Below are 144,179 nucleotides of genomic sequence, written 5' to 3'. Positions count from 1 at the left end.
CAGAGCAAGGTAAAACGTCCAGCTTTTAGGATGAAAGAAGTTAAGGAGTCATAACTCACAAAAGATTTGCTTAGGGCCATCATAGTACTTATGAAAAGCAAGTGTATAACAGAATACTAGGGGTGGTGACCCACTAACCTTTATGCATACAGAACTTTCTTAATTTAGCCAAAGGAAAATATGTCTATTATTTTCTCCATAAAATTGAGTTATTTTTATTTTTTTAGATATTAAAGACACAAACATTTAAATGCATTTTTTTAAAAGTAAAGTCTTTATATATTAAATTTCCTTAGATCTATGGAATAAAGGCAATATTTTAAGTGGTCATGTGTAATGTCTTTTTGCTCCAAATATTATAGAAAGCATTTAATTTAAAAGGAAAGGAGAGAGTTTTGGAAAGCTAGGGTGATCCCAGGCAGTTAGAGCATCACAATATAAATCTTTCGAAGAATCAGTTGAAGAATGCAATCTGGAGAGTCCTTTTACTCACTTCTTACTGCTCTATTTCCCAAAAAGGAAAAAGGGAAATACTAAGAAATAATACAATGGATTTTCCACGCTCATCTCAAATACTCTATTTCGCACATTAGACCCAATATGCTTGTGCAAACTATAAGTGAATATAAATGTGAACCACAGATTTCCGGTGAATTGTTACTTTACCTTTAGGATTTGACATCCTAAAACATCTACTCTCGTATTCTGGGATCCTGGCTATGTATCTACGTTTTCCGTCCTGAAGCTGTTATGGAGTCCTTTCTGGTATTAGGTTTCTCCTATGAAGTAACTAGAAAAGTAGCAATCTGTGAAAAATTCTAGCTGATGAAAGGAAGTCCTTCCATTTTGTCGGAGGGCGCCTGAGCTTCGTGGCACTTGAAAGGTCCTAGAGACCTTGCACCTGGCTCAGTGCAGCCCACAGTTACCCGAGGAGGTAGGCTAAAGGGTCGCTGGATTCTCTCAGGCGGCGTCCTCATTGGGCATCAGCCTGGATTAGGGCTCCCAAGACACTCGCTGACACTATCCTGAACAGTGACACCCCCTGAGTAGGACCCCCCCCCCACTTTGACAGTATAGTAGTTGTCCCTGAAATTCTGAAATCTGTTTTATCATTAAACTCAGTGGCCAAACAGGAACTTTTTATTCCATCCCCTCTCCCGCGTTGTTCCCTGTATCTGCCTCAGCTTTCCCCCTTGGGAAAGTTGTAGAATTTGGTCTGTTTGTTCCTTTACCATTTTTATATCTTTTTTTCTTTCTTATCTCTCTAGCTCTAACTCATTTTCCTCTTCTGAAAGAAGTTGAATTCAGTCCTGTTTTCTCTATTCTTGTCCCATTTAAGGGCATATTTGTTTTTCATCATTCCTCTTTCCCCCTGCCCCCCACCCACATCCCTGTGTGGAAAAAAGAAAAAAAAGTTGAATTTAGTCCTGCTTTCTCTACTACTTTACTATTTTTTTTTTCTTTTTTATCCTCCCTGCTTCCTTCTCCCCTTGCCTCCGTGTGAAATAAAATAGATTTGGTTCTGTTTTGTCTGTGACTTTTCCACTTTTTTAAATCATTTTTCTTTCTTATCCCCTTTGTGAACAAAGTTGGATTGGCTCTATTTTTTTCTGTTGTTTTCCCATTTTAAGTTTTTTTTTTTTTTTCTTATTTTCCCCCTACTTTCTCTTACCCCCTTTTGAAAGAAATTGTATTTGGTCCTGTTTTATTTTTCTATTCCTTGGTTAGTTTGGGATCATTTGTTCTTTTCCTTTCCCCAACCCAACTTATGAAGGAAGTTAAATTTGGTCCTGTTGTCTCTCTTTCTTCCCTGTTTATAATAATTTTTCTATCTTCTCCACTCCCCACACCCCATTGTGAAAGTCCTCTTTTGCTCTATTTCTCTATACCTTTTTAGTTTTTATTTCTCCCTATCCTTCTTTCCACTCTTAAAAGTTTGGGGTAATCCTATAATTTTTTTTATGTATGTTAGATCTATGGATATTTACTGTGTTAAAAATTTAAACTTAGAATAAAAAATTATCTATCTAAAAATAACAGTAAAAAATCTATTACATTTAAAATGAATAAGATCACTGTGCTCTTGCCATAATGTCTTCCTTGTTCCTTCTGAACTTTTCCAAGTAGGCTTCTGGAACATTTCAATATCGCCTTCCCTCTTCAGTAACTTTGCATTTGTAATATGTTCTCTGACTTTCTTCAGGTCTTTAATTGGTCATTACTAGGTTCCAAAAACCGCCCCTAAACATACACATTCTTACACTCATTGTCCTCCTTTTATGCATTTTTCTTCCACATAGCAATTTTCACTATCAACTAACATCCTATGTATTTTATTTTATTTTATTTTGCATCTGAGTCCTTCCCACACAATGAAATCTCCACAGTGATTTTTTGTTTTGTTTTGTTTTGTTCACAGTTCAATTTCTATTGCCTAAAACAGTATTTGACACACAACACATAATAAGTATGTGTTTAAGGAAAGAAACAATGAATGAATAGACGTACAGTATTGCCCCATGTGGATATGTGTACCTTAATCTGTACATTTTTAAATTTAATTATTTTTAAAAGTGGAATTACTTGTTTTTGGATAATGCATGATTTTTGTTTAAACATAAATAACTCACATTACTCACTTTAGTGTTAGCTGTTTACATAATATATTCTTTCAAATATACTTTTATGTTCATGAGTATGTTTTAAGATGAATGTGAGAATACTGTGCATACTAGTTCATAGCAACTTTTTTCACTAATAGCAAAAGAATATTTTGAATACATTCTTTGTCAATATATATAGTCCTATCTCATTGTATACTTCATAGTCCCAACATTTTTTTTATTATATGGATGAAGCTTAATGTATTTAAGAAGCATTTATAAATCACCATATTTGTTCAATATTATAAGTAATGCTACAATGAACACCCTTGTAACTAATCTTTGAACACTTACTCTTTTATGTCTTGAGAATAAGTTCTTAGGTATTCCTAGTGTCAGATCAAAGGGTAACCAACCATTTTTAATGATACGATGAAGATTATAGGATTCCTTTCCAGAAAAAAATTGCATTGATTTAAATTAACACTATCAGTATATGAGAGAAAGCTCTTATTCCCCTTCATCCTTGTCTCCTTGTAAGTACTATGTTCTACAATGTTTTTAAAAACCTGAATTAGTCAAAAATGTAAAATAATATATCACCATTTTAAGTTGGATCTTTCTGATTATTGCTGAGGTTGATTATCTTTGCAGACATTAATAGCCACTTGTATTTCTTTTCTAAATGATGTGTTCACAGACATCTTTTTGGTTCCTGCTTTCTAATTACTTTTTCCTTTGATATATTTCTCCCTCAAATTCTTTAGAAGCAGCTCAAAACTAAGTTAGCTTAACTACAGGGAATAAAAAAGCATGAAATCTCTTTATGTTTGTATGTCAATATGTTGTTTAAAGAACAATGTTCCTTAAAAGTGGGCATAAATTCTATATTTTGCACTGTGCTAGAAGAGGTAACTTTAAAAATAACTTGCAAGTGTATCCCTGTTAAAAACTAATATTTGGAACATTCCAATTCCACTAATGCTTAAAGGTATGGATACCCCAGTTACCTTTATTTGATTATTATAGATTGAATATATATGCCTCTAATAAAACATCATATGTACCCCATAAATGTATAGAACTGATATGTACCTACAATAATTAAAAATAAAAAAATTAAAAATAGCTGTAATAAAATTTTATTTTACTTTATTCTATTCATTTTTTAAATTTCAATAGATTTAGGGGATAATAGTGATTTTTTTGTTACATGGATGAATTGTATAATGATCAGCTCAGGGCATTTAATGTAATAAAATTGAATTAATAAATGTAATAAAATTAATGTAATAAAATTATTAAAATTGAATATTTGGTTACCAAAAGTGAATGGTCATCTTCTTATTGTACTGCCAATTTAAATTTCTTTCATTCCATTGAATACATGAACCAAAGTTTTAATTTTTTATACATTACCTGAAGCATCACTTTTTTTTTTTTTTTTTTTTGAGACAGAGTCTCACTTTGTTGCCCGGGCTAGAGTGAGTGCTGTGGCATCAGCCTAGCTCACAGCAACCTCAAACTCCTGGGCTTAAGCGACCCTACTGCCTCAGCCTCCCGAGTAGCTGGGACTACAGGCATGCGCCACCATGCCCAGCTAATTTTTTTTTTCTATATATATTTTTAGTTGTCCAGATAATTTATTTCTATTTTTAGTAGAGACGGGGTCTCGCTCAGGCTGATCTCAAACTCCTGACCTCAGGCGATCCACCTGCCTCGGCCTCCCAGAGTGCTAGGATTACAGGCGTGAGCCACCGCGCCCAGCCGCTTAATTTTTTAATGTACCTGATATCATATAAGGTGGTCATCATTAACTAACTTAGGGTGTCTCCTAGTCAAACTTTTATAACACTGTCCAAAATAAATATGTAAATCAGACCCTCATTACAAATGTTTTCCAAAATTTTTTCTCAGCTACCATTTTAGTCTAAGCTGAAACTCAGTTGGTATTCTACAACACACTCATGTACCTTAGACTATAGGTAAACCAAGATATTGATGTCCTCAGGTGGCCAGGTGGGAATGGGGGAAGGTGGAGACCCAAGGGCAAGAAACCTTGAGCTATGAGAAGATGCATCTTTCTGTTTGTAAAGTAATATGAATGTTTGTTACTATTTTACATGTGTTTCATGATGTGGAAACAGGTGGGAAGCATAGATCATAAGCTTCAATTTTTAATAATAACCCCTCATCCCTTAATACTTGCATTATGGAATAACCTTAACTAGTTTGGTAATTATTGTTGGGTGGCTTCTTTGATACCCATTCCCAGCTTCATTTTTTCTTGTCAATTCCACTATAGGTAGAATAGACTTAATGGCTTGACTCTGACTGATGAGACATAAATAGAAGTCTGCTTAGAGGTTTCTGGGTAAGTCTCTGTTTTTCTGATAAAAAGAACTAACATGAGCTAACATTTCCCTTTCTGTCTCTTCCTGTCTAGAGCATGGACATGATACGGAGCTGCAGCAACTATCTTGTAATCATGAGGCAGGCTATATGGACAAGAAATATGAAAAATAACTGTATGGTGGCATCTTCTTATACCCATCTCTGAGCCAAGTAAGAAAAACGGCATCCTTTTGTAACATAGTCTAAGAACTCTGAGACAGGTATAAAAAATGAGTGTATGATGACATCCTCTTGAGATGTCTTCTTAGAACATCGAGACAAGTATGAAAACTGAATGTATCCTGCTAAGGAGACCTATTCCCTCAACATGTTTATATTTAGTGTCATAAATATTTCCAAGTAATTTTATATTTTCCTTGAGTCTTGACATAATGGAGTAGGAAATGTTCATGAGCACCAGAACATTTCCAAATGGACCCATATTCTCAGCATCTTCACAACAATGGCAGTATTCATGTCTTCTTAAAGACCTAATATCAACAGATTATATGAGGGTTCAATACCTATGGCTCATGGGCCAACTCTGGACAGCAGCATGTTTCTGTGAATAAATATTTTTTGGGAACACAGCTAACACCCATTCACTTACTTCTTATCTGTGGCTGTCAGTTGAATGGTTGTGACAGACTATGTAAACCACAAAGCCTAAAATATTTGCTATCTGGCTTTTACAGGAAAAGTTTGCAGACCCATGGATTAGATAAATATACTCTAATAATTACATATTAAACAAGAAAATATAAAAATATTCTAAGACAAAAGAAATGCAGATTATAACTAATGGCCCTGTTTTTCACATATGGGCTGATACATATGTGTGGTTCTTAGGGCGTATGGAGATGGCACCCTTTTGTTGCCATCAGTATAATGTCTATTAAAAATACTTTTGTCCAGTAAGAGAGTGCTTCACTTGCCATTTATCACAAGAGGCTCCCACACAATAACAACAAATGTTTTGTGTAGTACTTTACCATTGACAAAATGTATCACCCACATTTTGTCTTTTCCTCCTCACTATTTCTCTTCCAAGAATTCTTATATGACATTTTACAAATTAAGAAACTGAGATTCAAATTTTTAATCAGTTCATACCATGCTACATGTCTGAGTCATCAAATACAGGTCTTCTCTAACCTTATGGTCATGTTATTCCATGTCCTTTACTAAACTCTGTGGGTAAGCGTGTAAGGAAATAAAAATGCACTGCTTTCTGTAATTTTCTGCCATTGTGAGTATAAATTTATTATTTAAATAGAAAAAAAGATTTATTTTGATAATAACACACAGTGGTTGAGGACGGAATTTAAAGCATCTGTAATGTCTTTTCCTATTCTTAATTTTCAGTGCATTGAGATCAAGCAAACACAAAACAAAGATAAATAAAATAGCTTTAAAAACAATGGGAAGTGATGTCGGGGATTTATAAATAATAGACTACACTCACTGTTCTTTGCAAGACTCTGTTTACTAGTGTGATGCTCTATGATCCAAATGCTGACTACCAAGTTCTTGTCTCCTATAACTCACCTTCCTAAACACTGTTGATAGAATTTTGTCTGTAGCTATCAGTCTCCTTCCAGTCTACTTATTCATGCTCCTGCTAAAATACTTAGTAAATAAGGAAATCTTTCTCCATTAAGGATTCTAGGTTAATTTTGTCTCTGCCAGATGACTTTTCACTGTTTATCTGGCTTTTGTGCCAAATGCTAATGGCATTTGGGCATATGACCATGACACATTGAACTTAGAGACATAAACTAACGCTGTTTGCATGCTTATTGCTATTCTTAGCCTACAATTTCCAGTCCACCACAGTACATGAATAATAAGGCATATTTCAGGACAGTCTTTCCCCCATCATTTAATCTTCTCCCCTTTAATGGTCCATAAATAAATTTGACTACCACTTGCCTTGTTCTTTGCTTTTATAAAACAATATTCTTATTTTGAAAAATGTTTTGAATAATTTAAAAATTGTTTCAAACTATAACATTTTCCCTGTGGCATTCAAGATATTGTGTTGGCATTACAAATTTAATACTTTTAGCTCTAGTGCCTTAATCAATCTCCATTAGCAGATTTTTTTTAACTTTTATAAATGGGAAAAAAACTAATATCTACCATACAACCAGAACACATAGGTAGATATTCGAGCAAACATCAAAGATGCATGCTTAAGCTACCAACAAAATCATTTCAACGTAGGATATTGTTCACAATTATCTGCATATCACACTTTATTCCCTGCTTTATTTTGCTAATGGAAATTTATGTTTTCGAGGTTCATCCATGTTGCGATATACATCAGTACTTCATTCCTTTTTTCTGTATGATTAAATACATACACCATTCACCATTTTCACCATTTTTAAGTGCACACTTCAGTGGCATGAACCACATGCACATTGTTGTGTAACCATCACCACCATCCATCTCCAGAATTTCTTTGATCTTCCCCAAGTGGAAGCCTGTACTCATTAAACACCCACTTCATATTTTCTCTCCCCCAGCCCCTGAGAACTAGTCCAGGTACCTCATAACTAGAGCATACTCTATTTGTCCTTGTGTACCTGGGTTGTTTCACTTAGCACGATGACTCAAGGTTCATCCGTGTTGTTACATATGTCGGAATTTGCTCATTTTTAAGGCTGAATTATATTTCATTGTGTGGATGGACCACATTTTATTTATCTGCTCATCTGTCAGTGAACACTTGTGTTGCCGTTTAGGCACAGTGAATAATGCTGCCATGAACATGCGTGTTCAAGTCTCTGCTTTCAGTTCTTTTCAGTATATGCCCAGAAGTGGAATCACTGTGTTGTAAGTTAATTCCATCCTTAATTTTTGAGGTACTGCCATATTGTGTTCCATAACAACTGCTCCATTTCAGTTTTCTCTTTCCCTTTGATGGCTGAATAATAAACATATTAGGTTATTATTTATCTAATTTTGCTTATCCATCCATCTGTTGATGGATGTTTGGGTTGTTTGCACCTTTCGGCTACTGTGAACAGGGCTGCTATAAATATTCTGTTAGAACCGGTTTCACTCGGCCCCAGGAACAGAGAGGCAGAGTCACCGAGGCTGCAAAAAGCAAAGGAGTTTATTGGCTAGCTCGAGCTAGGGTCCAACTCCCAGAGCACCAACACAGTGGCTTCTCCACAAACTAGGACCCCACCCTGGGGTAAAAACTAAGCTTTTATACTTTTCAGTAGGTTACATACGCTGGGCACACCATCCCCCCTCCCTCCCTCAGTTCATTTGTTCCTTCAAGACTGGCTGACCGTGTTGGCTCCTGATTGATCAGTTCCATGGTCGCGTTAACTCCTGATCGGTGGGCTCCAAGTCTCGGGATCCTCCGGTGGTCATCAGCGTTGTTGATGGGCCCATGCTGGGGAAACCCAAACTTAGGCCTATTCTAGGAAGCCTAGCCTGTCATGGAGTTACCTTTGCTCTTACAATTCATGTACAGGTTCTTGATTGAACACTTGTTTTCTAATCTTTGGGGTGTATACCTCGGAATGGAATTCTTGAGCCATGGTAATTCTACTTATAAATTTTTGAGGGGAACATTCAACTATTTTACACACAGGCTGTACCATTTTATATTTCTACAAGCAGTGTTTAAGGGGATCCAGTTTTTCTGCATCCTTGCCAACACATATCTTTAATGGTTTTTAACAGTAGCCTTTCTAGTGTGTGTGAGTGGGTATGTCATTGTGGTTGGAATGTGAATTTTCATAATAACTCATAATGAGTATTATCTTCTTACGTGCTTGTTGGCCATTTGCTTGTCTTTTTCTGTGCAGTGTGTATTTTAAGCTCTTTGTCTGTTTTGTAATTGGGTTGTTTGTCTTTTTGCTGTTGAGTCTTAAAAGTTACTTATATACTCTTGATAATGGACCCTCATCACATATATAACATGCCTCTGTGGGTTGTCATCTTACTTTCTTGGTGGTGTGTTTGGATTCCCAAAAGTTTTTAATTTTGAGGAAATATTTTCTTTACTTGGTGTGCTGATGGTGTCAGATCTAAGAAACCATTGTTAAACCCAATGTTATGAAGGTTTATCTCCGTGTTTTCTTCTAGAGTTTATGATTTTATCTCTTACATTTAGGGCTTTGGACCATTTTTAGTTAAATTTTTTTGTGTGATGTGATGTAAGGGTATAGTTTCCTTCTTGTGCATGTGGATAGTTCTCTAACATCACTTGTTGAATTTAATGACCTTGGGCCTTGTTTACAATTAATTGACCATAAAGATATGTAATTATTTCTGAACTCTCAGTTCAGTTCCATTGATCTATATGTGTACCCTCATGCAGGTATCATCCTGTTTTGATTGCTATTGCTTTGTAGTAACCTTTAAGATTTAAAAATTGAGAAGTGTGAGCCTCCAAGTGTGTCTTTCTGTTTCAAGAAGATTTTGGTTATTTGTGTTCCCTTAAAATTCCATCTGAATGTTAGGATCAGTTTGCCCATTTCTGCCAAAAGGCCGTTTTGGGTTTTTGTAGGAATTGCATTGAATTTGAGATCACCTTGTGTAGTATGGCCATCTTCAAACACATTCAGTCTCTAGTCCATGAGCATGGACTGTCTTTACATTTATTTAGATGTTCTTTAATTTTTTCAGTAGCATTTTGTAATTTTCGACATACAGGTTTGCACCTTGGTTAAGTTTTTTCCTAACTGGATTATTGTTGTTGATGTCATTGAAATGGAATTTATTTCTTAATTTTATTTCCCTGTTGTTGATTGCTAGTGTAAAGAAATAAAATAGATTTCTGTGCATTGATATGTTGTTCTGTGACTAAGCTATATTTGTTTGCTAGCTCAAATATTTTTTTTAATTCCTTAGGATTTTCTATACTTAAGATCATGTGATTTGGAATCTGTGAATAGTTTTATTTTCCTTTCACATAAGGATCCGTTTTATTTCCTGTTCTTATGTAAATGTTCTGGACAGAACTTTCAGTACAGTGTTATTTTTTATTTCAAAATGCTAATTAAGGTGGTACAAGTGATTTTGTTACATGGATGTCTTGTATGATGCTGAAGTCAGGGGTTTCAGTGTGTCCATCGCCAGAATAGTGTTCATTGTGGGCAAGTTTTTATCTTACAACAACTCTCCCTCTCTCCCCCCTTATAGGTTTTTCATGTCCTTTATATCGCTTTGTGCCCGTGTATATCCATCTAGTAGCTCCCACTTATTAGTGAGAACATATGGTTTTTGGTTTTTCATTCCTGAGATAGTTCACTTAGGATAATGGTTTCTAGTTCCCTCCACATTGCTGCAAATAACATTACTTCAGTCCTATTTTTTTTTTTTAAGAGATAGGGTCTTGCTCTGTTTCCTGGGATAGAAGGCAATGGCATGATCATAGCTCACTGCAACCTCACACTCTGGGGCTGAAGTGATCCTCCTGTCTCAGCCTCCTGAGTAGCTGAGAGTATGGGGACATGACACCATGTCTGCCTTATTTTTCTTTTCTTTTCTTTATTTATTTATTTATTTTTTTTTTTAGAGACTTGGTTTCACTGTTGCTCTGGCTGGTGTTTCCCTCCTTTTTATGGCTGAATAGTACTTCATGATTTATATACATATATATATATATATATATATATATATATATATACACACACACACACACATAACCACACACACACACACACACACACACACATATATACACACATTTTTGTCCCCTCATGAATTGAAGGGCACTTATGTTGATTCCACATCTTTGCAATTGTGAATTGTTCTGCTATAAACACTCTAATGCAGGATAAAATGACTTCATTTCCTTTGAGTAGATACCCAGGAGTGGCACTGCTAGATCGAATGGTAGGTGTACATTTGTTTCTTTGAGGACTTTCCATTCTGTTTTCTATAGAGTTTCTACTAATTTTCAGTCTCACCAGTGTATCAGCGTTCCTTTCTCTCTGCATCTGTGGCAGCATCTATTGTTTTTTGACTTTTTAATAATGGCTATTCTGATTGGGGTAAGGTGGTACATTATTGTAATTTTAATTTGCGTTTCTCTGATGATTAGTGATGTTGAGCAGTTTTTCATATGTTTCTTGGCCATTTGTCTATCTTCTTTCCAAGAATGTCTGTTTCAGTCTTTTGCCCATTCTCGGATGAGGGTGTTCATTTTGTTCTTGCTGATTTGTTTGAGTTCTTTGTAGATTCTGGATATCAGTCTTTTGTCAGATGTATAATTTATGAGCATTTTTCCCATTGTGTAGGTGTCTATACAGGGTGTTGGTTATTTCCTTTGCTGTGACAAATTTTCTAATTTAAATAAGTCCCATTTATTTGTTTTTGTTTTTGCTATTTGTCTTTGGGGTCTTGGTCATAAATTCTTTGACTTGGCTGAAGTCTCAAAAGTTTTTCCTACTGTTTTTCTAGAATTTTTATGGTTTCATGCTTTTCATTTAAGTCTTTAATCCATCTTGAATTGAGTTTTGTATGTAGTGAGAGAGGGATCCTGTTTCCTTCTTCTGCGTATGGATATCTAATTTTCCCAGCACTATTTATTAAATAGGGCTTCCTTTCCTCAGTGTATGTTTTCTGCTTTGTCAAAAATCAGTTGGTGCTAGGTAGACGGTTTTATGTCTGGGTTCTCTATTTTGTTCCCTTGGATTAGTCTCAGTTTTTTACACCAGTACCATGGTGTTTGGGTTCCTGTAGCCTTGTAGTATAATTTGATGTCACGTAATGTCATACCTCCAGATTTGTTGTTCAATATAATGTTGCATGCAGAGGTGAAAGTGAGCATCTTTGCTTTGTCCCTGATCTTAGCGGTAAAAGCTCTCAGTCCCCACTATTGAGATAATGTTCACTGTGTGTTTTCCATAAATGCTTTTTATCATGCTAATAAAATTGCATTCTATACCTAGCTTGTTTGGTTTTTAGATAATAAAATGGCGTTGTATTTTGTTTAAAGCTCCTTCTGTAAGAATTGATATGATGATGTGATATTTTTCCTTCATTATGCTAATATGGTGTAGTTCATAGGAGATAAGAGAAAAAAACTTTGTGATACAATATCTGAATAACAAGAGTTACAGAATGAAAACAGAGAGAAAAAAGTATTCAAGAAAAGTACCTACCAATGAAAAATAGGCATCTGCAAATGGAAAAAGACCATGAAATGCCCAGCATATAAATGGAAGGAAGCGCAAAGCACATCCACCTGGAAATTCAAACACTGGTGGTAAGAAGAGGAGGTGAAAGGCTCCACAGGGTGGGTGACAGGAGAGGTCATAAAACAAACTGCCATCAGATTTCTCAGTAGCAACCTGGAAGCTAGAATATCATGGGTGAATGCCTTCTAAATTCAAACAAAAAAAGAAGTGGAAGATGAAGATGTGACTCAATTGCTACAATCGCAGGATAAAATTTTAACACATGAGAAGTTGCTTCTTTTAAATGAGCAAAGAAAGTGGTTTCTTGCAATAGAATCTACTCCTGGTGAAGATACAGTGAACATCATTGAAATGACAACAAACGATTTAATAAATTTAATTGATAAAGCAGTGGCAGGGTTTGAGAAGACAGACTCCAATTGTTTTTTTTTTTTTTTTTTTTGGAGACAGGGTCTTGCACTCTTGCCTGAGCTAGAGTGCAGTGGCATCATCACAGCTCCCTGCAACCTCCAACTCCTGGGCTCAAGCCATCCTCCTGCCTTAGCCTCTCGAGTAGCTGGGACTACAGGCATGTGCCACTGCACCCAGGTAATTTTTCTATTTTTTTATAGAGATAGGGTCTTGCTATGTTGCTCAAGCTGGTTTTAAACTCCTGACCTCAAGTGATCCTCCTGCCTCACCCTTTCCTATGACTCAAAATCCAGAAGCAAAGCAATGAAATGGGGCATGAATAATTATTAAGGCAGGAAAAGAGGTGTCCCTGACAAACCAGGAAATATGGTCATACAACTTTGAAAGTAGTTATCTATTATTAATAAATGTATGTCCCTCAATGAGAAGCTGTTGGTCTGGGCCTTATTTCTCTCAGCTTTCTTTGTTGCCTAGAACTGTGCCTGGCACGTTGTGGGAGTAGAAGAAATGTTAGTGCCCTCTTTAAAAATGTTCATTTATTTGAACATTATACTCTATTGATGTAGAACTCAGATCAATCCATTTGGGGCCTTTCATGGGCCATTTTCTCAGTATTAGAAATGCAGGGTAACGAGCTTAATTATATGCTTGTGTAATGATAATAGCTAGCATTCACCAGCACTTAGCCTGTGCCAGGCCCAGGTCTAAGAACTTTACTTGAATTCTCTCATTGATTTCTCACAAGAGTCCTCAAAGATAGGTACTATTAATACCATCCGTCCCATTAAATTAGAAGGAAAAACACGTTTAGAAAGGACTTTGCTCAGAATCAGCAAGCTAATTACACAGCAGAGTTTGGATTTAACTCTAGACTCTGACTCCATGCACTATATCCCCTGAATTGAGAAATAGCTGGCATCAAATTTTAGAGAGCAGTTTTTTAAAAAAAATACCAATAGCATACTTTTAAGAAAAATCTATTTGTTTTAAAATTTTTAAAGGAAAATTTATTTAACTAAGTAAAAGGCTGCAGAATCAGGCCAGTAGGGCAGCTATGTGAGCTCACAACTGATTAGTATAGTTGGTTAGACCAACATGTTCCTTCCCGTTGTCCTTGGTGTTGATGTTTCCACTTCTTATGGATTAGTAAGTGTGCAAAACAGTTTCTTTTGTTGTATAATAGTTGCATTATCTTTTAGAAGTATTTTCAATGTATATCATGTGAATAAAGTAGGAACAGTGACTATTTTCTACCCTTGTGTTCTTGGAATAAGATTTCACTTGGTAAATTTTTTTTTTTTTTTTTGAGACAGAGTCTCGCTGTGTTGCCTGGGCTAGAGTGAGTGCCGTGACATCAGCCTAGCTCACAGCAACCTCAAACTCCTGGGCTTAAGTGATCCTACTGCCTCAGCCTCCCCAGTAGCTGGGACTACAGGCATGCACCACCATGCCCGGCTAATTTTTTTCTATATATATATTTCAGTTGGCCAAATAATTTCTTTCTATTTTTAGTAGAGATGGGGTCTCACTCTTGCTGAGGCTGGTCTCAAACTCCTAACCTCGAGCAATCCACCCACCTCGGCTTGGTAACAATTTTAAGGACAGCGCAGACACATCATAATATTAACTCTAGAAAAATTATTACTTGGTATTATTGTAATTACAAACTACAGTTGACATTGATGAAACACTGCCAGTGGTTTTGTAAACAAAAATGATGTCTATTTAAAAAATCCAGGGCCAGGCATGGTGGCTCATGCCTGTAATCTTAGCACTCTAGGAGGCTGAGGCAGGAGGATCGCTTGAGGTCAGGAGTTCGAGACCAACCTGAGCAAGAGTGAGACCCAGTCTCGACAAAAACTAGAAAGAAAAATTAGCCAGGTGTGGTGGCGTGTGCCTGTAGTCCCAGCTACTCAGGAAGCTGAGGCAGGAAGATCCCTGGAGCCCAGGAGATGGAGGTTGCAGAGAGCTATGATGATGCCACTGCACTCTAGCCCAGGTGACAGAGCAAGACCCTGTCTCAAAGAAAGAAAGAAACAAACCAAAAAAAAAAAAATCCAAACTGTACTGTATAATCTGTGGCTTTAAATTGTTTTGTTTTAAATCTTAAAGGCTAAATTAAATATGTAAACAGAGTGTTATGAATATAACATTGACCAAATTAACTGATAGAAATTGAAACCAAGAGGAAATATAAACTACAAAACGGGTCATTTTTTGTTGCTTTACACTTTTTATGATCTAAGGGAATTTAAAAATTTTTCATTTATTCTAGGCACTTGGGATACATCAGTTGAATAAAACAGACAAAATCCCAGCTTCTACTGGCGAGGATCAGAGAGACACTAAAAGATAAACATATAAAAGAAATACAGTCATACCTCAGTATCTTTAGGGGATTGGTTCCAGGATCCCCACCGATACCAAAATCTGTGGATGCTCAAGCCCCTTATATAAAATGGCATAATATTTGCATATAACTTATATATATCCTCTTGTATACTTTAAATGATCTCTAGATTACTTACAATACCAAATACAATGTAAATGCTATATAAATAGTTGTTATACTGTATTTTTTGTGTTATTTAATTTTTTTTCCTGAATATTTTTGATCTGCATTTAGTCGAATCTGTGAATGCCTAACCATAGATCCGGAAAGCTGACCATAGAGATTGCTGCCAGGTGTGAAGTGTCATGGGAAAAAAAGAAAAAGAATGAGGTAGGGAGGATTGAGAATTGGTGTCTGGTGGTTGCAATTTTAAATATCTGGCTCAGGCTAAGTATCAACGCTAAGTGACATTTCCTTGTGAGAGGATATTCCGGCTGCTGTTTCGACAATAAACGGAGTAGATGATGGGCAGGGAGGCCCTGTAGTTTAGTAGGCCACTGAGGTATAATCGAGATGCTGGAAGTAGCGCAGGTGAGAACCAGTCTGATTTATTTTGGAAGTACAACCAACGAGCTTTCTTGGCAGATTGGAAGTGAAAATGAGAGTGTGGGAGGAACCAAGGATGACGCCAAAGTCTGTGGCCTGAGCAGCTGGAAGGATGCCCTGACACCAGCACCTGGCGCTCTCTGTCCTTTGACCACAGGCAGAGTTTTGCGGGTACTTTGGTGGAGTACTGGCCGCTAGACTGGGACACTGTCACGTGTCCCGACTTCTGGGACGTATGCGATCCGGCCGGTGGAGTCACAGCGGTCTGGGGCACGAACAGTTTTCGCATTTCAAACGCCAGCTGGGGCTGGGCTGGTGGCTCACACCTGTAATCCCAGCACTGGGAGGCCGAGGCGGGTGGATTGCTCAAAGTCAGGAGTTCGAGACCAGCCTGAGCAAGAGCCAGACCCTGTCTCTACTAAAAATAGAAAGAAATTATCTGGCCAACTAAAAATATATATAGAAAAAATTAGCCGGGCATGGTGGTGCATGCCTGTAGTCCCAGCTACTCGGGAGGCTGAGGCAGGAGGATCGCTTGAGCCCAGGAGTGTGAGGTTGCTGTGAGCTAGGCTGATGCCACGGCACTCACTCTAGCCCGGGCAACAGAGCGAGACTCTGTCTCAAAAAATAAAAAAATAAAAAAATGCCAGCTGGATGTGCTGGGCCTGAAGCCAGTGAATGACAAAACGATTCTGACTGTTACATTGAAAAACACAGTGGTCGGAGGGTTTCAGGACCTCGAGGTCTCAACTGCCACCGACAGACACCTCGCCCCCCGCCAGCCCGGCCCCCCGCTTCCTCGTCAGGGCGCGGCCGCGCCCCACAGCGCGCGCAGACACCGCCCCTGCGCGGCCGGGCAGGCGCCACCCGCAGCCGCCTGCAGGCCGGGCGGGGAAGAGGCTCCCGCGCGCTCCCGCCCAGGCTCGGTCGCCATCTTCCGCGCGCGCTCCCGCCCAGGCTCGGTCGCCATCTTCCGCGCGCGCTTTCCCGCGCAGGCTCCACCCCCTGCTGCCCGCGGGCGGCTCGCCTCGGAAGCGGCTGCGCGGCACCGGGGTGGGGGTGCCACCGCCCACCGCCCATCCCGGGGCGGGGCCTGGCCGGGGCGGGCCCAGCATGGCGGCCGCGGCGGTTGCGTCACGAAGCCCCGCCCTCCCGCCGCTCTCGGGTCTCGCGACGCCTGCGCCTGCGCCTGCGCACGAGTCTGGGCGGGGCGGAGGGAGCCGAGAAGCGGAAGCGGCGAGCGCGCCGGGAGGGCAGCTGCGGGCCTGGGGGCGGCAGGAGCCGCGGAGCCGTCCCGAGAGCGGGGCTGCCGGAGCGGGTGGCCGAGACAATGGCGACGGTGAGTGCAGCGCTGGCCCCGCGCCTCCCCCTCTCGGGCCATTGCGCGGCGGCCTGAAGCCCCGAACCCCGGTCCCCGAGGGCTCCGCGGTGAGCGCGGCCCGGCCCTGCCAGCCTCGATCTGGGGGCTGCGGGCTGCGCCTGCGGCTCCGCTTCCAGGTTTGGGCGAGGTCTCCTCCCCGAGGGCCGCCCTTTGGGTTTCGTCCGTTCTCTCTGAGGAACCGACGCGAGCTCAGCTCGGCATTCAGGCAGGCGGGCACTGAGGCGGCCGAGCGTCCGCCGCGGGGACACGGAAATGCGGACCCCTCCCCCACTCGGCGGGTCTGGCGGTCGCGAGGGTGGCGCGAGGGGCGGGCGGGGACACCGGGGTCTCCGGGTGCGGGTTGGCGGGGCGGGGACCCGGGCTCCGGAGCCCCGACTGTCGCCCGAGGCGCCCGGCGCGTCCCGCCCGCGGGTCCCGCCGCGGAGCTCGCTGGGCTCGGAGCGAAAGTCCCGCCGCCTCGTCGGAGGAGCGCGGGCGACTCCCGCAGGTGGTTTCACCGGCTGTGGCTGCGGGTTGTGACTTTGGTCCCGGGCGTGGTGGGTAGCGGCTCGCTCTGCCGCTTTAACAGCTGAAAAAGCGCCCCAATCCACCAACTTAAATACGTACAAGAAACAGTGTTGAGGTTCCTTATTACCTTGCAATTATTGTAAATGATGAGGCTTCGTAGAGAAATTTGGTGGTGCCGTGCAGCTTACAAAATGTAAATATTAAAGGGCTTGGAATACAGTAGATGCTCATTAAAATATTTGTTGAACGAATGAATTTGGAAACTTCAGACAAAGCGGATCTCACATCTAGTAAAATTTAGGCGCCATACCCTTTTGCCTAAGATTAAGGAAAAAACGTTGGCAAAAAACATGTAGTTTTCTTTATATGCTTGTTTTTGATTTTTATCCAATATATGCATACTTTGGAACAATCAGTTGTTACTCTCGGTGCTACTAACATAGAAAATAAGTTTGAAATGTGAATTTTTTATTTTGAGAAAAGTTGGTATACATTATCTATTTCTTAAAAACAGGCTTTATATCTCATTTATATCTCGCGTCACCCCCATGAGCACCGAGGGCTGCAGGGCCGGTGGTGGCCGGCAGGGGGCGGAGCACCCGTCATGCCCCGCGGCTTTGCACCCAGCGTGAGAGGATGCAGGGCCGCCATGTTGCCATCGCCCCGCAGGTGCCGCCTCCCTGCTGCCTGCTGGCCTGGCCTCAGACCAGAAGCCAGTGCCGGTTCGACCTCCTTGTCCTCACTCAGACGTGAGGCCCCGAGGGTGAGTGTGACCTTCCTGTCCCACCCCCACGGGCACCGCCTTCCTGTCCGCAGCCCTCAGAGACCCGGGAGGGGCTCCGTGTGGACATTTGGACACAGGGAACCACAGTTTCCACCACACTGGGGTCCCCCACGCCCAAGACGTGGTGGCCACAGGTGTGGCGTCCACGCGGTGGCCTCTCCACCCTAATGGGGTATCAGACTCTGAGCGGGACGTGGGTCTGGCTCAGCCTCTGGGAGGGACTTCGTTGTCATCTCTGTTTCACTGGCAGGGTGTTCAGGTGGTTGTTCATAAATGTAGTTTCCTCACGGGAATTTCATCCTTCCAGGGAACGTGCCGTCGCAGCACAAAGTCCTCTGTGTCCTGCCTTCAGAGTCTCCAGCGTCATTGCTGTGTGAGGTCTGCTACGTCATGGTAAGTACTCCCGTGTGTTTTACCGTGTGTTTTGCAGCAGCCACACGCTCCCAGGTCATCACTGTTAACCCCGAATCAGGAAATCCACCTTTCTCCCTGACAGTCCAATCCACCAGGCCCACTTCACCGCCTTCCCCAACTGGGAGAAAAATGTGTCTTTCCCTTCGGTTCCAGTTTTCTTTTTCTGGAACTGTTTCTGAGACTGTCCCTCAGTTTCCCAGCCTTGGCAGATCTAAAGAGCAGAGATGACTCCAGGGTGGGTGTGGGCAGCGCTTCCTCCTGAGCAGCACAGGCCTGCCATGGCCTGCAGACCCTGAGCGGTCCTGCCTGCTACCCTCTCCCATGCGGTCTACCCCAGCTGCCTGCAGTCTATTCTGCTTTCATTTTCAGGTGCACAGCAGGCTTTTGGTGTCTCAGGGCTTTTATTCGGGTTCCGTCAACCTGTCCACACAGTAAACACCCTTAGCAAATTTTCTAAGGCTTTGCCCAGCTAGACCCTTAAAGTCACAGCAGTTTGTAATATCTAACAGTAGAAAAAGTGGGTGATGTGATTTTTCAAAAGACAAAAAAATTTCTTTTTTTCTTTCTTTTTTTTTTTTAAAGACCGAGTCTCGCTCTGTTGCCTGGGCTAGGGTGCCGTGGCACCAGCCTAGCTCACAGCAACCTCAAACTCCTGGGCTCAAGCTGTCCTTCTGCCTCAGCCTCCCAAGTATCTGGGACTACAGGCATGTGCCACCATGCCTGGCTCATTTTTTCTATATATTTTTAGTTGTCCAGCTAGTCTCTTTCTATTTTTAGTAGAGACGGGGTCTCGCTCTTTCTCAGGCTGGTCTCTAACTCCTGAGCTCAAACAATCCACCCGCCTTGGCCTCCCAGAGTGCTAAGATTACAGGCGTGAGCCACCACACCTGGCCCCCCAAAAATATATATATTTGATATATCATATGTAAGAATCACCTTTGATTTATATATAAATCAAGGAAATATAGCTAAACAGAGTTCATAATTGGGATAACCAGTAAAGAAAAATCTCACTGCCAAATGAAAGGCAAATGGCCCGATTGATCATGGAAATTTCATAAGAACTTACTGAGCCACATGTTACCTTACTGTAATTCTCTAGCTGTGTGTGTGCACATGTGCATGCACACCAGTTGCAAGGTATCTCAGGTTTGCACACTTATGTTTACATCACCAGTCGATATAGTTAAGTGATAAAGTCCTAGTCCATATTATGACAATGTATATAAATATTTGAAAGCACTTTTTAAAATTTCACCATTTTGACCACTTGTGAATATATAATTCAATGGAGTGTTGTATATTGGCCATGTTGTGCTACCATCGATTTATTAATAGCTCCAGATTTTTTTTTTTTTTTTTTACTTCCAAAGGAAACTCAGCACCCATTAAAAAGTCACTTCCCTTTCCCTGTCGCCCAAGCCCCTGGCAAGCACTAATCTATTTTTCATCGCTGTGGATTTGCCTGCTCTGGACATTTCATACTAATGGACTCATATAATATGTGGCCTTTTGTGTCTGATTTCATTCACTTAGGACGTTTTCGAGGTTCATCCATGTTGTGATATACATCAGCGTTTCATTCCTTTTTTCTGTATGATTAAATACATACAGCATTCACCATTCTTAAGTGCACACTTCAGTGGCATGAACCACATGCACATTGTTGTGTAACCATCAGCACCATCCATCTCCTGAATTTCTTTCATCTTCCCCAAGTGGAACCCTGTACTTGTTAAACACCCACTTCATATTTCCTCTTCCCCCAGCCCCTGGAAACTCCAGGTACCTCATAACTAGAGCATACTTTATTTGTCCTTGTGTGCCTGGGTGGTTTCACTTAGCACGATGTTGTTACGTATGTCAGAATTTCCTCATTTTTAAGGCTGTATTATATTTCATTGTGTGGATGGACCACATTTTATTTATCTACTCATCTGTCAGTGGACACTTGTGTTGCTTCCACCTTTTGGCACAGTGAATAATGCTGCCATGAATGTGGGTATTCAAGTCCCTGTTTTCGGTTCTTTTCAGTATATACCCAGGAGTGGAATCACTGTGATATGGAATCAGTGAATGGATTCCATCACATGGAATCAGTGAATTCCATGCTTAATTTTTGAGGTACTGCCATATTGTGTTCCATAACAGCAGCTCCATTTTACTTTTCTCTTTCCTTTTTATGCTGAATAATATATCAGGTTATGGTATACCTAATTTTGCTTATCCATCCATCTGTTAATGGGCATTTGGGCTGTTTACACCTTTTGGCTATTGTGAACAGGGCTGTTATAAATGTTCATGTAGAAGTTCTTATTTGAACACTTGTTTTCTAATCTTTGGAGTATATACCTTGGCATGGAATTGTTGAGCTATGGTAATGATACATGTAAATTTTTGAGGGAACATTCAACTATTTTACACACAGCCTGTACCATTTCATATTTCTGCAAAGAGTGTTTAAGGGTATCCAGGTTTTTTGCATCCTTGCCAACACATATCTTTAATGTTTTTTAACAATAGCCTTTCTAGCGTGTGTGAGTGGGTATGTCATTGTGGTTGGAATTTGAATTTCCATAATAACTAATAACGTGTAGTATCTTCTTATGTGCTTGTTGACCAATTGCTTGTCGCGTGTGTGTGTGTGTGTGTGTGTGTGTGTGTGTGTGTGTATTTTAAGCTCTTTATCCATGTTGTTATTTGGTTATTTGTGTTTTGTGTTTTTCTTATTCGGTCTTAAAAGCTACTTATATATTCTGGAATGCAGACCCTCATTGGATATATAATGTGCCTCTTTGGGTTGTCAATGCGGCTGAGTCTGACTGGTCAGTGCAGCTGCGTCCTGATTGGTCAATGCGTCTCAGTCCTGATTGGTCAGTGAGGATGAGTCCTGATTGGTCAATGTGCCTGAGTCTGATTGGTCAGTGCGGCTGAGGCCTGATTGGTCAGTGCAGCTGAATCCTGATTGGTCAGTGCAGCAGAGTCCTGATTGGTCAGTGCAGCTGACTCTGATTGGTCAGTGACGCTGAGTGCTGTGTGGTCAGTAAGGCTGAGTCCTGATTGGTCAATGCGGCTAAGTCTGATTGGTCAATACAGCTGAGTCCTGATTGGTCAATGTGTCTCGGTCCTGATTGGTCAGTGAAGCTGAGTCCTGATTGGTCAGTGCAGCTGACTCCGATTGGTCAGTGAGGCTTAGTCCTGATTGGTCACTGAAGCTGAGTCTGATTGGTCAGTGACGCACGCAGCGGCTGGGCTGCGACGACCCGCGAGGGCGTCTGGGGACCGCCGCTGCACCCCGGTGCCTTCGGCAGCTCTGTTCATGGCACGGGAAAAGTTTCTGAGCACACGGTCATCCGAAGCAGAACTTTGTCCAACGCAGGACAGCAGAAACCTTCCCCATTTCGCTCCTTCACTGGGGTCGACTCCTGGGGTGAATCGCGTCCTCGGGATTGTACACAACTGTCATCTTCAGAACCTGAGGGTCATGGTCGGTGTTGGATTGTGCCCCGCCTCCCGCGTGGCTCTTACGGAGCAGGGTGGGTAGTGGTGGCGAGGCTAACTGAATGGATGGGAATTTGGGTAAAAGCCATTGTGTGGCAAAGTCTCCTGGTGAAAATAACTCAAGCATTATTTCCCCTAGTTGGGAGAAGGACGCATGGGCCTGGTAGGTTTTTAAGAAGTCCCTGTCCAGGAGATGTATGGGGGCTGACGGGACAAGCAAAAGGCCACGGCTGTCACGAGGGGTCCTAGTTGCAGGACAGGTAGAGATTTAGGAACTGTCATAGATTCGTTGGCCACTCCAACCATCTAGATGAACTCAGAACCCCAGGGAGGGCAAAGAGACAGTGTGCCGGGGCTGAGGATAGAGTAGCCCCAGGGTCACCCACATCTCCAATCGTCATATCTAACTCCTCTCCGATCTTAATATTTAATTCTCTTAGTTGGTTAATCTGGGTAGGGGTCGTGTTCCATGAATGTCCCTGGAGTATCGCTGCTTTGCTGTTGGGAGAGGTCCCGGGGACTTTAGCAGGATTCAGCTGTAGCCAAATATTGGAGGAATTCAGGGGATTTAGGATCCATTCCAGGCCACAGGTAGATAACAAGGACTTGAACACAGTGCACAGGGCCTCAGTCTACTAGCAAGTGTACTTTAGTTTTCCTTAGAAGTATGATTTTCTCTGTCCACGTTGATCGTATAGGAATTTCAGGTTCATTATACAAATGAGGGGTTCACTGGCTTGGTCTGATTGGTCAGTGTGGCTTACTTCTAATTGCTCAGTGCAGCTGAGTCTGATTGGACAGTGAGGCTGAGTCCTGATGGGCCAGTGCAGCTGAATATGACTGGTCACAGTGAAGCTGCTTCCTGATTGGTCAGTGCAGCTGCGTCCTGAAAGGTCAGTGTGGCTGAGTCTGATAGGTCAGTGAGACTGAGTCCTGATTGGTCAATGTGGCTGAATCTGATTGGTCGGTGCGGCTGAGTCCTGATTGGTCAGTGCAGCTGAGTCCTGATAGGGCAGTGTGGCTGAGTCTGATTGGTCAGTGAGACTGAGTCCTGATTGGTCAATGTGGCTGAATTTGGTTGGTGTGGCTGAGTCCTGATTGGTCAGTGCAGCTGAGTCTGATTGGTCAGTGTGGCTGAACCTGATTGGTCAATGCAGCTGAGTCCTGATTGGTCAGGACTGCCAAAGATACTAAAGATGTTAAAAGGTTTGAAGTACTTCACTAAACAGAGTCATAGGTCACTAACAGACTCAAATAACTTTTGTTTCTTTGAAATAAGAAGTCAAAAGTATATGAGTCTAAACTCTTATTCAATTAATGTTCAATTACTGTTTTAGAATTCTCTTATTTGGATAATATCTATATATTCAATGAATATTCATCATTTAACTTCACTTAGTAAAACTCTAAGGGTATATTTACTTAAAATATTTGAGAAACCTCCCCAAGTAAACATATTACAAAATGTAACCATTATAAAAAATTTATTTCCAAATTTTTTTCCTAGCCACATCTACCCAATTTATTCATTCTTAACAATTGTGCCTGGAAAATTTCATGAGACATCAGACAAATATAGCCATCATCCCGGGCTAAATTTTCATGCCAAGAAAGCATCATAAAAGTCAGAACCTTAAATATATGCATATTTAGCTGAAGACCTAGCCATTCCCATCAAACCAATATTAGACCAGTCTCATCTGCCAAAAGATTACTAAGTCCTGTCCACTTGAAAAGCATCTGGGCTTATTTGCGTACTATAGGCGATATACAAACAGACCTTTATAGACAGTCCTGTTTGTTGAAGCTGTCATTTCTCCCCATCCAATTATCTTGATATCCCTGTTTAAAATTTATTGACCATAAATGAAAGGTTTAAGTCTGGACCTCTATTCTGTTCCACTTGTCTGTAGGTCCATCTTTATGTCAGCGTCACACTGTCTTTATTGCCATAGCTTTGTAGTAAAATTGGATGTCTGGTTGTGTAAGTTCTTCAATTTTGTTCTCTTTCAAAATTGTTTTGGCTGGCATATTGTCTAGATGCTCTGAATTTCCATACACATGTGAGGATCAGCTTGTCATTTCCACTAAAAAAAGGCATTGCCAGGGTTCAGTAAGGATCCTGGTTAGTCTGTAGATCAGTTTAGGGGAAAACTGCTTCTTAACAATATTTTTTTGCAATCTGTGAATACTGTAGATCTTTCCATTTAATAGACTGTCTTCAACTTCTCTTAGCCATGGTTTACAGCTTTCAGGGTATATATTTCCACCAATTCTGTTAAATTTATTCTTTTGGTAATATTATGAATAGAACAGCTTTTAAATAGAACTTAGATTTTCCATTGCCAGTGTATAGAAATGACTAAGTGTTGTATCATGATATTGTGCCTTGCACCTTGTTAAGCTAATTTATTATTTCAACTCGTTTTCAAATTTATTTTTCAGGATTTTATTGCCTGAAAATAAACATAGTTTTACTTTGTGTTCTGTATGCCTTCATTTTTCCTGCTCTGTTGTGCTGGCTGAAATGTTAGTGCAGCATCAAAGTGGTGGGAGGGCACGCTCTCGCTGTCCCCAGTCCCAGGAGAAGTGTTCAGTCTTCCCTGTGACCACACACCCAACTGCTGTAGCCACACACGTAACCTCACACACCGTACAGACACACACGCAGCCTCACACAGAGACAGGTGCACACACATCACAGAGTCCTAGGGCCATACCAGGAGGGAAGCAAAGGAGTGTGACTGTGGGGTCCCCAGCCCTTGACAGACTTGAGGCAGAGGGACAGCAGTACCTGGTGAAGTCCTTCCTCCATGTGCACTGCTGCTCTCCAATTGTTTTCTTTTCTTTTTTTTTTTGCTGTTCTGGGTGATACAGTCGAATGTGCTCAACTTCCTGGACACGAGACAGGGGAAGGAGGACAGGGCAGGGAGCCCCTGGGGCCAGGTGTGCGGGGGGAGCCCGGCTTCCTCGGGTGCCGGGAAAGAAGTAACCCACAGTGGGGCCTGCAAAGCCTGGGAGGCCGTCACCACCCCCTGCCCGAGGCTGCGAGCTCTGAACAGCCAGTTTCAGGGGGAGGGGATGGTGCTGGGGGGCCGACCATGAGGGGGCCTGCCCCAGTGACCAGCCACCAGCACCAGGCGGCTTCAATGTGCTTGTCAGTCACACTTAAATAAAGTTAGAGGTTCGGTTCCTCCGGCGTGCTCCATGTCCACGGGCTCTGCAGCCACCATGGCTGGAGGCTGCCCACTGGGCTGTGCGGAGGTAGAACATTCCGTCATCTGGAAACTTCCACTGGACGGTGCTGAAGCAAAGTCTCACTGAGCTCGTAGCTGTGCGTGTGCCCAGCAAGTGGTCGCCCCTCTGGTGACCCGTGTTGGCGGGCCACCCCGTCCCCAGCGCTCTCCCCAGGTGTCCCCCCTGTGACGCACGCAGGTGTCCCGGTCAGGGCTCCCGTCTCTGTTTCCGCTTCAGCTGACAGGTCATGGCGGTGTCACCCGTTCCTCCTTTGGGACGGGAACTCGCCAGGGCTCATCCTGCCGCCCCCCACTGGCTGAGCACTCGCAGACGGTTGCCCTCCTCGTCGGTAGCGCTGTGCACAGGGCTGCCTGTGACACTCGTCAAGCCCCGATGACAAAACGGCATAAAAGCCACAGAAAGCAGGAGGCAGCTCACACCTTGTAGAGGTCGGGCTGGAGTGAGTTTTGGTGCCAAACTGGTGGTGCAGCTGAGTCCTGATTGGTCGATACAGCTGAGTTCTGATTGGTCAGTGCAGCTGAGTCCTCATAGGTGAACACACCTGAGTCCTGATAGGTCAGTGCAGTAGTGTCCTGATTGGTCAGTGCAGCTGAGTCCTGATTGGTCAGTGCTGTTGTGTCCTGATTCGTCAGTGAGGCTGAGTTTTGATTGGTCAGTGCATGTGAGTCCTGATTGGTCAGTAAGACTGAGTTGTGATTGGTCAGTGCAGCTGCGTCCTGATTGGTCAGTGCAGCTGAGTTCTGATAGGTCAGTGCAGCTGGGTCCTGATCAGTCAATACGGTTGAGTCCTATTGGTCAGTTTGGCTGAGTTCTGATTGGTCAGTGCAGCTGAGTCCTGATTGGTCAATACAGCTGAGACCTGATTGGTCAGTGCAGTTGTGTCCTGATAGGTCAGTGTAACTGAGTCCTGATTGGTCAGTGCAACTGTTTCCTGATTGGTCAGTGCTGCTGTGTCCTGATTGGTCAGTGCAGTTGTGTCCTGATTGGTCAGTGTGGCTGAATTCTGATTGGTCAGTGCAGCTGAGTCCTGATAGGTCACTGCCATTGTGTCCTGATTGGTCAGTGAGGCTGACTTTTGATTGGTCAGTGCATGTCAGTCCTGATTGGTCAGTAAGACTGAGTTCTGATTGGTCAGTACAGGTGTGTCCTGATTGGTCAGTGCAGCTGTGTCCTGATTAGTCAGTGCAGCCGCGTCCTGATGGGTCAGTGCAGCTGAGTCCGGATTGGTCAGTAGAGCCAAGTTCTGATTGGTCAATACGGCTGAGTCCTGATTGGTCAGTGCAGTTGTGTCCTGATTGATCAGTGGGGCTAAATTCTGATAGGTCAGTGCAGCTGACTCCTGATTGGTCAGTGTAGTTGTGTCCTGATTGGTCAATGCAGCTTCGTTCTGATTTGTCAGTGCCACTGAGTCCTGATTGGTCAATACAGCTGAGTCCTGATTGGTTGGTGGATTTGTGTCCTGACTGGTCAGTACGCCTGGGTTCTGATTGGTCAGTACAGCTGAGTCCTGATTGGTAAATACAGCTAAGTTCTGATTGGTCAGTGGAGCTGAGACCTGATTGGTCAATAGAGCTGAGTCCTGATTGGTCTCTGCAGTTGTGTCCTGATTGGTCAGAGAGGCTGAATTCTGATTGGTCTGTTTAGCTGAGTCTTGATTGGTTAGTGCAGTTGTGTCCTTATTGCTCAGTGTGGCTGAGTTCTGATTGGTCAGTGCAGCTGAGTCCTGATTGGGTAACAAGACTGAGTTCTGATTGGTTTGTGCAGCTGATCCTGATTGGTCAGTGGACTTGTGTCCTGATTGGTCAGTGAGGCTGAGTTCTTATAGGTCAGTGCAGCTTAGTCTGATTGGTCAGTGCAGTTCTGTCCTGATTGGTCAGTGTGGCTGAGTTCTGATTGGCCGGTCCACCCCCCACCCCTCCCATCCCCCACCTGCCCCTCCACACGCCAGACCCCCGCTTCCCAGGCGCCCCCCCTTCCCCGCCCCTCTCCATCCTCTCCCCATCCCGGTCCTCCCGCCCCGTCCCGCCCTCGCCCGCTGTCCGGCTACGCCCCCGTGTGGCCTTGGGGTGACCAGCGGAGCCGCGGCGCAGGGCTGGGGGGTGGGTCGGATGGGAGGGGTGGGGGCGGGGCTGGGCTGACAGGGGAGAGGAGTGGGGGCGGGGACGGTGCAGAGAGCAGAGGGGAGTGGGGGGCGGGGCCGGGGCCCGGGCGGACAGGGGAGGGCACAGGTGTCCCGGCCAGAGCACCCCACGGTCCCGGGCGGGCCAAGCCTGACACTCCCCGCGAGCAGCATCGTGAAGGTCGTTGTCATGAGTCGCTGAACGTGGCTGGCGGAAACAGATCGTGCAGCGCGTGCTCGTGGTCCGCGGGGACAGCGCTAACGCGCACTGGCTATTCTGGTCATCCTCGTGGGGAAACTGAGACACACAAACCAGTGAAGAGGCCAAAGCGGGCCTGGGACTCAAACCCTGGACAGCACAAACCAGAGCTGTGCCCGAGCCCTCACCCAGCCCTCGCCAGAGCCTCGTCTGGCCTGAATGTCAGCTTAGACCCACCTAAATGTGACACAGCAGTAACTACTCTTGACGACTGAACTGACAGACGCTTTGAATGTCAAAGTCTCAGGTAAGAGTAAAGGCAGACACGTTTTTCAATGCAATTACTGTCAGTTTAGCCAACGTCGAGGGGACTCAAAGTGGTGAGCAAGTTCCTGATTTTAGGTAAATTTCCTAGTGACGGGGGCTCAGCCTGCTCAGGGTCAGCCAAGTCCACCCAGAGCTTGAGACTGAGCCCGGGCTTTGGGTGCCTTGGACGGGTCTGGCGAGAGCTTCGATCACAGCTTCTGTCGCTGCTGGGGACAAGAGCCAGTGCAGCCCTAAATGCCCACGTGTGTGCCCGTTGCAGGGCTGGAGTCAGGGCCAGGTTGGTACCCCTGTACCCTGGGGATGGGATCCGTGCTGGCCCTGCGGTCCTTCAGGTGGGGAGGCAGGCACTGGCCTGGGACAGTGCCCTCCCCTCCCGGGTACATGCAGCCCTCCCTGGTTGGCAGAGGCTGCTCCATCTGCAGCGTTCGGTGAGGGGGCAGAGGCCAAATAAGTCCTTGCGGGGAGCGGGGTGGGCAGAGCTTTGGCCTGATCCCTGCCACAGGCTGGCTGGAGGTCCCTTGCCTAAGAGAACTGAAGGTCACACCCCCTGGGCCAGAGGCCAGGCTGCAGAGGAGGTGCAGGGATTTCCTTCCCCGGGCTCTTGGGGCCCGGAGACTTTTCACCTCTTTGCAGGAGACCAACAGGGGCTGGGACTCGGGCGCTCCCAGCCTGCTTCCCTGGTCTCGGAGCAGTGTCTCCATCTGGTATGGCAACTGTCCCAGTTTGCCCGGGACCTTTGGTGCTAAACTGGGGGCTTTCCCCTTTTCCCCCAAGTTCTGCAACACGCTTAGAAGCAGCTACTTACTCGCCTCCCGCACTTGACTACAGATGTACCTGTAGGTGACAATTTCAGTATTTTGCCACTATTTGCCAGTCCTGCGGGCAACGAGCACCCAGGACCTCGGGAAGCAGGGTGTGAATGCCCTGCAGGTCGGAGCAGAGAACCTATTCCAGACACCCAGAGATGATCCAGAGACCCTGTGCCTGGGGTCCTGCCCCAGGACCGGCCCTGGGTCTGTCCAGGTGCAGTCAGGGAGCGCAGCGAGGGCTGTGGATGTGGGGTTGGCACAGGACTTCCGCCCACAGGGCGGGGCAACTGCAGCCTTTACAGAAGGCTGGGGTTGGTGGGGTCACCAAGTACTAACGAGGGCTCAGCATGCTTAGCGTCCGAGATCAGCCAAGACCGGGTGCAATCAGGGTGGTACCGCCGTAGACAAGGAAGAAAAGGTGGTGCACAGCTGGGGAGAGTGAGGGTATCCTGGGGCCCACGTCTGAGAACAAAAGGACGTCACCGCTCTTCTGCCCGAGGTGGCCTTGGTGGGGGCAAGTGGAAAATGACTTTTTCACGCCCAGTTCTAACCCAAGCTGGTTTCCAGACCCAGAGCCCACCCAGGGAAGGGGGACCAGGGTCCCGCAGCAGTTCCTGCATGGAGAGCGCGAGGTGAGTGGCAGACCCGGCCCCTGGCTCACCTGCGGACCCCCGTGGGCCCTGGGCGAGTCTCTCTGCAGGAGAGCGGTGGGAGGGGTGCAGCTCTGCCGTGGGGGCTCCTCTCACGGGTAGTTTTTAAAATAGCAAATGGGCCATGAGCAGGGGCACCCACGCCGCCTCCCCACGCCTGAAGGACCTGCCACCCCTTCTGAAGGCCCTGGCAGCCTCCTGGTGGGGGTGACACATTGTTAATAATGTATCGGGGTGTTGACAGCCTGCTCTCTGGTCCCCCAGGTAAAAGGAGTTTGGAAATGAGATGCCTTCCCCCGACTGTCTGACCCTGTCACCCTGGACACTTATGGCAGACCGTGTCCTGCAGTCCCAGGAGTCCCCATCATGTGCTCTGTGACACTGGAAGGGTGACTGGCCTGTTCACCTCTGCCGTCATGTGTCTGCTCCTTTCCTGTGCGGCCTCGGTGACATAGGAACGAAGGTCAGGGTATGGCAGGACCCTCCCGAGGCCTCCCCAGGGCCCGCCTGGGTGCTGATGCCTCAGCCAGGTGCGCAGAGGCCAGCCTGGCCGGCGGCACTGCGGGTCCCTTCCCCTCCCGGGGGGCAGGGGGGGCGCCCTCCACACCATGACGGGGGTCCGCGCAGACGGGAGCAAGGGCTGGACAGAGCACCTGGACAGTGCAGCTGAGTCCTGATTGGTCGGTGCACTTGTGCCCTGATTGGTCAGTGCGGCTGAGTTCTGATTGGTCAGTGCAGCCATTTCCTGATTTGTCAGCATAGCTGAGTTCTGACTGGTCAGTGTGGCCGAGTCCTGATTGGTCAATACATCTGCGTCCTCATTGGTCAGTGCAGTTGTGTCCTGATTGGACAGTGCAGCTGAGTCCTTATTGGTCAGTGTAGTTGTCTCCTGATTGGTCAGTGCAGCTGAGTCCTGATTGGTCAGTTCCATTGTGTCCTGATTGGTCAGTGAGGCTGAGTTTTGATTGGTCAGTGCATGTGAGTCCTGATTGGTCAGTAAGACTCAGTTCTGATTGGTCATTGCAGCTGTGTCCTGATTGGTCAGTGCAACTGAGCCCTGATAGGTCAGTGCAGTTGTGCCCTGATTGGTCAGTGCGGCTGAGTTCTGGTAGGTCAGTGTGGCTTAATTCTGATTGGTCAGTGCAGCCGTGTCCTGATTGGTCAGTGCAGCTGTGTCCTGATTGGTCAGCACAGCTCAGTTCTGATTGGTCAGTGCGGCTGAGTCCTGATTGCTCAATGCAGCTGCATCCTCATTGGTCAGTGCAGTTGTGTCCTGATTGGTCAGTGCAGCTGAGTCCTGATTGGTCAATATGGCTGAGTCTGATTGGTCAGTGCGGCTGCATCGTGATTGGTCAGTGCAGTTGTGTCCTCATTGGTCAGTGCAGCTGAGTCGTGAGGCAGGACGTGACTGGACCCTCACAGGCAGCCTGCCCAGCCCAGAGTGGGCAGAAGGAAAAGGAGGAAAGGGAAGGAGCTCCGGCTCCTCCGGGTCTCCAGGGAGGCAAGTCCTGCCAGGGCCCCAGACAGCCTCTCCAGAACATGCCCTGGGCTCCATGATGGCCTGGTCCCTGGAAGCTGACAGGGGGCGGGGGAGAGGAGACGGGGACAGGAGGGGAACAGCCCCCAGCTAAGTCCAAAGCCAGCTGCAGCCCCCGAGAGGGAGGCTGGGCCGCGGGGCAAGGGGAGGCACCTGCCTGCCGCGCTTGGGCCACGGCTGCTCGGGGCTCTCGAGACCCCTGGTGGTCACAGTGAGGCCTGGGGACAGTGAAATGGAAAGACCACAGCAGTCTGGAGTCGGGGGAGGGAGGCTCCCTACTGCCCTTGGTGGGAGCAAGTGGCCGGCACCCCTGAAGAACTCACCTCCCTGTGCTGCGTCCCTGAGCCCAGCGCTTCCCAGGTCCCCAGGGCCCGAGTGAACAGGCCCAGGGGAACAAAGGCCGTGCAGAGGCTGTGGACGCCCCGGGCGGCACCAAGCTCCCAACTGGGCATTCTCAGCTCTTCTGTTAGAGTCCAGGCGAGCACAGGGTCCCTGGGACGGTTGTCCGTGTTTCCAGTCACAGCAGGGGACTCCTCCTCCTCTCCTCGGGACACTCCATGTGAGTGGCCACTTGTCGTGGCTGCGGCCGCTGCCCCAGACAGGTAGAGCTTCCCCGGGCGGCACAGAGCGGCACTGGCTGTCTGTGCCTCCCCCACACACCCAGCAGGAGCCACGGAAGCTCGAGCCGCTGTGAGCCACAGCGCTGTCCCCACACCCTGCGGGCACAGGCCACCCAGGGGCCAGGCACAGCCGGGCTGCTGAGCTCTAGCCCAGCCCAGGGGCCCGGCCTCAGGCTGCTCGCTGGCCCACAAGGTCACTGGGACGGGGTCTCTGACCCCAGTGAGGCCCCAGCCCCGCGAGGGTGCCGGGTGTGCCTGCCCTTCGTTCAGGCAACCTGGAGGCTGGAAAGGAGGAAGCCCCGCAGGTCTCCTTCACTGTTCCCGAGGAAGTGAGAGGAAAAGGGCGGAGCTGGTGTCCCGAGCAGGTGTCCCCAGGACATCTGCACACTCCCAATGACAGCCCTTGCCAGGGAGCACACCCCGGGACCCCACTGCTCGCCAGAACCAGGTGTGGCCTCAGACCCGCTTGGAGACCAGGGGTGGGCAGTGGACGGGACAGGACAGGCGGGAGAGGGGAGTCCGGGCAAGGAGCCTTCCAGTAAGGGAAACTGAGGAAGGCAGGAAGGCAGGGCCTGCGGCAGGGGCGGCTGGTGGGCATCTTCCACCCCCAGCCCCTGGGAAGGAGATACGGATGCGCAGGGCTTCCCTGGCCCACAGAGGCCTCCCGGCACCCAGCCGCCTGGCACCCTCAGTCTCCAGGGACCGCACTTGGGGCTGAGAACAGGCTCACGTCGGGTGAGCGCTGGAGCCACCTGTCCCAGGCCTAAAGTGAGAAAACGGGGACAGCCTCTCCTTCTCAGGTTGTGGGGGCCGAGAGGAGACCCTGCCAGGTCACATGGCAATGCCCTGTCCCTGCGTGGGAGCATCAGGATGGGAAGGTGGAACATTCCAGCACTTGAGTCACCCACAAAGGTTGTCCTCACTGGCCTGTTATCCAGCCCACAGATGCCCGGGCACACGGGATGTCCAGGAGCACCAGTTAACACCACCAGGCGGCCACAGAGACGGGACGGAGCAGCGAGAGAGCGCAAAGACCTGTCGGCAGGTGGCACCGCGGCCCCAGGCCCCGCGCTCAGAGCCCCACAAAGGCAGCAGGGGACATCGGATGCTGAACCGGAGAAGCGGTGAGGTGCTGGCGTCCAACAGGCCCTGCCGCCTGTGAGGACCAGCACTGACGCCTCGGGAACCCAGGGGCAGCGGGGCCCCCCCAGAGGCCGGGCCTCGGCTTCCTCTCAGCCCCTCCGGGGTCGCTTCTGCAGCAGCCGCCCAGACTGACTCTAACTATTGCTGCTCTGAGAAGTCCCCTCCAGAGCGCAGGCAAGGCACAGAGCAGGGGAGCACGCGCGGGTGGGGACACACCGGGCCAGTCCTGTGACTCAGTTTCTTTTTACATCTGTTGTGGCTGGCTGCGCTTCCTTTGTGGCCCACGGAGCCCTGGGCACTTGCCTTCTGGAAGTTAGTATTGACAATATAAACCCGGTAGTGAAAAGATCACCCTGGTTGTGTTCCTTTTACCATTTTAGTCAAAAGGTGACTAGTCCATTTTTCAAAACGAGTACAAATGCTCTTGACATAAATTCAGTGATTTTATCAATAGAATCACAGCTAGAGGTGGCCTCGGCTTCGGGAGCAGAATTACTCCAGGACAGGCAGGCAGGCAGTCACCGTCCAGGGAGCTAAGCGAGTCCCCTGCCCATAGGAGCACCAGGCCGGCCGTGCAGCACCACCGGAAAGCCAGGCTCCGATCCTGGACAGGGCCCCAGTGCCACACCAGGAGCCAGCCAGCTCATGAAGACCATTCCTGACTGTCTGTGAATGGAGTTGATTTTAGATGGCAGGTGTGTCATTTCCTAGCAGGCAGTCAGCTCAGTCTGCACTTAGAAAATCACTGAAAATAGTGGCATAGGCTCTTGCTCAGCTACGAAAATTAGATCCTGGCTTGGGAATTAGTGGCCCTTCACCAGCCATGGCCACCTGACCAGTCCTGCCTTTGACCCTGCTCTGGGCTCTTGGTCCATTGACAAGACCTGGACAACTTCCACGGATTTACCTTCCAGTTTTTAAGGACCGATTCACCATCAGTGAACGAACTTCTTCACAGAAGTTGTGTTTGGAAAACCGGGTGGCTTAAACAACAGGAGCTTCCTGTCTTCCGGCCAGCAGGCCAGACGTCCAGGGCCATGTGCCCCCTGGAGGCTCCAGGGAAGGACCCTTCCTTGTCTCCAGCGTCTGGTGGCTCCCTGCACCCTGGGCTTGTGGCCGGCAGCTCCTCCTCTGCTCTGTCCTCATGGGGCCTCCTCCTGGGGTGTCTGTTATAAGGACACTTGTCACTGGATTTAGGGGCCCCCATCTCAAGATCCTTAACTTAATTACTTCTACAAAGACCCTATTTTAAAATAAGTTCCTATTCTGAGGTTCCTGGTGGACGCGAATTTGGGGGACGCTATCACAGCAGCTCTACCAGCGGCACGAGCAGTTGCCAGGGGTGTTCACCGGAGGGCCAGGTCCCCAGTGGCCCTGCTCAGCTCCCTGCCCAGGGACCCTGTGCACAGCTGGGAGCTGAGAGGTCCCCGCAGGAGGCCGGCTCTCGAGGGTGCCCATTCCCCTGCCCTCTGCTCACGCCTGAGCTGGCTGGGCCGTGCCCACTCCCTGCCTGTCAGGTTCTGGACTCTGCGGCCGGCCTTGTACTTCCTGAGAGGGACAGAGACAAGAGAGTGAGGGAGACAGAGACAGAGAGCAGGGGAGACAAAGAGGTGAGGATGGACACACATGCAGAGGAGGGAGGGGGCAAGTAGGAGGTGTGGCCACCTGGGCGGCACAGCGACACCACATAACATCTTGGGAGTGCCACCTGCCCTGGAGCTCCCTGGATGGAACTGACTCAGTTTTACCAAAGGATGGTCACGGAGCCCCACCGTCCTCCCCAACCATGTGAACCTGGTAGAAAGTCCCAGGGCCTTCCTGAACCAGTGGGATCTACACAGCCAGGTGTGGGGCAGGCCCTGGTGGGACCAAGCCTCCCAGGGAAGCCCAGAGAGGGGAGCTGGGGGATCTGTGTCCACACCTGTCCTATCCCTCTGTCCTCTGCAGCAGTGGGGTGGGGAGGGGGGGCAGCTCTCCCTCCTGGAAGCCTCTCTGGCTGAACAGGCCCTGGGGCTACTGCTTTTGGTCAGGAGGGTGTCAGGACGCTGACTTGGCAGCAGGGTGGGGTGTGGCTGTGGGGTGCAGAAGTCTCGGGGACACAGGACTCCTGGGCAGCTCCCTGTGCCCAATCCACAGGTACGGGACTGTGCAGGGGCTAAGGGGCTTCTGCCTGCCCCCCGGGCCGTGCAGGCCCCTCTCTGTCCCTCCTGCATGGTCTGACTCCCCCCGCAGTTTTCACCCCCCTCCCCCAACGGGGGGGCTCCGGGGTTTGGAGTTTCATTCCAGGTGGCCTGGGGCTGCTGGCAGTGGGCGGTCGGTCATCCTTGGCCACAGCAACTCCTGGACGTCTGTTCAGCCTCTCCCTGGAGAGGCAGCAACGTTCACACCCTCCCCCTCCGCAGAGCCAAGGCAGGACCAGCCCTGTCAGACACCACCCAGCCCACAGCACACCTGGCCCCTGGCCCTGGGGTTTGGCTGCCCGCAGTCTCGGGCCTGCTGGGCCCCTCCCAGGACCTGGCCCAGGGCAGGCTCTGTCCCCAAGCGGCAGTGCCAGGGCCCTCTCCCTGGAGCCACGTGGGGTTTGAGCAGCCGGATGCCAGAACAGGGGCCTCTCGACCTGGTTCCTGTTTTGGGCACAGAACCACCCAGCTCAGCACCTCACCTGCCTGGTCCTAGCCCTGTCTGTGTTCCTGGGCCTCCCCAACGTGCCCCATCATTTTGTTTGGAGTGGGCAGCTGCCGGGGTTCGGGGGGCTGAGGCAATATGGCAGTGATCAATGCTCCTGCTTGTGAGCACTTGTGAGCACCTTGCGAAGCACCTCAAAATCCACCAGGGACACAAAAGCCAAACTCAGGAGACGCTCGAGACACACGTGGGGGCCTCTGACCCTGGCAGATGGGGACTTTGTGGGAATTGGCTGGCCGCAGGGCAGACAGCTGACTCTCGACATCAGAAAGCGTGTGATAGGGTGGCCGTTCCAGAGAGCACAGGGAAGGCTCAGGTCACACAGCGAAAGTTCCCGCCGAGGATCTGGTCAGGTTCATTATACAAATGAGGGATACACTGGCTTGGTCTGATTGGTTAGTGTGCCTGAGTCCTGATTGGTCAATACAAATGAGTCTGATTGGTCACTGTGGCTTACTTCTAATTGGTCAATATAGCTGAGTGTCAATGGTTAGTGTGGCTCAGTACTGATTAGTCAATGCAGCTGAGTCTGATTGGACAGTGAGGCTGAGTCCTGATTGGTCAGTTCAGTTGAGTCCTGATTGGTCAGTGCAGCAGAGTCCTGATTGGTCAATACAGCTGAGTTCTGATTGGTCAGTGCTGCTGAGTCCTGATTGGTCAATACAGCTGAGTCCTGATTGTCACTTCAATTGTGTCCTGAGTGGTCAGTGAGGCTGAGTTCTGATTGGTCAGTGCAGGTGAGTCCTGATTGGTCAATACGGCTGAGTCTGACTGGTCAGTGCAGCTGAGTCCTGATTGGTCAATACAGCTGAGTCTGATTGGTCAATGTAGCTGAGTCCTGATTGGTCAGTGCAGTTGTGTCCTGATTGGTCAGTGCGGCTGAGTTCTGATAGGTCAGTGCTGCTGCATCCTGATTGGTCAATACGGTTGAGTCTGATTGGTCAGTGTAGCTGAGTTCTGATTGGTCATTGCAGCTGAGTCCTGATTGGTCAATAGAGCTGAGTCTGATTTCTCAGTGCAGCTGAGTCCTGATTGGTCAGTGCAGCTGAGTCTGATTGGACAGTGCAGTTGTGTCCCCATTTAACAGTGCGGCTTAGTTCTGATTGGTCAGTGTGGCTGGGGAAACATACTGTCCCAGCCAGGCAGGGACCTGACCAGAGCCACAGCCGTGTCCTGCCACCCTGTCCCTTCTCTCCTGGGGCAGGGCCTTCCCCAAGACTCAGACCCCAGGTCTGAGATGTGGGTGACCTTGCGGTCTGCCGAGGGACTTGGGAAGCCTCGCTCTGCAGAGGGAAACCTTCATCCTTTGTGGAGAGAAGAGAAGATTCTACCTGTTGGGCTGGCCTGAACCGCACAGGTGTGTGTGCTGAGTCATAGCGGGGAGGGGGCTGCACCTGCCGTTGCGGGGTTGGCTCAGACGGAGACGCCGTGCCAGCCCGACGGGGCCCACCCTGCTTACGGGGCACTGGGTGAGACACCGGGTTGCATCCTTCACCGGGCGTGCCCTGGGCACACAGGCTGGAGACGGTCTCCAGGAAGGAGCCTACGGCCCCGCCCTCTCACCAGCCAGTGCAGTGTGGCAGCAGCTGCCCTCATCCTGGGGTAGGTTTGGGAATCTGCCCTGAGCCACGGACCTAGCGGGGTGGGGGCTGGGCAGACAGCAGCGCACCCGTCTGCGCCCAGCCAGGCGCTGGGGTGGGGGCCTGGTGCGCGCTGGGCCTGGGAGGAGCACCTGGTGCCCGGCAGGGGCCACCACACCCACCTCCTCCGCCTTCCACGGCCCGCCAGGCCACAGGGCCACCTGAAGCCTTAAACGGGGAGGAGGGAAAGGCCCCGCCTCCCACTTTCCAGTGCTGCCTGGGCTTTCCCAGGTGGGCCCGGAGCGGAGCAACCTTGGCAGAAGCTCCCGAGACCCCGCACCCCTTCCAGGGGGCCGTGGGGCCCAGCGCACCCCCAGGCCTGGGAGGGAAAGGCCGCGGGGCTGCAGTTTCCGCTCCCGGGGACCCCTCAGGGCTTCCACCCCAAGTTTCGCCCGAGGGCCGACCTCCTGGGCCCGCCTCCCGCGCCATCCTCCACCTGCCCGTGCACCCCCCACCCCTCCCATCCCCCATCTGCCCCGCCACACGCCAGACCCCCGCTTCCCCAGCGCCCCCCTCCCCGCCCCTCTCCGTCCTCCCCCCAGCGCGGTCCTCGCGCCCCGCCCCGCCCTCGCCCGCTGTCCGGCTGCGCCCCCGTGTGGCCGCGGGGGGACGAGCGGAGCCGCAGCGCGGGGCTGGGGGGTGGGGGCGGAAGGGAGGGACGGGGCCGGGCTGAGGGGGCGGGGGTCGCGGTCGGGGCCGGGGCGGACAGGGGAGGGGAGAGGAGTCGCGACTGGGGCACCCCGCGGTCCCGGGCGGGCCAAGCCTGACACTCCCCGCGAGCAGCATCGTGACGGTCGTTGTAATGAGTCGCTGAACGTGACTGGCGGAAACAGATCGTGCAGCGCGTGCTCGCGGTCCGCGGGGACAGCGCTAACAGGCACTGGCTATTCTGGTCGTCCTCGTGGGGAAACTGAGACACACAAACCAGTGAAAAGGCCAAAGCAGGCCTGGGACTCCAACCCTGGACAGCACAAGCCAGAGCTGAGCCTGAGCCCTCACCCAGCCCTCGCCTGACCCTCGGCTGGCTTGAATGTCAGGTTAGACCCACCTAAACGTGACACAGCAGTAACTACTCTTGACGACTGAACTGACAGACACTTTGAATGTCAAAGTCTCAGGTAAGAGTAAAGGCAGACACGTTTTTAAATGCAATTACTATTAGTTTAGCCAACGTCGAGGGGACTCAAAGTGGTGAGCAAGTTCCTGATTTTAGGTAAATTTCCTAGTGACGGGGGCTCGGCCAGCTCAGGGTCAGCCAAGTCCACCCAGAGCTTGAGACTGAGCCCGGGCTTCGGGTGCCTTGGACGGGTCTGGCGAGAGCTTCGATCACAGCTTCTGTCGCTGCTGGGGACAAGAGCCAGTGCAGCCCTAAATGCCCACGTGTGTGCCCGTTGCAGGGCTGGAGTCAGGGCCAGGTTGGTACCCCTGTACCCTGGGGATGGGATCCGTGCTGGCCCTGCGGTCCTTCAGGTGGGGAGGCAGGCCCTGGCCTGGGACAGTGCCCTCCCCTCCCGGGAACATGCAGCCCTCCCTGGTTGGCAGAGGCTGCTCCATCTGCAGCGTTCGGTGAGGCGACAGAGGCCAAACGAGTCCTTGCGGGGAGCGGGGTGGGCAGAGCTTTGGCCTGATCCCCGCCACAGGCTGGCTGGAGGTCCCTTGCCTAAGAGAACTGAGGGTCACACCCCCTGGGCCAGAGGCCTGGCTGCAGAGGAGGTGCAGGGATTTCCTTCCCCGGGCTGCTTGGGGCCCGGAGACTCTGCACCTCTGTGCAGGAGACCAACAGGGGCTGGGACTCGGGCGCCCCCAGCCTGCTTCCCTGGTCTCGGAGCAGTGTCTCCATCTGTTATGGCAACTGTCCCAGTTTGCCCGGGACCTTTGGTGCTAAACTGGGGGCTTTCCCCTGTTCCCCCAAGTCCTGCAACACGCTTAGAAGCAGCTACTTACTCGCCTCCCACACTTGACTACAGATGTACCTGTAGGTGACAATTTTAGTATTTTGCCACTATTTGCCAGTGCTGTGGGCAAGGAGCACCCAGGACCTCGGGAAGCAGGGTGTGAATGCCCTGCAGGTCGGAGCAGAGAACCTATTCCAGACACCCGGAGATGATCCAGAGAGCCTGTGCCTGGGGTCCTGCCCCAGGACCGGCCCCGGGTCTGTCCAGGTGCAGTCAGGGAGCGCAGCGAGGGCTGTGGATGTGGGGTTGGCACAGGACTTCCGCCCACAGGGCGGGGCAACTGCAGCCTTTACAGAAGGCTGGGGTTGGTGGGGTCGCCAAGTGCTAAGCAGGCCTGACCCTGCTTAGCGTCCGAGATGAGCCAGGGCCGGGCGCATTCAGGGTGGTACCGCCGTAGACAAGGAAGAAAAGGTGGTGCAGAGCTGGGGAGAGTGAGGGCACCCTGGGGCCCACGTCTGAGAACAAAAGGACGTCACCGCTCTTGTGCCCGAGGTGGCCTTGGTGGGGGCAAGTGGAAAATGACTTTTTCACGCCCAGTTCTAACCCAAGCTGGTTTCCAGACCCAGAGCCCACCCAGGGAAGGGGAACCAGGGTCCCGCAGCAGTTCCTGCATGGAGAGCGCGGGGTGACTGGCAGACCCGGCCCCTGGCTCACCTGCGGACCCCCGTGGTCCCTGGGCGAGTCTCTCTGCAGGAGAGCGGTGGGAGGGGTGCAGCTCTGCTGTGGGGGCTCCTGTCACGGTAGTTTTTAAAATAGCAAATGGGCCATGAGCACGGGCACCCACGCCGCCTCCCCACGCCTGAAGGACCTGCCACCCCTTCTGAAGGCCCTGGCAGCCTCCTGGTGGGGGTGACACATTCTTAATAATGTATGGGGTGTTGACAGCCTGCTCTCTGGTCCCCCAAGTAAAAGGAGTTTGGAAATAAGATGCCTTCCCCCGACTGTCTGACCCTGTCACCCTGGACACTTATGGCAGACCGTGTCCTGCAGTCCCAGGAGTCCCCATCATGTGCTCTGTGACATTGGAAGGGTGACTGGCCTGTTCACCTCTGGCGTCATGTGTCTGCTCCTTTCCTGTGCGGCCTCGGTGACATAGGAACGAAGGTCAGGGTATGGCAGGCCCCTCCCGAGGCCTCCCCAGAGCCCGCCTGGGTGCTGATGCCTCAGCCAGGTGCGCAGAGGCCACCCTGGCCGGCGGCACTGCGGGTCCCTTCCCCTCCCGGGGGACGGGGGGGCGCCCTCCACACCATGATGGGGGTCCGGGCAGACGGGAGCGAGGGCTGGGCAGAGCACCTGGACAGTGCAGCTGAGTCCTGATTGGTCGGTGCACTTGTGCCCTGATTGGTCAGTGCGGCTGAGTTCTGATTGGTCAGTGCATCTGAGTCCTGATTGGTGAATACAGCTGCGTCCTGATTGGTCAGAGCAGCTGTGTCCTGAATGGTCAGTGTGGCTGAATTCTGATTGGTCAGTGCAGCTGAGTCCTGATTGGTCTGTGCAGTTGTGTCCGGATTGGTGAGTGCAGCTGAGTCCTGATTGGTGAATACAGCTGAGTTCCTATTGGTCAGTGCAGCTGAGTCCTGATTGGTCAGTACAGCTGAGTCCTGATTGGTCAGGGTGGCTGAATTCTGATTGGTCAGTGCAGCTGAGGCCTGATTGGTCAGCGCAGTCGCGTCCTGATAGGTCAGTGAGGCCGAGTTCTGATTGGTCAGAGCACGTGAGTCCTGATTGGTCAGTACGACTGAGTTCTGATTGGTCAGTGCTGCTGGGTCCTGATTGGTCAGTGAGGCCGAGTTCTGATTGGTCAGAGCACGTGAGTCCTGATTGGTCAGTACGACTGAGTTCTGATTGGTCAGTGCTGCTGCATCCTGATTGGACAATACGGTTGAGTCTGATTGGTCAGTGCAGCTGAGCCCTGATTGGTCAATACAGCTGAGTTCTGATTGGTCATTGCGGCTGAGTTCTGATTGGTCAGTGCTGCTGGGTCCTGATTGGTCAGTGCAGTTGTGTCCTGATTGGTCAGTGAGGCCGAGTTCTGATTGGTCAGAGCACGTGAGTCCTGATTGGTCAGTACGACTGAGTTCTGATTGGTCAGTGCCGCTGCATCCTGATTGGACAATACGGTTGAGTCTGATTGGTCAGTGCAGCTGAGCCCTGATTGGTCAGTGCAGTTGTGTCCTGATTGGTCAGTGTGACTGAATTCTGATTGGTCGGTGCAGTTGGGTCCTGATTGGTCAGTGAGGCTGAGTCCTGATTGGTCAGTGCAGGTGAGTCCTGATTGGTCAGTGAGGCTGCGTGCCGATTGGTCAGTGCTGCTGCATCCTGATTGGTCAATACGGTTGAGTCGGATTGGTCAGTGCAGCTGGGGAAACATACTGTCCCAGCCAGGCAGGGAGCTGACCAGGGCCACAGCCGTGTCCTGCCACCCTGTCCCTTCTCTCCCGGGGCAGGGCCTGCCCCAAGGCGCAGACCCCGGGTCCGAGATGTGGGTGACCCTGAGGTCTGCCGAGGGACTTGGGAAGCCTCGCTCTGCAGAGGGAAACCTTCATCCTTTGTGGAGAGAAGAGAAGATTCTACCTGTTGGGCTGGCCTGAACCGCACAGGTGTGTGTGCTGAGTCATAGCGGGGAGGGGGCTGCGCCTGCCGTTGCGGGGTTGGCTCAGACGGAGACGCCGTGCCAGCCCGACGGGGCCCACCCTGCTTACGGGGCACTGGGGGAGACACCGGGTTGCAGCCCTCACCGGGCGTGCACTGGGCAGACAGGCTGGAGACGGTCCCCAGGAAGGAGCCTACGTCCCCGCCCTCTCACCAGCCAGTGCAGTGTGGCAGCAGCTGCCCTCATCCTGGGGTAGGTTTGGGAATGTGCCCTGAGCCACGGACCTAGCGGGGTGGGGGCTGGGCAGACAGCAGCGCACCCGTCTGCACCCGGCCAGGCGCTGGGGTGGGGCCTGGCGCGCGCTGGGCCTGGGAGGAGCACCTGGTGCCCGGCAGGGGCCACCACACCCACCTCCTCCGCCTTCCACGGCCCGCCAGGCCACAGGGCCACCTGAAGCCTTAAACGCGGAGGAGGGAAAGGCCCCGCCTCCCACTTTCCGGCGCTGCCTGGGCTTTCCCAGGTGGGCCCGGCGCCCCCAGCTGCACGCCCGGCTCTGGGACCCTCTGCCCGCGGCCCGGGGCGGGGCAGCCTTGGCAGGAGCTCCCGAGACCCCGCACCCCTTCCAGGGGGCCGTGGGGCCCAGCGCACCCCCAGCCCTGGCAGGGAAATGCCGCGGGGCTGAAGGCTCCGCTCCCGGTGACCCCTCAGGCCTTCTCCCCATGTTTCGCCCGAGGCCCGACCTCCTGGGCCCGCCTCCCGCCCCATCCTCCACCTGCCCGTCCACCCCCCTCCCCTCCCATCCCCCACCTGCCCCGCCACACGCCAGACCCCCGCCTCCCCGGCGCCCCCTTCCCCGCCCCTCTCCGTCCTCTCCCCATCCCGGTCCTCCCGCCCCGCCCCGCCCCGCCCTCGCCCGCTGTCCGGCTGCGCCCCCGTGTGGCCGCGGGGGGACGAGCGGAGCCGCGGCGCGGGGCTGGGGGGGTGGGCGCGGACGGGAGGGGCGGGGCCGGGGCGGACAGGGGAGAGGAGTGGGGTCGGGGCCGGGGCACCCCGCGGTCCCGGGCGGGCCAAGCCTGACACTGCCCGCGAGCAGCATCGTGACGGTCGTTGTAATGAGTCGCTGAACGTGACTGGCGGAAACAGATCGTGCAGCGCGTGCTCGCGGTCCGCGGGGACAGCGCTAACAGGCACTGGCTATTCTGGTCGTCCTCGTGGGGAAACTGAGACACACAAACCAGTGAAAAGGCCAAAGCAGGCCTGGGACTCCAACCCTGGACAGCACAAGCCAGAGCTGGGCCCGAGCCCTCACCCAGCCCTCGCCTGACCCTCGGCTGGCCTGAATGTCAGGTTAGACCCACCTAAACGTGACACAGCAGTAACTACTCTTGACGACTGAACTGACAGACACTTTGAATGTCAAAGTCTCAGGTAAGAGTAAAGGCAGACACGTTTTTAAATGCAATTACTATTAGTTTAGCCAACGTCGAGGGGACTCGAAGTGGTGAGCAAGTTCCTGATTTTAGGTAAATTTCCTAGTGACGGGGGCTCGGCCTGCTCAGGGTCAGCCAAGTCCACCCAGAGCTTGAGACTGAGCCCGGGCTTCGGGTGCCTTGGACGGGTCTGGCGAGAGCTTCGATCACAGCTTCTGTCGCTGCTGGGGACAAGAGCCAGTGCATCCCTAAATGCCCACGTGTGTGCCCGTTGCAGGGCTGGAGTCAGGGCCAGGTTGGTACCCCTGTACCCTGGGGATGGGATCCATGCTGGCCCTGCGGTCCTGCAGGTGGGGAGGCAGGCCCTGGCCTGGGACAGTGCCCTCCCCTCCCGGGAACATGCAGCCCTCCCTGGTTGGCAGAGGCTGCTCCATCTGCAGCGTTCGGTGAGGCGACAGAGGCCAAACGAGTCCTTGCGGGGAGCGGGGTGGGCAGAGCTTTGGCCTGATCCCCGCCACAGGCTGGCTGGAGGTCCCTTGCCTAAGAGAACTGAGGGTCACACCCCCTGGGCCAGAGGCCTGGCTGCAGAGGAGGTGCAGGGATTTCCTTCCCCGGGCTGCTTGGGGCCCGGAGACTCTGCACCTCTGTGCAGGAGACCAACAGGGGCTGGGACTCGGGCGCCCCCAGCCTGCTTCCCTGGTCTCGGAGCAGTGTCTCCATCTGTTATGGCAACTGTCCCAGTTTGCCCGGGACCTTTGGTGCTAAACTGGGGGCTTTCCCCTGTTCCCCCAAGTCCTGCAACACGCTTAGAAGCAGCTACTTACTCGCCTCCCACACTTGACTACAGATGTACCTGTAGGTGACAATTTTAGTATCTTGCCACTATTTGCCAGTCCTGCGGGCAACGAGCACCCAGGACCTCGGGAAGCAGGGTGTGAATGCCCTGCAGGTCGGAGCAGAGAACCTATTCCAGACACCCGGAGATGATTCAGAGAGCCTGTGCCTGGGGTCCTGCCCCAGGACCGGCCCCGGGTCTGTCCAGGTGCAGTCAGGGAGCGCAGCGAGGGCTGTGGATGTGGCGTTGGCACAGGACTTCCGCCCACAGGGCGGGGCAACTGCAGCCTTTACAGAAGGCTGGGGTTGGTGGGGTCGCCAAGTGCTAAGCAGGCCTGACCCTGCTTAGCGTCCGAGATGAGCCAGGGCCGGGCGCATTCAGGGTGGTACCGCCGTAGACAAGGAAGAAAAGGTGGTGCCGAGCTAGGGAGAGTGAGGGCACCCTGGGGCCCACGTCTGAGAACAAAAGGACGTCACCGCTCTTCTGCCCGAGGTGGCCTTGGTGGGGGCAAGTGGAAAATGACTTTTTCACGCCCAGTTCTAACCCAAGCTGGTTTCCAGACCCAGAGCCCACCCAGGGAAGGGGGACCAGGGTCCCGCAGCAGTTCCTGCATGGAGAGCGCGAGGTGACTGGCAGACCCGGCCCCTGGCTCACCTGCGGAGCCCCGTGGGCCCTGGGCGAGTCTCTCTGCGGGAGAGCGGTGGGAGGGGTGCAGCTCTGCTGTGGGGGCTCCTGTCACGGGTAGATTTTAAAATAGCAAATGGGCCATGAGCACGGGCACCCACGCCGCCTCCCCACGCCTGAAGGACCTGCCACCCCTTCTGAAGGCCCCGGCAGCCTCCTGGTGGGGGTGACACATTCTTAATAATGTATCGGGGTGTTGACAGCCTGCTCTCTGGTCCCCCAAGTAAAAGGAGTTTGGAAATAAGATGCCTTCCCCCGACTGTCTGACCCTGTCACCCTGGACACTTATGGCAGACCGTGTCCTGCAGTCCCAGGAGTCCCCATCATGTGCTCTGTGACATTGGAAGGGTGACTGGCCTGTTCACCTCTGGCGTCATGTGTCTGCTCCTTTCCCGTGCGGCCTCGGTGACATAGGAACGAAGGTCAGGGTATGGCAGGGCCCTCCCGAGGCCTCCCCAGAGCCCGCCTGGGTGCTGATGCCTCAGCCAGGTGCGCAGAGGCCACCCTGGCCGGCGGCACTGCGGGTCCCTTCCCCTCCCGGGGGGCAGGGGGGGCGCCCTCCGCACCATGATGGGGGGTCCGGGCAGACGGGAGCGAGGGCTGGGCAGAGCACCTGGACAGTGCAGCTGAGTCCTGATTGGTCGGTGCACTTGTGCCCTGATTGGTCAGTGCGGCTGAGTTCTGATTGGTCAGTGCATCTGAGTCCTGATTGGTGAATACAGCTGCGTCCTGATTGGTCAGAGCAGCTGTGTCCTGAATGGTCAGTGTGGCTGAATTCTGATTGGTCAGTGCAGCTGAGTCCTGATTGGTCTGTGCAGTTGTGTCCGGATTGGTGAGTGCAGCTGAGTCCTGATTGGTGAATACAGCTGAGTTCCTATTGGTCAGTGCAGCTGAGTCCTGATTGGTCAGTACAGCTGAGTCCTGATTGGTCAGGGTGGCTGAATTCTGATTGGTCAGTGCAGCTGAGGCCTGATTGGTCAGCGCAGTCGCGTCCTGATAGGTCAGTGAGGCCGAGTTCTGATTGGTCAGAGCACGTGAGTCCTGATTGGTCAGTACGACTGAGTTCTGATTGGTCAGTGCTGCTGCATCCTGATTGGACAATACGGTTGAGTCTGATTGGTCAGTGCAGCTGAGCCCTGATTGGTCAATACAGCTGAGTTCTGATTGGTCATTGCGGCTGAGTTCTGATTGGTCAGTGCTGCTGGGTCCTGATTGGTCAGTGCAGTTGTGTCCTGATTGGTCAGTGAGGCCGAGTTCTGATTGGTCAGAGCACGTGAGTCCTGATTGGTCAGTACGACTGAGTTCTGATTGGTCAGTGCCGCTGCATCCTGATTGGACAATACGGTTGAGTCTGATTGGTCAGTGCAGCTGAGCCCTGATTGGTCAGTGCAGTTGTGTCCTGATTGGTCAGTGTGACTGAATTCTGATTGGTCGGTGCAGTTGGGTCCTGATTGGTCAGTGAGGCTGAGTCCTGATTGGTCAGTGCAGGTGAGTCCTGATTGGTCAGTGAGGCTGCATGCCGATTGGTCAGTGCTGCTGCATCCTGATTGGTCAATACGGTTGAGTCGGATTGGTCAGTGCAGCTGGGGAAACATACTGTCCCAGCCAGGCAGGGAGCTGACCAGGGCCACAGCCGTGTCCTGCCACCCTGTCCCTTCTCTCCCGGGGCAGGGCCTGCCCCAAGGCGCAGACCCCGGGTCCGAGATGTGGGTGACCCTGAGGTCTGCCGAGGGACTTGGGAAGCCTCGCTCTGCAGAGGGAAACCTTCATCCTTTGTGGAGAGAAGAGAAGATTCTACCTGTTGGGCTGGCCTGAACCGCACAGGTGTGTGTGCTGAGTCATAGCGGGGAGGGGGCTGCGCCTGCCGTTGCGGGGTTGGCTCAGACGGAGACGCCGTGCCAGCCCGACGGGGCCCACCCTGCTTACGGGGCACTGGGGGAGACACCGGGTTGCAGCCCTCACCGGGCGTGCACTGGGCAGACAGGCTGGAGACGGTCCCCAGGAAGGAGCCTACGTCCCCGCCCTCTCACCAGCCAGTGCAGTGTGGCAGCAGCTGCCCTCATCCTGGGGTAGGTTTGGGAATGTGCCCTGAGCCACGGACCTAGCGGGGTGGGGGCTGGGCAGACAGCAGCGCACCCGTCTGCACCCGGCCAGGCGCTGGGGTGGGGCCTGGCGCGCGCTGGGCCTGGGAGGAGCACCTGGTGCCCGGCAGGGGCCACCACACCCACCTCCTCCGCCTTCCACGGCCCGCCAGGCCACAGGGCCACCTGAAGCCTTAAACGCGGAGGAGGGAAAGGCCCCGCCTCCCACTTTCCGGCGCTGCCTGGGCTTTCCCAGGTGGGCCCGGCGCCCCCAGCTGCACGCCCGGCTCTGGGACCCTCTGCCCGCGGCCCGGGGCGGGGCAGCCTTGGCAGGAGCTCCCGAGACCCCGCACCCCTTCCAGGGGGCCGTGGGGCCCAGCGCACCCCCAGCCCTGGCAGGGAAATGCCGCGGGGCTGAAGGCTCCGCTCCCGGTGACCCCTCAGGCCTTCTCCCCATGTTTCGCCCGAGGCCCGACCTCCTGGGCCCGCCTCCCGCCCCATCCTCCACCTGCCCGTCCACCCCCCTCCCCTCCCATCCCCCACCTGCCCCGCCACACGCCAGACCCCCGCCTCCCCGGCGCCCCCTTCCCCGCCCCTCTCCGTCCTCTCCCCATCCCGGTCCTCCCGCCCCGCCCCGCCCCGCCCTCGCCCGCTGTCCGGCTGCGCCCCCGTGTGGCCGCGGGGGGACGAGCGGAGCCGCGGCGCGGGGCCGGGGGGTGGGCGCGGACGGGAGGGGCGGGGCCGGGGCGGACAGGGGAGAGGAGTGGGGTCGGGGCCGGGGCACCCCGCGGTCCCGGGCGGGCCAAGCCTGACACTGCCCGCGAGCAGCATCGTGACGGTCGTTGTAATGAGTCGCTGAACGTGACTGGCGGAAACAGATCGTGCAGCGCGTGCTCGCGGTCCGCGGGGACAGCGCTAACAGGCACTGGCTATGCTGGTCGTCCTCGTGGGGAAACTGAGACACACAAACCAGTGAAAAGGCCACAGCAGGCCTGGGACTCCAACCCTGGACAGCACAAGCCAGAGCTGGGCCCGAGCCCTCACCCAGCCCTCGCCTGACCCTCGGCTGGCCTGAATGTCAGGTTAGACCCACCTAAATGTGACACAGCAGTAACTACTCTTGACGACTGAACTGACAGACACTTTGAATGTCAAAGTCTCAGGTAAGAGTAAAGGCAGACACATTTTTAAATGCAATTACTATTAGTTGAGCCCACGTCAAGGGGACTCGAAGTGGTGAGCAAGTTCCTGATTTTAGGTAAATTTCCTAGTGACGGGGGCTCGGCCTGCTCAGGGTCAGCCAAGTCCACCCAGAGCTTGAGACTGAGCCCGGGCTTCGGGTGCCTTGGACGGGTCTGGCGAGAGCTTCGATCACAGCTTCTGTCGCTGCTGGGGACAAGAGCCAGTGCAGCCCTAAATGCCCACGTGTGTGCCCGTTGCAGGGCTGGAGTCAGGGCCAGGTTGGTACCCCTGTACCCTGGGGATGGGATCCGTGCTGGCCCTGCGGTCCTTCAGGTGGGGAGGCAGGCCCTGGCCTGGGACAGTGCCCTCCCCTCCCGGGAACATGCAGCCCTCCCTGGTTGGCAGAGGCTGCTCCATCTGCAGCGTTCGGTGAGGCGACAGAGGCCAAACGAGTCCTTGCGGGGAGCGGGGTGGGCAGAGCTTTGGCCTGATCCCCGCCACAGGCTGGCTGGAGGTCCCTTGCCTAAGAGAACTGAGGGTCACACCCCCTGGGCCAGAGGCCTGGCTGCAGAGGAGGTGCAGGGATTTCCTTCCCCGGGCTGCTTGGGGCCCGGAGACTCTGCACCTCTGTGCAGGAGACCAACAGGGGCTGGGATTCGGGCGCCCCCAGCCTGCTTCCCTGGTCTCGGAGCAGTGTCTCCATCTGTTATGGCAACTGTCCCAGTTTGCCCGGGACCTTTGGTGCTAAACTGGGGGCTTTCCCCTGTTCCCCCAAGTCCTGCAACACGCTTAGAAGCAGCTACTTACTCGCCTCCCACACTTGACTACAGATGTACCTGTAGGTGACAATTTTAGTATCTTGCCACTATTTGCCAGTCCTGCGGGCAACGAGCACCCAGGACCTCGGGAAGCAGGGTGTGAATGCCCTGCAGGTCGGAGCAGAGAACCTATTCCAGACACCCGGAGATGATTCAGAGAGCCTGTGCCTGGGGTCCTGCCCCAGGACCGGCCCCGGGTCTGTCCAGGTGCAGTCAGGGAGCGCAGCGAGGGCTGTGGATGTGGCGTTGGCACAGGACTTCCGCCCACAGGGCGGGGCAACTGCAGCCTTTACAGAAGGCTGGGGTTGGTGGGGTCGCCAAGTGCTAAGCAGGCGGACCCTGCTTAGCGTCCGAGATGAGCCAGGACCGGGCGCATTCAGGGTGGTACCGCCGTAGACAAGGAAGAAAAGGTGGTGCAGAGCTGGGGAGAGTGAGGGCACCCTGGGGCCCACGTCTGAGAACAAAAGGACGTCACCGCTCTTCTGCCCGAGGTGGCCTTGGTGGGGGCAAGTGGAAAATGACTTTTTCACGCCCAGTTCTAACCCAAGCTGGTTTCCAGACCCAGAGCCCACCCAGGGAAGGGGGACCAGGGTCCCGCAGCAGTTCCTGCATGGAGAGCGCGAGGTGACTGGCAGACCCGGCCCCTGGCTCACCTGCGGACCCCCGTGGGCCCTGGGCGAGTCTCTCTGCGGGAGAGCGGTGGGAGGGGTGCAGCTCTGCTGTGGGGGCTCCTGTCACGGGTAGTTTTTAAAATAGCAAATGGGCCATGAGCACGGGCACCCACGCCGCCTCCCCACGCCTGAAGGACCTGCCACCCCTTCTGAAGGCCCTGGCAGCCTCCTGGTGGGGGTGACACATTCTTAATAATGTATCGGGGTGTTGACAGCCTGCTCTGTGGTCCCCCAGGTAAAAGGAGTTTGGAAATAAGATGCCTTCCCCCGACTGTCTGACCCTGTCACCCTGGACACTTATGGCAGACCGTGTCCTGCAGTCCCAGGAGTCCCCATCATGTGCTCTGTGACATTGGAAGGGTGACTGGCCTGTTCACCTCTGGCGTCATGTGTCTGCTCCTTTCCTGTGCGGCCTCGGTGACATAGGAACGAAGGTCAGGGTATGGCAGGACCCTCCCGAGGCCTCCCCAGAGCCCGCCTGGGTGCTGATGCCTCAGCCAGGTGCGCAGAGGCCACCCTGGCCGGCGGCACTGCGGGTCCCTTCCCCTCGCGGGGGGCAGGCGGGCGCCCTCCACGCCATGATGGGGGTCCGGGCAGACGGGAGCGAGGGCTGGGCAGAGCACCTGGACAGTGCAGCTGAGTCCTGATTGGTCAGTGCAGTTGTGCCCTGATTGGTCAGTGCGGCTGAGTTCTGATTGGTCAGTGCATCTGAGTCCTGATTGGTGAATACAGCTGCGTCCTGATTGGTGAGAGCAGCTGTGTCCTGAATGGTCAGTGTGGCTGAATTCTGATTGCTCAGTGCAGCTGAGTCCTGATTGGTCTGTGCAGTTGTGTCCGGATTGGTGAGTGCAGCTGAGTCCTGATTGGTCAATACAGCTGAGTTCCTATTGGTCAGTGCAGCTGAGTCCTGATTGGTCAGTACAGCTGAGTCCTGATTGGTCAGGGTGGCTGAATTCTGATTGGTCAGAGGACGTGAGTCCTGATTGGTCAGTATGAATGAGTTCTGATTGGTCAGTGCTGCTGCGTCCTGATTGGTCAGTGATGCTGCATCCTGATTGGACAATACGGTTGAGTCTGATTGGTCAGTGTAGCTGAGCCCTGATTGGTCAATACAGCTGAGTTCTGATTGGTCATTGCAGCTGATTTCTCATTGGTCAGTGAGGCTTAATCCTGATTGGTCAGTGCAGCTGAGTCTGATTGGTCAGTGCAGCTGACTACGATTGGTCAGTGAGACTGAGTCCTGATTGGTCAATGCGGCTGTATCTGATTGGCCGTTGCGACTGAGTCCTTACTGGTCAGTGCAGCTGGGTTCTGATTGGTCGGTGAGGCTGTATCATGATTGGTCAGTGCGGCTGGGTCCTGATTGGTCAATGTGGCTGAGTCTGGCTGTCGATCCGGCCCTGGGCATTCACGCAGGATGCCTGAGCCCGCTCAGAGATCGGCCTTCACGGCAAAGTGAGGCGTGAGAACCTAGCGCAGGTGAAAGTCCTGCCCTCTTGAGGAATGCCTTCTGGCGGGAGCACAGGTGCAAACACACAGGTAATCGGTGTCACATTCTGGGGGAGCAAGTGCCCTCCCGCAGTGCCACAGTCCTGGACACTGCTGCCCTCATCCCCACTTGGCTCAGACACCTGAACTGGCCTTGCCCACCAGCTCACAGGCCTTTGCTGCTCACAATAGGCCGCATGGAACCGACAGCCCAAAATGAATCTCCCTGGACCTTCCTGGCCACTCGCCTGCCTGAAACAAAACCTGTAGAAATGTGATCCAACACGTCACAGGCAGAGGTACAGCTGCCATGGCAGCATCAGAACAGAGACACCAACAGAAGGACTGGAAATTGGGGCGCCAGTGAGGTGACAGCAACCTGGGCAAGGAGCCTGTGAGCAGGGTCAGATCCTGTCCCTAGGACCACGTTCCTGTCACCAGCACCAAGGGCCTGTCACTATGACCAGGGGCCTTTCACTAGGACCAGGGACCTGTCACCATGACCAAGGGCCTATCACTAGGACCAGGTTCCTGTCATTAGATCTGAGTTCCTGTCACTAGGACAAAGTCTTGTCACTAGGACCAGGGGCCTGTCACTATTACCACGTTGTCCCATGGGGATAACCCATCCCTGCAGATGAAGACATTCTGTGACCTTGGCATCATGACCTTTACCCCTAAATCTTCATAACTCAGGTTCTCGGCTCACCCTGCGTGTCTCTGCCTGGCAGCAACCAGCACCCTGTGTATGGGTGCCCTGGCCTGGGCCCCTCTCACCAACCTCTTCCGTCTACGGGCAAAGCGTCAAGCACCTCGAGGGTGCCGTAGCCCAGGGAGCTGTGTGGGCCGAGCTGTGTTGTCAGACCATTGAGAAACGGTTGGGCAGCTGCTGTGCTTGGCAGGAGCTTGTGTCTCCCAGCTGGTGACAGCCCCAGGCCCTGCAGGTGGGCAGGGCTTCCTAAAGCGGGTCTTCCTGAGCCACTGCTGGGCGCCCCCCCTCCGAGGGCTGCCGGCTCCTACGCCCATCCGTGGTTCTCCCCTCAATGCTCCAGCCTCCGCAGGGCTGGCTTGGGGGCTGTGGTGCCGCCGGGACCCTTCCAATCTCTATCCCAAGCCCTGTCCAGGGTAGTGCCCTCCACCCAGAGGGGCAGTGGCCTGCGGCCCTCCCGGAGTCCCTGGACCCTTCCTGGGCCACCTCACATCGTGTCCTCACCTCGGAGCACACCTTGAGCCCGTGCTGCTCACCATGACCAGGTGTGGCCGCAGACCGAGGCAGGACCTGCTGAGACAGACCCCACTCCTGGGCAGGCAACACTGGGCGTCTTTCCACCACTGCAGGCAGGGACGGCCCGTGCGTCCTGAAGACAGAGGCGTCCCAAGGATCGGACGAGGCCTGGCTCTGCACAGACCGTGGGTTTGCCCAGGCCCTGGGGACAGGGCCCCTCCAGCCATCGCCCTCAGACTCAGAGCCGAGTGAAGGACATGCCTGTGGAGGCCCTGTGCCTGGCAGGACGTGACTGGACCCTCACAGGCAGCCTGCCCAGCCCAGAGTGGGCAGAAGGAAAAGGAGGAAAGAGAAGGAGCTCTGGCTCCTCCGGGTCTCCAGGGAGGCAAGTCCTGCCAGGGCTCCAGACAGCCTCTCCAGAACATGCCCTGGGCTCCATGATGGCCTGGTCCCTGGAAGCTGACGGGAGAAGGGGAGAGGAGACGGGGACAGGAGGGGAACAGCCCCCAGCTAAGTCCAAAGCCAGCTGCAGCACCCGAGAGGGAGGCCGGGCCCTGGGGCAAGGGGAGGCACCTGCCTGCGGCGCTTGGGCCACGGCTGCTCGGGGCTCTCGAGACCCCTGGTGGTCATAATGAGGCCTGGGGACAGTGAAATGGAAAGACCACAGCAGTCTGGAGTCGGGGGAGGGAGGCTCCCTACTGCCCTTGGTGGGAGCAAGTGGCCGGCACCCCTGAAGAACTCACCTCCCTGTGCTGCGTCCCTGAGCCCAGCGCTTCCTGGGTCCCCAGGGCCCGAGTGAACAGGCCCAGGGGAACAAAGGCCGTTCAGAGGCTGTGGACGCCCCAGACGGCACCAAGCTCCCACACTGGGCGTTCTCAGCTCTTCTGTCACAGTCCAGTCGAGCGCAGGGGCCCTGGGGCGGTTGTCCATGTTTCCAGTCACAGCAGGGCAATCCTCCGCCTCTCCTCGGGATACTCCATGTGAGTGGCCACTTGTCGTGGCTGCGGCCGCTGCCCCAGATAGGGAGAGCTTCCCAGGGCGGCACAGAGCAGCACTGGCTGTCTGTGCCTCCCCCGCACACCCAGCAGGAGCCACGGAAGCTCGAGCCGCTGTGAGCCACAGCATTGTCCCCGCACCCTGCGGGCACAGGCCACCCAGGGGCCAGGCACGGCTGGGCTGCTGAGCTCTAGCCCAGCCCAGGTGCCCAGCCTCAGGTTGCTCACTGGCCCAGAAGGTCGCTGGGACGAGGTCTCTGACTCCAGTGATGCCCCAGCCCCGCGAGGGTGCCAGGTGTGCCTGCCCTTCCTTCGGGCAACCTGGAGGCTGGAAAGGACGAAGCCCAGCAGGTCTCCTCCACTGTTCCCGAGGAAGTGAGAGGAAAAGGGCGGAGCTATTGTCCGGAGCAGGTGTCCCCAGGACATCTGCACACTCCCAATGACAGCCCTCACCAGGGAGCACACCCCGCGACCCCACTGCTCGCCAGAACCAGGTGATGCGTGGGAGCCGGGCAGCCTCTGCCGTGCACCGCGACCATGCAGCCCACTGCCAAGCGAGCGAGGTCCGTGCCCTCGGGGCTCCAGTAGCTCCCGTGCAGCCCCGGCAGGGATGAGCTGCAGCCTGAGCGGGAGGTCTGGAGAGGGTGCATGGCGGGGCCGGGCCGGCCGCGGGTATGGACAGCTGGGGGAAGGTCTGCTGGACGTGCGCATGCCGGAACAGAAGTTCTCTAAAAAGGAGTCTGAAGGAGAGAGACTCATTCCAGAGACCCCGCCTTCCGTGTGATAGGGTGGCTGATCCAGAGAGCACAGGGAAGGCTCAGGTCACACAGCGGAAGTTCCCGCCCAGGCTCCCCGGTCAGGTTCATCATACAAATGAGGGATTCACTGGCTTGGTTCGATTGGTCAGTGAGGCTGAGTCCTGATTGGTCAATGCAGCTGAGTCTGATTGGTCAGAGCAGCTGAGTCCTGATTGGTCAGTGAGGCTGAGTCCAGATTGGTCAGTGAGGCTGAGTCCTGATTGGTCAGTGGAGCTGAGTCCTGATTGGTCAGTGCAGCTGAGTCCTGATTGGTCACTGAGATTGAGTCCTGATTGGTAAGTGCGGCTGACTACGATTGGTCAGTGAGACTGAGTCCTGATTGGTCAATGGAGCTCTGTCCTGATTGGTCAGTGAGGCTGAGTCCTGATTGGTCAGTGCAGCTGACTCCGATTGGTCAGTGAGACTGAGTCCTGATTGGTCAATGCGGCTGTATCTGATTGGTCGGTGTGACTGAGTCCTGACTGGTCAGTGCACTTGGGTCCTGATTGGTCGGTGCAGAAGAGTCCTGATTCGTCAGTGCATCTGAGTTCTGATTGGTCAGTGCAGCTGACTGTGGTTGGTCAGTGAGGCTGAGTCCAGATTGGTCAATCAGGCTGACTCCTTATTGGTCAATGCGGCTGAGTCTGCTTGGTCAGTGAGGCTGAGTCTGATTGGTCAATTCCGCTGAGTCTGTTTGGAGTGCGGCTGAGTCCTGATTGGTCAGGGAAGCTGAGTCCTGATTGATCAGTGTGGGTGAGTCTGATTGGAGTGCCGCTGAGTCCTGATTGGTCAGTGAGGCTGAGTCTGATTGGTCAGTGAGGCTGAGTCCTGATTGTTCAGTGTGGCTGAGTCTGGTTGGTCAGTGAGACTGAGTCTGATTGGTCAATTCCGCCAAGTGTGATTGGAGTGCGGCTGAGTCCTGATTCATCAATACGGCTGAGTTTGATTGGTCAATGCAGCTGAGACTTGATTTGTCCATGCAGCTGAGTCCTGATTGGTCAATGCAGCTGCATCTGATTGGTCAGTCCGGCTGAGTCCTGTTTGGTCAATGGAGCTGAGTCTGATTGGTTAATGCCGTTGAGTGTGGTTGGTCGGTGTGGCTGAGACTGATTGGTCAGTGCATCTCAGGTCTAATTGCTTAATGCATGTGAGCTCCAGACATGCTAAAGCTGAGTCTGATTGGTCAGTGCAGCTGAGTCCTGATTGGTTAGTGTGGCTGAGTCTGATTGGTTTGTGGGACTGATTCCTGATTGGTCAATTCCACTGAGTCTGATTGGAGTGTGGCTGAGTCCTGATTGGTCAATGCGGCTGAATCTGAATGGGTGGTGCAGCTGAGTCCTGATTGGCCAGTGAGGCTGAGTCTGATTGGTCAGTGAGGCTGAGTCCTGATTGGTCAATGCGAATTGGTCAATGCTTTCCAAGAAGCCCAGCTGCATCCCAGAGCAAAACTCAAGAGTATTCGTAGCCTCATAAGAACACTTGGCACCCAACAAGGTAAAATCCACAAGGTCTGGCATCCAACGAAATGTCCGAGCAAGCAGAAAAATATGACCCCCATACTAAGGAGCAGTCAATAAATTGAAAGCAAACCAGAACTGATACAGATGTCAGCAGAGAACAAGGGCATTAAAACAGCTGTCATAACTGCATCAACGTGTTCAAAGCAGAGGTATAGAAGATGTAAATAAAGAGGACCCAAGTGAAACTTACATATATGAAAACTACCTTGTGTGAGCTGAAAAATACTTGGGAAGCAGGAGGGATGGCCTGGCCGCTGCACAGCCTCCAGCTCTCCCAGGTTGGGGTTTGCTCTTGCTGTGTCCTCACAAGGACAACGCTTGGATTTACTTCCTCTTTGACAGAACCACGAAGCAGGCAGTGTCTGCACTGTGGGGAGGGCGCTGTGGGGCGGGGCACGGCTGGGGCTCCGGGTCAGGTTCCTGGCTGGGGCTCTGCCCTGCCCTGGGCTCCTGCATGGCTGGTGCTGAATCGTCCCGATGCGGGCCTGGTCTGGCCCTGCCTGTCCCTGGGGCTTGGACAGCTTCAGTGCCAGGGGCTTCTCCCAGCCGTGTGCTGACCACACAGCAGGTTCTGGTGCTTGTCGGCTCCCGCCTGGGCCACGGACGGGGAGGACGCAGCAGGGACCCACACCCACGTCTGAGCAGCCTGTGGGGGAACTCCTGGGTCACCTGGTGAGCTTCTCTCCAGGTGTGCGCAAACTCCTCTGGCGCCTGAGCAGGTGAACCTCTCCCTGGCCTTTGAAGGTAACAGCACAGCAAACCCGCAGCTCAGCTGAGAGGCCGCTTTCTGGTCTGGAGGCATCAGGCACAGGCAGCACCGGGGGCTTGTGGGAAAGCCGAGTGTGACGGGCCAGCAGGGGCTGCTGCGAGGCTGTGGTCTCCTCTGCGCTCCTTGCAGTGCGGGTAACGTCTGCCCGATGGCGGGCAGTGGGGGGGGGGGCGGATGCCCGGCCTGGCCATGAGGAGGCAGATGGCGCCAGGGTGGGGGGCAGAGGGCGTTGCCGCTGGGGCCTCAGCTGCTGGACCACCGGGTCCCTGCCCTGGAGCTGTCCCCTGTGGCCGAGTGACCAGGGGCGAACAGGGCCCTCCTTGACTTCTGACTCAGTCTCCCTCTCTGCATGGGGTGGGGGGCAGCAGTGGCCGGACGGTGCTCCGCTCTCGCGCTCTGCACACGGCAGGTGCCCGCGTTCGCTTCCCAGACGGCTGCAGCGACAGCGTCCCGGGAGGAGGCGGCCACGGCTCAGCCGGCGTTGCCCTCCGGCCCCGCGGGGGTTGGGACACACCGTGAAGCCCTGACTCCCCCTGGGCTCTGGGGAGGTCGTGTTCTCGTGACCTGTGGGAAGGGCCGAGGCGCCCGGGCAGAGCTGCCGCCTCTGCCTTGACCCGCCACTGCGGAGTCTGTGTCGGCCCCGTCGTGGGGGACCCGGCAGAGCCGTCACCGAGGTTAGCGTTTGTGCGCGTGGGTGAGACGGTCCCTCCCTCTGGGACTCTGCGAGTTGGTCTGAAAACGCAGGATCGTTGGATGGGGACAGGGCATCGTTCTTGTCATCCTCGTTGTTTTGTGCAGATCCAGCTTTCCAGCTGGTTAATTTTTCTTTTGCTTGAAGAATTTCTTTTAATTTTTTTTTTTTTTGGTAATGAGAATCTGGTGGTGATAATTTCTGTCATTTTTTGGTCTGAAAAAGTTATTTCATTTTCTGTTCTGATAGTATATCAGATATACCATCTGTTTGCTCCTGACCTCTGGCGTCACGCCCTGTGTGAGAGGATGCGGCTGCCAGTGAGTGAGGCTCTCCCCTGCCCAGACGTGAGGCCCCGAGGGTGAGTGCCACCTTCCGGTCCCAGCCCCGGGGACAGTGTCTTCTTGTCTGCAGCCGCCTGCTGAGGGGCGGCCGGTCCTCAGAGACCCGGAGGGGCTCCGGGTGGACATTTGGAAATGGGGAACCACAGTTTCCACCACACTGAGGTCCCCCACGCCCAGGACGTGGTAGCCACGGGTGTGACGTGCACGCGGTGGCCTCTCTACCCTAATGGAGTATCAGACTCTGAGCTGGACGTGGGTCTGGCTCAGCCTCTGTGAGGAAGTTCGTTGTCATCTCTGTTTCACTGGCAGGGTGTGCAGGTGGTTGTTCATAAACGTAGTTTCCTTACAGTAATTTCCTCCTTCCAGGGAACGTGCCATCGCAGCACAAAGTCCTCTGTGTCCTGCCTTCAGAGTCTCCAGCGTCATTGCTGTGTGAGGTCTGCGACTGCACGGTAGGTACTCCCGTGTGTTTCACCGTGTGTTTTGCAGCAGCCACACACTCCCAGGTCATCACTGTTAACCCCAAATCAGGAAACACACCTTTCTCCCTGACAGTCCAATCCACCAGGCCCACTTCACCACCTTCCCCAACTGGGAGAAAAATGTGTCTTTCCCTTCGGTTCCAGTTTTCTTTTTCTGGAACTGTTTCTGAGACTATCCCTCAGTTTCCCAGCCTTGGCAGATCTAAAGAGCAGAGATGACTCCAAGGTTGGTCTGGGCAGCGCTTCTTCCTGAGCAGACGCAGACCCCACATTCCAGGCAGGAACACCCTGTGTTTATGCCGTGCTCTCAGTGCAGCCCCCCAGGGGGAGCGCAGATCCCCCCCCACACACACACACTGGTGGTCTCAACCTAACAAAGGCAAACAGCGCTTTACAGACTCAAGTCTCGTCATGTCGCTCTCCTGATTTATAACTTTCCCAGTGGTTTCCTACTGGCCTTGGAGAAACAACGCAGGACTGGCCATGGCCTCCAGACCCTGAGCGGTCCTGCCTGCTCCCCTCTCCCACACAGTCTACCCCAGCTGCCTGCAGTCTACTCTGCTCTCACTTTCAGGGACACAGCCGGGTTTTGGTGTCTCAGGGTTTTTATTCAGGGTCTCTCAAGGCATCCACCCAGTGGACACCCTTAGCAAATTTTCAAAGCGTTTGCCCAGCTAGAGCCTTAAAGTCACAGCAGTTTGTAGTATCTAACAGTAGAAAAGTTGATAATGTGATTTTTCAAAAGACAAAAAAATTCACTATTTAGTGTATCATTTGTGAGACTCAGATTTATATATAGACCAAGGAAATAGTAGTCAAAAACAGTTTATATTTTAGATAATTAGTAAAGAAAAATTAAATCTCACTGCCAAATGAAAGGCAAATGGCCTAATTGATCATGGAAATTTCATAAGAATTTACTGAACCACATGTTACCTTGCTGTGTTCTCTAGCCGTGTGTGTGCACACGTGTGTCCACCAGTTGCGAGGTATCTCAGGTTTGCACACTTATGTTTACATCACCAATCGATATGACAAAGTCCTAGTCCATACTATGACAATGTATGTAAATATTGGAAAGCACCTTTTAAAATTTCACCATTTTTACCACTTGTGAATATATAATTCAATGGAGTGTCATACATTGGCCGTGTTGTGCAACCATGTATTTATTAATAGTTCCAGATGCTTTTCTTCTTCCTCTGAAGGAAACTCAGAGCCCATTACAAAGTCACTTTCCTTGCCCTGTCCCCCAAGTCCCTGGCAAGCACTAATCTATTTTTCATCGCCGTGGATTTGCCTGCTCTGGACATTTCATACTAATGGACTCATATAATATGTGGCCTTTTGTGTCTGATTTCCTTCACTTAGGACGTTTTGGAGGTTCATCCATGTTGCGATATACATCAGTACTTCATTCCTTTTTTCTGTATGATTAAATACATACACCATTCACCATTTTCACCATTTTTAAGTGCACACTTCAGTGGCATGAACCACATGCACATTGCTGTGTAACCATCACCACCATCCATCTCCAGAATTTCTTTCATCTTCCCCAAGTGGAACCCTGTATTCCTTAAACACCCGCTTCCTATTTCCTCTCCCCCTAGCCCCTGAGAACTACTCCAGGTGCCTCATAACTAGAGCATACTCTGTTTGTCTTTGTGTGCCTGGGTTGTTTCACTTAGCACGATGACTCAAGGTTCATCCGTGTTGTTACATATGTCGGAATTTGCTCATTTTTAAGGCTGAATTATATTTCATTGTGTGGATGGACCACATTTTATTTATCTGATCATCTGTCAGTGGACACTTGTGTTGCCCTTTTGGCACAGTGAATAATGCTACCATGAATGTGGGTATTCAAGTCCCTGTTTTCAGTTCTTTTCAGTATATACCCAAGAAGTGGAATCACCGTGTTGTAAGTTAATTCCATCCTTAATTTTTGAGGTATTGCCATATTGTGTTCCATAACAACTGCTCCATTTCAGTTTTCTCTTTCCCTTTGATGGATGAATAATAAACATATTAGTTTATGATGTATCGAATTTTGTTTATCCATCCATCTGTTGATGGACGTTTGGGTTGTTTACACCTTTCAGCTATTGTGAACAGAGCTGCTATAAATGTTCATGTACAAGTTCTTGTTTGAACATTTGTTTTCTAATCTTTGGGGTGTATACCTCGGAATGGAATTGTTGAGCCATGGTAATTCTACTTATAAATTTTTGAGGGGAACATTCAACTATTTTACGCACAGGCTGTGCCATTTTATATTTCTACAAGCAGTGTTTAAGGGGATCCAGTTTTTCTGCATACTTGCTGACACATATCTTTAATGTTTTTTAACAGTAGCCTTTCTAGTGTGTGTGAGTGGGTATGTCATTGTGGTTGGAATGTGAATTTCCATAATAACTCATAATGTGTACTATCTTCTTACGTGCTTGTTGGCCATTTGCTTGTCTTTTTCCGTGCAGTGTGTATTTTAAGCTCTTTGTCCATTTTGTAATTGGGTTGTTTGTCTTTTTGCTGTTGAGTCTTAAAAGTTACTTATATACTCTTGATAATGGACCCTTATCACATATAACACGCCTCTGTGGGTTGTCATCTTACTTTCTTGGTGGTGTGTTTGGATTCCCAAAAGTTTTTAATTTTGAGGAAATATTTTCTTTACTTGCTGTGTTGATGGTGTCAGATCTAAGAAGCCATTGTTAAACCCAAAGTTATGAAGGTTTATCTTCGTGTTTTCTTCTAGAGTTTATGTTTTTACCTCTTACATTTAGGGCTTTGGACTGTTTTAGTTAATTTTTTTGTGTGTGATGTGATGTGAGGGTATAGTTTCCTTCCTGTGCATGTGGATAGTTCTCTAACATCACTTGTTGAATTTAATGACCTCGGGCCTTGTTTACAATCAATTGACCGTAAAGGTATGGAATTATTTCTGGACTCTCAGTTCAGTTCCATTGATCTATATGTGTACCCTCATGCAGGTATCAACCTGTTTTGATTGCTGTTGCTTTGCAGTAAGGTTTAAGATTTAAAATTGAGAAGTGTGAGGCTCCAAGTGTGTCTTTCTGTTTCAAGAAGATTTTGGTTATTTGTGTTCCCTTAAAATTCCATCTGAATGTTAGGGTCAGTTTGCCCATTTCTGCCAAAAGGCCGTTTTGGATTTTTGTAGGAATTGCATTGAATTTGAGATCACTTTGTGTAGTATGGCCATCTTCAAACACATTCAGTCTCTAGTCCATGAGCATGGACTGTCTTTACATTTATTTAGATATTCTTTAATTTTTTCAGTAGCATTTTGTAATTTTCCACATACAGGTTTGCACCTTGGTTAAGTTTTTTCCTAACTGGATTATTGTTGTTGATGTTATTCAAATGGAATTTATTTCTTAATTTTATTTCCCCGTTGTCGATTACTAGTCTAAAGAAATAAAATAGATTTCTGTGCATTAATATGTTGTTCTGTGACTAAGCTGTATTTGTTTGCTAGCTCAAATAATTTTTTTAATTCCTTAGGATTTTGTATACTTAAGATCATGTGATTCGGAATCTGTGAATAGTTTTACTTTCCTTTCACATATGGATGCCTTTTATTTCCTGTTCTTATGTAAATGTTCTGGATAGAACTTTCAGTACAATGTTATTTTTTATTTCAAAATGCTAATTAAGGTGGTACAAGTCTTTTTGTTACATGGATGTCTTGTATGATGCTGAAGTCAAGGGTTTTGGTGTGTCCATCCCCAGAATAGTGTTCATTGTGGGCAAGTTTTTATCTTACAACAACTCTCCCTCTCTCCCCCCCCATAGGTTTTTCATGTCCTTTATATCGCTTTGTGTCCATGTATATCCACCTAGGAGCTCCCACTTATTAGTGAAAACATATGGTTTTTGGTTTTTCTTTCCTGAGATAGTTTACTTAGGATAATGGTTTCTAGTTCCCTCCACATTGCTGCAAATGACATTACTTCAGTCCTGTTTTTTTTTAGAGATAGGGTCTTGCTCTGTTTCCTGGGATACATGGCAATGGCATGATCATAGCTCACTGCAACCTCACACTCTGGGGCTGAAGTGATCCTCCTGTCTCAGCCTCCTGAGTAGCTGGGACTACGGGGACATGACACCATGCCTGCCTTATTTTTCTTTTCTTTTGTTTCTTTCTTTCTTTCTTTCTTTCTTTCTTTCTTTCTTTCTTTTTTTTTTTTTTTTTTAGAGACTGGGTCTCACTCTTGCTCTGGCTGGTGTTTCCCTCCTTTTTATGGCTGAATAGTACTTCATGATTTATATACATACACACACACACACACAGACACACACACACACACACACACACACATATATACACACACATTTTTGTCCCCTCATGAATTGAAGGGCACTTACGTTGATTCCACATGTTTGCAATTGTGAATTGTTCTGCTATAAACATTCGAGTGCAGGATAAAATGACTTCATTTCCCTTGAGTAGATACCCAGGAGTGGGATTGCTAGATCGAATGGTAGGTCTACATTTGTTTCTTTGAGGACTCTCCATTCTGTTTTCCATAGAGTTTCTACTAATTTCAGTCCCACCAATGTATCAGCGTTCCTTTCTCTCTGCATCTGTGGCAGCATCTATTGTTTTTTGACTTTTCTTTTTTTTTTGAGACAGAGTCTCGGTTTGTTGCCCGGGCTAGAGTGAGTGCCGTGGTGTCAGCCTAGCTCACAGCAACCTCAAACTCCTGGGCTGAAGCGATCCTACTGCCTCAGCCTCCCGAGTAGCTGGGACTACAGGCATGCGCCACCATGCCAGGCTAATTTTTTCTATATATATATATTTTAGTTGGTCAGATAATTTCTTTCTATTTTTAGTAGAGACGGGGTCTCGCTCTTGCTCAGGCTGGTCTCGAACTCCTGAGCTCAAGCATCCACCTGCCTCGGCCTCCCAGAGTGCTAGGATTACAGGCGTGAGCCACCGTGCCCGGCCCTGTTTTTTGACTTTTTAATAATGGCTATTCTGATTGGGGTAACGTGGTACGTTATTGTAATTTTAATTTGCATTTCTCTGGTGATTAGTGATGTTGAGCAGTTTTTCATATGTTTCTTGGCCATTTGTCTATCTTCTTTCCAAGAATGTCTGTTTCAGTCTTTTGCCCATTCTCGGATGAGGGTGTTCATTTTGTTCTTGCTGATTTGTTTGAGTTCTTTGTAGATTCTGGATATCAGTCTTTTGTCAGATGTATAGTTTATGAGTATTTCTCCCATCGTGTAGGTTGTCTATTCAGGGTGTTGGTTATTTCCTTTGCTGTGTACAAATTTTCTAATTTAATTAAGTCCCATTTATTTATTTTTGTTTTTGCTATTTGTCTTTGGAGTCTTGATCATAAATTCTTTGACTTGGCTGAAGTCACAAAAGTTTTTCCTACTTTTTTTCTAGAATTTTTATGGTTTCATGCTTTTCATTTAAGTCTTTAATCCATCTTGAATTGATTTTTGTATATAGTGAGAGAGGGATCCTGTTTCCTTCTTCTGCGTATGGATATCCAATTTTCCCAGCACTATTTATTAAATAGGACTTCCTTTCCTCAGTGTATGTTTTCTGCTTTGTCAAAAATCAGTTGGTGCCAGGTAGATGGTTTTATGTCTGGGTTCTCTATTTTGTTCCCTTGGATTAGTCTCAGTTTTTTACACCAGTACCATGGTGTTTGGGTTCCTGTAGCCTTGTAGTATAATTTGATGTCACGTAATGTCATACCTCCAGATTTGTTGTTCAGTATAATGTTGCATGCAGAGGTGAAAGTGAGTATCTTTGCTTTGTCCCTGATCTTAGCCATAAAAGCTTTCAGTCCCCACTATTGAGATAATGTTCACTGTGTGTTTTCCATAAGTGCTTTTTATCATGCTAATAATATTGCATTCTATACCTAGCTTGTTTGGTTTTTAGATAAAAAAGTGGCATTGTATTTTGTTTAAAGCTCCTTCTGTAAGAATTGATATGATGATGTGATACTTTTCCTTTATTATGCTAATATGGTGTAGTACATAGGAGATAATAGAAAAAAACTTTGTGATACAATATCTGAATAACAAAAAATGAAGTCTATTTAAAAAATCCAGGGCCGGGCGTGGTGGCTCACGCCTGTAATCCTAGCACTCTGGGAGGCTGAGGCGGGTGGATCGCTCGAGGTCAGGAGTTCGAGACCAGCCTGAGCAAGAGCCAGACCCCGTCTCTACTAAAAATAGAAAGAAATTATCTGGCCAACTAAAAATATATATAGAAAAAATTAGCCGGGCATGGTGGCGCATGCCTGTAGTCCCAGCTACTGGGTAGGCCGAGGCAGGAGGATGCTGAAGCCCAGGAGTGTGAGGTTGCTGTGAGCTAGGCTGACGCCATGGCACTCACTCTAGCCCGGGCAACAAAGCAACACTCTGTATAAAAAAAAAAAAAAAATGCCAGCTGGATGTGCTGGGCCTGAAGCCAGTGAATGACAAAACGATTCTGACTGTTACATTGAAAAACACAGTGGTCGGAGGGTTTCAGGACCTCGAGGTCTCACCTGCCACTGACAGACACCTCGTCCCCCGCCAGCCCGGCCCCCGCTTCCTCGTCAGGGCGCGGCCGCGCCCCACAGAGCGGGCAGACAGCGCCCCTGCGCGCCGGGCAGGCGCCACCCGCAGCCGCCTGCAGGCCGGGCGGGGAAGAGGCTCCCGCGCGCTCCCGCCCAGGCTCGGTCGCCATCTTCTGCGCGCGCTTTCCCGCGCAGGCTCCACCCCCTGCTGCCGGCGGGCGGCTCGCCTCGGAAGCGGCTGCGCGGCGTGGGGGTGGGGGTGCCGCCACCACCGCCCATCCCGGGGCGGGGCCTGGCTGGGGCGGGGCCGGAGCGGGGCTGGGGCGGGGCCTGTCTGGGGTGGGGCGGGCCTGGGGCGGGCCTGGGGCGGGCCCGGCATGGCCGCCGCGGCGGTTGCGTCACGGAGCCCCGCCCTCCCGCCGCTCTGGGATCTCGCGACGCCTGTGCCTGCGCCTGCGCACGAGTCTGGGCGGGGCGGAGGGAGCCGGGAAGCGGAAGCGGCGAGCGCGCCGGGAGCGCAGCTGCGGGCCTGGGGGCGGCAGGAGCCGCGGAGCCGGCCCGGGAGCGGGGCTGCCGGAGCGGGCGGCCGAGACAATGGCGACGGTGAGTGCAGCGCCGGCCCCGCGCCTCCCCCTCTCGGGCCATTGCGCGGCGGCCTGAAGCCCCGAACCCCGGTCCCCGAGGGCTCCGCGGTGAGGGGGCCCGGCCCTGCCAGCCTCGCGCTGGGGGCTGCGGGCTGCGCCTGCGGCTCCGCTTCCAGGTTTGGGCGAGGTCTCCTCCCCGAGGACCGCCCTTTGGGTTTAGTCCATTCTCTCTGAGGAACCGACGCGAGCTCAGCTCGGAATTCAGGCAGGCGGGCACTGAGGCGGCCGAGCGCCCGCGCGGGGACATGGAAATGCGGGCCCCTCCCCCACTTGGCGGGTCTGGCGGTCGCGAGGGTGGTGCGAGGGGCGGGCAGGGACGCCCGGGGTCTCCTGGTGCGGGTTGGCGGGGCGGGGACCCGGGCTCCGGAGCCCCGACTGTCGCCCGAGGTGCCGGCGCGTCCCGCCCGCGGGTCCCGCCGCGGAGCTCGCCGGGCTCGGAGCGAAAGTCCCGCCGCCTCGTCGGAGGAGCGCGGGCGACTCCCCCAGGTGGTTTCACCGGCTGTGGCTGCGGGTTGTGACTTTGGTCCCGGGCGTGGTGGGTAGCGGCTCGCTCTGCCGCTTTAACAGCTGAAAAAGCGCCCCAATCCACTGACTTAAATATGTGCAAGAAACAGTGTTGAGGTTCCTTATTACCTCGCAATTATTTTAAATGATAAGGCTTCGTAGAGGAATTCGGAGGTGCTGTGCAGCTTGCAAAATTTAAAGGTTAAAGGGCTTGGAATACAGTAGATGCTCATTAAAATATTCGTTGAACGAATGAATCTGGAAACATCAGACAAAGCGGGTCTCACATCTAGTAAAATGTAGGCACATACCGTTTTGCCTAAGATTAAGGAAAAAACATGTAGTTTTGTTTATATGCTTGTTCTTGATTTTTACCCAATATATGCATACTTTGGAAAATCAGTTGTTACTCTCAGTGCTACTAACATAGAAAATAAGTTTGAAACGTGAATTTTTTATTTTGAGGAAAGTTGGTATACATTATCTATTTCTTAAAAACAGGCTTTATTTCTCATTTTGTTTAAAAATAATGGAGAACATAAAGAGGCGCTGGGATTGTATTTTGAGACCCAGCTTTATTTTTCATTGTGAATAAAGTTGTTTATGTGTTTTTGAGGGACTGGTATGGTCTTTAGTTTCTTTTCCAACAAGGGAGAACTGTAAATTGAAGGAGAAAAAAAAAAAACTAATGTTGCACTAACACAATTAAACATTACCATTTCCTCAGCAGATATTCATTAAACATCTATTATGTGCTGAGATCTGTGTTGAGTGCTGTTTCTGGGGATGAACAAAACTCACAATAATCCTTTTTTAAAACGAGCATAAAGTTCTTATAATCGATGTTGCAAGTGGAGGCTGTCTTAAACGCCTAGTGCCTGCTTTAAGTTAGGAAAGATGGCAGGTGAACTGCAGGAACTGTAAATTCCTAACAGTCTATTTAAAAGTTAATAAGTAGCTTAAAAGGGCTAAGATTATTGGGTTACACTTTCATATTGTCTGTTTAGTAAAATCTATCTACATTTTAAAAAGAAGAGAGGAAGAGATTTAACAAACTGGTGTTTTTATTATCTCTCTCTCACAAGAAGATTTTAGTACGGTGTATTTATTGAAAGGTCATGTATTTCTGGTTCTGTGTTCTGTAAATAATCTTTGCAACAACAATATTTTCTATGTTTAAAAATCACTGATGATAAACATTGGATTCCTTTTCCATAAGAAACGTTTTTAAGTAAAGCACCATTTCAGGAATTTTATTTTGTCCTTTTCTTTACTATTTACAAACAAATACAGTATTAACTTGATAGTGCTGAAATTAGAAGGATTATTAGTAATAACTTGTGGTTCCATATATGGACTTTACCTGTAGTTTTACAACTGATAAAACTGCTTGTTAAAAAGAAGATGAAATTTTTAGTATTGCATTTATTCTAAGGTTGCATTGCCTATTTTTATCTTATTTATATATGTTTAAAAACAATATTTGGCCTCTTCCGAAGTCTGAGTTAATGCACTCCAAAGCCAACCTTGATCTTTACAAAATAATGTAGATTACTATTTTTTTTGCAGTTAGCTTTTGTATGTTGGTGGACCCTTTTGACTTGTCAATGCTTATAATAGTTTGTACATTGTTGAAAATAATGTATATGTTCAAATAGACCTTTCAGATTTTAGACTTACTGGCTATTAGCTTTTTATGATTGTTGTTCCTAGGAATAATAAGGAAAGGAATCCCTCAAATTTTAGTAGTAGAGAGTTGTGATAGTTTTTCTTTAAATGTGTATTTTTTGGAGGAAGAAATGTATATTTCTTGACAGTTTACTGCTATCAGTCTGGTGTTGATACGAATCTAATAGTGATGATAAAGAACAATGTAAGCAGGGTGTGGTGTGTTAAATAAAAAGTGCCTGGCATGTTTTTTTTTGGATAAGCGCATCATCAGAATTCTTGACAATCAACAGCATTGAGATATGTTAAAATAATTTTTCCAAGACATCAGGATTCATAATGAATTTTTTTGTACTTTAGAAAACACTGTAAATGTTTTTAAAGTATTATTCCTGTGTTGGAGTAGTTCATAATATTTTGAGGCTGAGGATTATCCTATTTTGTAATTGTTGGAATATTTGAAATGTTGGTGTTTTCTTCATCGAGGTAGATGTGTCTGCTGGCGGGGGGCGGGGGGGGGGGTTCATTTTGATCCTCCCTCAGGAGAGCATATCCCACATTGCAAACCATCAGTGACAGAAGTCAGAAGTTTAGAGTGCCCAGCCCTAAATCTTTAATTTTATGGCTTAAGTAAATTATAATTTTTAGAGACTCTGACATCCTTCTTTTCACTCAACTAGCTTACTTTATAGCTTACTTTAATTAGGAGGAACGTAATGGTGTGTTTAAGCCTAATCAAACAGATATCAGCAATATATGTTGAGTAGGGTAAACAAGTTTATCACCAAATCACTAGACTTCTGAGGATGAAAGAGAGTAATGGTAATGTTAATCATTCACTACAGAAATAGGTATAAATCTGGACTGCCCCAGGCAAATCCGTGACATATAGCCACCATCATGTTGCATGAGTGTAGTTAAAATTAATATCTTGCACCTTCGTGTCATGAGGTAGAATAAAGTAATGTTCCATTTATTTTAGGCAGGGCAAAGTTTTAATTTCTCCTTTGTTGAAATGATGAAAATAGTCTTTAAATGCCTCTCATACGTTTTCTCATTCTCTCTTATTCCACCAAGGGAATCTTGGTCAAATGACAATCAGGAAAGATGGTTTAATCTATATAAGAACACCCTGCAAATTATAAAGTGTTATAGTAACATAAGTTATATTCCATTATCAAGCCAGGAGGCAATGGGATAGGAAAGCTGAAGTTTATTTCTGCTTTTCTGACTTTGGTCTTAACCTTAAGGTTTCATTATTTGAGTGGTCTTAGGTAATCCCCCAAGATGGATTCCCAAGTCCAAAGTGAAATACTTGATTAATATATGTTGCTTTCTACTAACATGAATGATAAAAAGTAAATTGCTTTAACAAATTGTTCTATTGTTAAATTTGTTTTTTAAAAAAACTCACTTATCCACAAAGAATTAACAGATTCATAACTAGATTTTTATGTACTTAAATTTCTTACATATTAATACTTTCCTTAAACAGTTTATACATTTAGTACTATATGATAATTCTTAAGGGCTTTATTTTCATTGCAGTGGTACCAGTGGTATAACCTGCTTATTTAGGGAGAAGAATAAATTATTTTTAAAATTACAAGATGTAGACGTAACATAATTTTTATAATCTTACTTTTGGCTATAAAACAATATCTATTTTAAGTTGGGATTACATTTTAGTCCCTGTCTCATTAAATTAACTAGTTATGCATGAAAGCCAGTATAGTATTTCTAAATTTCAGCTATTCCTCTACCGTCTTCACAATTTACCATAGCCCTGTTACCTATAATGTTATTCTGTATTTTTCTTTAAATGATTCTCCTTTTCACGAAATTTTAAGTGTGAAGAATAATTCACTCTTACATATAAGAAATATAAGAAATATTATTTCCCATAAATAAAAGATATACATAAACATGCACTAAATTAAATACATAACTGTTAAAGGTTAATGTTATTAATATTTATATGTACCTCCCAAAGTTATCTCAAGTACTTCTAGTGTGTATCTGGCACACTTTGCAAAATACTAGTGTTAGCACATAGTAACTATACACAGACTGGGTTCAAATCCTAATTCTTGTTAACTGTGACTTGGCAGCATGAGTTTCTTAGATTCAGTTTCCTCATCTGTGAAGTCAAGTTGATGGTTTTACTCTCATAGCCTTCATTATTGTAAGGGCTAAATAATGCCAGTGAAGAGTGCCTGCCACATAGTAAGAGTGCAGTATTTGCTAGTTCTTATTATTGTTTTTATCATCTTAATCCTCAGATATCTTTGTTATCTGACAAGAGTCATCCTAAACAAAATACATCAGCCAAGAAAGACGGTTTAAAAAATGGTGATATAAATGTAGACTTTGATCAACTGAAACTTGATGATAAAGGTTAGTATAAAAATATATTACCTTTCATAGTTGCCAGAAAACAGTCAGGGTTTAAAATATCTCTAGTGTTTATTCATTAAATCAAAATAAATATTTTTAATAGACTACAATGCCATCGTTCTGATTGTGAATGTTAAGTATGTTCTTATTTTTGCTTGACTTGTCTTTAAAGTCACCTAATATATCTGATAATGCTGAATAATAATATGGACTTTTATTCTTCTGCTTCATGTTTCCAATTTGAAAACTTTTCTTGTGTTTAATTGTATCTCTGTAAATTGTGTACATTTTTTTAGTTTTCTCCTCTATGAAAAGAGATTATGGTCATTCCAAAAAGATCATTAATTTTAATGATATAAAGAGCTGCAGCACTACTTAGTCCTTTTAAAGAAGTTTTCACTTATTCTGTATATAATGTCTTTTTTCCAGTAAAGAATAATTGAAAAATCAGAAAAGTAACAGTTTTAATAAACTGGGAATCAATATTAATTACAGGGAAACTAAGAAGCAGATCACTCAAACTGAAAAGAACTTTTTATTTTGAGACTGCTGAAATCCCTTCTCACAGAATCTTTATGCTTGGTTTTCTTATTTTGCTTAATATTCATCTTTAGATTTGTATGTCAAACAAGTAATTATCATAGTGATTCATCATGCTTTTTAGATAACTTTTCAGAGGGTTAAACATTATAGGTAATTCATAGCTCATTGTTTTCAATTTATGAGACTGTAGAAATTACCAAGAAATAAGTAAAGGCTGGTTTGATGCTAAAGAAAACCTGACAGGAGCTGACTTCTCAGGAAGGCAAGAAAATCAAATAGAACAAGATAGATGGAATCCGAAGTTTACACTAGATTGCTTTAACAATTTACTGAGAAATCCTAACCTATTTGTAAAATAATACTTACCTGCTTCTGTGTTGTGTTGAGTGCCTGAGCTCTTTTAATGTTTTATTCCTGTTTGTGGCTTTTCTGTATACAAAATGAGAAATTGGCCAGTTGGAGGTCAACTTTTTATTTTATTTATTTATTTGTTTTTTAGTTTTTTGAGACAGAGTCTCGCTTTGTTGCCCGGGCTAGAGTGAGTGCTGTGGCGTCAGCCTAGCTCACAGCAACCTCAAATTCCTGGGCTCAGGCGATCCCACTGCCTCAGCCTCCCAAGTAGCTGGGACTACAGGCATGCGTCACCATGGCCGGCTAATTTTTTGTATATATATATTTTAGTTGGCCAGATAATTTCTTTCTATTTTTAGTAGAGACGGGGTCTCACTCTTGCTCAGGCTGGTCTCGAACTCCTGAGCTCAAACAATCCACCCACCTCGGCCTCCCAGAGGCGTGAGCCACCGCGCCCGGCCTGGAGGTCAACATTTTAAAGAGCAGAAAATTGCTAAAAGCTTAAATCCAAGATTTAGTTAGCAGGTAGATAAGCTGCATTGTTTTCCACTGAGCCCTCATTGGACACTTTCCAGGTGTGGTTACCTGGTGAACAAAACCAACTTCTCAGTTTTCATCAGGTAACCAGTACTAATCTATCAAATCCGTATTAGTGATGAAAACTATTTGCTTTCCTTCACTTTAATAATTTCATGTATTTCAGGAATATTTGCATCTTTAGATAGTCCTTAAATGCTTATAATAGTTAGAATTTTCTCTAGTGCCTGTGATTATTCTATCATTTCTTGTGATAGTTATGCTACCTTCCTTTATTTTTATCTATATGTTTCTGTGGGTTTTTTAATTTTCCATATTAGCAATGGTTTTATTTTTTTTCTGCTTGTGTAAATAATGGCTTATTAAGATTTTTAAATAAAATATGAAAATATAAGAAAATTAAAATTACCTGAAGTTTCTCCAACCTGCAGTAATGAATATTTTAGTGACCATTTCAATGCATTTCTTTATGCATATACCAAACTTAATGTTATATCATCTGATTTTATTGTAACTATTTTTTTCTTTTCTTGCATTATTTTTCTCCATATCACTTGTCACAATACTATGTGTTTTGCTTACTTGATACTTGATTAATTACTTGGTTGACTGCCTTCCCACCCTTACATATTAGCTCAGCAAGATCAAGGATTTTTGTTCACTGCCAAGTACAACATGCAGCCCATAGAGTGTCCAGTAGGTATTTTGTACTGAATTAGTGAAGGGTTAGGTGATAGGTGTAATGTATACCTTCTGACTCCTTTACTGTACTGTATCTCTTTACTACTTTTTCACTGCAATATAAAAATGTAAAGCTAGGTGGTTTCACTATTTTCTCTGTAGAATACATTTATAATCCAAAGAGATTAACAAATTAAATGAAGTTAATGAAGAAGGTTAGGTATTAATTACCTAAAGATGAAAGACTCTGCCTGAATCCTAGCACTAATACTTAACAGATTTGTGACCTAAACTTCTATGACCTCAGTATCATCATCTGTAAAATGGAAATAATATTAATAATAGCTCCCTCATGGGGTGGTTGGGAGAATCATGTGGGGTGATGTGTATATAAAGTGCTTAGCATGTTGCCTGGAGCATTCAGTAAGTGCTAGGCTACTCTTGTTACTATTTTACTTACTGAGCACAATAAAATTTACAAATCTCCCATTATTATTTAAAAATCATTAAAACATAAGTAAAAGTACTCATGGATTCATTCAACAATATTTGTGTACTCCCTATGTGCCAGGTATAGGATTTGCTAGTAATTCAAATCTCAATTTAGTGAATCTTTTTTGATTTCAGACCAGGTTCCCTTCACAATATTGACTGTGAGATTGCAGTCTGAGAATTTTGAATTTTTTTTGTCAAGGAAGAAAAAAATTATCTATAATCCTAGTATTTGTGGTTTCCTAAATCATGCTGTCTAACTCAAGTAATTTGTCTCTTTTTTTCGTATGTGCTCTTAACATTATCACAAGTTATATAATACCTGCTGTTGATATTTATCTGATTGAAAGATTTTCTTGGTGCACTATTTCCCCAGCAAAGGAATGTGTGTAAAGAAGTCTCTGAAACCACTAGCTCTAGCCAGTGCTAACACTAAGGAGTTAAGATCCTGTGTACATCCAGTGTTCTCACAGCACTTCTCTGAACCAAGGACAAATGACAGACTTTTTTAGTCGTGATGTACAGTCAGCCCATGGGTTCTGTATTCATGGATTCAACCAACTTTCTTGTCAATATTTGCTAAACAATGCAGCATAACAACAATTTACATGGAATTTACATTGTATTAGGTAGTATAAGTAATCTAGAGATGATTTAAAGTATACAGGAAGATGTGTGTGGATTATATGCAAATACTATGGCATTTTATATAAGGGATTTGAGCATCCTCAGATCTTGGTATGTGCAGGGAGTCCTAGAACCAGTCCCCCAGGGATACCAAGGGACAGCTGTAACAGATTACTCCATTTAGATGTAATTTATTTATTTGAGCTATGAGAGACTTAATATTAACTAATCCAACCCATTTATTTTTTAAGATATGGTTAAGGCCCAGAAATCTTAGCACTGTACTCCAGGCTTTTGGTCTTTAGTCTGGTCTTGCTGATATTTGCTGATAACTTTATAATAAGCTTTGTGATAGTAAAAAGAAATCATGAAATATTTAGCAATTTTTCATTTTCTCTTAAACATGTCAATACAATAATGATCATTTCTGTGGTATATTGAGTTTTTCTACAAGCAGAAATGAATGCTGAACCCTTACGAAGAGATAAAGGTTATTTGGTACATATTGGTGGTCTCTGTCCTTCAGTATCTGAGGTATGCCAAGATTTCTTTTTTGAACTTCATTTTTAAATTTGTTAATTGTGGCCGGGCGCGGTGGCTCACGCCTGTAATCCTAGCTCTGGGAGGCCGAGGCGGGTGGATCGCTCGAGGTCAGGAGTTCGAGACCAGCCTGAGCAAGAGTGAGACCCCGTCTCTACTAAAAATAGAAAGAAATTATCTGGCCAACTAAAAATATATATACAAAAAAATTAGCCGGGCATGGTGGCTCATGCCTGTAGTCCCAGCTACTCGGGAGGCTGAGGCAGTAGGATCGCTTAAGCCCAGGAGTCTGAGGTTGCTGTGAGCTAGGCTGATGCCACGGCACTCACTCTAGCCCGGGCAACAAAGTGAGACTCTGTCTCAAAAAAAAAAAATAAATAAATAAATAAATAAATTTGTTAATTGTTCATATTATGATTATTTGTTGTGTTTCTACTTTTCACAAAGTTATTTCTCTTTTTTTAGGCTGATTGAAGGTCTCATTTGCAGAAATACCAAGTTTCTGAAATTTCAATTTATGATTCTTCTACTAATTACAGGTGTGTTTCCCAAATTCAGTCAAATGTGCATTGCTGTGTGCCTGCTGTTCACTAGAGGTTCTGTAGCAGACATCAGCCACAGTGGTGATAAAGTCAAAGGCCATTCCCACAGGAGTGTCCCAGGCTAGTATAGGGGGACACGTAGACAAATAGTTGCAGTCATTATAGACAAATAGCTGCAGTCATTAGTTTGTGCTGTTCTTAATCAGATCTTTCTTTGATTATACTTTGTAGCTTGTTATTAGAGTGCCTTAGTTAAGGAGAATGGGCTCCAGAAATAGATAACTTTGGCTCAATTCCCAGGTCTGTTAGCAACTTCATGAATAAGTTTGGGCAATTTACTTAACCTTTTTGTACCTCAGCCTCCTCTTTGTCTATAAAGTGAGGTTAATAGTACTGTCATAGCGTTGTTGTGAAACTATGAGTTAAGTATGGAAAGCACTAGGAGTAAAGCCTGGCACATAGTAGATGCGCAGAAAATTGTATTCTATTATTTCTAATTTTAATTGATTTTTAGATGACACTTTTATACTTTTTAGGTAGATGGCTACATCATCTATATATAATCTCTTCCAATATATATGTTGCTACTTTCTATTTTGTGACATTCTCAGATCATTCAAATCACAATGGTGATGGAAATACCTTTACTGTCTTCTGATAAAAAGTGCTGGCTGTTCATTTCAGATATGAAAGTCTTTATCAATTAAGAGAATCCTGTTTGTAGTTGGGGCTGAAATTTGTTAAAAAATAGGTGTTTAATTTTATTTAATGGAGTCACCTAAGAGTATGTGCTTTTTAAATTTTACTCATTAATGTGGTATTAATACATTTCATTATAGTAAAGTAGTAGTATAATTCTAGTAGTATTACCTGATGTGAAAGATTCTTTCAGTATCTTGTTGAATCCTTAAAACAAACTGTGGGTTTTTTTTTTCTTAAGTATTATACATACTGTGTGGAAATTTAGAAAATACAATTAAATGCAAAAATACAAGGAGGTTATAAAAAATTATCCATAGTCCCATCATTTGAAAACAGCCACTTTTCAGATTTGGTACGTATCGTGCCACTGTCTAGGTCTGTGCTTTTGTAGGAATAGCTCTTGCCCGACTGTCTCAGTTACATGGCTAAAATTCTGATTAGATGTTCCAACTCTTTTTTTTTTTTTGGTCTACATATTTCCCCACAACAAGGCCATAGAGATATTCTCTTAAATATTCTGGTAAATGTTTTAAATTTTGACTTTCACATTGCAGGCCTTTGAGTCATCTGGAGGTTATGTTTGAACATAGGAGTTAATTTTAATTTTTTTAGTATAAGTGGTCCCCAGATTGCTAATCTCTGCAACTTTATCATATATCAGCTTTGCAAATGTTTTACATTAAATTTTAATATAAAATTAATAGGAGATAATTCATGAGAAATGCTTACTATCTTTTATTTCTCATCTTCAATTTGGTTTGTCTTTAGTTATCCTAAATAAACATTCTTCCTGATTTCAAGCTAAGTATATCAACCATTTATTTATTTATTTATTTTTATTTTTTATTTTTTGAGACAGAGTCTCGCTTTGTTGCCCGGGCTAGAGGGAGTGCCGTGGCGTCAGCCTAGCTCACAGCAACCTCAAACTCCTGGGCTTAAGCTGATCCTACTGCCTCAGCCTCCCGAGTAGCTGGGACTACAGGCATGCACCACCACGCCCGGCTAATTTTTTCTATATAGATTTTTAGCTGTCCAAATCATTTCTTTCTATTTTTGGTAGAGACGGGGTCTCACTCTTGCTCAGGCTGGTCTCGAACTCCTGACCTCGAGCGATCCACCCGCCTGGGCCTCCCAGAGTGCTAGGATTACAGGCGTGAGCCACCATGCCCGGCTTAGTATATCATCCTTTATAAGAGCATTTTTTATTGTGAAAACTATATTTGAGCCAGTGGTTACAAAATTAAGTTTGAGGTAATTTAAAGTCGTTAATGAAAAATCTTTTGGTTTTCTGCTTTTGTATTTTAGACATGCATCTCTTGCTTTCCAAAAAAAAGAAAACAGTGATGTAAAGATGGCTGTGAAAGGAATGATGCCAAAAAGGTGGGGACTGCTGCTTTACAGTCTTTTTTTTATTCTTTATTCTTGAATAGTGCTACTCTATAAGTGACTAATTATTATACTTTCATCACTTTTTATAGCTAACGTTATCTCATAATTGTTGAAACCATAAAATGCAGTCATTTTATTTTTTTATGCCCTCATCTTTACCTCACTGAGGTTTTAAACACGATGTGGAAAATGATGGAAGTTTGCTTTGTTCGCTCTTTCCACTTCTCAGCAAAATGCCTGCGATCCCGTAGGCATCCACAGACCTTTCTTTTCAATGTATATGTAGTAAAATGCACATTTTGGTGTCCATGACTTTAGATGAAGGCATACGGGCAAGTAACCTCCACCATAATCAAGATACAGAACAGTTTCATCATTCCAGAAAATTCTGTCATGCTCTGATATATTTCCTGTTCTTAAAATTTTACCTATTTCAGAATGTCATGTAAATGAAACCATACTATGTATCCCCAGTAGTCTGGCTTCTTTTACTTAGCTTAATGCATTTGACATTGATCCATGCTGTTGTGTGTGTAAGTATTTCATTCCTGTTCAAGTATTCCTCATTTTTATTCAGTTATTCTCTTACTGACTTTTGAATTTTTTATCAGATATATATGTGATTTGCAAATAATTCTTCTCAACTTGTGCCTTGTCTTTTCATCTTAACAGTGTCTTTCTTAGCAGGGGTTTTAATTTTTGTAAAGTATAAACTATCAATTTTGCTTTTATAACTTTTTAGTGTTGTAGCTAAGAGCTCTTAGCATAATTCAAGGTCACAAAGGTTTTGAGTTAATTTTTATATATTGTTTCAGGTTGAATTGCACTGGTTTTGATTCTTTGTATTTGTTTCTATTTTGCATATAGAATTGTGCCAGTGTCATTTGTTGAGAAGACTGTCTAATGTCCATTGAATTACCTTTGCACCTTGGCCAAAAATCAGTTGCCCCATTTGTGTGGATCTATTTCTAGACTGTGACAGTTCCATTTAACTTTTTATCTATTTTTCCACCCATAGTACATGGCCTTGATTACTGTAGCTTTATAGTAACTCTTGAAATCAGGTGGAATGGGTCCTCTAACTTTATTATTTTTTAAAATTGTGGCTGTTCTAGTCTGTTTTGTCTTGCTATATAAATTTTATAATTCAACTTGTCTATCTACAACAAAAATCCTACTTGGATTTTTACTGGAGTTACTTTGAATTTATAGATCAGCACAAATCCCTTTTTAATAAATGGATGAAAGAAAAATATTCGTTGAATAAATGAATCTAAATTTTTCCCTTAATAAGATAAAGGGATCTCTTTCAACTCGGTCTGTTTTCCAATCCTTTCCTAATTCCTGGAGTTAGGACGTTCCTTTTCTATACCATTACCATTACCATTTCCATTCACAGACCTTTGTCTCTACTCTCAGTCAGGCATAGCCCTTCTTTATCCCGACAGGATTTTCACTTGACTTCGCATTCCTTTGACGTTACTATCCTTATCTGTCTTGTGCTCTTATTGCCAGACTTCTCAATAAAGTGATTTATATCCAATGTCTCAATTTCTTTGGTTGCTTCTCTCCTTTGTCCTAATAATCTGTCTTCAGTTTTTACAATTTCACTTGAACTGCTCTTTCCGTTGTCACTGGTGACCTTTTCGTTGGTCTTTCCCCATCTGCCTTCTTGACTCCTTGGCCTCTTTAAATTAGTCATTTCTTTCTGGAAACTCCTTTCCTCTCATCTCAGTGACCTTTCATATGTAGGGTGAATTTTTTGTTTGCTTCCTTCCACAGTAGGAAGGAAGGAAACAAAGTAGAATTAGGTTACATGGGGACCTAAACAGAAGGTTTGGGAACTGTGGCTTCTCCTCTCCCTTCTCATGTAGCAGTTAATATGGTTTCTTGCCTCTGCATCTCTGTGTGTTCATTCTCTTCCTCCTTTCTGCACATGACACTTTTCTGCCCCCATTTGGCTTTGTTTTACTTAATTCTGACTCTACAGTATTTTCAGTTTGACATATTAATTTGATTGAGGAACACCGAAGGATAAGCCTGAACTCGGCGCCGGGTACGGGCATGGCCCCTTTGGGCCCTCCGACTCCGAGCTTCTCCTTTGGTGGGACTGGTGGGTCGTCCTGAGTGCCGTTTTTGGTCGATGGTCTGGGTTTACTCTGAGCTCGTTCTTTTCCTAGGAATTGTTGTTTGGGATCCTAACTTAGATTTGGAGGTGCATCCTAAAGGGTCTTCTCCCTTGTCTTTTTATCCTAAAATTAATCTCAATTGGCTTTGCTGTGCATTTTTCAAAGAGGAAACTGAACTGTCTTGTTGGTAGATAAATGAGAGACTGAGTTCCTCAGCTCCGAAGACAAGGGGCAACCTCACTCCTCCCAGCCTTGGCAGCCCTGGGCAACCAGGGTCCCGGGTGGGAGTTGCCTGGGGAAATTCCCCGAGGCGCGAGTGGCCCCATAGGGAACCCCCCCCAGACACACGTTAATTAAAAGAAGGCTCTTCCAGGAAACGCATATAAGAGCTGATCACTCGGCGTTTGGAGCCCTCTCGGGAGGTACTAGACCTTCGAGAGAGAAACCTGAGACACCTGAGAGGGTGGGAGCGACTCAGTGGTGAGACCTTGAGGAGCCCCACCCACAAGCAGCACACTCTGATCCACGACACCAAACCCCGTGTTACAGTTCGGTTGCTTCTTTGAAGGAAAAAATGGGACATCCTTCAAAATCGAGGAAAGACAAGGGAGAATGACCCCCATGGGGCACCGCAGTTGGTGTGTGGTGCCTCTACTTGCAAGTAGTTCCGGAAATGAAAAGAGTGGAAGGCGTGCCAGGTGTTGCTAAGGCTCCAGCTGGTTACAGGTAATGCTTGTGCACAGGTTTTTAAGAAAGGGCAAATTACATCCAGGAAAATTCAGAGCCAAAACGGTCGACCTACCGCGCTATATAGAGTTGAAGTGTCTTGAGCTATTTCTCTCTCTTCTTTTCTGGCCACTCTAAACCCTGCTAACTTTTTCTGTGGATGTCCAGATAACTCACTGTTTACGGCATTTACAATGGAAAGGCTACCTGGAGATCCTGATGCCAGTTATTGGTCAAAGGTGTATGAAAATATTTCGGTTTTGGTCTTTTAACCCTAATGGCAGATAGAGTTTACCTCCACTGATTCAGTGTCTAGAGAGAGGTACACAGAAGGTGTTTCTAAATGCAGTGTCATGTAATGTTAACTGGACTGTTAGGGACTCAGAGTTGTCCTAGAAGTTGTGGTTAGAAGAGCTTAAGTTGACAGCTTAGGTTTTCCCTTGGTCTCGTCCATTTTTGTCCCACACTTTACAAGCGAGCAGGTTATGTGTACATTATGTGGCTGTGATAAAGTTTGTGTCTGGGGAAAACGTTTGTAAATTATTAATTTTTGTGTAGTAATTTATTTTAAGATGAAAAGTGATTGGAGATTACAATCTAGAGAATCTCAAAACAGTCTTACTCCTTATAAATATTGTGTGTACTCAAGTGTACAGCCCCCCCTCCCCCGAAAAATTGTTCTGAGACCATTTAGATTGTTTTCCAGACAGCTTAATCTTGATCCTCACGGAAAAAGCATGCTACATCTTTGTATCATTGAGGTCCTGAGGACTGGCCTGAGAGTTCGTTTTTTTTTTTTTCCTCTTTCTCTCTGTCTCTCTCTCTCTCAGTCTGCACTCCCGTGATCTTATGTTGATGTGGGATTCAGAAAACGTAAATGAAGGCTTCAGGAGCAAAAATGTTCTGACCTTGCCTCCTCTGCCTGCCTCTTGTACCAACCCCTCCCTGAAGCTGGCCATAAAACCAGAATCCCTCTACCCAAGGCAGGTCATACAGCCCAGAACCCCTGTTTTTCTGAAAGCTAGCCTTAAAACCCAAACTTAGTCTATGTAAAATGGCCATGAAGTAATTATCTGACCTGCTTTGTTCTTACTTTGTTTTACCGTAAAACCCTGTGCCAGAAAGGGCCTTGCTGCCCTGCAGCCCAGAAGGGAGGAAGGCACACTGGAGAGAGGCCAAGCAGAATCTAAATGTAAAAGCCTTGCTGGTTCTGCCACTCTGCCTGTTAGAATGAGCGCACCCCCTTTGGGCCAGTCATTTCTACTGCACTGGCCATGCTTTAAACATAAATAATGGACAGTTTCCCCTGCACCTTTGAGTGTTCGTTCTGAAGGTGTCCATGCATAAGTTTTAATCCTTTCTCCTAGTAACTTTCACGGCAGTAAATTCTCAACAGGTCTTCATGGGGACCTTTTGGGGGCCTTTGCTCCCAGACTTTGGGGGCCAAAGACACTTTGATCCCTATGATGTCAATAAATTCTGTTTTGGGACGTGACATTTTGGAAGGTTTTAACGAACTAATGGCATGTTGTAAAACGTCTACTAGGTTTATAACGTTTGAAAGTGATGTCATATTTGTCTACTAAGTGTCACTGAAGTACTTACTTGCTTTTCTCGGTAAGATTTACGAGTTTAAGATTGAAAAGCCAGTAATTTAAACTATATTTTAATCCCTGTTCCGTGTTACAGATCTAATTTAGAGGGTACAAAAGTGACAAACAGAAAAGTAACTAAAAATAATAGCTGGAATCCAAGTAAAGTGCTAAGGTAAATGAATAGATAAGATAAAGTAGGTAAATACAAATGAATAAAATTTTCCTACAATTGAAAATCTTAAATTCATTATGTTAAAAGAGATAATCATAAAATGTTTGGATCGATTATAACGTAAAATACTACAACACTGATTCTTAAACATAAGTTTAAAGCTTATACCTTGTAATCTGTGTATTTAGGAATGCCAATAAAATGGGCGACTAACACTTCAAAGTTACTTTAACTTCCTAGGTTTTTCTAAGAGTTGACGTGATCATCTGTATATGGCTGTGATTAAAACTTGTAGATGAAAATAATTCCATACCAAGTTTTTTAATGAAAATGTCATAAGTATTTTGTGAAAAGATGGTTTTGTCTAATTCACTGGTCTTTGAAACTAAACTTCAATATGTCAATAGTCATTAGAAATTAAGTGGATATAGAAGTTAAAGGTCATAAAAGTTTGGCCATAGATGCCGTATCTCTGACATATCTTGGCCAAAACGGGGGCCTTGTGAACTAAAATAAAATTTTGAGGCTCACCCCCCCACCCCTGCCACCGCTGCCTATAACCTTCAAGCCCCCGCTTGCAGATGGCCCAAGTCTTCAGGCCAAAGGGATGTATGCCTCCCACGTATTGATTTATGACTTTCCCTATAGGCCACTTGGGCGTGGATCGAGGTCATGAGCCTCAAATTTGGCTCAGATTAAATCTCTTTCAAATTATGATACAGAGTTCAGTTTCTTTTCCGTTGAGGAGATTGAATCCCGGGCGTGGGGCTCGGAGAAGACTCAGGACCACCGAAGGAGCAGCCGGAACTGGGCGCTGGGTACTGGCACGGCCCCTTTGGGCCCTCCGACTCCGAGCTTCTCCTCTGGTGGGACTGGTGGGTCGTCCCGAGCACCGTTTTTGGTCGATGGTCTTGGTTTACTCTGAGCTGGTTCTTTTCCTAGGAATTGTTGTTTGGGATCCTAACTTAGATTTGGAGGTGCATCCTAAAGGGTTTTCTCCCTTGTCTTTTTATGCTAAAATGAATCTCAATTGGCTTTGCTGTGCATTTTTCAAAGAGGAAACTGAACTGTCTTGTTGGTAGATAAATGAGAGACTGAGTTCCTCAGCTCCGAAGAGAAGGGGCAACCTCTCTCCTCCCAGCCTTGGCAGCCCCGGGCGACCGGGGTCCCGGGTGGGAGTTGCCTGGGGCGATTCCCCGAGGCGCGAGTGGCCCCATAGGGAACCCCCCCACACGTTAATTTAAAGAAGGCTCGTCCAGGAAACGCATATAAGAGCTGATCACTCGGCGTTTGGAGCCCTCTCGGAGGTACTAGGCCTCTGAGAGAGAAACCTGAGACACCTAAGAGGGTGGGAGCGACTCAGTGGTGAGACCTTGAGGAGCCCCACCCACAAGCAGCACACTCCGATCCAGGACACCAAACCCCGTGTTACAGTTCGGTTGCTTCTTTGAAGGAAAAAATGGGACATCCTTTAAAATCAAGGAAAGACAGGGGAGAATGACCCCCATGGGGCACAGCAGTTGGTGTGTGGTACCTCTACTTGCAAGTAGTTCTGGAGATGAAAAGAGTGGAAGGCGGCATGCCAGGTGTTGCTAGGGGTCCAGCTGGTTACAGCTAATGCTTGTGCACAAGTTTTTAGGAAAGGGCAAATTACATCCAGGATTATTCAGAGCTGAAACGGTCGACCTACCGCGCTATAGAGTTGAAGTATCTCGAGATATTTGTCTATCTTGTTTTCTGGCTACACTAAACCCTGCTAACTTTTTCTGTGGATGTCCAGATAACTCACTGTTTAGGGCATTTACAATTGAAAGGCTACCAGTTATTGGTCCAATAACTGATGCCAGTTATTGGTCAAAGCTGTATGAAAATATTTCGGTTTTGGTCTTTTAACCCTAACGGCAGAAAGAGTTTACCTCCACGGATTCAGTGTCTATAGAGAGGTACACAGAAGGTGTTTCTAAATGCACTGTCATGTAATGTTAACCGGACTGTCAGGGACTCAGGGTTGTCCTAGAAGTTGTGGTTAGAAGAGCTTAAATTGAAAGCTTCAGTTTTCCCTTGGTCTTGTGCATTTTTGTCCCACTCTTTACAAGCGAGCGGGTTATGTGTACATTATGTGTCTGTAACAAAGTTTGTGCCTGGGGAAAAAGTTTCTGAATTATTAATTTTTGTGTAGTAATTTATTTTAACATGAAAAGTGAATGATGATTACAATCCAGAGGATCTCAAAACAGTCTTACTCTTTATAAATATCGTGTGTACTCAAGTGTACAGCCCCCCTCCGAAAAAATTTGTTCTGAGACCATTTAGATTGTTTTCCATACAGCTTAATCTTGATCCTCACGGAAAAAATATGGTACTACTTTGTATCATTGTTTGAGGTGCTGAGGACTGGCTCTGAGAGTGGTTTTTTTTTTTTTTTTTCCCCTCTCTCTCTCTCTCTCTCTCAGTCTACACTCAGGTGATCTTATGTTGATATGGGATTCAGAAAACTTAAAACGGAGGCTTCAGAAGCAAAAACGTTCTGACCTTGCCTTGTCTGCCTGCCTCTTATACCAATCCCTCCCTGAATCCGGCCATAAAAACCAGAATGCCTCTACCCAAGGCAGGTCGTACAGCCCAGAACCCCATTTTTTTCTGAAAGCTAGCCTTAAAACCCAAACTTAGTCTATGTAAAATAGCCATGAAGTAATTATCTGTCCTGCTTTGTTATTACTTTGTTTTACTGTAAAACCCCATGCCAGAAAGGGCCTTGCTGCCCACAGCCCAGAAGGCAGGAAGGAACACTGGAGAGAGGCCAAGCAGAATCTGAATGTAAAAGCCTTGCGGGTTCTGCTACTCGGCCTGTTAGAGTGAGCGCACCTTCTTTTGGGCCAGTCATTTCTACTGCACTGTCCATGCTCTAAAGATAAATAATGGACAGTTTCCCCTGCACCTTTGAGTGTTCATTCTGAATGTGTCCATGCGTAAGTTTTAATCCTTTCTCCTAGTAACCTTCACGGCAGTAAATTCTCAACAGGTCTTCACGGGGACCTTTTGGGGGCCTTTGCTCCCAGACTTTGGGGACCAGAGACACTTTGATCCGTGTGATGTCAATACATTGTTTGGGGATGTGACGTTTTGGAAGGATCTAACGAACTAATGCCATGTTCTAAAACGTCTACTACGTTTATAACATTTAAAAGTGATGTCATATTTGTTTACTAAGTCTTACTGAAGGACTTACTTGCTTTTCTCGGTAAGACTTAAACGAGTTTAAGATTGATTGAAAAGCCAATAACTTAAACTATATTTTAATCCCTGTTCCCTGTTACAGATCCAATTTACAGGGTACAAAAATGGCAAACAGAAAAGTAACTTAAGTAAACTGCTAAGGTAAATGAATAGATAAGATAAAGTAGGTAAATACAAATGAATAAAATATTCGTATAATTGAAAATCTTAAAGTCAATACATTAAGTTAAAAGAGATAATCATAAAATGTTTGGATCGTTTATAAGGTAAAATAGTACAATATTGGTTCTTAAATGTAAGTTTAAAGCTTATACCTTGTTATCTTTGTATTTAGGAATGCCAATAAAATGGGCTACTAACACTTCAAAGTTACTTTAACTTCCTAGGTTTTTCTAAGAGTTGACGTGATCGTCTGTATATGTATGTAACTAAAACTTGTAGATGAAAGGAAAATAATTCCATACCAAATTTTTTAATGAAAGTATCATAAGATATAAGTATTTTGTGAAAAGATGATTTTGTCTAATTCACTGGTCTTTGAAACTAAACTTCAATATGTCAATGTCCATTAAAAATTAAGTGGATATAAAAATTAAAGGTCATAAAAGTTTGGCCATTGATGCTGTCTCTCTGACATATCTTGGCCAAAAGGGAGGCCCTGTGAACTAAAATAAAATTTTGAGGCTCACCTCCCCCCACACACACACCATTGCCACCGCCTATAATCTGTGAGCCCCCGCCCGCTTCGAGATGGCCCACCTCTTCGGGCCAAACCGATGTGTGCCTCCCACGTATTGATTTATGACTTTACCTATGACCCCTGTCTCCCTGAAATGTACAAAACCAAAGTATAACATACCAGCCACAGCGAGTCCACTTGCTCAAGGCCTCTTGGGCGTGGGTCGGGGTCATGAGCCTCAAATTTGGCTCAGATTAAATCTCTTTCAAATTATGTTACGGAGTTCGGTTTCTTTTCCATTGAGGAGATTGACGCTTGGGCGTGGGGCTCAGGGAAGACTCAGGACCACCGAAGGAGCAGCCCGAACTCGGCGCCGGGTATTGGCACAGCCCCTTGGGGCCCTCCGACTCCGAGCTTCTCCTGTGGTGGGACTGGTGGGTCGTCCCGAGCACCATTTTTGGTAGATGGTCTTGGTTTACTCTGAGCGGGTTCTTTTCCTAGGAATAATTGTTTGGGATCCTAACTTAGATTTGGAGGTGCATCCTAAAGAGTCTTCTCCCTTGTCTTTTTATCCTAAAATTAATCTCAATTGGCTTTGCTGTGCATTTTTCAAAGAGGAAACTGAAGTGTCTTGTTGGTAGATAAATGAGAGACTGAGTTCCTCAGCTCCGAAGAGAAGGGGCAACCTCTCTCCTCCCAGCCTTGGCAGCCCCGGGCGACCGGGGTCCCTGGTGGGAGTTGCCTGGGGCGATTCCCCGAGGCGCGAGTGGCCCCATAGGGAACCCCCCCACACGTTAATTTAAAGAAGGCTCGTCCAGGAAACGCATATAAGAGCTGATCACTCGGCGTTTGGAGCCCTCTCGGAGGTACTAGGCCTCTGAGAGAGAAACCTGAGACACCTAAGAGGGTGGGAGCGACTCAGCGGCGAGACCTTGAGGAGCGCCACCCACAAGCAGCACACTCTGATCCACGACACCAAACCCCGTGTTACAGTTCGGTTGCTTCTTTTAAAGAAAACAAGGGACATCCTTTAAAATGGAGGAAAGATAATGGAGAATGACCCCTATGGGGCACCGCAGTTGGTGTGTGGTACCTCTACTTGCAAGTAGTTCTGGAGATGAAAAGAGTGGAAGGCGTGCCAGGTGTTGCTAGGGCTCCAGCTGGTTACAGCTAACGCTTGTGCACAGGTTTTTAAGAAAGGGCAAATTACATCCAGGATTATTCAGAGCTGAAACGGTCGACCTACCGTGCTATAGAGTTGAAGTGTCTTGAGCTATTTCTTTTCTTTTCTGGCTACACTAAACCCTGCTAACTTTTTCTGTTGATGTCCAGATAAGTCATTTTTTAAGGCATTTACAATGGAAAGGCTACCTGGAGATCCTGATGGCAGTTATTGGTCAAAGGTGTATGTAAATATTTTGGTTTTGGTCTTTTAACTCTAACGGCAGATTGATAGAGTTTACCTCCACGGATTCAGTGTCTAGAGAGAGGTACACAGAAGGTGTTTCTAAACGCACTGTGACTGTCAGTGACTCAGACTTTTCCTAGAAGTTGTGGTTAGAAGAACTTAAATGGAAAGCTTCAGTTTTCCCTTGGTCTCATACATTTTTGTCCCACTCTTTACAAGCGATCCGGTTATGTGTACATTATGTAGCTGTAACAAAGTTGGTGCCTGGGGAAAAAGTTTCTAAGTTATTAATTTTTGTGTAGTAATTTATTTTAAGAAGAATAGTGAATGATGATGGCAATCCAGAGAACGTCAAAACAGTCTTACTCATTATAAGTATTTCGTGTACTCAAGTGTACACCCCCCTCAAAAAAAAAATTGTCCTGAGACTATTTAGATTGCTTTCCAGACAGCTTAATCTTCATCCTCATGGAAAAAGCATGGTACTACTTGTATCATTGTTTGAGGTGCTGAGGACTGGCGCTGAGAGTTTTTTTTTTTTTTCCTCTCTCTCTGTCTCCCTCTCTCACTCTCTTTCTGAGTCTACACTCAGGTGATCTTTTGTTGATGTGGGATTCAGAAAACTTAACTTAAAACGAAGGGTTCAGGAGCAAAAATGTTCTGACCTTGCCTTGTCTGCCTGCCTCTTGTACCAATCCCTCCCTGAAGCTGGCCAGAAAAACCAGAATCCCTCTACCCAAGGCAGGTCGTACAGCCCAGAACCCCTTTCTTTCTGAAAGCTAGCCTCAAAACCCAAACTTAGTCTATGTAAAATGGCCATGAAGTAATTATCTAACCTGCTTGGTTCTTACTTTGTTTTACCGTTAAACCCCGTGCAAGAAAGGGCCTTGCCACCCTGCAGCCCAGAAGGGAGGAAGGCACAGTGGAGAGAGGCCAAGCAGAATCTAAATGTAAGAGCCTTGCTGGTTCTGCCACTCTGCCTGTTAGAATGAGCGCACCCCCTTTTGGGCCAGTCATTTCTACTGCACTGGCCATGCTTTAAACATAAATAATGGACAGTTTCCCCCTGCACCTTTGAGTTTTCGTTCTGAAGGTGTGCATGCATAAGTTTTAATCCTTTCTCCTAGTAACCTTCACGGCAGTAAATTCTCAACAGGTCTTCACAGTGACCTTTTGGGGGCCTTTGCTCCCAGACTTTGGGGGCCTCAGACACTTTGATCCCTGTGATGTCAATAAATTCTGTTTTGGGACGTGACGTTTTGGAAGGTTTTAACGAACTGATGGTATGTTCTGAAACATCTACTACATTTATAACATTTAAAAGTGATGTCATATTTGTTTACTAAGTCTTACTGAAGCACTTACTTGCTTTTCTCGGTAAGATTTACGAGTTTAAGATTGAAAAGCCAATAACTTAAACTATATTTTAATCCCTGTTCTGTGTTACAGATCTAATTTGCAGGGTACAAAATTGGCAAACAGAATAGTAACTTAAACGAATAGCTGGAATCTAAGTAAACTGCTAAGGTAAATGAATAGATAAGATAAAGTAGGTAAATACAAATGAATAAAATTTTCCTATCATTGAAAATCTTGAAGTCATTATGTTAAGCTAAAAGAGATAATCATAAAATGTTTGGATCGTTTATAAGGTAAAATACTACAACATTGGTTCTTAAACATAAGTTTAAGGCTTATACCTTGTTACCTTTGTATTTAGGAATGCCAGTAAAATGGGCGACTAACACTTCAAAGTTACTTTAACTTCGTACCTTTTTCTAAGAGTTGACGTGATCATCTCTATATGTATGTCATTAAAACTTGTAGATGAAAGGAAAATAATTCCATACCAAATTTTTTAATGAAAATATCATAAGATATAAGTATTTTGTGAAAAGATGATTTTGTCTAATTCACCGATCTTTGAAACTAAACTTCAATATGTCAGTGGTCATTAAAAATTAAGTGGATATAAAAGTTAAAGGTCATAAAAGTTTGGCCATAGATGCCATCTCTCTGACATATCTTGGCAAAAAGGGGGGACTTGTGAACTAAAATAAAATTTTGAGGCTCACCCACCTGACACACACACCGCTGCCGCCACCTGTAACCTGTGAGCCCCCGCCCCCTTTGAGCTGGCCCACCTCTTTGGGCCAAACCACTGTGTGCCTTCCACGTATTGATTTAGTACTTTACCTGTGACCCGTGTCTCCCTGAAATGTACAAAACCAAACTATAACATAGCAGCCACAGCAAGTCCACTTGCTCAAGGCTTCTTGGGCGTGGCTCGGGGTCATGAGCCTCAAATTTGGCTCAGATTAAATCTCTTTGAAATTATGTTACGGAGTTCGGTTTCTTTTCCGTTGAAGAGGTTGATGCCCGGGCGTGGGGCTCCGGGAAGACTCAGGACCACCCAAGGAGCAGCCCGAACTCGGCGCCCGGTTCCGGCACAGCCCCTTTGGGCCCTCCGACTCTGAGCTTCTCCTCCAGTGGGACTGCTGGGTCATCCCGAGCGCCATTTTTCGTGGACGGTCCTGTTTTACTCTGAGCTGGTTGTTTTCCTAGAAATTGTTGTTTGGGATCCTAACTTTGATTTGGAGGTGCATCCTAAAGGGTCTTTTCCCTTGTCTTTTTATCCTAAAATGAATCTCAATTGGCTTTGCTGTGCATTTTTCAAAGAGGAAACTGAACTGTCTTGTTGGTAGATGAATGAGAGACTGAGTTCCTCAGCTCCGAAGAGAAGGGGCAACCTCACTCCTCCCAGCCTTGGCAGCCCCGGGCGACCGGGGTTCCGGGTGGGAGTTGCCTGGGGCGATTCCCCGAGGCGCGAGTGGCCCCATAGGGAACCCCCACACATGATAATTAAAAGAAGGCTCCTCCAGGAAACGCGTATAAGAGCTGATCACTCGGCGTTTGGAGCCCTCTCAGAGGTACTAGACCTCCGAGAGAGAAACCTGAGACACCTGAGAGTGTGGGAGCGACTCAGTGGTGAGACCTTGAGGAGCCCCACCCACAAGCAGCACACTCTGATCCACGACACCAAACCCCGTGTTACAGTTCGGTTGCTTCTTTGAAAGAAAAAATGGGACATCCTTTAAAATCGAGGAAAGACAAGGGAGAATGACCCCCATGGGGCACCGCAGTTGGTGTGTGGTGCCTCTACTTGCAAGTAGTTCCGGAAATGAAAAGATTCGAAGGCATGCCAGGTGTTGCTAGGGCGCCAGCTGGTTACAGCTAATGCTTGTGCACAAGTTTTTAGGAAAGGGCAAATTACATCCAGGAAAATTCAGTGTTGAAACGGTCGACCTACCGTGCTATAGAGTTGAAGTGTCTTGAGCTATTTCTCTCTCTTCCTTTCTGGCTACTCTAAACCCGGCTAACTGTTTCTATTGATGTCCAGGTAACTGATTGTTTACGGCATTTACAATGGAAAGGCTGCCTGGAGATCCTGATGCCAGTTATTGGTCAAAGGTGTATGTAAATATTTCCATTTTGGTGTTTTAACCCAAATGGCAGATAGAGTTTACCTCCATGGATTCAGTGTCTATAGAGAGGAACACAGAAGGTGTTTCTAAACGCACTGTCACGTAATGTTAACTGGACCGTCAGGAACTCAGAGTTGTCCTAGAAGTTGTGGTTAGAAGAGCTTAAATTGAAAGCTTCAGTTTTCTCTTGGTCTCGTCCATTTTTGTCCCGCTCTTTACAAGCGAGCCAGTTATGTGTACGTTACGTGGGTTTAACAAAGTTTGTGCCTGGGTAAAAAGTTTCTAGATTATTCATTTTTGTGTAGTAGTTTATTTTAAGATGAAAAGTTAATGAAGATTACAAGCCAGACAATCTCAAAACAGTCTTACGCTTTATAAATGCTGTGTGTACTCAAGTGTACAGCCCCTCCGCACCAAAAAAAATTGTTCTGAGATCATTTAGATTGTTTTCCAGACAGCTTAATCTTGATCCTCACGGAAAAAGCATGCTACTAATTTATATCATTGTTTGAGGTGCTGAGGACTAGCGCTGAGAATTTTTTTTTTTCCTCTCACTCTGTCTCTCTCTCAGTCTACACTCAGGTGATCTTTTGTTGATATGGGATTCAGAAAACTTAACTTAAAACGAAGGCTTCAGGAGCAAAAATGTTCTGACTTTGCCTAGTCTGCCTGTCTCTTGGACCAATCCCTCCCCGAAGCCGGCCATAAATATCAGAATCCCTCTACCCAAGGCAGGTCGTACAGCCCAGAACCCCATTTTTTTCTGAAAGCTAGCCTCAAAACCCAAGTTAGTCTACGTAAAATGGCCATGAAGTAATTATCTGACCTGCTTTGTTCTTACTTTGTTTTACCGTAAAACCCCGTGCCAGAAAGGGCCTTGTCGCCCTGCAGCCCAGAAGGGAGGAAGGCACACTGGAGAGAGGCCAAGCAGAATCTAAATGTAAGAGCCTTGCTGGTTCTGCCACTCTGCCTGTTAGAATGAGCGCACCCCCTTTTGGGCCAGTCATTTCTACTGCACTGGCCATGCTTTAAACATAAATAATGGACGGTTTCCCCTGCACCTTTGAGTGTTTGTTCTGAAGGTGTCCAGGCCTAAGTTTTAATCCTTTCTCCTAGTAACCTTCATGGCAGTAAATTCTGAACAGGTCTTCACGGGGACCTTTTGGGGGCCTTTGCTTCCAGACTTTGGGGACCAGAGACACTTTGATCCCTGTGATGTCAATAAATTCTGTTTTGGGATGTCACGTTTTGGAAGGATCTAACGAACTAATGGGATGTTCTAAAACGTCTACTACGTTTATAACATTTAATAATGATGTCATATTTGTTTACTAAGACTTACTGAAGCACTTACTTGCTTTTCTCGGTAAGATTTATGAGTTTAAGATTGAAAAGCCAATAACTTAAACTATATTTTAATCCCTGTTCCCTGTTATAGATGTAATTTACAGGGTACAAAAATGGCAACCACAAAAGTAACTTAAACGAATAGCTGAAATCTAAATAAACTGCTAAGGTAAATGAATAGATTAGATAAAGTAGGTAAATACAAATGAATAAAATTTTCCTATCATTGAAAATCTTAAAGTAAAAGAGATAATCATAAAATGTTTGGATCGTTTATAAGGTAAAATACTACAACATTGGTTCTTAAACATAAGTTTAAGGCTTATACCTTGTTACCTTTGTATTTAGGAATGCCAGTAAAATGGGCGACTAACACTTCCAAGTTACTTTAACTTCCTATGTAATTAAAATTGTAGATGAAAGGAAAATAATTCCATACCAAATTTTTTAATGAAAATATCATAAGATATAAGTATTTTGTGAAAAGATGATTTTGTCTAATTCACCGATCTTTGAAACTAAACTTCAATATGTCAGTGGTCATTAAAAATTAAGTGGATATAAAAGTTAAAGGTCATAAAAGTTTGGCCATAGATGCCATCTCTCTGACATATCTTGGCAAAAAGGGGGGACTTGTGAACTAAAATAAAATTTTGAGGCTCACCCACCTGACACACACACCGCTGCCGCCACCTGTAACCTGTGAGCCCCCGCCCCCTTCGAGATGGCCCAGCTCTTCGGGCCAAAGCACTTTGTGCCTCTCACATATTGATTTATGACTTTACCTATGACCCGTGTCTCCCTGAAATGTACAAAACCAAACTATAACATAGCAGCCACAGCAAGTCCACTTGCTCAAGCCTTCTTGGGCGTGGCTCGGGGTCATGAGCCTCAAATTTGGCTCAGATTAAATCTCTTTGAAATTATGTTACGGAGTTCAGTTCCTTTTCCACTGATGAGATTGAGGCCCAGGCGTGGAAGACTCAGGACCACCAAAGGAGCAGCCCGAACTGAGCGCTAGGTACCGGCACGGCCCCTTTGGACCCTCCATCTATGAGCTTCTCCATTGGTGAAACTGGTCGGTCGTCCCAAGTGCCGTTTTTGGTTGATGGTCTTGGTTTACTCTGAGCTGGTTGTTTTCCTAGGAATTGTTGTTTGGGATCCTAACTTTGATTTGGAGGTGCATCCTAAAGGGTCTTTTCCCTTGTCTTTTTATCCTAAAATGAATCTCAATTGGCTTTGCTGTGCATTTTTGAAAGAGGAAACTGAACTGTCTTGGTAGATAAATGAGAGACTGAGTTCCTCAGCTCCGAAGAGAAGGGGCAACCTCACTCCTCCCAGCCTTGGGAGACCCGGGCGACCGAAGTCCCGGGTGGGAGTTGCCTGGGGTGATTCCCCGAGGCGTGAGTGGCCCCATAGGGAACCCACTCACACAGGTTAATTTAAAGAAGGCTCCTCCAGGAAACGCGTATAAGAGCTGATCATTCGGCGTTTGGAGCCCTCTCGGAGGTACTAGACCTCCGAGAGAGAAACCTGAGACACCTCAGAGGGTGGGAGCGACTCAGCGGCGAGACCTTGAGGAGCCCCACCCACAAGCAGCACACTCTGATCCACGACACCAAACCCCGTGTTACAGTTTGGTTGCTTCTTTTAAAGAAAAAATGGGACATCCTTTAAAATGGAGGAAAGACAAGGGAGAATGACCCCCATGGGGCACCGCAGTTGGTGTGTGGTGCCTCTACTTGCAAGTAGTTCTGGAAATGAAAAGATTTGAAGGCATGCCAGGTGCTGCTAGGGCTCCAGCTGGTTACAGCTAATGCTTGTGCACAAGTTTTTACGAAACGGCAAATGACATCCAGGAAAATTCAGAGCTGAAACGGTCGACCTAGCGCCTATGGAGTTGAAGTGTCTGGAGGTGTTTCTCTCTCTTCTTTTCTGGTACTCTAAACCCTGCTAACTGTTTCTGCTGATGTCCAGGTAACTCATTGTTTACGACATTTACAATTGAAAGGCTCCCTGGAGACCTGATGCCAGTTATTGGTCAAAAATGTATGAAAATATTTCAGTTTTGGTCTTTTAACGCTAAGGACAGATAGAGTTTACCTCCACGGATTCAGTGTCTATAGAGAAGTACACAGAAGGTGTTTCTAAACGCACTATCATGTAATGTTAACTGGACCGTCAGGGACTCAGAGTTGTCCTAGAAGTTGTGGTTAGAAGAGCTTAAATTGAAAGCTTCAGTTTTCCCTTGGTCTCCTTCATTTTTGTCCCGCTCTTTACAAGCGAGCCAGTTATGTGTACGTGACGTGGCTGTAACAAAGTTTCTGCCTGGGTAAAAAGTTTCTAAATTATTAATTTTTGTGTAGTAATTTATTTTAAGATGAAAAGTGAATCAAGATTACAATCCAGAGATTCTCAAAACAGTCTTACCCTTTATAAATACTGCGTGTACTCAACTGTACAGCCCCCCCCCAAAAAATTTTTTTCTGAGACCATTTAGATTGTTTTTCATTCAGCTTAATCTTGATTCTCATGGAAGAAGCATGCTACTATTTTGTATCGTTGTTTGAGGTACTGAGGACTGGCGCTAAGAGTTTTTTTTTTTTTCCCCTCTCTCTCTGTCTCTCTCTCTCAGTCTACACCCAGGTGATCTTATGTTGATGTGGCATTCAGAAAACTTAAAACGAAGGCTTCAGGAGCAAAAATGTTCTGACTTTGCCTTGTCTGCCTAGGTTTTACTAAGAGTTGACGTGATCATCTGTGTATGTATGTAATTAAAACTTGTAGATGACGCCGGGAGTGGTGGCTCACGCCTGTAATCCTAGCACTCTGGGAGTCCGAGGCGAGTGGATCGCTCGAGGTCAGGAGTTCGAGACCAGCCTGAGCAAGAGCGAGGCCCTGTCTCTACTAAAAATAGAAAGAAATTATCTGGCCAACTAAAGAGATATGTAGAAAAAATTAGCCGGGCATGGTGGTGCATGCCTGTAGTCCCAGCTCCTCGGGAGGCTAAGGCAGTAGGATTGCTTAAGGCCAGGAGTTTGAGGTTGCTGTGAGCTAGGCTGACGCCATGGTACGCACTCTAGCCAGACAATAGAGCGATACTCTGTCTGAAAAAAAAACAAAAAAACAAAAAAACAAGGAAAAAACCTTGTAGATGAAAGAAAAATAATTCCATACCAAATTTTTTAATGAAAACATCATAAGATATAAGTATTTTGTGAAAAGATGGTTTTGTCTAATTCACTGGTCTTTGAAACTAAACTTCAATATGTCAGTGGTCATTAAAAATTAAGTGGATATAAAAGTTAAAGGTCACAGAAGTTTGGCCCTAGATGCCATCTCTCTGACATATCTTGGCTAAAAGGGGGGGACTTGTGAAGTAAAATAAAATTTTGAGGCTCACTCCCCCAGACACCACCGCCGCTGCCTATAACCTGCGAGGCCCCGCCCACTTCGAGATGGCCCACCTCTTCAGGCCAAAGCAATCTGTGCCTCCCACGTATTGATTTATGACTTTAACTGTGACCCGTGTCTCCTTGAAATGTACAAAACCAAAGTATAACATACCAGCCACAGCGAGTCCACTTGCTCAAGGCGTCTTGGGTGTGGCTCGGGGTCATGAGCCTCAAATTTGGCTCAGATTAAATCTCTTTCATATTACGTTACGGAGTTCGGCTTCTTTTCCGTTGACGAGATTGAGGCCCAGGCGTGGGGCTCGGGGAAGACTCAGGACCACTGAAGCAGCAGCCCGACCTCGGTGCCGGGTACGGGCACGGCCCCTTTGGGCCCTCCGACTCCGAGCTTCTCTGGTGGGACTGGTAGGTCGTCCCGAGCGCCGTTTTTGGTCGATGGTCTTGGTTTACTCTAAGCTGGTTCTTTTCCTAGGAATTGTTGTTTGGGATCCTAACTTAGATTTGGAGGTGCATCCTAAAGGGTCTTTTCCCTTGTCTTTTTATCCTAAAATTAATCTCAATTGGCTTTGCTGTGCATTTTTGAAAGAGGAAACTGAACTGTCTTGTTAGTAGATAAATGAGAGACTGAGTTCCTCAGCTCCGAAGAGAAGGGGCAACCTCACTCCTCCCAGCCTTGGCAGCCCCGGGCGACCGGGGTCCCTGGTGGGAGTTGCCTGGGGCAATTCCCCGAGGTGGGAGTGGCCCCACAGGGAACGCCCACACACATTAATTTAAAGAAGGCTCGTCCAGGAAACGCATATAGGAGCTGATCACTCAGCATTTGGAGCCCTCTCGGAGGTACTAGATCTCGGAGAGAGAAACCTGAGACACCTGAGAGGGTGGGAGCGACTCAGTGGTGAGACCTTGAGGAGCCCCACCCACAAGCAGCACACTCTGATCCATGACACCAAACCCCGTGTTACAGTTCGGTTGCTGCTTTTAAAGAAAGAAATGGGACATCCTTTAAAATGGAGGAAAGACAAGGGAGAATGACCCCCATGGGGCACCACAGTTTGTGTGTGGTGCCTCTACTTTGCAAGTAGTTCTGGAAATGAAAAGAGTGGAAGGCATGCCAGGTGCTGCTAGGGCTCCAGCTGGTTACAGCTAATGCTTGTGCATAAGTTTTTACGAAAGGGCAAGTTACATCCAGGAAAATTCAGAGCTGAAGCGGTCGACCTACCGCGCTGTAGAGTTGAAGTGTCTGGAGCTATTTCTCTCTCTCCTTTTGTGGCTACTCTAAACCCTGCTAAGTTTTTCTGCTGATGTCCAGATAACTCATTGTTTATGGCATTTACAATGGAAAGGCTGCGTGGTGATCCCGATGCCAGTTATTCATCAAAGGTGTATGAAAATATATCGGTTTTGGTGTTTTAACCCTAACGGCAGATAGAGTCCACGTTTTCAGTGTCTATAGGGAGGTATACAGAAGGTGTTTCTAAACGCACTGTCATGTAATGTTAACGGGACTGTCAGGGACTCAGAGTTGTCCTAGAAGTTGTGGTTAGAAGAGCTTAAATTGAAAGCTTCAGTTTTCCCATGGTCTCGTCCATTTTTGTCCCAGTCTTTACAAGCGAGCCGGTTATGTGTACGTTACGTGGCTGTAACAAAGTTTGTGCCTGGGTAAAAAGTTTCTGAATTAATTTTTGTGTAGTAATTTATTTTAAGATGAAAAGTCAATGAAGATTACTATCCAGAGGATCTTAAAACAGTCTTACTCTTTATAAATATCGTGTGTACTCAAGTGTACACCCCCCCCAAAAAAAAAATTGTTCTGAGACCATTTGGATTGTTTTCCAGATAGCTTAATCTTGATCCTCACGGAAAAAGCATGCTACTACTTTGTTATTATTTGAGGTGCTGAGGACTGGCGCTGAGAGTTTATTTTTTTTTCCTCTTTCTCAGTTTACACTCAAATGATCTTATGTTGATACGGGATTCAGAAAACTTAGCTTAAAAGGAAGGCTTCAGGAGCAAAAACGTTCTGACCTTTCTTTGTCTGCCTGCCTATTGTACCAATCCCTCCCTGAAGCCAGCCATAAAAACCAGAATCCCTCTACCCAGAAAAGGACAAATACCATATGATTCCACTTCTGTGAAATATCTAGCATAGGCAGATTCATAGAGACAAAGTATGTTAGAGGTTACCCGGGGCTGAGGAAGGCGGAAATGGGAGTTATTGCCTAATGTTTACAGATCTTCCGGTTGGTATGATGAGAAAATTGGAAATATATAATGATGGTTGTACAGCATTGTGAATTTACTTAATGCCAGTGAACTACACTTACAAATGGTTACAGTGGCAAATTGTATCACAAGAAAAATAGGTTTAAAGTGAAGTACTTTTTAAGATACACAAAAACTGAAAGAATCAATCAATCAGCAACAGACTCTTAAAATGCAAGAAATGTTAGACAGACTTTAGGCAGGAGAAAAATGATACCAGATGAGATTATGTTTAGAGATCTGGCCATGGTAACCAAATGGGTAGTATGTGACTTTTGTTCTTTTTAAAACATCTTTTAAAGATAATTGACTGTTTAAAAAAAAATAACAATAATGAAATTGGGGTGTATAACATGTGTAAGTAACATGTGTGACAGTAGCATAGAGACCCGAGGGGAAGCCATGGAAGTGTGGAGCATGCTGTATGGCTCTTAGGCAGCACAGAAAGTGGTGTCATATCACTGGAAGGTAGAAACCAACGGTATTGTTTCATATCCTATGCTACACAGGACAGGTGCCCACACAAAGAACTGTCCAACCCAAAATGTAAGGTTGAGAAACCATGCCCTAAAGCTAAAAGTTATAGCTAATGGGCCTCAAAGGAAATAAGAATGAAAAAGTACTCAATGCAAAAGAAGTCATAAAAGAAAACAGAGCAAAAAGAGCTGATGAGATGAAGAGAAAACATACAGGACGTCTTTGGTGAATGGAACATGGTGGAAATGACATGGTGCCGGCTTCCAGGCCCAGGACTCATGAAACCAGCAGCTTCCACTGTCTGTCTCTTGGAACGTTTGCTGTGGAGGAAGCCATCACTCACATTGCCACCTGGGCTCCACCTGTTGTCATACCACTGGTGGCATTAGATTCTCATAGAATCTCGAACCCGACTGTAAACTGCGTGGGAGGGACCTAGGTTGTGGCTCCTTATGAGAATCTAATGCCGATGATCTGAGGTGGAGCTGAGGCCGTGATGCTAGCGCTGGGGAGCGGCTGCAAATGCAGATTACCATTAGCAGAGGTTTGACTGAACAATGAATGTGATGCACTTGAATCATCCCCAAACCTTTCCCCCCTCACCTGGTCTGTGGAAAAATTGTCTTCCGTGAAACCGATCCCTGGTGCCAAAAACGTTGGGGACTACTGGGATATAAGACAAACATACAGAAATAAATTTTATTTGAGTACACTAGCAATGAATGATTGGAAATTTAAATTAAAAATGATACCATTTACAATAGCATTTAAAGAGAAATATTTACAGGTCAATCTGACAAAACTACAAAAGACCTGTACTATAAAAACTGTAAGCATTGCAGAGTAAAAATAAAGGAGAACTCAGCAAAGGGAAAGATACACCTTCTTCGCAGGTCAGAAAAACACTCAGACATCAGTTCTGATCACATTGATCTGCAGATTCAGCACAAGCCCAGTCAACATCAAAGTGTTCTCTGTTGTAGAAATTGTCAAGCTGATTCTAATACTCATGTGGACATGCAAATGACGTAGAATAAGTCCTCTGGAAAAAAAAAAAAGAACAAAGTTCGAAGACTAATACCACTCAATTTTAATAAAGCTGTGGTAATCAAGACAGTGGTATAAAGACAGACAAATAGATCAATAGAACGAAATAGAGAGTTCAGAAACAGACTCACGGCCGGGTGCAGTGGCTCACTCCTGCCATCCTGGCACTCTGGGAGGCCAAGGGAGGATCACTTGAGGTCAGGAGTTTGAGACCAGCCTGAGCAAGAGTGAGACCCTGTCTCTACTAAAAATAGAAAAAAAAAATTAGCCAGGTGTGGTGGTGGCACCTGCAGTCCCAGCTGCTCAGGAGGCTGAGGCAGGAGGATCACTCAAGCCCAGGAGCTAGAGGCTGCAGGGAGCTAGGCGGACACCATGTCACTCTAGCCCAGCGACTGAACAAGCCTCTGTCTCAAAAAAAAAAAAAAAAGGAAAAGAATTAGACTCACTCATGCATGGAAAACAGATGTGTTACAGATGAGCAAAGGCCATGCAGTAGAAAAAGGATTGTGTTTTCAATAAAGTGTGCTGGAAAACGTGGCTACTCATGTATAAAAAAAAAAAACTCATTCCACACCTCATACATATATGAAAAGTAACTTAAAATGGGCCATAAATATAAATGTAAAACTATAAACTTCCAGAAGAAAATAGAAAATGTTTGTGATCTTGGGCTAGGCAAAGACATCTTAAATGTTTGTGATCTTGGGCTAGGCAAAGACATCTTAAATATAACACCTGAAGCATGATTTTCTGAAAGAACATGCAGAATTTTATCAAGATTTTAAACTTATATTCTTCCAAAGACACTGTTAGCGTGAAAATACCAACCATAGACTGGCAGGAAATATTTGCAAAGCCTGTACCTGATAAAGGACTTGTATCCAGAATATGCAAATAGGTCTCAAACTCAGTAATAAAAAATGAATAACCCAATAACAAAATGAGCAAAAAATTTGGCTAGATACTTCACCAAAGAAAGATGCTCGGAAGACAAGTAAGTATGCTCAATGTCATTAGTCGTGGGGGAAACACGACCTACACCGCAGTGAGAATTCTTGCTCATCTGCCCGAGTGCCTGAAAGAAAGAGACTGGCGGGCCACGCAGGGCTGGCTTTGTGGGCCTCTGACCTGTGCCGTGACACAGAGCCCCTGCACGGAGGGCCCTGCGCCTTGTTTCATGCTCTCCTGTCTTCATCTTGAAATCCTTAATGATCTTAGAACAGGGAGCCCGGCATTTTCATTTTGCCCCAGACCCAGCAAATTATATAGCCAGTCTCAACTCCACATGTTAGCAAGGATGGTGGAAAGTGGGGCTCTCATACACCGCTGGTAGGAATGTAAAATGGAACCACCACTTTGGAAAACAGTTGGGCAGTGTCTTAAAAAGTTAAGTGTTTACCTCCCGTAGGACCCAGCATTCCCACGCTTAGGTGTATACTCAAGACAAATAAAAATATATGTGGAAGATTGTGTAGATTTTATGGGGATTAACTAACCAATAAAATCCCTTTTCTTTCCATTATATCTTTCATGAATAGTGAAGGCATTAGAAATACTTTCTCTTTAAAAAGTTTCTCTATTATGATTGTCCCAAAGGTTACACTGCAAATAATTACATTAGATTTTGACCTCTTATTTATGCAGTGACATTAATTAAAATTAGAAAGGTAAAACATTTATTTATCTTAAAGCTAGTAAAGACGTTTTAACTATCCCTTCCATAACAGGCAGAGTTTTCATTTGGGAGAAATAAACCATTTTTACTGTGACAGATACACTACTTACATTATTAACATTGGTTCCATTTTATAAAAAGAGTATTTTTAATTCAAAGTTGTGATTTCAGTAATGATGAATTATACATTTTATAGCTTGCTCTAATCTTTTTACACAATTAAATTGGACCTATCCCCAAGTTTTACCAACTTTTTAAAAACTTACCAGTCTATAACAATGACGCAACTGATGAAAATGACATATCATCTCTGTAACGATGCAAAACTCACCATAGGTTCAAGAATAATGTACTTGTTTCATATCTGAAGATTAAATATATTGTAAATTTGGGGGGCAAGTGTCTTTTTTTTTCTTTTTTTGGAGACAAGGTCTCGCTCTGTTACCTGGGATACAGTACAGTGTTACCACCACAGCTCACTGCAACTTCAAACTCCTAGGCTCCAGTGATCCTTCTGCCTCAGGCTCTCCAGTAGCTGGGACTACAGGCACATGCCACCACACCTGGCTTTTCTCCCCCCACCCCGCCCATTTTAGTAGTGATGGGGTCTCGCTCTTGCTCAGACTGGTTTTGAACTCCTGGCCTCAACCAATCCTCCCTCCTTGGCCTCCCAAAGTAAGTTGTACAGTCCATTTCCTTGGTAGTTGGGAAAAAGAGCACAGGCAACAGCAGAGGACTGTCCTGGGACACTCTTCATCACACAACCAGTGACAGTTTAGTCAAAATCACACCTGAAAGCCCAACCTTGACTACTCAAGACACAGGGCTATGCTCTGCCATCAATTAGAAAATGGTTACCTTTCTGAAAACCCTCAGGATAAATTTCCTTCTGGTTTTAGTATTGTGAATAATAGCTACGGTTCACCTGGGCAACAAATTTGCTTTATGGCCATCACTAAAATGTTGAGCTTGCCCTTTTATACCAAAAGGCAAATTGGTGACACATCCTTAACAAGCTGTAGGAATTCATGGAAGACTTTCTCGTATTAGGTTTCCTCCTGGCTCTATTTTAGATCCTAAATTTCATTTCTCTTTTCCTCATCCCTCTCATCCCCTTCTAATATATATAGCCTTACTCTGTATCTTCTTTTCTAATTGTCCTCAAAATATTTTTGGAACAAAAGCTCTAATAAAATATACTGTGTATACTGATTGATACACATGAGGACAATGTGCACACATGCATACACATGGATTAAAAGCCAACCGAATTTTATTCTTCCTTCAGGATGATGGGGACCCTGCTTCCTGTGCTGTGTGGCCTGCGTCTTGTACCGACAGCACTGGTGACAGCGCCAGTCTCACTCTTGGCCAGCGGCAAATATTCCCATCTCTTCTATTTCTCCATTCCTCAGCAGTTGAGAATAGGAATTAATCAATGTCTCATAATGAAATGGGATGTTTCAAAATGTTACATTAAAGCTCAATTCCACCATTGAAAATATTTGTTATATGTTTTTCTTATTATATACATTTACTAGCCCTAAACCAAATCTAACTATTTTGTACAACACTTAGTACACAATCTATTTTAACAGAACTCTAAGACAAACTTTCAATGATTAGCAAACTTTATGATGTATAACCTACTAATTTTATTGAATGGATTTTCTTTCAAATTAAATTATGTAATTAAAAATTAGAAAATTACATCTTTCTAAATCATATACATTTTTAAAACTTCTATTTTCATTTTAAACTCAATTGTAAAATAGTATCATAATAATGTACATTGTACCTGAAAAGCCCTAACCTCAGCATGATATAATTCATCCATGTAACCCAAAATACTTGTACCCCCTAAATACATTGAAATAAAAAAAACTAAAAAAAAAGGTCACAATAAAATTATATGCTTTGTCCATTTGTCAGAGAAAAATAATTAATGGTAAATACTAGGCCTTCTTTTTCAATTCTGTATGAAATTCCTCTTGGTAACACTTGATAGAATTCTACTCGCAACAACACTCAAACAAATACACTTCTTTCTATAGTACTAAGTGTTCAAAAACACACAGCATTCAAATAATGTAGTTTCCATGTAATTAGGATATCATTTTCAGTTTGATAATCTGGCATAGAAAAGTCTTCAGTGGAAGAAAAGAGAAATAGCTAAAAAGAAACAGTTGACTTAAATGATGATGATTACTACTGAATGAACCGGTTCCCTAAAACATAGTGGAATAGGCTGTCCATGCCTGAATGTGACTGAGATGTGCACATCTGGGAACAGAAGGAAAGCTCTGCTGGCAACACAACAGTGATCTGACCAGGCAGGATAATCAATCCTTTCATTACATATCCCACCTCCTGACCCCTGTTTATCATCCATGTTCCCCAACAGGCTTCTGTGCCATCCACTTACTCCTTCTTTAGAATTTTTCATTTAGAAATTACTCATACAAGGAAGTATTTTAAAATATGTGCAGTTTGAAGAATAAACACCAGAGAAACCACCACCTCGGCTCAGAAAGAGCAGAAGCTCCTTGGATAGGCCCCTCCTGCCGGCTCCCGCCACCACCGCCAGTGTCCTTAATTCTGTGTTAACCATCTCCCCGTTTTTGTCTTCATACCGTTGGGTCCTGTGTATGTGCATCCCTTAAAAATACATTGCTCTGTGCTGCCGGTTTTTGAGCTTTACAGAAATGGAGTGATTCTCCAAGTATTCTTTTGTAATTTGGTTCCTTTCTTCGACATTACATTTTTGCAATTAATCCATATTGATGTGTGAGGCAGTTTATTTTTATTGTAGTGTAATAGCCTGTTATATAAACATATAACTATCTGTTCTGCTGCTAATGATCCTTTGTTGTTTCTATATTCTGCTGCTGGTGTTACAGTTGCTCTGGCCTAATTATTTTTCACAAATTGAATGTTATTTTTATATTTTATAGTTCATGCTTTAATTTTAACCACACTTATCAACTTTGCTCCTTATTCATTCTTACATTTCAGAACTTTCATTTGGGATCATTTTTTTTTCTACCTAATGTAAACCATTAAGAAATTCTTTTCTCTCAGACTTTGACTAAAAAAGCCTTTATTTCAATTTCTTACTTGAAAGGTAAGTAATTCTAGGCTGAGAGTTAATATCTCTCAAGACATATTGAAGCTATTGTTCCAGTCATTTGAATTCCAGTGCTGCAGTTAAGAAGTCAGTCATGAGTCTAACTACCACACCTTTATAAATGATGTCTTTTCAAAAATCTATTGTCTGTATTTAAGGTTTTCTCTTTCCCTCTAGTAAATTCTGCAGTTTTCACTATAATATGGCTAAATGTGGATATCCTTTTGATTTGTTCTGCACTGGGCTTCCTGGATTGAGTACTAGTATCTTTTACCCAATATCTCTATAAATAGTGATTCTTCCTCATTTCCTCTATTATCTCCTCAAGAGTGAAAACTCAGCCCAGAAGAGGGAAGAACAGATGGACTCAAGAGACATTTGAGGGGACCATTCAGTCTAGCCTGGGAGGGAAAAAAATGAGTATGTTCTATTTTTACCATTTCCCTATTCAAAAAGCACTATTCCCCTCTACCTATGGATTAAAATGTCAACGATGGCGTTCAAGGCCTTCCTAGTCTGACCTCTTTGCCTTTTTATCCACTTTCCTTACACCCCATGGTCCCTCTACTTGGACTCTCCTCTCTGCTGCATCAAACCCCATCCGACGACTGAGGCCTGACTAAATTCCATGCCACCCACAAGGCCTTCCAAGCTCTCCTAGTGCCTCTCCCCTCAAACAAAGCCTTCAGTGTTGTAAATAAACCCTCATCATGTGGTAACGACCCTCTCCTATTACTAGGTACTACTGTCTGATTCTTTAACAGCTGTTTACATTTCTATGTGCCTTGTCTGTATGTTTCCTTCATAGAACTGCAAAGAAATGTCAAGCACATGAACACAGCTAGACAACAATCCAAGGCAAGATGAATGTCAGAAGATTTTGGCATCCTGGAAAAAACTCACCATGGACTTTGGTTATTCAGAATTAGCTACTTCTGTAAGGCTATCATGTAAAATAAAATAATAATGATAACAGTGGTAAAGTATACCTGCCATCCACTTTCACAATAAGATACATAAGAAGAATAAGTCAATATAGATTGAAAGGAGAATACAATGAATAATTCCATGAAGAATCCTTGGAATTACATAAGCAGCATAATAACAGGTAGTTTTTCAAACTAACTTATTTACAAAGAAGTAACTTAGGAATGGCCATTCTCCTCCTCTCTAATAATTCTAAGAGAGAGAGACATAGCAAACTTTAACTTAAATAAACAGTTCCTTGAAATTGGGCTTCAACAAGTTAAATTATAATACATAAAAAAAGAAATAATATGTACCTAGTTGCAACTTCAAAGTCAAGCTACACATGAAGAGGACTTACAGTTTGGGCTTATATATATCTGTAGCAACAGGAAGAACTCCAGGAGAACTCAGAAATTTCAATGCCAAACATGTCACAAGAGGTCAGAGGTCACATTTTTCTAACTGGGGTTTGACCCTAAAGTAAGCAATATATGTAATTAATTGATGCCCTATTCTGAAACATTAACTTGAATAGGACTAGTCTACCAATCTGCTGTTAGTCTAATCATGCTAGTCACAATGTGATCATCTCTAAAAACACAAAGTCAAAGTTACTCAAGACAGAAAGGAAACATATAGGTTGACTATTTTGATTGCTTTTTCCCAGTAGTCAATAAAAAATAAGTTAACCTCCCCAATCACACTGCCTAGCTAATAATGCCAGTAGAGACTAGTAAAAAATCCATATCTGTTTCAAAAGCATGTCTTTAAACTATAACTATTACTTAAAATAATTATAAACTTCTAATGCCAAATTAGATGTGCATAATTTGTTTGGATTAAAGAAAAGGAAGTGATATATGTAACTTGATTTTATTGGACATTAAACTATACATGGCATTTAGAGAAATAACATGACAATGAGTTATGAATCATATTAGGAATCTGCATGATTGAAGGCTTAAATTTCACTTGTTACTGATTCTTCTATGATTCTTCACCCTTTACATCTTGATTGGAAATCTGTAAAACAAGGGCATCATCTGAAGCATAAAAATATTTTATAAATATTTAATAGAAATGTTAAGTAACTGAGTATTTCAAAGCTTTAATGACACCTATCCAAATTACATTAAAGTGATGAATTCATGTGACAACTATAGTGTTTACAGACATTTAAACTGAAAAGAGGACTACTATTATGTGTATCTTCATACAACCTTCAACTGACTACTGTATTTCCTTTTTTAATAATAAAATGACTCAATTGTTTCAATTTTACGATGATTAAACATTAGAAGACATCCTTCCATTTCTAGAAACGTAAAACGTTTTTACTGAGAGGCCAAAATTCGTGCTTATTTAGTTCCCAAATGAAGTCATCTATAGAATTTATGTTATCATTAATTTATAAACATGAGCTGTAAATCAGAGGGACAGCTTCACCATTAATCAAAACATCAGACTTAATCCCAGATATGTATTTTGAGCTCAGATTGATCTTTTTAGTAAAAATACTTTCCACAGCAAAATAATAGGGTTCCTTAGGTATATTTTTTTAAAGATTTGAATTATTGAATAAATCTCAGCAGTGATTCTGTAACTTACAGCACCTTTCCTACTTTCTTGGATACAGCACTAGCAGTTCTTTTAAAAAAGGAAAATTAAAAGAAAATGGTAAAAAGGACTCAGAACACTCTTTCCTGGGGAGCTATCATGGACAGGTACTGCTATGAACTCTGAATGTTGGATATCATCATACTTAGGTGGAATAAACATCTAGAATGAACACAGATACATTCTCCTATTTTGTTATTGAGATAAGAATATTATTATTAGTTCCTAACAGTTCAATCAATTATGAGGATCTGAGGCTTAACTGCTTTAAAAGGCCACAAATTCTACTCGTGGAATTTCCTTTTAAAATTGTAACATAAGTCTTACTACATTCAGGATCCTGTATTTGATGATGATATTGCTGTGGATTTTGAGGTGCCCAGTGTTATATACAAACATGAAGAACATGCCTTGGGTTTGTTTCTGCTAAAAGGGATTCTTTTTATTGCTTTTAGCTCTGCTTTTGAACTTCAGAAAATATCCAGTGCCTTTAGCAACAACTTTTTTTTTTTTTTAAAGAAAAATCACAAGATTGTTGTCAGCTGGGAAGATGGTGGAGGTAACAGTTTTAAACTGGCCCCTGAACCTCCTAGACAGAGTTACTGGAAGAGAAGCAAACAAAACAAAGCAAAAGGCCCTTGGACAACATCTACAGTACCAAAAAAATTAAGTGATAAGGAGTCCTGTGAATCCCAAAATTTGAGCAGTCAGGACAAATCTGCAAGAGCTACAGTTGCAATTGGTACTGACAGCTACAGAGGACAAGGAGGGACATGGCGGGGAATCTAGGGGAGCTGAGCACAGGAGGACCAACCTCGCGGCTGCAATGGACAGAGTGAGACACCCTCACGTGAGACGATTCACAGTAACGCACGGATCCACGGTAAAGTCCTCAGGAGCTGGAGCACAACAGTCCTCTGGACACCCAAAATTAGGCAAAGCTCCCTTCCAGGACAAAGCCCCACATTATAGAGAAGTGTGAGGAATTAAAGTATCAAATACTACTGGAGTCAGTTAAAAAGACCTTTAGTATAAGAAAGGGTGGTTCAAGGAAAAATGGGGGAAAGATAGAGAAAAACCTAGGAAATCTCAAGAAATATGAGGCCATATTTTTAGCACTTCATAAAACTGGCCTAAGAAGAGCATTAGAGCCATAAATCTAGTAAAAGGATTCAGACCCACTTCTCCCTGCTACAAGTTTGGGAAAACAGATTTTGACACCAGAATGACAACAGGAAGGACTGCGGCTCACAGGACAGAGTGACACCCTTACGATGAAGGCATGTCAGAAAGATATGCCTGCAAAACAGAAGAAAACCAGGATCCACTGTTTCAAGAAATGAGAAAAGACATTAAGAAAATGATATAATAGGAATGCTGTAAATCAGAATTAGAAAAACTCAGGAATGAGTTAAACATTTGAAGTAAATGGAAAAGAAATCACTTCAGAAGTGAAGTCTAAACTAGAAGCTACACAAGAGTGATTATATAGCAGATAATATCAGATAAACAGAAGTTGCAAAGAATGAAAAAATTAAAAATCAAAAAAAAAATGAAAAGAATTCAATTGAAAATAACAAACACAGAAGACAGGAAAAGAAGACTGAACACACTAAGACAGGCCTCAAATAATAAAAACCAAATATATATAATAGTAATATAATCATAACTATATATAATTTTAAGTTTCTTATTCTCAGATAGCTGTGTATATAATGTTGCATAAAATATTGACTAATTATATATTCTAAAATTTTATTGTTCATGATATCCACGATTCTCACCATGTCAGAGAGGAGGTAAGATTTTAGATAGAAGAGATACATAAAACCCAGTAGCCATAAATTTCAATGGAAAATATCAGTATGAATTAATGAGATGTTTTTATCTTTTAAAAGTATATTGATTTCCTAACTCTGTCCATTCCAAGGCCTAGAGAGACAACACAGTAGCAACACACAGTGGCCAGAAAATACTCTTGAAATACAATTTCAAACTAAAAGAAACCAGAGCCCCTGGAAGAAACCAGTGATTTAGGATGTGTACAAAATGGGCCTTAAACCTTGTCACCTGAGAAAGCCGGAATGAACTTTGGGATCCAACACAGAGGCCCGCACTGGTCAAAGACGGGAAAACCTCAGCATCAGTAAGGGTTTTGTCAAAAATGGACTGAAGTATCTCAAGTGTATTTAAGTCCATGGATTGCAAATGACAACTAAAAGAAAAAACCTAGCTGGTTACCACTAGAGGATGCTATTTTGAAAACTGGTAAATACATAGAGAGAAGGAATTAAACACTTCTGCTACTGTTCCCATGTGAACCATACCACAGCATAACCAAATAGCAGATGAGCATTCCAGTTAGCAAAGGAAAGAAAATTAATAATTGCAAAATGGTGATAATCTAAGGAATTACTGGATCTAGCATCAATAGCTACATATATCACGAAATGAGACAACTGACACATGTGCCTCCTGAAAACACAACTGTCCACAGCCTCGACCCACCCCACAGCCTCTGGACCAACCATCAATTTCCAGGAAATACAGAGGACTGAGCAGCAGGTCAAACTGGACCACAGAGCTGTGATCCTCGAAAGCCAGACTACGAGAAACCAAATGACCCAGTTTCCTCAATCAATAAATCCCAAATGAAAGCCACAACAAAAAAGATGGATGAGAAATCCACAGATCAAAAGAACAGAAACAAGCAGAATGAAGCCATTATACCAAAGTAAACGATAATGTTTAGGATGCAGGATGCAGGACTGCCTAAGAGGGAGTCACTCCAAATCCCATAACTTTGAATGCATGACTCAAACTATGTAGCTTTCAATTTTTTTTATAATGGAGTCACCAGTTAAAATAAAGAGTGAAACTTAATGACTACATATGCAATCCTAACAATAATTCTTCTGCAGCCTTCTGTAACTTCAGCCATTTCTAAAGTTTAAAAGACACCTCTATGTTCAGACTTACCTGTAAATAAGCAGAACAACTTGACTTAAAATGAATCCAAGGCTTGAGAGTGCAGAACAGGAATATCAGACTTTACAGCAGAAGATCAGACTTCCTGTCCTCATCCCATGCCACTTCCTAACTGACCTCAGGCAAGCACATCAGGCAAGAAAGTTGATGTTAACCAAGAAGCAAAGGCACTGGGTCAGGCAGTTCTCTGCACAGTCCCCCCTGGAGCCAACTGTCCAGCAGGGAAATAGTTACGACTGTGACTGACGTTGGGAAAAAAAGCACAGAACACTGAGACGTGAGCCACTGCGATGGAGGAAACACCACACAGCTCTCAGAGGGGATGAGGCAGAGGACACAATGGGGAACCCCTCATGAGCACTTAACCTCGGATTTTCTTCTTTTCGTCCATCTTTAGATGACACTAATAAAACTAAGACTATTTACTAGGTAAAATAAATTTATTGATATTTAATTTAGGAACTGTGGACCTCACAACATGAAGGAAAATAAGCCTTGGCATCATTTAAGGCTATACTGATGAAGCAAGGAAAGAAAGGAACACTTACCAACAAGCCGCGATACAAAAGGAGAAGGTGTAGCATCCTGTTTAACAACCTTTGCATCTTTTGTCACAGTTTAACTTGTGCACACATGTACACACATAAGTGTTGCGATAATCCAACAGACGTCTGCACCTGGCACTGTGGGGTTAATTCTCTGACTCCCACGCAGAAGGTGGTCACAATCTAACAGCAACATTCACTAGGAGAGTCTGACAGGTTCCTAGGGAACATCCCTAGAGCTTCTAGAAGGATGCTACATGTGAGATCTAGAAAGATGCTACACGTGAGGAAAAGGAATAGTCTGAAAAACTGAAATGTTTCAGTCAAGCTTACATGATATTAATTTTTAAAAACAAATCCAAAGAACAGTATTTTATTTCAGCAGTCTTCTGTGAGCAATTTGATATACAAAAACTGTTTTGTTAAAAGTCTCAACCATAAGAAAATACTACTTTTTATTCTTTGCGATTTTTTAAAATGTTTTTATTATCAGCATCACCTCTCTGTAATTTGTATTTAGCTACCACACCTCAAATTATTTTCTTTAATTAAAACTATAATAATTAAAACAACGTACTATTTATTTTATTCTTATTTTTCATACAGTATTATTTTGTTCCTTCCACTAACCTACAGGAGCTAAGAGTTGAACATGGTCAGCGTTGAAGTATTGTGAGGGTGAGTGTAGAGTCAGAGCCACAAAGAGCCCGAACCCTTTCTCTATCTTCTGTTCCTTCCCTTGCAGGTAATTTTATGATCTTCTTCACCAGAATACAGGGAAGGGACAAAAATATATGGAATTCAATTTTGTTACTTATTAACAAAACCAACAAAAAGCATTTAAGTGAGCTTTTGTAAATTATCTGTTTTCCATTTTTTACACATAGCATTTAAAGAATATGGAGAAATAGGTATAAAGAAATTTTGTCTAAATTAACAACAACAATAAAAAAAAAAAAACAACCTCCAAACATTTAAAAAGATAAATTTGGCTTTTTTTTTTTTTTTTTTTTTGAGACAGAGTCTCATACCCTGTTGCCCGGGCTAGAGTGCCGTGGCATCGGCCTAGCTCACAGCAACCTCAGACTCCTGGGCTCAAGCGATCCTCCTGCCTCAGCCTCCCGAATAGCTGGAACTACAGGCATGCGCCACCATGCCCGGCTAATTTTTTCTATATATATTTTCAGCTGTCCATATAATTTCTTTCTATTTTTAGTAGAGACGGGTCTTGCTCTCGCTTGGGCTGGTCTCAAACTCCTGAGCTCAAACAATCTGCCCACCTCGGCCTCCCAGAGTGCTAGGATAAATTTGGCTTTATTCCTTTAAAAATACCCAGAGAAACAAAATAAAACCAAGTTCTTATTTTAAGACATCCTTATAATTAGTATATAACAAGTAAATAGAAGAGTTATGAATTAGTTTGATTTTTTTTGTATCCTGAATCTTTGTCTACCAATATAAATAGCATTAGAAACTGCGGTGGGGAGGAACTTTCTTTTTAAAAACTGAGTGGTTTGGCCGGGCGCGGTGGCTCATGCCTGTAATCCCAGCACTCTGGGAGGCCGAGGCAGGCGGATTGTTTGAGCTCAGGAGTTCCAGACCAGCCTGAGCAAGAGTGAGACCTGTCTCTACTAAAATAGAAAGAAATCATATGGACAGCTAAAAATATATATAGAAAAATTAGCTGGGCATGGTGGCACATGCCTGTAGTCCCAGCTACTCGGGAGGCTGAGGCAGGAGGATCACTTGAGCCCAGGAGTTTGAGGTTGCTGTGAGCTAGGCTGACACCACAGCACTCACTCTAGCCCGGGCAGCAGAGTGAGACTCTGTCTCAAAAAACAAACAAACAACAAAAAAAAAACTGAGTGGTTTATTTAATAATTTCTAAAATATAGAATGAAATTGTTAAAAATTCTGTCCATGGGCTATGACCTAATACAATTTTGCTTTGTTTTGAGGGTCTTTGAGGGGCTCTGTGGCCCCAGTTAGAGTACAGTGCCATCATCATAGCTCACTGCAGCCTCCAACTCCTGGGCTAAGGTGATATCCTCCAGGCCTCAGCCTCCCAGAGTGCTAGTATTACAAGCGCGAGCACAAGCCAAGATGTTATTTACTTACTGCACATACCATGCTTGTCCTGTATTACAATGAATAATGAACAGTATACTATTTTTAGACAGCTTCACTACATAAAAGCAAATGATTAACTAAAAGCCATTTTAATAAAAGACCTAAATAAAGTTACCAAGAGTTAAAAATTCTGATAACTGCAAAACTATTATAAATAGTACATACTGATATTTTACTTATCTAATATTTATTTCATAAACACAAGTTGCTTGTGTATGTTTCTGTATTTGTTTTTCCAACAAGTATATACTCCTGCAAGGAAAGTGACTTCAGTCCTTTGTAATAGATGTTGATTAGGATAATAAAGTATTTTTGGACTTTTCCCCCAAGGTCTCACATGAAATTTTACAGGGATTTTTTCATTTGTTTGCTAAATTTACTTACTTTGTAATACGGTCAATGTTGGCAATTTGCTTCTGGTTCCGTTATAATCTCAATGGCTGCCCAAAGATGCTGGATAGCTTTTGTATCTGCCTGTCATCTTTTTGTCAAACATGCCATGACCTGTTTACTTCTTTAGCTGTAGTAATACATAAAAACATAAGGGAAAAAAAGATTACAAATTGAATTATTATCAACACAAGTGAGTAACATCATCAGTGCCTCTTGACTACTGATCATACCAAGGTAGCAGGTAGCACTGCCAACTTTCTGCCTCATTCCCTACCGTCCACCTCACCACCTTCTTCATACAAGTTACCATTTGCTTCATTACTTCATAAAAAATGAGAGTCTAAAAATGAAAGGGTTAACGTTTTCCCAAGGAGGACAAATGGCTACCTTATGCCAACATGTTTTTTTAAATAAATTTAAGTTTTATTGTAATGCACAGAAATATAAGACAAAATTTCATTTATCAATAATGCATTGTTGGCCAGGCACGGTGGCTCACGCCTGTAATCCTAGCACTCTGGGAGGCCGAGGTGGGTGGATCGCTCGAGGTCAGGAGTTCGAGACCAGCCTGAGTGAGACCCCGTCTCTACTAAAAATAGAAAGAAATTATCTGGCCAACTAAAAATATATATAGCAAAAAAAAAAAATTAGCCAGGCATGGTGGCACATGCCTGTAGTCCCAGCTACTCGGGAGGCTGAGGCAGTAGGATCACTTAAGCCCAGGAGTGTGAGGTTGCTGTGAGCTAGGCTGACGCCACGGCACTCACTCTAGCCTGGGCAACAAAGTGAGACTCTGTCTCAAAAAAAAAAAAAAAAAAAAAAAAAAAATGCATTGTTTGTAATTTGATCAATATAAAATAGAATTTAAATGCCCTCATTGTTTGTACTTTGGTTTATTATAATCATGGCTTAAAAAGCCCAATTCTATATGCATATATTGATAAATGAAAGCATTTCAATAAAATAAAACCATGAACAGAAAATGCAAAATGTATTAATAGTTACTTCTGGGATAAGATGGGAAAAGCTGGCAAACAGGATACCAGAGGCCCACAAATTATTAGGAACAATCATACTCTTGAATAGATGTTAGTTTCAGGGGTATTTATTACATCATTAAGAAACAACATTGCTATTTTATTCAAATTTCAGTATTCTGGATTAACAGAAGAAAATAGCCACCCGACCTCCAGATGATTTTGCACCTGTGCCTGGCAAGACTGGGGAAAACCCTGGGGCTACACTCAGGTGTCTGATGACTGAGGGTTTTATAGAAGAGGACTCTCCTGACTCAGCTTGGAGGGACTTGTCTGTTAGGAAGACCGTGAGCCTAGGAAACCTTCACCACAAAATTTGTGTTAGATCATGAGTCCCAGCATTTGGCAACAACTGAAACATATCTCTAAATCTTACAGATTATAATGCTAAGTTTAAAAATCTAGGCCTTAAAAATACAGTAAACATTAAAGCTTCTGGGATTCCTAAAATCTCCTTGCCCAGACCTTTCCTGTCCCGTAAGGGAAGAGAATGAGCGAGGGAAGCTCATTCTGGGCACTTCACTGTGTTTGTTTCGTGATTGCAACTGAGCCCTGTGAATCTCCTCTTTCTCCACCTCCACACTTCCTTTCACAGCCCCCTGGGTCCTCCCTTTCCTTGACAAACCCAAGTAAACCCCACAGTTGCCATCAAAGCTGATTCTGAGAAGACTCACTTCCAGTTAGTCTGGGGTCAGGGAGGCTCCTAGAATGAGATGGTTTTCAGAATTACACTACCAACAGAATTCATTTTGAACATGTTTTAAAAGGTATTCTTGAATATCCTACTTCTTCACACTATTACTTATAATAGTTCCAGACTTTGCTCCAACAAAATAAATAAAAAATAATTCCAGTATTCAAATTTAAAGAAAACTTAAGGAAAATCAGTTGATTCTGTACAAACTTAGATGTAAAACTAAAAGATAATAAAAATTACAATTAAGAAACACTTCTGTTTTAGAGTAATCACTTTAAGATGAAAGAAACTTCAAGATGAAAGAAGACAGAAACTTCTCAGTTTAAGTGCACTCATAGGAGTGCCAACTTTCAGGATCTGATAAGCCAGACAGTAGGAATTCAGTGGTAAGAACATATGTTAGAAAGTGACATCTAATGGTGAACTGTAATAATACAACTTAACCCTGTGAGATTATACAAAGACTCAGACAAAACAACAAAATTTCAGTCATTCTTACACACTTAAAAAAAAAAAAATACATAGTTGCCCACTTTGTGTAAGGCACTGTGCTAAACATAATGGAGTATTGAAAAATGTATAAATAATGGCCAGGCATGGTGGCTCATGCCTGTAGGGACCGTCCCTGGGCAAGAATTGGCTTGAGCCCAGAGTCAGCAAAACTGGACGTGCTTCTTGGGTCCAAAGGTCAATAGGTCCAGAACACTCCCTGAGGCCAGCAGTCAATAGGGCCGGAGCTAGAGGTGAATGGCCTATTGAACAGACAAACTATTCCCTATAGAAAATAGCCAAGGGCCTTAGGTCCTGCACTCAAGCCAAGGCATGTCTCATTGTCCTGCACGCGGCAATGAGGTCCAAAGGTTGACATGCAAATGTCTACATTCCTTGAGCAATTTCCATAAGAAATGGAACATATCACCTCAGGGCTCTAAAGATAGTCACGTACCAGAAAGTAGCTGCTGGACAAAAGGAGTATAAAAATAAAGCGACTCCTGCTTTTCGGCACTGCAGTCTTGTACCGTCCTTGTGTGTCTGTGTGTTTCTTTCTGTGTTCGTCCCCCGTTCTGTAATCGGGCCGTTACACACTTTGGGAGGCCAAGGCAGGAAGATTGCTTGAGGCCAGCAGTTCAAGACCAGCCCGAGCAAAAGCAAGACCTCATCTCTATAAAAATTAGAAAAAAAAAATTAGCCAGGCATGGTGGCACATGCTTGTAGTCCCAGATACTCCGGAGGCTGAGGCAGAAGGATCACTTGAGCCCAGAAATTTGAGGTTGCTTTGAGTTGTAATGACACCACTACACTTTAGAATAGGAGACTGAATGAGATCCTGTCTCCAAAAAAAAAAAAAAAAAAAAAAGTAAAAATACTGATGCTTGCCAAAAAATAACCTAAAACCAGTAGAGAAAATTTGGCATATGCATGGAACTATGAATTGTACAGTGATATGTGACATATAAATTGTCCACAATATGAAAATTCGGATGGTGAGACATTACTTCTAGCTTCAGTAAAAATTAAGCAGAAAGAAAGATATCTACTGCAAAATGGTAAATATATGGAAAAATATAAGAGCCAATCTTTTCCTTTCTTAATTTCTTTAAAAGATAATTGGCTGCTTAAAGCAAAAATAAAAATAATTGGTAGGTGTCATTAGGTTTATAATACATGTAGAAGTAAAATACATGAGAACCACAGCAAATAGATGGGAAAGGGGGAATAAATAGAATTATACTATTGCAAATCTCTTACATTTTTTGTGAAGTGGTATTATGTTACAATGTTATATATTATATATTGTAAATGAATTATATTAATTCATGGCAGACTATGGTACATTAAGCATGCATATTGTAATTTCTAGAACACTAAGGAATAATACAAATAGGTACAGCTAATATATAATGAAACTTATAAGTTGTTTCATAATACACATATATAAAATTATAAATAATTTATTCAGAACTATCAAATATGAAGCAGCAAAGCTAACATTTCTAAATAATATTAAAATAGGAAACACAACTATTTATAGAATATAACAAGCAGAAGAACACAGTGGGAAGCAAGTGGCAAAAACTCTAAAAGTGATGTCACATATTCCTAGAAATGATTAAAATCGAGATTAAAGAATGATGCAATGCTACACACCTCAGGAAAAGAGATGTGAGGTTAAAATCAAAGATTTGTGAGCTCTGCCTGAATCAAGACACAGAAAGTAGACACACCTTGCAATACAGGTATGCTGTGGGGAGGGTCATTCGCACTAGAAGCCCAATTAGGGAAGCAAAAGCGACAGGGCCAGGAGGTGGCGGAGGAGAAGAGCGACCTTTTCACTGCTGCCTTCGCGGGAGCGAACGGCGTGGAAGGTTCTGGAGGGCGGGGAGTCGGCATCTCAGCTCCGGGGGCTGCAGAAACTTCAGGGCTGCGGTTTTGTTCCTGGCCGCCTGCGATCCGCAGCGGGGACAGGAGACCCCGGCGCGGCTGCGGGCGGCCCTGGCCGAGCGGCGCCTGGAGCTGCAGCCCAGGGAGCGTTTCACTTCCAAGAACCGGAGCTGGGATGGCGCTTCTGCCACCGAAGTGGACGCGGCTCCCGGCGCCCCGGCGGCATCCTGGCCCCTCCACGGCCCTTGGAGGAGGAGGGAGACTTTGGCTCCGGCCGGGTCTGCGGCTTCTCCCACCCGGAGTCCCGAGTCTCAGAGAAGGAGGCCAACGAGCCGCACCGCGCGAGCCCTTTTGGCCGAACAGAGTAACGCGCGGTCGAGCCGCGCGGCGACCCCAGCGCCCTGCGGCCGCCTGAGGCCCGCGGCTGCCAGCTGCTCTGCGGCCCCGGGTCTACCCCTGTGTCCCTGCAGGACCGCAGCGACTGCGTGCTGGCGCGTCCGGCGACAGCCCCACATCACAGCACGGGAGACTCCCGCATCTTCCCGCAGGCGGTCAGCGGGGCCATCGCGGAGGGCCGCAGTGGGACCCAGGCCGCCCCTTCCACCTGGACCTCCCCGGGGGTGCACAGAGACCCCAAAGGCTCTGGTTTAGACAGGAGCAAAAATAACTGGAACGACGCTGATGATTTCAACTGGCTGGCCCGGGATGTGGCCTCCCCACACCGGAGTTTCCTTCCTGAAGATGAGCGAGGATCTGATGGGACTAAGCAGTTGCCACTCGGTTCTTCGCTCCTACCACACACTTTCCACGTGGTCCTGGCTCCTGCAAATGGGGGCCCTAAGTTTACCTACTGGTGTCACACTGTACATGTATTCCATATTTTAAGACTTGAGATTGTCACAGGCTCCTACTTGTGATTTACATTAAATTCCTGACAGGTATTAAAAAAAAAACCCAAGTAGAAAATTACAAAAAACACAAGGGAAAGACAAATCCAAGTGAGGTGAATACAATGAAGTTTGGGGCATACTATAAAAGTATCTAAAACAGCTTGACCTATTAAGACAAGATTTCTTTAAAGTATAACCACTGACATTCTTACAAAATCTAAATTTATTCATTGATTTAACATATAATTCACATTCGCCTGTTACACCACCAGGAGCTCTTCTACACTCTAAGGATGCAGCAATAAACAAAGACAAAAATCCTTCTCTAATCCAGTAAATATGATTAATGACATGACTAGGTGCAAGAAAAGAATTGTAATTTGGGTGTTTACCAATAAAAAGAAAATTAGATCCTATGTGTAGACAGTTGATCATGTAAGGTCCTTGTTGATACAGCCAAACCAACTTTTCGGGCCATTCTTACCTGGATGTGTATTCTATCACTATTAAACTGTACTATTCACATTCCCAAATATGCCCCCAAACCTCACACCTTTAGCCCTTTGTTTATGCAGTTCTCTCTTCTGGAATGTTCTCCCCTGCCCCATTACTAATTAGTAAAAACTGTCCTTTCTAGGACTTACTCTTATCCAATCTTCCCTGACCAAACTAAATCAAATTCAATTGTCTTTTGTATTCTAACAGTAATTTGTTTATATCTCTCACAAATTTATTGCCTGTACACATAACTACATATTCCTCAAAATAATTCTTTTAATTCAACTAAGACAAGACATGTCATTTATTTTTACATGTAATGTCTTTCAAGGTGCCTAGCACAGGTTTCAACATGTTAAATCTGCAATACAAAATTTTTAAACTCAACTTTTTCAGCTGTTATGTAAACAAGATCGTAGAGTAATCCTTCATTTCTGTTTTATCAAAGACTGAGACATCAAAAAGGAAGACCAACACCAGAAGACTTGCAGAGATCATTGCTATAGTCCTCAATCTTTTTTCTGCTCAAATGCATTTGAGGAATAAAACAGACTCCTTTCAGTAAAAGTAGCTCGTGACCCTCAAAAATAAAAAACAGAAAACTTGGGAGTAACTTTAATGAGGCCCCAGGTGACACTGACACTCTCCACCCTGCAAACGCAGGCTCACCGCAGCGCCTTGGTCACAGCAGCGTCGTATTTTGCACCCACACCAGCTTTACACAAACAGCAGGGAAAAGGGGAGAGAAAAGGAGAAAGCAAGTCAGGAAAACCTTTAAAATGGGCAAAATTGAACAATCTGCTTGGGGATATACATGTATGTGAAAATTGTTTTAATGCAAGAGAATGATAAACACAATAGGCAGGAGAGCAGCAAGGGGACAGGGAGGAGACGGGGAAGCCACATGCAAAGTCACACCATCAAACAGGTTCTGAGTTTTACTTGTAATGGGTTCAAGTTTTTGCTTTTTTAGTATGTTGCATAAAATGAATGTAAAAATATTTTCAAACATTTGCATCAAATATTACATAAAATTAAAAAATCCCATTTGTTTTGGATGTACATTTCATTGTTACTTAGATAAGTCTGAACTTTCCCCAAAAGTCTACTAGCAATTTTAAATTATTTTTCATTCCTTCTCTATTCATACCATTTTCCCATTTATGTATTAATTTTTCATATATTAACATTACTCATACTTTTCTCTGTTTTCCTTTTTTTTTTTTTTGAGACAGAGTCTCGCTCTGTTGCCCAGGCTAGAGTGCATGCCGTGGCGTTAGCCTAGCTCACAGCAACCTCAAACTCCTGGGCTTAAGCGATCCTCCTGCCTCAGCCTCCCGAGTAGCTGGGACTGCAGGCATGCACCACCATGCCCGGCTAATTTTTTCTGTATATATTTTTAGTTGTCCAGATAATTTCTATTTTTAGTAGAGACAAGGTCTCACTCTTGCTCAGGCTGGTCTCGAACTCCTGACCTCGAGCAATCCACCCGCTTCAGCCTCCCAGAGTGCTAGGATTACAGGCATGAGCCACCATGCCCAGCCTCTTTGCCTCTTAAGAAACATTAAATATAATTATACTGAAATCTAGCTATGTATCCCTTTATCACCGTTTTGTGATCGAAAGTCCTTCCACACTCAAATCAGACAAATGGTTGTATTTTCCTCTGGTTTTTCTCATTTGTTTTTTAATATTAACTTTTTAAGGAATTACTTTTTAAAAATTATTAATAAACTTTATTTACTTTTTTTTAATTGAGGCAAGGTTGCCTGGGCGAGAGTGCAATGGTGTCATCAGTCGTCACAGCTCACTACAGCCTCAAACTCCGGGGCTCATGGATCCTCCCGCCTCAACCTCTCGAGTAGTTGGGACTACAAGTGCCACCCCACCACACCTGGCTAATTTTTAAAAAATTTTTGATAGAGCCAGAGTCTCATTATTGCCAGGCTGGTCTCAAACTCCTGGGTCAAGCTATCCTCCGGCCTCGACCTCCCAAATTGCTAGGATTACAGGTGTGAGTTACTGCACCCAGCCTTAAACTGTCTTGTGTAGAGCAGTTTTAGGTTCACAGCAAAATTGAGTGGAAAACAGAAAAGAGTTTCCATATAATCCCTGTCCCAGGATATGCTCAGTGGCTCTCTTTATCGACACTCCATACCACAGTGATACATTTGTTATCACTGTGACTCAAAGTCCATGGTTTTCATCAGGGCTCACTCTTGCTGTTGTACATTGTGGGTTTTGACATATGTATAACGACAAGTATGCACCACTGTAGTACGTACAGAATAGTTTCAGTGCCTTAAACATCCTCTGTGCTCCACCTGTTCATCCCTCCCTCCCCCCAACCCCTGACATTTTTACTATCTCCATACTTTTGCCTTTTCTAGAATGTCATATAGTTGAAATCATGCAGTATACTGCCTTTTCTCATTGGCTTCTCTCACTAAGTAATATGCATTTACGTTTACTCCATGTCTTTTCAGGGCTTGACAGCTCAATACTTTTTAGCACTGAATAACATTCCATTAGCTGAATATAACAGGGTTTATTTATCCACTCACCTACTCAAGGACATCTTGGTTGCTTTTAAATTTTGGCAATTATGAATAAAGCTGCTATAAACATCTATGTGCTGGTTTTTATGTGCTCATGAATTTTCAATTCATTTGGGTAAATAACTGCTAGATCATAGGGTCATAGTATGTTCAGCTTTGTAAGCAACTGCCAAACTGTCTTCCACAGTGGCTGCATCATTTTGCATTCCCAGCTTCAATGAATGAGCATCCTTATGGCTCCACTTGCTTGCCAGCATTCACTGTTACCAGTGTTTTGGATTTTGGCCATTCTAACAGGTATGTCGTACCTCATTGGTGTTTACCTTTCCATTCCCTAATGACATGCGACGTTAAACATCTTTTCATATGTTTATTTGCCACCTGTACATCCTCTTTGGTGAGGTGTCCATCTTTGCCCATTTTTTTAACCATGTAGTTCATTTTGTTATTGTTGAGTTTTAAGAGGTTCCTGTATATTTTGGTTAGCAATTCTTTACCAGATGTCTTTTGCAAATTTTCTCCCAGTCTGTGCCTTGTCATCTCATTCTCTTGATATTGCTTTTCACATAAAAAAAGTTTTGAGGCCGGGCGCAGTGGCTCACGCCTGTAATCCTAGCACTCTGGGAGGCCGAGGTGGGTGGATGGCTTGAGGTCAGGAGTTCGAGACCAGCCTGAGCAAGAGTGAGACCCCATCTCTACTAAAAATAGAAAGATATAATATGGCCAACTAAAAATCTATATAGAAAAAATTAGCCGGGCATAGTGTCGCATGCCTGTAGTCCCAGCTACTCGGGAGGCTGAGGCAGTAGGATCGTTTAAGCCCAGGAGTCTGAGGTTGCTGTGAGCTAGGGTGATGCCACGGCACTCATTCTAGCCTGGGCAACAAAGTGAGACTCTGTCTCAAAAAAAAAAAAAAAAAAAAAAATAGTTTTGAATTTTACCCAAGTCCATCTTTTCAATTTTTTTTTTTCATAGATCATGCCTTTGGTGTTGTATCTAAAAAGTTATTGCCATACCCAAAGTCATGTAGGCTTTCTCCTATGTTTTCTAGGAGTTTTATAGTTTTGCACTTAGGTCTCTGATCCATTTTTAGTTAACTTTTGTGAAGGGCGTAAGGTCCCTGCCCAGATTTTGTTTCTTTTTGGTTTTGTTTTGTGAGTGGATGTCCAGTTGTCCCAGCATCTTTTCTTGAAAGGCCTGTTTTGCTGCACTGTGCTGCCTTTGCAGCTCTGCCATTTGACCACATTCATGTGGGCCTGGCTCTGGGCTCTCTGTGCTGCTCCGTTTATTCATTTGCCTTTTCTTTCACTGAGGCCACACTGTCTGAGCCCGTGAGTAGCTTTACCATGAGTCTCACAGTCAGGTACTGTCAGTCCCCCAACTTCGTTATTCTTCAATATGTGTGGACTAGTCTGGGTCTTCTGCCTCTGCATATAAACATTAGAATCATTTTTTATGCATCCACTTATTCCTTCTTGAATGGTTTTCCATTCTTCAGGAAGATCCCGGTTTCTAACCTATATAATTTTCCTCTGAAGAATTTTTAAAATTTCTAATAAGGCAGGTAACTGGCAAGAAAGAAAATCCCTCAATTTTGTCTGTCTTATAAAGTCTGTATTTTTACTTTTTATGGAAGATATAGCTTTGCTGGATACAGAATTCTAGGTGGGTGGATTTTTTTTCTTTCAATACGTTGAATATTTCACTCCACTCTTCTTGCTCAGTTTCTGAGGAAAAAGACATAGTTCTTAACTTTGCTCCTTTATAGGAAAGGTTTTTTAATTTTCTGACATTTGAATATCATATGCTTAGGTATTTTTGGCATTTATACTGCTTGATGTTCTCTGAGCTTCCTGGATCATTGGTGTGGCGTCGACATTAATTTGGTACAATCTCAGGCACTAGTGCTTCAAATATTGCTTCTGTTCCTTTCTTTCTTCACTTCCAGCATTCCCATTACACATGTTACACCCTTTGTAGCTGCCCCACAGTTCTAGAATATTCTATTCTGGGTTTGGGTTCCCCCACCCCCAACTTTTTTCTCTTTGCTTTTCAGTTTTGAAAGTTTCCAACTGTCAAGCTCTGAGAGTATCCTCAGCCCTGTCCTGTGAGCCTATGAAAAGCAGTCTACATTTTGCTATAGTGCTTTTTATCTCTAGCACTTCTTTTTGGTTTCTTTTTAGAATTTCTATCTCTATGCTTAGATCGCAAATCTAACCTTGCATGTTGCTTACTTTTTGCCTTTTTTCAAGTCCTTACCATTTTAATCATGGCCTTTAATAATTCCTGGTCTGATTATTCCAACATTTCTGCCATTCTGACTCTAATTCTGGTGGTTGTTTAGTCCCTTCAAACTATTTTTTTACCTTTTAGTAGGCCTTGCACTTCTTTGTTGAAAGGCAAACACGATGTATTGGGTAAAAGGAACCAGGGCACACAGGCCTTCAGTAATGCAGTGTGAGGTGTGGGAGGGAGGCATTCCCAACCCTGTCACCAGACTGCAGTCTTTGGTGAGCCTGTGCTCTGCTCTGTGAACTTCACCCATGCTTCACAGTCCCCCCCTTGGGTGGCACAGGATGGCTGGAGTAGGCTGAAGTTGTTTACTTCCCTTCCCCCAGTAGAATGACAGAGGGGCTGGAGTTGGGTACTTCCCTTCCTGTAGGTAGGTTAGGCTCTGCTAAAATCACCTCTCCTGAGGGTAGGCCTTGTGAGGAACAGAGTGCTCCAGCATCTATCAGAATGGTTCATTTCTCCTTTCTCATGTGAGAAGCACAAAGGGCTTTTTCTTCAGTTTTCACTGTGAGGTCCTGGCTGAGCTCCTGGAGGTAAAACTCAGAAATGCACGGAGGCCCTCCCCTGTGACTCGGTCCCTGTGGAGTCTGTAACTCTGAGTTGTCCACACAGAATGTCCAGCAACTCATCAGTTACAGCTCAGGTGTTGTGACCCCAGCACTGGTTCCCGCAGAGGTTTCTGCTTGCAGGTGTCTGCTATGAGGAGCTGGGATTCTTTGTCTCTGCCTGTCTCTTCATTTTTGGTGCAGCAGTTTGTCCTGTGGTCTGACTCTTCTATAAGAGCTAAGAGTTGGGTTTTCTTGATTGTTCAGCTTTTCAGTTGTTGTTAGGATGGAGTGGGGACTTAGGAGCTCCTGAAATGCCAGACTGGAAACCATGAAATTACTTTTTTATATGACATTAAATGAGAATATGCAGTGTTTTCCCAAAGAGGCAACAACTGAAGTAGCATGATTTACTGAAAGATTTCCTTCTCCAACAAAATGTGATACATTCCTAATTGTATATTAAACTCTTGTTTATTTAGAGACAGGGTCTCACTATGTTGCCCAAGCTGGACTTGAACTCCTAGGCTCAAGTGGTCCTCCCACCTCATCCTTCAGAGCAATGGGGATTACAGGTGTGCACCACTGCCCGGCATCATAATTAAATTCTTATCAATGCTGGCATTACTTTCTTTGATCTGTTTGGTCTCTTATTAGTGCCCCATAATTTATTACAACTTGCATATACAAGCTACATATTTAAAAGCTACAATTATAATTCCATGTTTTCGTTCATTCCCTTATACTTATCGTATATGTATTATCTGCCCAGCAACATTGTCAGTTTTTTAAAGCATGACATGCTTTCAACATTATGTCCCTAATAATTTTTACCATTAAATAGACACTAAATAAACACTCACCAATTGAATACTCTCCCCAACCGACCCTGAGATAGTAATGAGTGGGTGGCTGCCGGGGGAGGGGAGGGCAAGCTCCTGCTTAGTGGGTGCAGAGCTCCAGGTTTACCAAATGGCAGAGCCACTGAGATGGATGGTGGTGAGAACTGTGCATTATAGATGACGTAAATACACTCAACTGTATACTTCAAATAATTAAAATAATAAATTTTGTTACATGTATTTTACCACAATAAAAATAACTGAAAGAAAAAATAAGGGGAGGAGAAATAAAGTTAGTCCTTAACAATAATAAATGGCTGGTTACTAGATCTTAAGAATAACTATCAATAACATTCCCCCAAGACCTCCAAGCAGTCAGTGTGGCAAGCACTGAATGTGGACAGTTAGCAAAGCACAGTACTTAAATTAGACTTCCTGGTAGGTTTCTGTTTATTTATTTTATTTATTTATTTATTTAGGCATCAAAGTACATTAGATTAAGAACAGGAAATAACACTATGCAACATATTGATCAAGGTTCCTGATATCAAAACAGGTCACTTTGAATCCTTTATTCGGTTTTTAAAAATGTTTTAATTATTTTTTTAGTTAAACTAGTAAAGCAAAAGTATGTCTCCAGGCTTTTGGATTTGACAGAAGTTTATAAAACAAAATGATGGGTGCAGAAATTGTCGATCTTTCATTTCTTAAACAGCTACATTGAAGCATAATACACACTCCATACAATTTAACTATTTGAAGTATGCAATTTAGTACTTGTTATATATAACATTTTTAACTTTTTTAGAAGTGTAAAACAGCATATTTTTTATTGACTACAAATATATCTACCTCATTTAACTGCATAGTATTCCACTGAATTAATATCCCATTATTTATTAAGAATAAGCACCCAACAAGTATTCATCAGAAGGAAGGAAGGAAGGAGATGCTGAGTTGCCACTCATGACAATGTCCACCACATTCTCTGATCCAGATTCCTGGAGGCAGCTTATGAAACAGGCCCCCCCATCTGGCCTATTACATCACTGGCAGGAGTTGTCACTCATGCAATCAGAAAGAAAGTAGCCAAAAGGCTAACACTGAAGTGCAATTTGTCCATCTAGTGGATTGTCTTGCCTAACCAGTTATCTTGGACAATATCTTTAACCGCTTTGGGGTAAACTCAAATAATACCAAATTTAAAAGGGTCTTCTAAAAAATTAAATGAAGTAAGAGAATTCCTGTAGACTCTTCAAAAAGTTAGCTCTGTTTTGTGCTCCTTCCAGCTGCCTGCAAGTTAAATTGAGAGAATAATGTTTCATTGCCATATTTGTCATTATGTGCAAATGAGTCAAACCTAGATTGGAAAAAAAAAAAAAAAAGCTGGACTGGAGAAGTCTCAGCCAGCACAGTTGAGTTGGCAGTGCCAAAGAGGAGGAGATGGCCATATGCTCAGGTGATTGGTTACATAAAAAAGGACTAAGCAGGCCGAGTGCAGTGGCTCACACCTGTAATCCTAGCACTCTGGGAGGCCGAGGCCAATGAATTGTTTGAGCTCAGCATTTTGAGACCAGGCTGAGTAAGAGCGAGACCCCGCCTCTACTAAAAATAGAAAGAAATCATATGGACAGCTAAAAATACATATAGAAAAATTAGCCGGGCATGGTGGCACATGCCTGTAGTCCCAGCTACTTGGGAGGCTGAGACAGGAGGATTGATTGAGCCCAGGAGTTTGAGGTTGCTGTGAGCTAGGCTGATGCCAGGACACTGTAGCCAGGGCAACAGAGTGAGACTCTGTCTCAAAAAAAAAGAAAGTTGCTTTTAAAAACCCGCAGGTGGTTAATACCGTAAAATCTCAAAGTTACAAATTAGAATAAATTTTAAATCACCAGTGGTAACACCTCACAAGTAATCTTAACTCAAATACAATGTATCTTACTTCAGATTCTGTTCCACAGTACCCTGGACTTACTCTCTTCTGCTACACTTTATTGTGCTTCCTTCAGTAATTGCATTACTCTGAACTATAAACTCTGCAATGGCAAGAACTCTCTTATCTTGTTCACCTCAGCACCTAGCAAGTGTATGGCACATAGCAGAGTTCCAATAAATAACAATGTATTAATAAATGAAGTTAATACATTAAAATTGCATATATTCTACTTGTACAAAAATGCAATTTTTAATGTGATTTTATGAAACAGATTTAATTATGAAGCAACTTGGACTGTAAAAGCATTTATTTAAAATAAAAGTAGCTTACCTACTATACTTATTATTCAGTTTAAAAAATAAAACTTTGTGTACAAGTTTTCAGCAACACATTTTCCAACTAATGTATAAGATAATGTGATCTGGAAATATATCACTCTCATCTCTGAAGAACATATAGATAAGAGTCTATATGACTACTTTAAAACTCTGATGCAACAGTATTCTATTACCCTCATCATTTCTCTTTTTAATTTTACATAAAGGTAGACAAACTTTTAGCCATTTATGGAGCAAACACTCTGGACAATTGCTGATGTTACCAACTTTAAGTGAAATCTGCCACATACCCAGTGCAAACGTAACTTTCCAATGACTTAATAGTGTGAATAAATTACTTCAGTGTTTGCACATAAGGGTATTTCTACTGCTATCTGATCAAACACATTTAAAAGATCTTACCCTGCACCTTAATTGTGAAAATACATTCCAAGATGCTAAATTTCCCTTAAAAGAAACCTGAGTTAAAAATCAGAATACTACTCTGAAATAGAAAATATACAAAAAAGAAAGATTAACTAAATATCTAAATAATTTGTTGAATTGAGTTAAATATCTAATTTGCTAAATTTCCCTCCTAAAATATGTAATGGATTATACAAATACTAAAAAAAATTCTAAATAATTTTTATTTTATAGACTATTTCTTTCCATTTGTAACTAATTTTGATATTAAAGCTTCTATAGCATTTTCAGAATACAAACTAAATAACTTTTTATGAATTTCCTACAGAAAAAACATAACAGCAGGTACCTACACACACATAAGCTCTTTCTTTAAAGCAATAATTCATTTCTGTATATGTTTTAAAAATTAAAGTTAAGCCGTGATTACTCAAAAAGACTATTTTATTGAGTATTTAGATTTAGAGTCTTATCTCCCTCCCATTATCTTCATTTCTATCATTTACCTCTTATTCCAGGGATTCTCAAACTTTCATGTGACATGGATCACATTCTCTCAAAACATCTGATTCACCCACTTCTCTTATGTGTGTGTGTTTTTCTGTTTGTCATGCAATGGGAGGGGATGAGGGGTGTGCTACAAGGAGGTGAACCTTCCATAACTTAAAGGAGGACTGCTATGCTTTTAAGATGATAATACATAAGGGTTTTAAGTGAGATAATGTATGTAAATAATTGCACAGTGGCTGACATACAGTAAATGGACAATACAGGATATTAATATATATCATTATAACTCATCTGTGTTATAAAATTGTAGACACCAAAACATTTCAAAAACCAAGACTACTGGGGGGCAAAACACTGATAACCTGCAGTGCAACCTCTGCACAGAGTCTCTGCACCAAAGCAGATTCATACTTGTTTTGAAATGTGACAGTGGTACTGCAAGTAACTAACTCAAAGTTATTACATGACAGATACAGGTAGACACTGAATTCAAATCAGTTACTTTTTACTTCTTGTGAAAATTCCTAGTAAAAATGTTGGTAAGGGATTAAGGACGATCAAATGAAGAGGTGACAAAGATTTTCTTTATTCAAAAAGCCTGTTTCAAACAAATATAAAACATACAACCTGAAACAATTACAGACAGGGTGACAGATGTGGGGGGAAATATTAATTTAAAACTAATGGTTAAAATAAGAACTTTCACAATGTGTATTTCAGATATTTGTATTATTCGTCAAAGATTGAGTCATGATAATAAACATTAAAATTGCTTCAGGTAAACAAGCCCTCAGGAGTGTAAGGAATGCTTATTTTCCAACATTCTGAGATAACTACTGTGCAAAAGCAGAGATTCAGATGTATGCTATGAGAGTTAAATACAAATTAATAAGACAAGGCATATCGTATGTGAATATGTCATACCATAATTTCAGATCTCATCCCTTTCCACACTAGTTTAATTACTATTTTCCTGAATTAGATTTGACTCATAAACCATTTTGAGTACCTTCTATGTATGTGACAGTCCATTTTCTTCTTCCTTCTATTCTTAATATGACTTATAAAAAAATAATAAGAGCACACTGGGAAAAGCAAAGCAGAAACAAAGCAAACTAAACACAGAAACTGTCTAACTTCTATCATAGGAAACAACAGTCAAAATCAATGATGAATGAGGTTTTAGATTATTTATGAATCTCATTTAAACCCATGCTGTGGGCACATGAGGTTTCAAAACCTAAGGTATATGGTACTTGAGCTCCAAATACTAAAACTACCATTTCTAATAGGCAACTTTTATACTGGCAGCTTTTAAAAAATAGTGATGGGCATGCATTACACATGTTCCTTCTCCTACTAGAATGAAGAAAAAACAAATAAATTTAGAAAGAATTCTTAAGGTTAGACTGTCACTGGGAACACAAGACAGTGTATATCAGAACACAGTACGGAAATACCTTTATTGAGACTACAGGTTGAGGATCTGTGTTTCCTAAATCAACTTGAAAATAATGTATTGTAAGAAGGAGCTCAACTTGTGTTTACCTATCTTTGCAGTGCTCATTATGAGCCAGGCACTGTTTCAAGTGCTTTAAAAATGGTACCTCATCTAATCTTCACAATAACCCTATGAGTTTGCTGCAATTACTATCCCCCTTGTTTTTCATATGAGGAAACTGAGACAAGGCATGGCAAGTTAAAGTGATTTGCCCAAGGTCACTGTGCTAGTAAAGGCCAGAGGAGAGATTCAAACTTGAGCTGTTGTGTCTCAAAGTCTGTGCTCTTCATCATTTTGCCATGCTACCTCTAATGACAAAGGAAAAAAAAAAAAGCCAAACAAACAAAAAAACCCTTATCACCCTGTAAAAAAAATTAAATATTAAATCCAAGTTAAGGTTTGCAAACAGTGAAAAGTTTTTAACTATCAAGGATGAGACTATTTTCTCCATTTTTTTTTAAGACACAGCCTCTTTGCTTAAATGTAATTATGGTCTCTGTGTAGAATTCAATTGAAGGACAAGGAAAACAAAGACAATCTGACATCAGAGCATTAGGGCTTTAAGTAAGCAAGTTAGAGCAGCATTTGATACTTCTATTACAAATGTTAAAATTCTTAGTTCACTCCAATTAGTGTCTCAATTAAGGTATGCCAAAGGGTATGAATGCCCGTATTATACATTATCTGAACAACCCTAAGAAGAAAAAAGGGGGGGGGTTACAAAAGGGTAAGAGTTCAAACAAACATACATCATTTACTGAAGCATGCAAGATGATATCTATTCAAAGCACCAACATAACCACATCCTAGGAATGTTTAGTATGAACTAAAGAGCTAAATTTTAACATTTTAATTGATTTTTCTTTGTAAAGCTGGAAGGACATGTATGCTTATTTAAATACCTCACAAATGGTAATTGCAAAAATAAGGTGCCCAATTTAGAGAATGTAAAAGAGAGATTCAGTTTTCACATCAGCAATTTCTACAGAAAACAAAGACATTGTAAAATACAGAAATCCTCAATCACATACTTAAATAAGAAAAACATTTTGATTCTGTCATAATTACAAACTATATCTTCTGATCTGATTCTGTATCCTGGTCATCTTGTAAAGATGAGTCAACCAAAAATAACGACTGTAATGTAATCTGCATCAATTAGTCAAAGACAAGTAAAATAATATGCCTGTACAGAAAATCATATTTTATCTCTTGCCTGTACAAATCAGACATTCAGAAGAATTACAAATATGACCTTGCCTACCAGAAAGCACTCAAACCTTTAAACTGTTAAAGTACAACCAACATTATCTCTCTCATATCTTCAAACCATTAACTAGAACCAATGACCCCAAAATCTGAAAAGTTTACACATTCCATTATTAGTAAGCTGATACTACTCTGCTTCTCAGTTTAAAAGTAAACAAGTAAACATTAATTTTCTGCCTGTGGACAAACAAATTAGATTATTTTTAAGAATTCTCTTGCCTCATGAGACACAGCTGACTGTGGGGTGCAGAATGCCACAGTGAGGCAGAGCAAGGACTCAGGACCTCCCTAAAAACCCAACCTGCCTGTAGGATGCCCGCTCCTTGAGGGGGCCACCTGGGCATCACTTACAACCTCACAAACATCCTTATTACCAGTGACAATGTTTACACTCTGTATGACATGGGGTACTCAATGCTCTGGATAGGACACTGGGGACTGCATACACACTGCATCTGACAGCGGGTGCTGGGTACACAGCTTATGTGACAAGGATACTACGTACACAACAAATATGACATCAGGTACTACAGACACACTATATGTGACACCAGGTACTGTGCTAGGTACACACTGTATGACACTGAGTATTGCATACATACTGTACATGACAGCAGGGTACCTTGTACACACTGCATAGAGCACCAGGTACTGCATACACACTGTATATGACACTAGGTACTGCATACACACTGGTACTCTATGTATACAGCATAGAACACCAGGTGCTGCACATACACTGTATATAACACTGGTTATGTACACTGGGTACACAGCAGAAGTGACAAGGATACTGTACACACCATATATGACAACAGTTATTACATATACAACGTATAGGATAGTGGGTCCTGCATACACACCGTATATGACACTGGGAACTGGGTACACAGCAAAAGTGACAAGGATACTGTGTACACCCTGTATATAACACCAAGTACTATGTACACACTGTATGTGATGCGAGATGCTATGTATATAATGTACATGACACCGAGTACTATGTACCCAGCATGACAAAGACACTGCATACACAGCAGTCCTATGTATATGCTATATACGATACATTGTATACTGCGTACTCAGCATGACAGGGATACCATCTACACGTTATATGACACTTGGTACTATGTACATACCCCATGACACCAAGTACTATGTATATACTCTATTTATGACACTGAGTACCGTATGCACAGTATAAGTGACGAGAATACTCCCTACACACCATGTATGACATGCGGTACTATGTATACACCGTTGTATATGACACCAAGTACTTCGTATACACTGTATGAGACAACCGGTAGCACTTGCATACACAGCGTGACAAGGACAGTGTGTACACACAGTACAGAACACTAGGTACTATGTACACACTGTATATGGCATTGGGTACTGTGTAATACTCTATATGACACTCGGTACTGCATACACAGCTTAAGGACAAGGATGCCGTGTACACACAGCATGACTCTGAGTACACACCACATACAACCCCGCATAGGACGCCGTGTAAAACACCAGGTGCTGTGCACACACCGCAAAGCGCCTCCACAGCCTGGCCCTGAAGAAAAGCGCGAGGGAGGACAGAGCAGAGGACAGTTCGGGGCCCGGCCGCCCCCAAGGAACCCCCTCGTCCCAGCGCGGCCTGGCAGCTTCTCCCCAGAGCTCCGGCGGGAGGAGGGCGGCGGACCCCACAGTCCCGGAGGCCCGCGAGGACCCATTGAGGCAGCGGCAGCCTCCCTCCCGGGGTCGCCCGCAGCCCCCCGGACACGCACGGACCCCCGGCTGGCCTCGGCCCGACCCTGCGGCGCGGCTCCCACAGCCCACGGCGCCGGAGACCGCGAAGCGTCCTCTCCTCTCCGCCGTCCACACGCCGGGCCCGCGCTGCCGCCGGCCCCACCGCGCACGGCCCGAGGCCTGGCGGGGCGGGCGGCGCGGGGCCCGGCGGACGTGCTCACGCGACTCCGCGGCTTCCCGGCCCGACCAGGCCCCGCGCCGTCCTCCCGGGCCTCCGCCCCGCGCCCCCGAGCTTTCCCCAGCGTTATCCTCCGGCTCTGCCGCCGCAGCGCCCGGCCCTCCCTCCGGAGCCGCCGGTTCCCGCCGGCCGGTGCCTCTGGGGTCTGAGCCGGCGCCGGGCGGGCGCGGGGGGCGCCATGTTGGCCGCGCACCCGCACTTCCTGTGTGTCCTTGCGAGCGGCGGCCGCGTCCAGGCGGGAAGTTCGGCGCCGTCGCCGGGAAAATTGGCGTCCCCGCGGGCCGCCCGTCCCTGCCGCCCAGCCGCCCGGCCGGGCTGTGCCCGCCAGAGCCCCGCGCGCCGCTCCTACCTGCGCTCCGTCCCGGCTCCCGCGCGCTGCCCGCAGCCGCTTCAGCGCGTTCCCGCGCAGCCGCACACGCCCTCCGTCTGCACGCGCGCCGAGGGGCAGCCGGCTCCGCGGTCCCAGCGCCGCTGGTTCTGCGGCCTCAAAACCGGCCACCTGGTTCTAGCATCTTTTTAATCCGTCGTCAGGAGGAATTGCAGACAGGTGCTGCACTCCCCTTCCGTGCACAGGCAAACAGCACTTCAACAAGAACAGGACCAGCCCTTGCCAATTTGGCAAGAGCACCGCAAATTTGTGTTCCAAGTAGATTGTCTATCAGTCAGTCAGTCTGCATCTGACATCTAACGGGAAGAGATCCCGCACACCCGTGGTTTAAGAAAGTATCAGTGATAGGCATACTTTTATAATGCTCGCATATTTGCCCTCTTGTCCTTTCTCCCAGGAGTTTGGAAGAAAGACGTTTCGGCTAAGACGTCTTGCTCTCGTCATCAGTGGGCACCTGCACCTATACTTAGTTTCAGTTACTAGCAGTCAAGTGAGGTCTGAAAATAGGCGAGTACAGTACAGTAAGTTATTTTGAGAGAGACCACAGTCACATAACTTTTGTTATAGTATTTTGTTATAACGCTTTCATTTTATTATTATTGTTGTAAATCTCTTATTGTGCCTAATCTATGAATTAAACTTTATCATAAACATGTATGTGTAGGAAAAAATCATAGTATAAGTAAGGTTTGGTAGTATCCTGGTTTCAGGCGTCCACAGGGGGTCTTGGAACCCCCACAGCTTAAGGGGGGACCACTATACCTGAGAATCATCAGAAAGAGACTGTTCTAGAAATTTTGGGAATCTAATCCAATTTATCAATTAGCTTTCATTGCTGGTCTCTAAGATTAAGTTAGAACTTAGAAACAGGTGGTACTTGAATAGGTCTATGATGTACATCAGTCAAACATGATCTTTCAAACCATTCACAGCCCTTGTTCTCATACATCCCAGAGTTTTTGTCTATCTCAAAGACCATCACAAAATAATTTTAACTTATTTTGATTTTAAGGATAAATATATGCCATTAAAATTTAGTAGAGAGGTTAAAGAATGTGAGAAGAAAAGCAAGCCATAACTGGTGTGAACATTGGACTTCCAACAATGAAAAGCTTTAAGTGAATCGCCTTTTTTTTTTGTCTGGTACTTAATTTATAAAATAGAGGACTGTATGGTTCTATATATTAACATTTCACAGAGACCACTCGAGTAAGACAGCATCATATATGTGTAGGAAAGTAGTGGCTGCATAATTGCACATTTTTCTCCTCTTATACTTTGTGGGCATCATTTCAATTTTTGTACCCACATACCATCTCTCATTCAACCTAATGTAAATTAGGTAACTTATCTGTGAATTTCTAAATGGTTTTGCCTAGCATTTAACCCTTGGCTCTATTTTCCCTTTACAATGGTTCTATTTATCTCTTTTGTCCTTCAGCTGAGTGAATGTGTGTGTGGGTCTGGTGGCCAGTGGCTGGAGGTTGGGGGGAAGTCCAGAAGACCAAAATAGTTATTTCCGTGCAACCTAATTCGGATTAGGTTGAATTTATGAATTTATCTACTAGATTGTGAAGAGAGGGCAAGGGACTAAGGTGGTGAGGGGAAGGAAGGGAAAGGGAGAGTAATGGGGCATGAGGTGTGGTTTTTCATCAACTAGTTTCAGAGCCGGGACCACCTAGGGAAGGACCCCCAGGCATGGCCCTCCAAAGTCTTCCTTGCCCCAAGGAACACTCTCTCTGTTTCATAACACCTGACCAGCATACCACTTCTCCAGATTCTGCATTGAGAAATGTTATATAAATAGAGAAAGCATGGATTAGTCAACAAACTGGAGTGGAAAATTTGTCTCTGTAAAAATTAAATATATCCTTACATTACACTACACTCTTTTTACACAGTCCAAATCACTTAAGTAATACAACTGTAAAAACACAAGATTTTTTTCAAAAGCTATAAGAAAATATAGGCACCTGTTTGTAAGATTGAGCATGAAGAACAATATCCAAAGCCCTAAAGCAATGGGGAAAAAATCACACACACACAAAGACTGATAAATTTGAGTATGTAAAACTTTATAAATCCTATATGTGAAAAACAAGTATAGTCCTACTCTAAAACATGTCCATAAGAAGTTTCTTGTAATACCCTTTCTCCTACTTTCTTTGTATAATAAAGACCAACTCAAATTTCTTGCTAATGAGCCACGTGGGCAACTTGAGACCAAGGTGGATAATGATGAGCTAAAAGTTGTAGTGGAAACGAATCCATCTCAATGGACGCGTGAATGAGCCAGCAGCAAGGTTTGCTGTTACTGTTCCAGTGGCATTGGATCATTTGAAACAAATTGGCAAGGTAAAGAAGCTGGATAAATGGGTTCTGCATGAATTAAATGAGTGTCAGGAGAGAAATCATCCCAAAGCTTGCTTTTCTTTGCTGTCACAACATAAAGATGAGCCATTTTACACCATATTGTTATGTGTGATGCAAAATGTATTATTTTTGACAATTGCAAGCATTTGGCACAATGGTTGGATACAGATGCAGTGCCAAAACACAGTCCAAAACTGAATATTCATCAAAAAAAGCTAATGATGCCTGTTTGGTGTCCAGCGCTGGTATTATCCACTACAGCTTCATGAAGCCTGGTCAGTGGATTACAGTGGATGTCTACTGCAGCCAATTGGATGAAATGATGAGGATGCTTGAAATTAAGCAGTGATATTGGTTGATAGAGACAGGCCAGTCCTCTTGCAAGACAATGCTCAACCACACATTGCACAAACAACACTGCTATAACTACAGAGGCTGGACTTGGAAACTCTGTCATCCACCATATTCACCAGACCTTGTACCAACTGACTACCACTTCCAGGGTTTGGACCACATCTTGCGAGGAAAAATACTCAATTCTCAACAAGCTATGGAAAACACCTTTTGAGATTTCATTGCCATTTGCTCTCCAGGCTTCTTCGTTGCTGGCATAAAGAAGCTACCATTAAGATGGCAGAACTGTGTCAGTAGTTTAGGCACATACTTTGATTAATTGTACTACTTCTTGTTTAAGATATAATAAACAATACTTTTGATTAAAAAGTCAGACATTTCATATTGAATGACTTAAATATATCTGATAAGGGATTGATACTCAGAATATGTAAAGAACTACAACTCAACAAGAAAATCAGCGAATTAAGAAATGGGCAAAGGATCTGAGTAGATATTTCTCCAAAGAAGATACACAAATTGCCAATAAGCACACAAAAAGGTGTTCAATATTACTACTTATTAGGGAAAAGCTGTCAAAACCACAATGAGGACTGGGCGCGGTGGCTCACGCCTGTAATCCTAGCCCTCTGGGAGGCCGAGGCAGGTGGATCGCTCGAGGTCAGGAGTTCAAGACCAGCCTGAGAGAGACCCCGTCTCTACTAAAAATAGAAATAAATTATCTGGACAACTAAAAGTATATATAGAAAAAAAATTAGCCGGGCATGGTGGCGCATGCCTTTAGTCCCACCTACTCGGGAGGCTGAGGCAGTAGGATCGCTTAAGCCCAGGAGTTTAAGGTTGCTGTGAGCTAGGCTAATGCCACGGCACTCACTCTAGCCTGGGCAACAAAATGAGACTCTGTCTCCAAAAAAAAAAAAAAAAAAAAAAAAAAACACAATGAGAAGCCAGGCACTGTGGCATGCTCCTGTAGTCCTAGCTACTCAGGAGGATTGCTTGAGCCCAGGAATTCAAGACCAGCATAGATAACATACCAAGACCCCATCTCAAAACACACACACACACACACACACACACACACACACACACACACTATGAGATACCACTTCCTAGGCATTAGGATGGCTATTACCCAAAACAGAGAAGATAATAATGTTATGGAGAAACTGGAAGCTTTGTGCATTTCTGGTGGTAATGTGAGATAGCACCACTGCTGCGGAAAACAATATGACAGTAGCTCAAAACATTAACATGGCATTAATATATAATCCAACAATTCGACTTCTGAGTATATACCCAAAAGAAGTGAAAGCAAGAACTCTAACAAGTATTTGTACTCCCATGCCGGGATCCCAGCAGTGTGGGGGCAAAGTTTCCATGCTGCCCTTCCCTGCCAATCAATTGGTGTCTGCCAGTCAATCTTTGTGCAAGTGCTCTCAGCTGGGAAAAATGCCACCAGCCTGTAGGAAAGGCGAGGGGAGGGACATCGGAGGGTGCAGCCTTCCCAGTGCTCAGGAAAAGAAAGGGCAGGTCCCAGGGCCCGCGGGGTCCTTCCTTCTCCTAGGGAGACTTTGGCGGGTGGCTGTGCTGCCAGTTCCCCAGGAACAGGCTGTGTCCCTGCCCCAGCGTGCGGGCTTCTTGGAGTGCCTCTGCATTGGGCCCACAGGGGTCTGCTGAGCCCAAGGTGTGGGGCTAGGTGTAGGGTTGGTTCCTGAAGACACTGGAAGCCCTGCCTGGCCGGACAGTGCTGGTCCCTCTGTCCCCACCCATGGGGGAGGGGAGGATGACCTCAGAGACTGGCAGTGGGTGAATAAGCTGTGCCCCCACCCCCACCCCCTGGGGGCCACGCTGGGTTCCACTCGGTGTCCCTGCAATGCCAAGACTTCCTAGCAGGACTCAGGCCTGGTGTGTCTTGGGGTCGTGGCACCCTGTCCTGCCTGGACTCTGGGCAGCCTGTGCCCCTCCAGGGCTGGAGCCATAAGGGGCCTGTGGTCCTTCCATAGGGGACAGCACAGCAGCTGCAAGCCAAGTCAGTCTCGGAAGGGTGACTGCGGGCCTTGAGCAGCCCTGGAGGGACCCCCACTCTCTCCTGCAGACCCATAGGCCAACAGCACCCACAGGTACCCAGCAGCACCTACCGTAGAGAAATCCCCTGGAGCAGTAGGTGCCGGGGGGCCCTGGAGTCTGAAGTCACCCTCAGAGGCCTGGCGGGCAGCTCAGAGCCCACCTGTGAGCAGGGGTCTGCGCCAGCTGAGATTCTGCCCTGTGTCAGGAGCCCCCCACTCCTGTTGGAAGCTGGGTTCTTATGCAGATGGGGGGCAGATGGAGGGACCTCCCGGCAGGCCCCCGGGGGCCTTTTCCCCTTTGTTCCCTGCACTGCAGTGTGTGTGTGTAGGGCCCTGTCACCCTCCCTGGAAACTACAGTCCCTCCTCATTGTCATGTGGGGGCTGAGCCTAGAGACCGGCTGCCCCACAGGTGGATGGGACATGGGGACATCTACATGGGACATGCACACCGGGGGTGTGACAGTGGGGTCCCACCAAGGCACTCGCCCTCTCCTGGGAGGATCTCGGTGCCCCGCTACCCTACTCCATGGTCAGCCTGTCGCCCTTGATGGTTTTAAGGGGCCAGAGACCTCTCCTGGGGGGCTATAGCCCTCACCCGCAGGGAGCCACTACTGTGGTGGGTAGGGGTGGACCTGCCCAGTGCTAAGTCCCTGGGGGCTTTGGGGGGCACCTGTGGCAGCATGAGCTCACCCCCATCCCCCAGCCCAGAAGGACCCTCAGCCCCCAAGAGCCTCTGCTGCTTCAGGGGCTCCTCCCAACAGGCCTGGGTGATCTGACGAGCTGGGCCCAGCATACGCTGTTGGGCTGATGGGCGCGTGTGCGCTTGGATGCAGGCATGGGGCCAGCGGGGCCATCATGGGTGTGTGCAGATGCCCATTTGCGGCAGTGATGACCAGCGAGGGGATGCCCAGGGCCGAGGGTGGGGTGGATGGGCTGCAGTCAGGGAGGGCTTCCCGGAGGCAGTGTCCAAAGTGCCCTATGAAGGCTGTGCTGAGGAACGGCCCTACTAAGCCCCAGGCACAGGCATAGGAGATGGCCCAAGATGTGGTCCTTCAGCTAGAACAATGAGAAATAAGGCTACGGCCACCTCCCTGGGATCAGGCAGGGCCGACATGGGGAGAAAGCGGGAGAGGTGGCCCAGGACCCTTGGGCAGGGCCTGGGGGTTCCAGGTGCCCCTGGAGGAACAGCTTCCCTTTGCCCTGGGCCAGGGCTGTCCTACTAGCCCAGGGCCACAGGGAAGCCGCAGCCCCCAGTCCTGGGCTAGTGGGGCCTCCCAGCTTGGCTCAGCACTAGAAGGGCCCATTTGCCAGTCTGTCTCCCCCCAGGGCTCTGATGGCAGCGCTGGGTCCCAACTTGCTTCATTCCACCTGGCCCGGGACTCAGTGGCTGGGGGCCAGTCAGTGGGTGACAGGACAGAGCCCGTCCAGGGACGGCACTGACTGTCAGATGTTCTGGGGGCTGGACTTGCTTGGTGGTGGGGGCACTGTCTGGCCACCTCTCCTGGCCAGACATCATGCTGTGGGGACACTGGAATGTGCTTGTGTCTCCACCTTGGCCAGGCCACTGCCTGGGACCTCCCCCAGTGAGCCCTGTCTGCAGCCACAGAGCCTGAAGGATCAGTGTGACCCCGAGCTTCTGGCCAACACACCCCAGGCTCGGGAAGGGTTTCTCAGAGGGCTGGTAACTCTCTTCATCACTGTCCACAGTGCAGGCCTGTCCCCTGGGTCCTTCTGCCCCTGGCAGGCAAATCCACATATGCCCCTGTGGGGCACCTGTGTCTTGCATCACCTGCTGTGGCCCTCCAGATTGGCAGGGGCACCTTGACACCCTCGGTCCCCACAAGTTTTCCACGTGGCCTATGTGCTCATCAAGTTTGCAAACTTGGGCAGCAGGGCTGCTGTGACCATGGCTTCTTGAGTTCTCAGTCACCAGCCTGGCCCTCATGTCCAACCCCTGTGTGGGTCAGGACCATCTGTGTGAGGACCGAGAGGCAAAGGGGAATTCATCAGGTCACCCCCGACTTTCAGCACAGCTAGGCCCAGGGGCTGGTGGTGGCAGAAATCTCGGTGCCATCTCCTGGCTCCCTCTGCACTGCCTTCATGTTTGACAGCTCCCTGTGGTGGTGACACAGGTCCCTGGTGGCTCCCAGCTGGCTTCCTCCCAGCTCAGCTGCCTGTGTCAGGAGAGCCGGGTCCTGGAACTCACTCACCGGCTGCCTTTGGCCACCTGCCACCCTGATGGGTCAGGTTGGCGGGATGGGGATGCTCCAGTTTGGCGGCCTGGTCACGTGTCCCCCAAAACTCCCTGGCCCGAGAGTGGACGAGGGGCAGTTCTCTGCCAGGCAGTGAGGGACTGCCCCAAGGAAGGACATGAAGACAGTCCTCCAAGGGGAGCGGAAGACACCTGCTCTCTAGACATGTCCCAGGGAGAGGGGTGCAGGGGTGTGGGTGGTGAGCCGGTGCAGCTGTGCACGCCCAGCGTGGGCGGCGGGGCAGGAGCTCCTCCCTCAGCAGGGTTCAGTGACCTTTTCCCCAAGTCCCACTGGCTGGTGGAGCCTTGGCTGGGTGACCCGTCGAGGGCACAGCATTCCCACCTCAAGATGAGGTGGCCGGGCTCAGGCTCAGGTGACCAGTCCAAGAGGCAGCCTTCCAGGTGCTCAGGCTCAGGGAAGTCAGGGAGCCCAGGGGCCCCGCCTCTTGGCCCGCGGGCTTTTCTGGTGGCCTCAGCACTCCTTTTCCAGCCCTTTCCTGCAGCCTCCAAGAGGGGCTGCCTGGAGCGGTTTGGGCCGCGGTCACGTGGGATGACGACGCCATCTGCACCACTGAGTACTCACGCATAGTGTCCCTGGAGAACGGCGAGGTGGGTCCGAGGACAGCGTGGTGGTGGGTTCTGCCGGTCTGCTCCTGGTGGCCACACCTGGCCTCACCGTCCACACCTTCTGCAGATCATGGTGTCCCTGGTGAATGAGTGCCCAGGGGCCATGAACTACTCCTACTCGCCACTGCTGCGCAACTTCACCAAAGCCACCAACACCCGCCTACGTTTCCTGCGCACCAACACACTGCTGGGTCACCTCATGGGCAAGGCGCTGCGGGACCCCACAGTCATGCACCGGGTGAGCCCACCCTGTCTAGCATGTGGGGCAGCCCCTGGCGGATGGGGGGGGAGCCGGCTCTGGGGGGCAGCCGGGACCTGAGGTCCTGGGACGCGGGTGGGTGAGCCTGGGCCCTGGCGCTCAGGGGCCTGCAGTGCAGTATTATTACGGCACCAAGGACATCAGCATTGGTGGCCGCTGCGTCTGCCATGACAACGCGGATGTCTGCGATGCCAAGGACCCTTCGGACCCTCTCAGGAAAGGCCGTTTCAGGTGAGCCCCTACAGCTGAGGTCCCTCCAGGTGAGGCTGCTCTCAGCTGGGGCCCCCTCAGGTGAAGTCCTTTTCAGGTGAGGCCCTGTTAGCTAGGTCCCTCCAGCTGAGGCCCTGTCAGGTGAGGCCCCTTTCAGTCATTTTCAGGTAAGGACCCTTCAACTTTGGCCACTTTCATGTGAGTCACCTCTCCGATGAGGCTCCTTTAGGTGAGGCCTCTCAGTGAGGCCTGCTCAGGTGAGGTCCTCTCAGTAGCTACATCAGCTACGTCAGTAGCACTCACAGCTGAGGCTGCTTTCAGCTGAGGGCCCCTTTCAGGTGTGACACCTCTCAGTGGAGGCCCTTTTAAGCCGAGGCCCTTCCCAGGTGAGGCCCCTCTCAGTTGGGGACCCTGTCAGGTGATGTCCTTTTCAGCTGGGGGACGTTCTCAGCCAAGACCCTTTTCAGCTGAAGCCCTTTCAGCTGAGGGGCCTCTCAGGTGAGGGGCCTCTGAGAAGAGACGAGGCCCCTTACAGGTGAGGCCCTTTCAGCTGGGGACCCCCCCCAGGTAAGGCTCCTCTCAGGTGAGACCCACTCACCTGAGAACACTTTCAGTGCAGGTCCCTGTACGGTGAGTCCCCGTTAGGTGAGGCCCTTTCAGCACAGGCCCCTTTTACATGAGGCTCCTTTCTGATGAGACCCTTAAAGGTGATCCCTCTCCCAGGTGAGACCCCTCTTAGGTGGGGCCCTTTCAGCACAGGCCCCTCCCAGGGGCCTCCCCGATTTTCTGAAAGACACAGGACAGTGAGCCCATCTCAGTTTCAATTTCCAGATCCTGGCTCCGAAGACCCTGAACTCGGAATTTAACTGGTTCCCCAGCAAGGCCAGGAGGGAGGGCTCTCCAGCGTCCCCCCCCCATGAGCACCCAGAACTGCAGGGCCGGTGCGGGCTGGCAGAGGGCGGAGCACCCGTCATGCCCCGCGGCTTTGCATGCAGCATTGCACGTGGCGTGAGAGGACGCAATGCCGCCATGTTAGCCTTGCCCAGCAGGCACCGGTTCCCTGCTGTCTGCCGGCCTGGCCTCAGACCAGAGCGAGTGCGACCTCCTTGTCCTCACTCAGATGTGAGGCCCCGAGGGTGAGTTCAACCTTCCTGTCCGAGACCCATGGGCACTGCCTTCCTGTCTGCGGCCGCCTGCTGAGGGGCGGCCGGTCCTCAGAGACCCGGAGGGGCTCCGTGTGGACATTTGGAAACGGGGAACCCACAGTTTCCACCACACTGGGGTCCCCACGCCCAGGACGTGGTGGCCTCTCCACCCTAATGGGGTATCAGACTCTGCGCTGGACGTGGGTCTGGCTCAGCCTCTGTGAGGGAGTTCGTTGTCATCTCTGTTTCACTGGCAGGGTGTTCAGGTGGTTGTTCATAAATGTAGTTTCCTCACGGGAATTTCATCCTTCCAGGGAACATGCCATCACAGCACAAAGTCCTCTGTGTCCTGCCTTCAGAGTCTCCAGTGTCATTGCTGTGAGGTCTGCTACATCATGGTAAGTACTCCCGTGTGTTTTACCGTCTGTTTTACACACTCCCAGGTCATCCCCATTAACCCCGAATCAGGAAATCCACCTTTCTCCCTGACAGTCCAATCCACCAGGCCCGCTTCACCGCCTTCCCCAACTGGGAGAAAAATGTGTCTTTTCCTTCGGTTCCAGTTTTCTTTTTCTGGAACTGTTTCTGAGACTGTCCCTCAGTTTCCCAGCCTTGGCAGATCTAAAGAGCAGAGATGACTCCAAGGTGGGTGTGGGCAGGGCTTCCTCCTGAGCAGCACAGGCCTGGCCATGGCCTGCAGACCCTGGGCGGTCCTCCCTGCTACCCTCTCCCACGCAGTCTACCTCAGCTGCCCGCAGTCTACTCTGCTTTCATTTTCAGGTGCACAGAAGGCTTTTGGTGTCTCAGGGATTTTATTCGTGTTCCATCAACTTGTCCACACAGTGAATACCCTTAGCAAATTTTCTAAGGCTTTGCCCAGCTAGACCCTTAAAGTCACAGCAGTTTGTAGTATCTAACAGTAGAAAAAGTGGATGATGTGATTTTTCAAAGGACAAAAGAATTTCTTTTTTTCTTTGTTTCTTTTGAGACAGAGTCTTGCTGTGATGCCCAGGCTGGAGTGCCATGGCATCAGCCTAGCTCACAGCAACCTCAAACTCCTGGGCTGAAATCTTCCTTCTGCCTCAGCCTCCCAATTATCTGGGACTACAGGCATGCACTACCATATCCTGCTAATTTTTTCTATATACTTTTAGTTGTCCAGCTAGTCTCTTTCTATTTTTAGTAGAGATGGGGTCTTGCTCTTGCTCAGGCTGGTCCCGAACTCCTGGGCTCAAACGATCTGCCCACCTTGCCCTCCCAGAGTGCTAGGGTTATAGGTGTGAGCCACCGCTCCCGGCCGCCCCCAAAAAACTATCATTTGATATATCGTGTGTAAGAATCACCTTTGATTTATATATAAACCAAGAAAATAGTACCTAAACACAGAGTTTATATTTGGGATAATTAGTAAAGAAGAATTAAATCTCCCTGCCAAATGAAAGGCAAATGACCCAATTGACCATGGAAATTTCATAAGAGTTTACTGAACCACGTATTACCTTACTGTAGTTCTCTAGCCGTGTATGTGTGGATGTGCATCCACACCAGTTGCAAGGTATCTCAGGTTTGCACACTTATGTTTACATCACCAATCGATATAGTTAAGTGATAAAGTCCTAGTCTATATTATGACAATGTATATAAATATTGGAAAGCACCTTTTAAAATTTCACCATTTTTACCACTTGTGAATATATAATTCAATGGAGTGTCGTACATTTTCCATGTTGTGCAACCATCTATTTATTAATAGTTACAGATGTTTTTTTTCTTCCTCTGAAGGAAACTCAAAGCCCGTTACGAAGTCGCTTTCCTTTCCCCGTCCCCCAAGTCCCTGGCAAGCACTAATCTATTTTTCATCGCCATGGATTGGCCTGCTCTGGACATTTCATACAAGTGGACTCATATAATATGTGGCCTTTTGTGTCTGATTTCTTTCACTTAGGATGTTTTTGAGGTTCATCCATGTTGTGATATACATCAATACTTCATTCCTTTTTTCTGTATGATTAAATACCTACAGCATTCACCATTCTTAAGTGCACACTTCAATGGCATGAACCATGTGCACATTGTTGTGTAACCATCACCACCATCCATCTCCAGAATTTCTTTCATCTGCCCCAAGTGGAACCCTGTACTCATTAAACACCCACTTTGTATTTTCTCTTCCCCCAGCCCCTGGGAACTACTCCAGCTACTTCATAAGTAGAGCATACTCTATTTGTCGTTGTGTGCCTGGGTTGTTTGATTTAGCACGATGTCATTACATAAGTCAGAATTTCCTCATTTTTAAGGCAGAATTATATTTCATTGTGTGGATGGACCACATTTTATTTTTCTACTCATCTGTCAGTGGACACTTGTGTTGCTTCCACCTTTTGGCACAGTGAATAATGCTGCCATGAACGTGGGTATTCAAGTCCCTGTTTTCAGTTCTTTTCAGTATATACCCAGAAGTGGAATCACTGTGTTGTAAGTGAATTCCAAGCTTAATTTTTGAGGTACTGCCATATTGTGTTCCATAACAAGTGCTCCATTTCAGTTTTCTCTTTCCTTGTTATGGCTCAATAATATATCAGGTTATGATATACCTAATTTTGCTTATCCATCCATCTGTTGATGGACGTTTGGGTTGTTTGCACCTTTCAGCTATTGTGAACATGGCTGCTATAAATATTCATGTACAAGTTCTTGTTTGAACACTTGTTTTCTAATCTTTGGAGTATGTACCTTGGAGTGGAATTGTTGAGCTATGATAATTCTGCATGTAAAGTTTTGAGGGAAGTTTCAACTAGTTTACACACAGCCTGTACCATTTTATATTTCTACAAGCAGTGTTTAAGGGTATCCAGGTTTTCTATATCCTTGCCAACAGATATCTTCAATTTTTTTTTAACAATAGCCTTTCAAATGTGTGTGAGTAGGTATGTCATTGTGCATGGAATTTGAGTTTTGGATGACCTGTGACCTGGGTGTGGACTCTGAACAGGGCCCATTGCTTCTGTCAGGATGACCTGTGACCCTGGCCTGGACTCTGAGCAGTCACAGTTGGTAGAGTCTGTGAGGACAACCTGTGACCTGTGACCTTGGTGCAGAGTCTGCACAGGCACAGTTGCTGGTGTCTCTCAGGGAGTGACCATGAGGTGGGGGGGCGGGGGGGGGCCCACTCTCAACCATGGAGTGTGCACCCTTGCACATCCCGGGCTGCTCCCTTGCCCAGGGCACCTGCAGTGACACAGGACTGTGTGAGGTGATGGGCCTGGGGCTGCATGCAGGTTGCTCTTCTGAATTCAAGTGAAGTTTGGGGAAGACACTTTGATATAAAACACGAGAGGAGCTGTTTTACCTACAGTTTTTGAAGTTTATTTTATTTATTTATTTTTTTGAGACAGAGTGTCACTTTGTTGCCCTGGCTAGAGTGAGTGCCGTGGTGTCAGCCTAGGTCACAGCAACCTCAAACTCCTGGGCTTAAGCAATCCTACTGCCTCAGCCTCCCGAGTAGCTGGGACTACAGGCATGCGCCGCCATGCCCCGCTAATTTTTTCTATATATATTTTAGTTGGCCAGCTAATTTGTT

General features: G+C 46.0%; 5 long non-coding RNA genes across 14 annotated transcripts; 4 read left to right on the top strand and 1 right to left on the bottom strand.

The window, feature by feature from the left end:
• The first annotated feature begins 18,543 nt into the window (after positions 1-18,543).
• LOC123628419 lies at positions 18,544-33,118 on the top strand. Its single transcript, XR_006731633.1, has 2 exons — positions 18,544-18,583; positions 32,563-33,118. It is a non-coding gene; the product is annotated as an uncharacterized LOC123628419 (long non-coding RNA).
• On the top strand, positions 28,255-29,956 carry LOC123628420. The gene is made up of 3 exons (XR_006731634.1): positions 28,255-28,285; positions 29,385-29,449; positions 29,803-29,956. It is a non-coding gene; the product is annotated as an uncharacterized LOC123628420 (long non-coding RNA).
• A 14,972-nt stretch (positions 33,119-48,090) lies between the features above and the next one.
• Positions 48,091-57,581, top strand: LOC123628849. 4 transcript variants are annotated; one of them, XR_006731783.1, is made up of 3 exons: positions 48,091-48,130; positions 57,076-57,187; positions 57,537-57,581. It is a non-coding gene; the product is annotated as an uncharacterized LOC123628849 (long non-coding RNA). The 4 variants fall into 4 exon arrangements; XR_006731784.1 differs by having other exon boundaries at positions 48,111-48,130; positions 57,084-57,187; XR_006731782.1 differs by lacking the exon at positions 48,091-48,130 and adding an exon at positions 55,171-56,085.
• Position 57,582: 1 nt separating this feature from the next.
• On the top strand, positions 57,583-106,256 carry LOC123628847. 7 transcript variants are annotated; one of them, XR_006731775.1, is made up of 8 exons: positions 64,683-64,809; positions 69,305-69,419; positions 73,093-73,184; positions 73,656-73,729; positions 75,740-75,814; positions 102,931-103,022; positions 103,411-103,710; positions 105,708-106,256. It is a non-coding gene; the product is annotated as an uncharacterized LOC123628847 (long non-coding RNA). The 7 variants fall into 7 exon arrangements; XR_006731779.1 differs by lacking the exons at positions 64,683-64,809; positions 105,708-106,256 and adding an exon at positions 57,583-57,622 and having other exon boundaries at positions 103,411-104,847; XR_006731777.1 differs by lacking the exon at positions 105,708-106,256 and having other exon boundaries at positions 73,108-73,184; positions 103,411-104,847.
• LOC123628848 lies at positions 97,464-113,964 on the bottom strand. Its single transcript, XR_006731780.1, has 3 exons — positions 113,925-113,964; positions 111,236-111,371; positions 97,464-97,795 (listed from the first exon to the last, which is right to left on the bottom strand). It is a non-coding gene; the product is annotated as an uncharacterized LOC123628848 (long non-coding RNA).
• Between the last annotated feature and the right edge of the window lie 30,215 nt (positions 113,965-144,179).

This window comes from Lemur catta, chromosome X (assembly GCF_020740605.2).
Source record: "Lemur catta isolate mLemCat1 chromosome X, mLemCat1.pri, whole genome shotgun sequence".
Taxonomy (NCBI): Eukaryota; Metazoa; Chordata; class Mammalia; order Primates; family Lemuridae; genus Lemur; species Lemur catta.
The sequence above is the reverse complement of the archived record's forward strand: the minus strand, read 5'-3'. Positions and strand labels throughout refer to the sequence as shown.